The sequence below is a fragment of the Chelmon rostratus genome, chromosome 21 (assembly GCF_017976325.1).
Source record: "Chelmon rostratus isolate fCheRos1 chromosome 21, fCheRos1.pri, whole genome shotgun sequence".
Classification (NCBI taxonomy): Eukaryota; Metazoa; Chordata; class Actinopteri; order Chaetodontiformes; family Chaetodontidae; genus Chelmon; species Chelmon rostratus.
This window is the reverse complement of record NC_055678.1, coordinates 16539455-16641381: the sequence shown is the minus strand read 5'-3', so window position 1 is coordinate 16641381 and position 101927 is coordinate 16539455. Positions and strand designations below refer to the sequence as shown.

The following is a 101927-nucleotide window of genomic DNA, read 5'->3' as shown; positions in this document are numbered from 1 at the left end:
ATAGGCAAAAAGGACGATATCTCTGGTTCTTCTGCATCGATTTGGATCCTTTTGTGAACGTCATGAGTCTGGCTGTGTTAAATCAATGCAATGTTGCATCAGTGGAGTTCTGTGAAGCCTGGGGTGAGGCTCAACATGCTGCGGAGGACAGGGAACGACAGGGAGTTCATTGTGCCTTTACGTCCCACGGGGATCAGGGATAACCATGACCTGGATGACTGACGGTCTTCACAGACATCTTTTTAGTTAAAGCACTCTAATCTTCAATCTACCACGGCCCCAGCAACAACTTCTTTCTTTTCTCTTTTGTTTCTTTTTCTTCTTCTATCTCTTTTTTTCCCAACAACTTGCAACACAGCCATTTCCTCTCCTTTCTCTCCTTTTGGTAACCCTTTGTTACTGTACACATTCCCATTAACACAATGAATGACAATACTGTACATTTAGATTACCAGAGCACACAATGCTCTTAAATTTCCACTACAAAGATTTTGCTGCCTTCATCTCTTCTTTTTCTCAGATTCATTTCTTTACTTACGATGCTCATCATCATCTCTGTCGTCGTCCTGTTCACACCTCATTTGTGTTTGCTTCGTGAGACTGTGTCTCATCTTGTTTCTTCTCTTCCCCTGTGGTGTTCTTGTCCATTTGGGGTCCTTGAGTCATCCAATAGCAGCACTGAAGGAAAAACAAAAAAAAACAAAGCAAAACAGAAAACAGCTAAACAACACAGTTCAGAGTTTTCACAGTGTTCAGACATTTCAAATTGGCACAATGAATGGAATGAATTGACTTTGATTTTTGGGGCCTGTAACTAAACAAACAGTAAACAAAGTGGCTGAAACTTAAATATGGCAGTGACAGAGCAGAGACAGTGCAGCCAGTTTGACATGAAAGGCTGCACTTCTGCAGTCATTGTTCAGTAGCAGCTAATGCGATGAGGAGGTGAAGCTCTTACCTGTTGAATGAGTCACTCCTCATTCCACCATGATGAGGAGGACCTCATATGGCTTTTCCCTCCAGTGTGGTCCTTGTTACCGGTGACACCGCTGTTGGTCTCGGGCGGGCGCTGACAGACATGCGAGCCTCATTAACATGCTTTTGCCGTCCTTTTCTTCCCCTTCCCCAGAGACGAGTTTCACTGTGGGAGCATCAGGCTGTCCAGATCTGATCAGATGAAATCACGTCAAATCAATTCCAGTCAAAAAGGATCCAATCAAAAACTCTAAATAAACAAGTGGAAAGAATGAAATACAAATTCATTTTGCTGCGAGCTGGAGGTTCACCTAACAGCTCCCACGCCGCCAGTCTCTCTGCTTAATGAGGGCCCTCGGATTCCACTTCAGGTCGGGGACAGCTGCCACCAGCGGGGGCTTGGTGGGTGACTGACGACTCACACAAGCCTCGCTGGGCTCTCCGGTCCTCTCAGAAGAGCTCGCTGTCAGCCACTTCCACAGGATGATCTTGTTCTGTTCTGTTTTTCATCGAGCGCCACACAAGCGGAGGGTTCATCCTCTGGGACTGGAGTGGGCTGATTCAGGGAGGAGAGCGACAGGATGGGGCAAGAGGAAAAACTAGAGGAGGTAGCCGAGGAACTGGACTGGAACATTAGTTTTAACTGGTTCTTTTCTTGTAGAGTAATTGCTTAAAATCTAATTTCTGTATCTTGTAGCTTATTGGTGCCCAAGAGACTGCTGCTTTTATCTAGATATTTATCTGAAATGGCTTCACAAAGGCATTTTTCCTCATCAACACAATTCACACTCACTAATCTATGTAATTATATTTAGATGAAACATTATCAAAAACACATTCAAGCTACAAATTACATTTATTTTACACTGGGGCCACAGGCAGGCGTGTATGACATGATCATAGGATTTCAACTTAAGAATTTTAAGCTGGAACTCTTGAGATAAAGGAACAAATTAGAAATGAAAATGAATGAAAAATACATTTCATATCTAAATAAAAGGAATACCCAAATCCAAAATAAGAAACACAAGGTTCCTCATTGTCATCAGCAGCACCATGTTGACGCTGGATGTCATAGTATCTGAACACAAGCTTGTGACTTGGCTTTCTGCTGGAAGTGACAGTAACACAAAGAGGCCACTAGATGGTGCTGTTCTCCAGATAACTCATGCTGTCTGGGCTTTTGTGTTTGACTGGCAGATTCATCTCCGAGCACGCCCAGGTGTGCAGTGTAATTGTTTGCCAAGGTTTTGGAGTGACAGACATCCGTTTTGTCTGCTAAACCCAGAACATAGAGTGGATTTTTTTTTACCCTCCTATTATTCCAGAGGAATTTTATTTATTTACTTTTTGGCAAGTAATATGTCTGCAAAGTTAATAAAAGCAGTCAGTTTACTGTGTCTGTGCACTGTGTGTGTTCTTACATGCAGTCCACTCACAGTTCCTTTGACACTGCTGTTGCTCGAGTTAATAGGAGCTAACTGGCTAAAGCTGCTGGCACTTGTCGAGCTTGCTTTGTTACGAGAGGCCAACTTTAGGAATGATGAAATAACCTTTAATAAGAATGGGGCTGAATTTGAGCGATAGGCGGCGACAGATTAGTCCGAGGGTACACAAACAGCTCAGCAGCTCATGCAGTCTGTGTGGCTGTAGGTAGAAACTCGATTACATCAGTGTGTGTGTGTGTGTGTGCTCCTCCTGCTATTCGCAGCTCATTGCTTTTGACGATGCACCACTCTCACAGCATGGGCGTTTTTAATAGTCTCCTCATCAAACGCGTCTTCGTCCTGTTTGTTGTGTTCCCCCGCCCTCAAACTGCAAATAAATTTCCCCACAGAATCGCTTTTGCGGCTTTTCTTGCAGTTTTGTGTGACTTTGATGGTTAACTTACAGATTGCCCGCCGGATCACATGGTCGTCCATTTTTTTTTTCATGCTCAGGTTGTGTAACAGACAGCAGGGACGTGTGTCTGTCTCAGCTCTGCAGCTCCCGTTTGGCATTTTCCCTGTTGTCCTCTGATATAATATTAAAGTGGGGGCGGCAGCAATGCTTAAAGACTGGTTATGACCAAAAGGCGGGTGGGTTGTCAGCTTGATTCCCTGCTGGCAAAGTCTGGGCAGTGGAAGTGAGTGAATCACATCCCATCCATCAAGACACACCATTGGCTACTGGTTGTACTGGGCAGCTCTCAGGTGGGAAAGTTTCTGACTAAAGTAGATTGCTGCAGAGGCAAATGCTCAGCAAATCTCCCCGAGAAGAAACAGGCCACACCGAGTACAGCATGCATCTCAGGAAGTGAATCACCAGTGCAGTGGACAGATCATCCTCTGTTCACATTACGTAAAATGCTTTATGGAGTTTGAATTGTCGCCATGGACGCAGGACAATGGCTTTACGAGGCTCTATTGGATGTAAGGCGCAAGTGCTGGTAGCTGCTAACAGTATTGTCCTCAGCTCTGCCTGAGAGCAGAGACTTTCTCCCCCACACACACAGTCTCCACAGTCAGTAACAATAGCGTGTTGAAAAATAAGTAAACATGAATGACTTATAGGGAGTTTTGGTAAGTACATATGGAAAAGCTTAAATGGAAGTGCAACTTTCATTGATCGCAGCGATGACGGTGAAGCAAAACGCTGAAGCTGGAAGACCAAAACAACGAGCTGAAAGACTGCAGACGGGTGGAGCTGAAGAGAAGTGCGGTCAGGTGATCATCTTCTTTGGGTTTGTTACGAAGTGTGACCCCTTTCAAAAACATGAGTGATGTATTGTTGATATAAACATATTGATTATATCTGCATTAAGAGGATATATTGCTTGATTGACTGGTGTATTATGCTTTTATTATGGAGTTTTTTTCCTCTTTCCACCTCATTTCCTCCCTCAACTGTTGCCAGACTTTGCTTTTATTCTTTTTAGTTAAGATAAGATAAAACTTCATTTATCCCCAGCCAGGGTATATGGGCATTACACCAGCATGTGATAGCTGCAGGAAGAAAAACAGCAACAGAGATAGAGAAAATTCAAAAAACAATACAAAATAAAAAGTTGACTATATATATGTACATATTATAGAGCAAAATGAAATTTTGACTAAAAGAAAAAAAACGTAGAAAAAAATATATAAAAGAAAAATTGCTGCAATAACTGGAAAAAGAAATGTAAGCTGCCTTCAGAATAATAGTGTTAATACTATTTCACAGAAGAATATACAAAACAGTAAAAAAAAATGTAATATTGCACAAAATGTATGGATATGAGTGAATGTTGGCATAAATGGCAACAGATTATTTGGCAAACAACATCAACACAGTCTTATGTGATGCTGGAGTTGAATAATCTGACATCTGATGGAATGAAGGACCCACGGTAGTTTGGATTTATTTATATTGTCAGTTTGTGCATTTTTTGCATATTTTGTCTTGTTTTAACTTGAATTTTACCCTAATTTGCCCTTGCCTCTGATAGTAGTCTGCTTTTGCTTTGTGTCAAAGGAAAGTTACTGACATTCATTCACTTAAATTCCCACAGTCCACTGCAGGAGTGCAGCCATGCCTAACTCCTGCTTTCATTCCACTGTAGACCTACAATGATTACACGACTCTGTCAGTGACCATCCATCAAATCACCTCTAATCACTTTGTAGACTTTTTTTCCTGCTTTTAGAGCAACTCTGAATCCAAAGTGCTTCACGTGAAACATGCACCTGCTGGCCACACTGTGAGCACATACACTAAACACACTCTCCAGCGCCTCATGTCCCACGTTTTGCAGCCTCAGCCTGCTGAACGTCTGCTGCTCTGCTGTGAAAGTGTCTGTGGAGACAAACGTACAGCTTCCTTGTACAAGCTGTCACACAAATCCAAAGTCTGAACCAGTGCCAGCACAAAGCTGCACCTTTAAAAGAAAAATACACCCTAAAATACAATCGACACTTCATGTCTACCACACTGTACAACTCAGTTTGTATGGTATAGATGTATATAGATAAGATAAACACCAAGTGGCAAATTGCACTGATTCCAATCTGAAAAAGCTCAGCATTAAAAAAAAAAATATGCCAAATCTTTATAATGATGGTCATCATCAGAAAATTTGGCACATCAGTGTCACATCATTAGTTTGAGGAATGTTTCCTCTTGTTTTCCGAAATTTCCTGCCGCGACAGACTCGTCGGTATTGACTGATGTCCAACGTTATTGGCAAAGTAGATCATCACAGTTTCCGTTTTAGGGTGGATTTTCCCTGGAAACGCACGGAAACAACCATGCCTTCACGCGCTCCCAACATCACAATACGGGCGAGGGAGGAGAGAGAGCTGTTTACACAGAGAAGCAGACCTCAGATTTCAAGCGATCCGGCTGCACCACCGGGACACCAGCTGTCTCCCTTACCAGCCACTTTTTGTCCGTCAGACCGGTACCATTTTACGCTTTACGCACAGACATGATTTTGACGCACAGGTGAACTTCTCTGCCCAAACGCGCCTCGACCAGAACTCCGGAAGGGACAAAGTGCTGGAAGACAGAAACAAAAGCCATCTCGTCACTCTCACCCTCTCCTCAGTCTTTTTCTTCATTGCGCGGAGCTGAGCGCGTTGTCCAGAGCCATGTCCAGGAAGAAGGCAGTGAAAGGCAAAGGGAGCTCCAAGAGCCCCAAGGCGTCGCCGAGCAGCGGCAGAGACGGCGGGAGGACGGGGAGAGGTCTGGCCGCCGCAGCCGCGCCGTCCTCCGGGCTGGTTTACCCCAGCAGACCGTCCCTCAGCAACAGCGGAGAGTTCTATGACATCGCCTTCAAGGTGAGCCCAGAGTTTCTGTGTCCAATCAAGCAGCCAATTAGGAAAAGAGCACAGGTGCGAGGTGCCAATTATCACACCTTTTAAAAACGGAGAAGAGTCCCGGGTGGTCTGCGAAGTTCACATTCTGCATGTTCTGTGTATGAAACCAGAGGAGATGCGAGTCGAGCCGAATCCAGCAGCAGCTGTTGTCCTTTAAAATTAAATCAAGGTGTGCTGAGCTTGATGTTTTGTCGCTCTGCTTTGTAGACACCATGTAAACGTTTTGGGGGAAATGTGAGCCAGGTGAGTATGGAGACTCATCCCCACCAATAAAGAAAACATAGCCCATATAAATGTCGTATGGTTGTAAAAAATAAAGCTGTTCTGCATTTTGACTTCAGTCTCTGACAATATTGAGTCAGGAATTTAGAATTAGTTCAGAAAAATATATATAGTTAATATTTGACTGAATCATTTTAATTTTGTAATTCATCTCATAACTTTTACTTAGACATACTTTGACTCATTGTGAGTATTTTATTTTTTTGTTGATATGCACAGCATTCATGTTGGCCCTTATCTTGGCATCCATAGAGGTGCCTGTCTGCTGCCCAGAGCTGCAGAATATGTGGCTATGTGCGTCTCTGAGCAGGCTTCCTGCGAAAGTTCATTTCATCATTATTTCCCACAGACAGCACAGTCCCAAAATGCAGAATAGATTGTTTTGTCCTTTTATAGGTAGCTTTATCCCCGGCTGTGTAATTTCATCATGTTTCATCCCCAGACTCCTCTCACATGTAGAAAATACAATAAGGTAAATCCACTGTGTCTGCTCTGCTGTCTGCAAATGCTAAAGTTTAGGAGCTACAGTGTATTGGCTAGCAGGAGCATTCAGCGGTGCAGCCCAGTGCAATAATAGGAAAGAGGTGGTGGGGAGGGGTTTCTATTATGTATGAGATCAATTACCAGCAGCACAAGAGGGGGCTTTTTGTTTAGCAGTGGACGTAATGACAAAACATCTGGCTGCAACCACATGCCCCGAAATGCATCGGCCAGTTTCCGTTACCAAACCTCCACGTTAAAAAGTCTTCCTTCACTTGTTAAAATGCTGTGTCCCCACGCAGGAAATGCATCAAGTCGCCTTTGCGCATCTATCCCAAGGCAGAAATGCATCTTAACCTATTTTAAAGTCCCTCTGAGCTTGTTTGTCACCATCAAAAGTAACACCATGTCTCTGCAGGAATGTCAGCTGTTCACAGTAAAACGCATCCAGTCCACACTGATAATCGATGGATCCTTTCAGCCTCTTAGTTAAACAAAATTGCAGCTTTTAAAATGTGTTTGCTCTGTGTTATGTAACATTTAATATCGAATGTCTTTCGGCTTTGGGCTGTCAACAAGACGAGACATTTCAAGATGTCGCCTCTGGCTTCTGTAGACTAACTGACTGATCAATCAAAAAAAACCAATCAATAGATGCATTGATATTGAACCGGATCGTTAGCCGCCCTACTGGCTGCACAGAACACACAATATAGTTAAGGAAGTGTGAAATGGAGATGATGGTAATAATAATCTGCATTGAGCATATGCAAATTAGCATTTTCATCGTGTGGGTTGGCTGCTGGTGATAATATCGCGTCCTGGATAACAACTGTTGCTATGACAGGCCCGCCGGAGACGGTTCAGAGGACACTGCCGCTAAAAGAATGAGCACGTGCAGCACAAACATATCAAATGGCACAAGAGTGACAGGAAGAGGGGGGGACGACTACCCCGCTGGGTCCCGTCTCTCTCTGTCCCATCGGTCTGTACAATCTGCTCTCTCCCGCTGGAGTGAGTGTAACGCTCCGTTTCCTCTCTAGATGGGAGTTTAGGGGGAGTGCGCATGTCTCTGTGCGTGCTGCCTAAAATCGTGTATTTGTATATAAGTTTTCAGCTGAGCCGTTTCCCTCCTCCACCTCCAGCGTCTTCACAAACACACACACACACACATAAGGCTTGACTTGTGTCACTGAGCCTGTTCTCCTGCTCTCCGTGTGTGCGCTCGTCTCAGGTGATGCTGGTCGGGGATTCGGGTGTTGGGAAGACCTGTCTGCTGGTCCGCTTCAAAGACGGAGCCTTTCTGGCCGGGAGCTTCATCTCCACCGTGGGCATCGACTTCAGGGTAAGAGCACACACACACGCAGCCAGAGGAAGAGTGTACAGCATCAAGGCATTTGGACATTTTCATCGTCGCTGCTCCAGCCAACTTCATGGCTTGTTGGATAAAGTTGCAGCTTCAGAAAGCAGGTGTCTCTTTTCTAGCCGGCGATTCTTTCTTTTACTAGCTGGAGCCAGCGAATTAAACTAAGTTTGCTGAAAATACACTCTTTTATTATTCCCGGCGCTGAAAGACTGAGGCTGAAGCCAGCAGGGGGGCTGTGCTTCTGCAGAAACACACGTGAGCGTCTGTGAAGACATTCTGCAGAGGGGGGCTGTTAAAGGTAGCATGGGTCGCACATGCTTGCGGAGCTGCTGACAGTCACACCTCCCAAATCTCTCGTCAAGCAAGATCCGACTTCCTGCTGCCTCTGTTTCAGTGGTTTGTTGACACTGCCATGAGGGTGAACTTGATTTCCGTTTCCTGATGTCTGTCATGATCCGTGTTTGTCACGCCTGTTTTATGTTGAAGGTTCATGTTATGTTTCTTCGTTTGCTTTGCTTCCTGTGTTTTCCCGCCTTTGTGATAGTCTGATCTGTTTCACCTGCGTGTCATTAGTTGTCCTCCCTTGTGTATTTAAGTCCGTGTCTTCCCCCCAGTCTTTGTCAGGGCGTTGTCTGAGATCCCTTGCCTTTGCCCATGCTGTTAGTGAGTGTTTTTCCATTTGTCGTCTTTGTTCATGTCCATACCTCGTTCCAAGTGTTTATCCAGTCTTTTAATGCTGTCTGTGCCAAGATTCATGTCAGTGTTTGTCCACCATGTTCTTGTGTTGTCTCTGTTCCCTAGCCATGCTACAGTCCATGTCAGTGAATTTCTAGTATTGTCTTTGAGCCACGTTTCTTGTGTTTTCCTGGTGTTGTCTCTGTCCACAAGCCGCGCCACGTTCTTTGTCAGTGTTTGTTAAGTGTTGTCTTTCTTCCTTGTCTTATGCCCCTCTTCCCATGTAAGTGTTTCCCTTAGTTCCCTCAGTTCTTGGATTAGGTTTCCTTTAGACTTTGGACTCTAGTTTGCCTTTTCGTTTCCTAAATAAATTTCATTATTTGAATCAGCTCCCCCTAGTGTCTGCATCTGGGTTCAACCTTAGCTTCCCTGAAAACCCACTTCCTGACAACGTCTTCAAAGCTTTCTTTACATCGCTGCTTGTCACCTCCAATCCACGCAAGTGTAAGAGGACCACGCACAGGAATGTGTCAGATGACGCCACATGCGTACGTTTGCTTATGTGCAGCCTGCAGCAGTGTATTTCCAGCGTCACTCTGCTAGCGTCCGCCACCAGCTCCCACACAGTGGGGAAACAGCACTGTGAACGCGCCATCATGAACGGCTGTAACCCCACATTGTGTAGTCAATGAAATGCTCCTGTGCCTTGGAAGTAATGCGATCACAGGTTACTGCTGTAGGTGGTGAGCTAGTTAGCAAGACATGCTAATATTTGCAGCTTATGTCAGAGCAAATGACAGCAGTTTATTTGTGCGACACTGGCTGTAACGTGATGCATTCAGGCCGAGAGGGCGACTGGGCACAATGGCTGCTTTTATACACTGGAAAGATGCAAGCAGCTTCCCTTACAGAATGTCACGCAGCCGTAGCAGCCGAGCTTTAAACGCTGATGTGCCGCCTCTCGTTCATGGTCTTCAGGGCTGTGAGATGAGGTGACTTGCAAGGTGTTTAAACCCTGCCAGCAGGCCCAGATTTCCCCTACGGGACACAACACGTTTGAGCTGAATTAAGCTAAATTAAAAAGGTAATTTAAAGTGAGGATATTTATTGACGGGCTAATCCTTTTTTTTTACTGCTAATGGCTAACCCATTTTCTGGCTATGGTGCCCTGGGGGAAATTAGAGGTGAGTGTTACAGTGGCAGTGAAAAACAGCCACGCTTTAACTGTCACCGCAGTGGACTGGAAGCAGTGACCCTTTCACTCCTTTACTGTCTTCTTGCTCCCCTAAGCAAGATGCCCTTTTACTGCAGGATCTGACACAGCTGTTTGGAAAAACCTTCCCCTAGGAGGCATGCACATCCCCGTTTCAACGATGCTGTCGTCCTCATCGACTTACAGTGGAACACCGGAACGAGGTTGTACTCCAGTATGTTGAAGCCAAGAGCAAGAAAGAGTGCAAGAGACTGAAAACACACTGTCGCAGCCCAGCAGGGGTTCTGGCGATGTGCGTTGACACCCCTAGCGCAAATAGGTAGCGCCCCAATGGGTTAACAGGACTGTACTGCATATAACACTTGCAGTGTGATTTGCCTTTTACCCCAGAATCAGAAGTCTTGGGAGGCTGTTATATTACCTGACTCGCCACCTGAGAATTCAGCCTCTTCAGCGACACATCAGGTAACAGTGGAGGTAAAAGTACACTCGACAGGATGTGCCAACCAAGGCAGCCACTTTGATACAAATGCTGCTTTCCTGCGGCAATGACAGGACAGTGTTGCGTTTTGGACTAAAGAAAACAGAGCAGTCTTTTCAAAGGAAGTACCACAGGCGATGGAGGTAAAAATAGAAAAAAAAAAAAGCCCTCATATCTGCATCCATGGGAGAAAGTCTTTGCAGACTTCAGCAGGGACAATTGGTCGTTATCTCTTCAGTAAACAAACAGGATAAAGAGCGCGCACGTCCAAAAAAACTTTAACAGCATCTGGATCAAAAGGCTTTATTGTTTGCCTCACAAAGGCGAGTGACGCTCTGTGAAATGTTACTCCAGTTGCTGTCGGTGCTGGCCGTAAAGGTCGGCCGTGTGAGCACAGTTACAGGACAGCATTAGAAATGGATCACTGTAATCAAACGTTTTCTTTGTCTTTTTTTTTTTTTATGTCCAGGTAATTATTATTCATTTTTGCAGACTTGCACACTCACATCAGCCCTCACATACACACATTTGGACTTCCACACTTGTGAGGACCCTTATTGATATAATGCATTTCCTAGTTTCTCACCCTTTATGGGTAGAAATAGGTTAAGGTTAGAGAAAGGGTTGTTGTCATGGTTATGGTTGGTTTAGTTTTGACATTTTGGGCAACACACCTCTGGGTTATTCACCCTCTAACTGAGAGTTAGTGAGAAGATTGAGGCTGTTAGCTTAGCATAATAAGCATAAAGGTCTCAGTGGGGTTTGAAGCCACATGGAGGACAGAACGAAACCGCATCACATTCCCTGTGTCTGAATCCAGGATAGCGGTGCTGTTCGGCACAGTTTCAGTGTGTATGCTAAGCTAAGCTAATTGTCTCCATCCAGGTTATAACTTTATATTTAGCCCAGATGTATAAAAATGGTATTCATCTTCATCTTCATCACATAACTTCTGGCAATAAAAAGGAATATGAGCACATTCTCCCCAAAATGCAGAGCTCCTTGAATCCTAAAACCTTTAAACGGCCCTTTTTTACTTCCTTTTTGAAAAAACTGAGGACTAGTTAAACTGTCCCTAATTTCAAAGTCTAAAAATCAAATAGGTTGTCAAAAAGACAGACGCAGAAGAGCGCACACACACATATTGAATCACACTGTGCTTGCTCAGTCTTGCTTCTCTTTAATTTCCTGCTTTGTTATATTTTTGTCGTCCAGATTTATTTAAGGAGTTTTATTATTAGCAACCTGAATATGTGCGCTGCTGAGACTGAAAAACCACGTTCATGCAGGCTTTTGAAATCGCTCTGCCTCGCCAGCTTACTCAATACGTGACGAGGACATGGAAACAAGCAGCACGGTTTACATTTCAGCATGCACTTTGTTTTGGGATAATAATTCTGGAGAATGGTATTATTCCGAAAATGAGAGAACTGGATCTCGTTCTCCACTGCTGAAGGCTTGTAGCGGATGTTACATGATATGATTCTATTTTTAAATAACCCAAGCCTCGTCTCCATGCTCCTCTACACTCGGTCTGTCTCACGGTCCGTTTCATACCTTGAGAAAGGCCGCGTGATGGAAATATTGACAAGCTGCATGCAAGTAAAAATGACCAGACAGCTAATGTGACTCCTCATCTGTGGACTAGACCTTTGCCTGCATTGGTTTTTGTGTACAGGCCATTAACAAGATGTCTTGACTTGACTCTGGATACATCAGTTTGTGTTAAATGTTGGCTCATGTTTTTCCATGTTGTCACGCAGATGACAGGGATTGCGGCTGTGCTTCAATGAGAGCGCTCAGTGTTCAGACGACCCATTATTCCAATTCCGTGTGAGATTCTTTACCCCCCCCTGCCCGCATCGGATTTGTTTTACCTTGACGACTCGCAGATCACAGGCGGGAAAACAAACAAACGAATACCCTTAACCTTAACCAAGCAATACACCCGCAGCACATATTGGGTGGGTCTTTTCTGCCATTTTTCAGAAACTCCACTGTAAATTGTTTGCGTACATTAGTAGGGCACTCTTTTTCCAATAGCAGAAGCTGCTTCCTGTGTCGCTTCAAAGCGTTAGAAATAACTGCTGGTGACAGTTATCTACCAGGGCCGCATGGATGTTTTTGGTATCACGGCATATTATCAGGGCCCAACATCCCAAAAGCACAGAGAATATCTTTAGATCACACTGTTCAGTGATATTTAAAGAGATGAAATTCATTTCTGGCAGCAGATTTGCAGCTTGCAGCCGACAGACTGCAGCAGATCTTGAATTGAACTCTGTGTTTAATTGAAATGGAAGTCTTTTGATCTGAGTTAAAAGGTTAATTTAGATAATATGTTACAAAGTCGACATCAAGCAAAGGCCAGTTTGTGGCAGATTTGTTGCTTCAAGGGTAACCTTTGTTCAGTCAAAGGTGTGGATGGACAGCTCAGCTTGCTCTGATGTTGTTCAGCTACTTGGCCGATAGTTTTCACGTTCTTTTTTCCGACTGTTAGTGGGCAGCGTGAAAGGCTAAAGCTTTATAAAATCATATCAGCGGGGGAACAAAACAAGCTTGTTATCACACATGTCAGGAAAAGTCGTTCAGCTCTGTAGGAAACAAACACACTTCCACCCTGATGTGATGCTACTCGCACTGTGAATTCGGGGTCATGTGCTGCAGGCTCCGGGTCCATCTGGCACCTCGATTCATTTGAGTAGCAGCACTGAGGAGACGCTTGGACAGGAGCGCTGGAAAGGACGTGCTGTAATGTGCTGCTCTTTAGCTAAAAGTCGATGTGTTCTACCTGTCAGTGCAGCGGTGAGTGCTAAAAACCTGCATCTTTCGCAATGTCAACGTGCAGCAGCGTGACCTAAAGCGCAACCTCAACTTCGTCCTGCTTGTCTCCTGACGGGATGAAATGAGTCAGAAATCAAGCTGCTTCTGGGAGAAGTTTGTCAGGACTGCTGATGAGATTTCTCTTGTTTGTAGAATAGCAGGGTGTCTTTCTGCATGTCCTGATTGTCCATGATGTGTGTGTGTGTGTGTGTGGCCTCCCATTTCCATAGTCTGGCTTTTCTCTCCCTCTCACCACCTATTCACTCAGCTTGAAATGATGAGGCACAGCATCGGACCAGTTAATCATTAAACAAACGGCGGCACAGCTCGCACTGACGCATGTGGTTTTGTGTGTGTGTGCGTGTGCCTGTGTGTTGCTGCGTGTGTGTGTGTGTGTGTGTGTGGCCTGGAAGGAGCAACAGTCTGCTGAGAATGACAGGAGGCTAATACTGACCACCCTCAGTATCATGTGACATGGTTTACGTGTGTGATTTTTCTTTATTTCAAGTGAAAGGTGCAACATGTTGATTTAAAATGTACACAAGCCATGCATTTATACATTCATACATGCACAAAAATCCCACATAGTTAAAGGTTATATGTATCCTCTTCACTGATGGCTAAAAGAAAAATGGAGCCACTTAGCAACCAGAAAGCAACATGAGCTCTGGGTTTCCGTCAGGCTCATCCAACTGCAAATACGGCTGCTGCTAAATTACGAACCAAAATTGTTCCCTGAGAAATGTGAGACGAGTCCTCTGCCTCTGTTGTGCATTCGGCCCTGTGAGCCACAGGGTTGCATTCGGAGAGAAATACGCTGTTTTGCTTCACGGCAGTAAACTGGAAGAGGAAGGTGCTCCTCCAGAGCAAATGGACCTAAAGCTCTCAGAGTCTGTGGTGACGGCGGAGGGAAGGATGCTGGAGAATCACTTACAAGATCGTCAACATCCTCTTCACTGAAGACAAAGAGGAAGCTGTAAGCTTTGCAGCAGGGAAGCAGTATGTACAACATGTGGTGATGGCCAGTGGGAAAAGGAGGGAAAGGACACTGGAGAAATCACTTCCAATATGTTTATCCTCTTCACTAAATTCACTGCATTCATTTGTGCATTAGTATCTTGGTTTTTAAGGCGTGTCCTGTTTTTTTTTTAATAATCATATTTAGGATACTGCATATGCACAGAACTTGGAAAACCTGGTTATTCATATCCCAGTATACATGATCAGAAGAGTATCAAGGTTTCTGATCGTCTGCCTGCAGCCGTGTCTTCATCTCTCATCGTCTCATCATCTCATCATCTCATCTGCTATGACATGGGTTCAGAAACCTGCTTTAGATGCCTGAGGAATTGTCTTTATTAGAGCGCTCCATGTACTATATCCAGGTTTCTGAGACTGGGGTAAGCTGTTGACGTGCACAGAACATAATCAGGACACTGCAAAAACCCAATCATAACCAGGATCCAAGGGTGCATGTAAATACACTCAAAGAGCCAACTCTAAACTTTGCACCAGAGAAGTAATGTGAATCTCTCGTGCACGACTGCACAAACAGACACTGGTGTTCAGCCACATTTCTCCTCAACTACTGAACGAAATGAACGAAACAGAAAGAGGGTTCTGTCCCTCCTGAGCAAATCTCCAAAGCTTTGGAAGTTGGCTCATTAGTTTTTCCGGCGATGGAACACAGTGGAAGAAGTGAGAGGACGATGGAGAAATCGTTCTCAACATTTTAAAGAACATTTAAGAGAGCTTAGCAGCAGGAAATCAGCAGCGACGACTGGATGAACCCGCCCATCACCCGCAGTGTTGGATTCTGGAGAACAATCCTTCTTTATTGCTTTGTTGTACGAACCTGGAAGAAGCTGCTGCTCTTCCAGAGCAAACAAAGCCGACGTTCTCTGAGCTCACAGCGGTGAAGGAGTGACAGGATAATAAACAACTCACTTTCAGCATGTTCATCCTCTATGATGAAGACAAAGAGGAAGAACACTTTGTGACAGGCTGCTCTGGAAATGAACAGAAGCTGCCACATTTCTTCTGAACTGTCTCACTGAAATTGTTTCCTGAGCACATTAAGGCAGGGAACAGGCCATGATTAATTTTAGGTATACTGTCGTCGTTTATCAAGAGAGGCAGCGAGTTTAGTGGCTTGTTGTTGTTGTCAGCATCCAAACTGTTCCCCATCACTCCTTTGACGAGTTGGCTGCTGGCACCGGGAGCGTCTCAGCGATGGCTGCAAGACGAAACGTTGCATCAAGTTTTTGAGATTTACGCCTGCTTTACAAGACTGGGAAGCAACAGTTTTCATGAGGATTGTTCTTTTTTTTTCTAGAGCTGGCAACACTACTGATGTGAGGTAGACGCTACTTGCTCTGGCCATGGTCCCAGTAATGAAATCAGTTAATTAGATTTTTAGAAATGACATCTTTAGTATGTGAGCTCTGCTTATGCCTGGTGGAGCATTTTCACATCTTAGCCGATGTTGTGGGAGAGCACAAACATGACAACAGATTGAACTGATTTTTAATATCTTAATTGGAAGAAAGCCACACGTCGGGCCAATCAGTCGAGACGCGGGACCACACACTCGGCGTGAGTGGCGTTTTCAGGCACTCGGGATCTCACAGCAACGAACGTGACCTCAGAAACGAATGGAGGCGGACTGTCGCCGCCGGCTTGTCGCGCTTGTGTTTGCTTTGTTTTGAACCGAGCTGTGGATGAAGTCTGAGCAGACGGAATGAACACTGTGTATACATTTTGCAGTGCGAGCTGGAAGTGAGCCACAACAGCATCCCGGTCAGCTCACTCTCATTGGCTATTGTTGTTTGTCACGTGATGTTAAATTCAGATTGAGGCAGGAAGTGAAAACCACAATGGACGAGTCGGAGGAAAGTTCTTACTGTGCTAGTTTAGATGAAATTATGAGAGAAAGCTATAAAGAGAATTAGAGCATTTGTTGGATGTGACCGTTACGTTATGAAGAGGAGATGAAGAGATTAGAAACAATAGCTAATATTACACCTTTTATACCGTTATCCGACTCGGCTCCTCCCGACAGCAGACAGTTAACAAGACATTTTTTCTGCCGTTTTTCCGTCAGTTTCTTGCATTTTTCACCCTTTTGAACAACAACTTTCGGTTTTCGATCAAAGCTCCTCACGTTTTCTCGGTTTGATCGATTTGAGCGCCCGTAAATGATGCAAAGCACGGGCACTGTGAGCGTGTGTTACAGTGCTTCCTATGCAGAAAATCACTTCCTGTCCTCCATCTGCACTTCGCGCCACAGCAAAAGAGTGATGTAAAGGCGTATGCAAACAACCGCTTGCTTTCCTTTCACACTACAGGAAGTTTGAAATCAGGGAGGCTGAGATCCAGACGGTGACACTAAGATGCGTGTGAACTCTGCTCTGTTCACACCGGCCTTGTATCCAGAACACCCCACGATCGTTGGGAATCAGACTCACAGTCCGCCCAATCATCCTCTAGTGTGAGGCCCGCTTCAGACTTTCTCCTTTTATCTCAGACGAATGAACATGCAGGTGAATCGAGTGCTAACGCCTTTAGCTGCACCTGCATGCATATGCTTCTATGTCTGTCCTTTCATGCAGGACTATGTACAGCCGTACAGGCACATGTATATGCTGGCTGAATTGGCGGCCCTGGTATCCTGATCGACAGACTATAATCAGGCAACAGAGGACTGATGATGATTGCAGTCCCTCAGTGGCTCTTCAGGCTCCCAGACGTCACTCATTGATCCCGGCGTGCCTTTTCTTTGTGGCTGTGAATCTTAACTCCCCAGCTACAGACGGCAGCTTTCAAATGATTGCGTTCTAAATTTCGTTAGGCTTGACCCTCCGCTTTGTAATTTACAGCTGACCGCACTGGACAACACTGGTTGTCATAGTGACGATGCACAGGTACACCAAAGGCAATTTTCTGCCCACAATATAAAAAGGGTGAAAGGTAGTCCACATTATGCATGCACCGGCACACACACACACACACACACACACACACGTTACAGACACAGATTCACTCTCTCATTCAAACACATGCAGCCATACGGACACGGGGGAAGCGCTCCTCTCTCATCAGCTCCATATTGTTTAGCTGTTTATTTGTTCATGTGAGATGACTCATTGACATCTCCAGGGTTCACTGTACATCCATGTTTTATGCAAGCGTATCCCTGACCTGATTTAAAAAGGATCTACTCGCACAGCACTCTTAACATAAGGAAACCTATGACTATCATCAGTATTGTGAGATGGCTGTGGGTTAGACAGCACAGGGCTGTGTCATGATGATGATGATGCTGCTGATGATCTCCACCTCAACATTATTCATATCAATTTCTTACTGTATTTCCTTATAATAGTTTCACTGCTCTGTTTGATGGATCTTTCTCTATCAGTTTTGTGTGCAAAGCACTCATTGAAGAAATTAACTGCATTGAAATAGAGCTTTTATGATACTGGCCTAACCATTGGGAGAAATGTGGGGTTCATTGTCTTGCTTGGATGCCTTGGATGAAGGAGCGTTAGCTTCAGACGTGACATGAGCCGCTTCACAGCCCCAACTTCTGCAGTGTTTTAGGTCACTATGAGCCAGAAACAATATGATGTGTTTGAAAGTTTAACTGGGAGCTTCTCACAACTCTGTTCACCAGCTGTCGTTAACACTTTATCAAGCTACCTCGTAGCTACCACTCTAGAACTGACATGATACCTCACCTAGATTGGCTATGTAGAATAATACTTGGCACTCTGTTGGATTGGCATGAAAAGAATTGACAGAAAACAGCGGTTTCAACATATTATTATATTAATTGGTCATCCTTAACATATATACTTACTGTATTACCATTAACCTTGATGGACAGGTTATCTTAATCATAAAGCTGTTTACAGGATATTGGTTGTAGGTTCAATTCAGAATGTAATTGGAAAATTGTCCTCTAGGTTTTTATCTGTCATCATTATTACTTTCTGTCAGTTGAATAGTACTCTTTTGCACAAATGATGAAAACCTGAAAAAAAAACAAAACACCAAACAGGCAAAACAAATAAAAGCACAGGATGGATCATCAGCATCATTATAATCCCTGTGAGCAGCTTCCCATTGGCCTGCACATCGTCTGCTCCTCTCCCACGGTGTCGGCTGAAAATAAGCCACATGCAGATGCACTTCAGTATTCATGAATAAGCAAAATGATGAAACGTACTCATGCTAATAAGCCGCCACGGGACAACAACACCAGGAACAGCACAAAGTCAAAGCCACATTCGCTCTCCTCTTACATAACCGATCATTCCCGCTCCTCCCTTCATCCCTCATCCTCTCTGCTGTAGGTTTTCATTTACATTAACTTTGCCTCTTTCTGAGCTTCGTAGATTCTTCTTGTTATGTAACACGACCCAGATTTGTTCGTCGCAAAGTGGCCCAGTAGACCTGAAGACCTGGTGACAAAGGAGCCTACATAGGCAGGTGTGCTGGTCTGTTTGGTTTTTACCTTTTTCTCCCTCTGCGTCACATGATTCCTCAAGTGCCTGTTCGGTTCCCAGGAGACTGTTGTTATGGACCAGTAACCGTGACAACAATGCAAAGCAATGAATGTGTGGAAACGGCTCCTACCAGATTCTGCTCGTTTGGCTGGCAGATGGCTTTCAGGCTTTTTCGAGCTTCAGGGTTGACCGAGGTCCTCAGCCCGAGACGGGGAAGGTTTAGTTGCAAAATCTGCATGTGGTGACAAATTTACACGCAGGTTTTCAGCCGGTATTCATTCAGGGCAGGCCGGGGCTCAGCATCGCTTTGCGTCACACTCTCACAGTTGAGTGCGCGGTGAATTGTAAGTGTTCCAGTTCAATCACAGTCCCGTGCTGAAGCCCGCAGAACAGCTCCACTGGAACAAGTCAGGGGTGGGAGAGTTTATCTGTGCACCACAAAGGATTTCACATGGACAACAGATTGTGATGGGGTAGTTGGTGATAACAGGGCCATGCTGCTGCCAAGACACAGTCTTGTTTCTAAGAAAATGAGGGTTTTAACAACCAGAATTTAAAATCAAAAATTTAAGGCTAATTCTAATAATCCTGTTCCATATGATTACCTTACACCAACATAATGTTCATATTTCATTGATAATAATTCATAATACATTTGTTTATTTAATTTAACCTAGACATTTTGAAAACGTGTGCATTACAGGGTTTCTTTTTCTGCAACATTAATAGATTTTGTGGCCACTTGTGGGCTGCAGAACACACTGCAAACACAAAAATGACAGATTTTCACCTACTAAAGTTGATATGGCAAACAAAGACTTTGAGACAAAGACAAAGACATGCAGCAACATTAGCATTCATTTACAGTCATGATTCTGGGCACATTTGGCTCTGTCACCGACTCCTGGTGGAAATATTTGCCTTACAGCTGCTAAATGCTCCACTTTGTTCACCACCTGTTCACGAACTCTGTCTGCTGCTTCAGCCTGGACTGGTGAAACAATTTCCAGCTGCTGCTGAAACCGGCGCCGCTATGACCGACCTCTTCCACATTACACACATTCACTTCAGCCATTGTCAATATGATAATATTGGTCAGTGCAGCTTTAAAGCAGCCAGAGGAAGTATGGATAAGATGAGGCAACTGAAGCTCTGTGACAAAGCTGAGCGAAAGATCATGACCGCGGTTGATTTATAAAAAGGCCGCTGTGATCGTACGCCACATCTGTTAAACACAAACCGATCCACCAGACGGACTTTCACACCGTTTTCTGCTTGACTAAAACATCACTTTCCCGCTCTGGCACAGAAGTTTCCACTTAAATGACTAAACGTATGTGTCTTTGTGAGAAAAAAAAAAGACACATCTGGTAGCCGCCCAATTCAATTACACACACTCACAGTCTTTACTGAGGAGCTCCGGCTCAAGACGACCGTTGAACTGTTGAAGCAGAGGATCACACCGCTCATTCGCTCTCCCGCCGTCTCTCGGCCAGCTCGGGCATCCAGAGCGGCGACTAGCAGTCTTTAAACGCGCCCGTGAGTTTATATTTGCGCCGTCTTTGATCCAGCTGTTCAAATGTGTTTTTATAAATACATCTGACTCTGAGAAGTCTACTGCCCCCCAGCTTACTGTCGTCACTGGCGAAGACGAGGTTTATAATTAGACATTTGGCGTTGGAAAATAAATCAAAAGAACTGCTTTCCAATTTAAAGACTGAAAGGAGCATTATCTGGCGCTTGCTCTGCCGAAAAATGACAGATGACGCTTCTGCTTTCGGGAATTAGTTTTGTGTGAGCGAATTAGTGAAAGATGGATGGACAGAAAAAGGTTGTTAACAACTCAGCTGGGGAGGACGGAAAGAATTTGTCTCCGTCTGTAATTTGTCACAGTTTTTGAGAAATCACAACAAAGCCGTATTCACTTGTGTTCCCGCCGTCTGGGTTGATCTCGTCTGAATTTGTCGATGCCTGGCAGCAGTGCACAGCTTCACACTACAGCACTTTTAGTTGGTCTCAACAAGTTACATCCACAGACTTTGCTCCTCAAGCTGTCCCGGAATATTTGGGGAAGTGGCTACCGAGGCTTTCAGGAGCATGAGCGGCAGTTCGTATCAAGGTTTCCTCCCATTCAAAGCAAAGAAATCTAATCTAATCTCTTTCCATTGGGACGGAGTTCAGTTCTTTTTTAAATGAGAAACAGGATTTCAAGAAAAAGAGAGAAAAAAGAGGCATGTAGTGCCACCAAAAACACCTCCTTCCCAATGGGAACTTGGAATTAGAGCTTGCAGGTGGATGCTTGGGTGGAGGTGGGGCTTGTTGCTGTATGAACGGCAGCAGCAACAAGTGTCAAATGAGTGAACTGTGCAGCAACCGCGTGAAAGAGCAAATGACTGAAATGCCAGTTGAAATACGCTGCATTTTTAAAAACGGTGGGTTAGATAACCAAGGCTTATACGTTTTGCTCCATTAAATAAATAGAAATAAAGTAAACCACGCAGATCTGATCACCAAAACCTTAAAGTACACCTTCTTTCTGCACATCCCTCCCCTTCTCCACCGCTCAGACTCTGAATCCCTTCATCACATCCAAACTAAACTACTGCAGTAGTCTGCTACATGTTGCATCCTCCAAAGACCTTAATCAACTTATGGTATCCAGAACTCTACTGCTCGTCTGCAGTGTATGGGGCGTTGGGGTGCCATAACAAAATATTACTGTTGACAGGGTGCTGTGGTCTAAAAGATAGAGGAACCACTGTACTGATATGTACCACAGAAGAATGGATCAGGAAAGGTGGTCAGCGTGCAGATTCACAAAACTAACCGATGGACACTTTATAGAGTATAAATCAATCAATCAGTATTGTCCCTTGTGACCATCTTTAACCACTTGTTTCTTAAAAAGATTTATACGCTTGCTAAATCTAAATCAAGGTGATACAGCCAGTGTTGCGTTTAGGGCACAAGTCAGATCAGCATTTTTCAGCACTTGTTCGACAACCTTTTTAGTTACTCTGCACTGTTTCTGCTGCTCTCTGCAAGATTTAAAAAAAAATTGTAACCATTTTATCAGCCACAAATCAGGCAGAGAAGAACATCCCATTCCCCACCCTCGCCCCTAAAGTGAGACTCAATGGATTCAGCCTCAATCGTGGTGACACATATGCAAAAGTGTTGTCAGTACACGCAGTACAGTTAAGTTTAACTGTATTTAAAGCCGTGAGAAAACCCTTCCTGGTCATGAAGATGAAGACTAGTCTGCGGAGTACATCACAGTCCACCATCACAAGAGTCGCAGTGCGTCTCATGTGCTTCGCCATTTGCCTGGTGGCCTGTTCGTGCGGGGGTAAAGCTCCTCGTGGTTACTGACTCAGAGGAACCACCAGACACGTCGAGGGAGAACTCTTCAAAGGAGGAATCTTTTGATCTCCTTAAACCGACAGAGACTAAAGTTTTGAGGATCCATTACCTGGACTTACTCCAGACGTGCTTTCAGCAAGTTAAAATTAAGCGAGCTCCTGCGCAGGACAATCATGCATATTCATAGATTGGCAGAAGCAGATGTTTTGGATTTTAAAATGAAGAAAATCAGGTATGTATGCAGTTTTACCTGTCAGTGAACTCCTTTCAGCATCTCACGATTTTAGACTGTTCAGATTACCCAGGGATTAATTAGATCCAGTGTGTAGTGTGCTTGAGTGGTGGGTTACCACCATAAAGTACTGAGAGGAAGTGAAGTGTGTGTTTTACTCTCTCCTGCCCTTTTCAAATCATATTTCAGACCCCCTCGTATTTAATCTTTACTGTTGTTGTTATAACACTAATGAATCAACCCTAATCTCACAACAGCGACAGTCACAAATCATGGCTGTGCACAAGCTCTGCTGAAGACGGCTGCAGGGTCGTGTTTAATCATGTGAAGGCGGCACAGATTGAATTTTTAATTTCACACACAAAAGCTCAGTTCGTAGTCTGCACTAATTCTTCATGTGCATACATGCAGTGTTAATTATTTAGCACCTTTTGAAGGAAACGTGTGTTAATTTTAGTCCCATTTTGGTCAGTAGCCGACATAAATGAAAGCCATTTTAGCCTCCTTTATGTAAGTGGAATCTTCGTCTCATGTATTTCTACTTTCAGGCGTTCCTTGATATGACGAATTGACATGGTTACACACTACTTACTGCCAGTAGCTAAAATGTAGAATAAGAATAATATTCTCTGAAGGAGCATCCACGGAAAGATGAACAGCCCGCATTCATCCAGAACACGTTCCTACAGATTACAGATTACAGACTATTTACTGAACTGGAATTGAACTTTACCTCCACACGTTACCTCGACGTGTTGTGGTTGGAGAAATGTCAGCGTGCTGGCCTGGTTTGTTGCAGGGTCATGTTTTCATGTCGGTGCATTGAAACGCTGATCATATGTCCATCAATTGTCACGTTTTCAAGCTTTTCTGCGTTGATGAAAGTTGCCATAGCATTTATCATTGATGCCATCATTACGCTCAGTGTTGTCAAAGAATTCTGTGGAGAACTTACTGGCCTTACATGGCTTTATTTAATTTCTTTAAAAATTCTGATTAAATTTTAAACTGTTGCTCACCAAACAATTCATTTACTATTACCCATAAGACCTCTGTGTCAAGACAGAACATCCCAGGTTATGGTCCTAAAATGAAAGCAGGAAATAGCCTCTCGCAGGCTGTATGAAGAGCGCTTTAAATCCATTACAAAGACAAGAACACCATGTTGTCAGGATGACAAGAAAATGAAACAGTTCAACATTATTGCTTCCTCTGCTCTCACATAATGAGACATTTCATAGTCGATGTAAAGCTGGGTTTCTTTCCCCTGTTATAATAAGCACATCTCCACAGCTGCTGTGGATGAGAGGAGCTTAAGGCCACAGGAAAAAGCAGTAAAGGTATTTGTTTTGAACAGGGAGGAGTCTAGCTGAAAGATCCGACAGGCACTATCAACACACTGCCCAAAATAGTTTGCTCTGTGTTGTAGCTATTTCAAGGCTAATACAACACAGAGCTCTCAGTGCTGTTCCTGTGCTCTGTGGCTATAGCAACACCGTCCGTACCCTTCAATTTATGTTACCCATGTAGGGAATCATTTAGAAGGCTTGAACTCTATTATGCAAGTGGAACTGCGCCTCAGCAAAGATGAGCTGTGAACTGTCCCAAGACCGTCACGGTCCCGGTATCATCATAGTTAAATAGCAAAAGACCTAATCACGATGAGAAATGAGCATGTGTGCATTTCTTCTGCACCCTTCTGATGCTGCTTTGGGCTCTGGGAAACTGTGAACGGCATATGTCACAGTTCTGACCTTTTGTAATAAACAATTAGTTGATTATTAAATTAAATATTGATCAATAAAATAATTAATTCCAGCCCTTATTATTATTTATTGCCTTTCAGTGGAATAACATATTGTGGTGATATGAAAATATTTTGCACACAGTTTAATTCTAAACTAACTAAAGGAGTTAACAGTTCATTGCACTGGACATCATGACTAATCATTTGCTTATCAGAAAAATACTCATCACTATTGTATCATGGATTTCAACCACATTAAATGTTGATCTGCTGTTTTTTGACAAGTGGAGAACGTTTCCATTGAATAGCACAGTCCTTCTATCCAGATCCTTATGAACAATTTGAATGAAACTACATCAGTATTCACAGACAGTGACGGCATCCTGGCGACCAAGGACGTGACAGACACTCTGAAATAAAAGCTCCAAGGCCTTGTCTGAGTTCAAACCATTGTAAGAGGACCTCAGAAGGATCCTTGTTGAACTCCTTTATAAAGACTTTAAAATCCCTGATGCCTTTTCAAGAAAACATTCAAGTGTTCTTTTTAAAAACAGCACTTAAATGTTCATTTCAGATGAGCTCCAGGTGGACCTTGTGCACTCTGAGAAGCTTACCGCCCTGTGTTTAGGGAGCCAGGCACAAACAGAAGTAGCTGGATAACACAAAGTGCGCATATTCATGCATGTGTTGACTGTGTAATGCTACTCCTTTATCACAGCGTAACACAGCCTCTCACTGCAGACCCTTGAGATTGAGGGATGAACGGAGCTGAGGGGTGGGGGCTGCGCCTTACACACACTAGCACACACACACAAACACAAGCTTTATTTGCACACAAAACAATGAAATGCGTGACTGCACGGACAGAATAAAGATTTTCTGATGCTCAAGACACCATTTGCATCTTCTGTCCTTTCATATCTTCACTTCCCGAAAGTCATTTTCCTATATATTTCCTATACTCCCATACATGCGCACACATTTGCTGCCATTTCAGCTCCATCTGTTTCTCTCGCCATCCTGTCCATATTTCATCTTCTGAAAGTGCGATGACAAATGTCAGCACTGTTTGGTAAGCGCAACAATCAACTCCAGTTTCTGAGAAAATAGAGGCAGAGAGGATGAAGTAAGGCAACAACCACCAAGATGTGAAGCTAATTTACTCTCCGGCTTGTGATTATCAGGCCACACTTTCCCTCCTACACAGGATTGCATCTAGAAAACAGCAGCCTTTAGAAAAACTCCCTCATCGCCGTCCAACCGCAGAGATAAGGTGACTATTCATCAAGCTGTCAGCCACTACTTTCTTTACTTAACAATATCAAAGCCTCAACAAAATGCTGAGATATCAACCAGTGCTCCTAGAAAAAGTTAGCTGAGCACGCTGTGTGCTTCGAATACGGAGAGATAACACTTGGGCTTAAGCTGAAGTTTTAAAGCCCAGCAAGACTTATTGGAAAATTGTGACATGCTCTAATAGGATTTCCAGCCTATTGTTTGGATAATGCTATCATGTCTGGCCAAGGATTGAATGGTTTAAAGGAGCATTACATGCTGCACACTTAAAACAAGGGGTTATGTTGAGGCTTTTCAAATGCCCAGATGAGCTCGTACGCTATTGAACAACTGCCTCATGCAGCTGTTTGACTGTGGAAGTAACTTTAAAGCTGCACTTTTTTTTTGCTTTAACAATGGAAAAATTAACTGCTTAATGTGAACCTATCGCTCATAGCGATGAACACATAGAGCAGGGCCTTTTCAATTTTTAGAACTTCCTTCGAAGTGGCCTTGGCCCCCCTTGGCGCACCCCTGGCCACGCTGAATTATTGAACATACATACATACATACATCCCGCTAACCTCTCCAATGGCTAGAACCGCATCTCTTTTGCGAGGCTTCTGATGTCAGATGCTTTTGTTTACTTTTCATGTCACGAAACCTCTCAACAAACGCCTGAAGGAGTTTTCCCTCTCACCAGCTTATTCGGACGTCATGGCAGCTTTTGTTCTTGCAGAGTCGGAACAAGCGTTTGCTCTTTCCAGCTGCACTTGCCACGGCTTTAATTTCACATTCAAGCTGCTGGAGCTCGAGGTTCAGCTCTGAAAGGTACTTGGTTATGCCCACCATGAAGGCCAAAGCACACAGACAGTTGCTAAAGCTCAGTTCCACATCAGATTTCTTTCATCTCTGTGGATTATCCACCAGCGGCAACAAGGCTCTCCTTCTGAGGTTCCAGCTTATTAGCTATTTGCTCACTCAACATAAAACCTGCTTGCAGAACTCTGTCTCTGTCAGAACGTGGTCTGTGAAAGCTGCATGCTGGGCCTCCAAACTCCACCAAAGAGTGTCAACTTTTTCCAAGCACATTTGTCCTTGTAGCTCATGCAGTTTAGCATGTTTGAAGCTGTACCAACCCTTGAGATTAGCCTTTTTCATCACTGCAAGCTCGTTCCCACAAACTGATTCAGACACACTGACTGGCTTTCACTTCAGCAAAAAAAATAATTGTCTGTCCATTTCGCTTGGAAAGTGCGATACTCTTCATCTGTTTATATTGTGTTGACAGGGGCCATGATGCATTGCCCTAATCATAGCCACTCCATGTGTGATGTGTGTAGGGACTGCTCTAAAGAATGTGTCAGTCTACTATTTTAGTTGTTTTCTTAATTGCTGAAGAAAAGTAGTTGCTTTTTTAGCCTTTCTGTGAATTGCTTTGCGCGCTGGATCAAACAGTATGCTGTTCCTCTCAGCTCTTCTGGGTGCTTTAGCCTCTTTCAGCTTGCTGTTCTCATTTTTCACTTGACTGTTTTGATGCAGTCTCAATGCTCTCATAAACCTTGCTTTCAGTTGCCCAAATGGCAGAGCAACTAGAAGAAACTAGCTGGTGAGCATTTAGCAGCTTAAGAACCAAATATTTCCCTCTGGAGTTGGTGAAAACCAAAACAGAGCAAGGATGAACTTAAAGGAAACATTGGTCTTACGCTCGTAAGGTGGACAGAAGCACAACACCAAATGAACGCTAATGTTGCTCCGTGCCTGCTGTCTGCACTACTCCTGCAGCTACGTACATTTACATGCTCCTACTATGATTTTATATCTGTAATCATGGATGAAACTTGACTCCAGGGCTTACGTGTTTAAGACCTTCTGCACGTACAAGGACTCTTTTAAGCAAGAACCCAGACGTGAACGATTGCCTACTCTGTGATTCCTAAAGTCGTCGTAATGGAGGCCCATAAAATCCCTCTGTGCGTCAGTAAAATTAGCATGGAGGAAGTATCATGATATAAGTCCCCATTCAGATTCTCTCACAGCAGCAGTGAGTGGTGTCCACCGGTATAAAAGCAGAGGCTGTAGGGGAATGTTAATGCTTTCCCCAGAGATGGAAAGAGAAGAAAAGCAGGACAGAGCAAGCTTTAAAGTGGACAAGTCAGACTGACTGTGGTTGGCTGCGGCCAATTCGAAATCTTTGCTGAGATTTGTGACAGCGAGACAAAGAGCCCCCCATGGGTCCGTGGATATCCAAACCTTAAGTCAGACTTTTGAGAGCCAGAGACATACCTCATATTAAGTACAGCTGTACCAGCTTTCAGAGGGAATATAGTGAGTGTGAGGATGGGTAAGACATGGATTGTAATTTGAGAAGAGAAGGATAAAGAAAGAGTAAGGGGAGGGTCTTGTCTCAGGAGTCCGATGTGCCAAAAGGCTCACAAGGTTAAAGATTTCAGGACTTGATCGACAGACGGAGCTGAGGGACCAAGACGAAGAAGGTGGGAGAGGGAGGGAGAAAAGAGGGTGAGCCGGAAAAGTGGGGGCTTTTATGAAAAGAAATAAAAAGACACATACAGAAGTGCGAGAAATAGAGTCATAGAGGGTGACAAATCCAGGATTAGCTGGTCTTATTGCCAGAAGCGGGGTGTGTGAGCCGTTCTGTAGCACACCACTGCAACATGAGTGGCAAGGAGAGCAGAGGAGGTCCTGCGGAGCCAGCTGACAAATTTAGCACCACTTATTGTGGTCTAGCTTGGCTCAATGCACATTTACCTGGGTTAGGTGTGTTGTTCATTTCTTTTCACTTTTCACATGTTAGCTGCCAACATGGTAAACATTTAATATTAACATTAAATTTCAGCTAAATGTGCAAGTGAAGATTTTGGTCTTGTGATGGTGCTAGATAAAATGTTTACAGATCACCAGCATTTTAAGAAGTCATCCTCAGGGAACCAGCAGTGTCTGCATAGAACTTTATGGGAATCCATCCAATATTTGTTGAGATATTTCAGTCTGGACTAAAATAATGGACAGCTGGGATGGTAGTAGTAGGTGTCAACAGAACGAGAAACTGCTTTAACCCTGAGTTGCTGCACTGCTATACACAATCTTGCAGTTAATGATAAACCAGTAAACAAATATACATGCGTCTGCATCTTTGGTCTGATTGTGCTCTCATATTGGCTGTGTTGGCTTTTATCAAGAACAAATGTCCATTTTCTCTAGACTGCTAAGCTATGAGGCCGGCTGCTCCTGCTGTTTCAGGAGCTCACTTCAGATGTGCGTGTGTGTGTGAGAGAAAGTGTGATCAGACTGAGATAAGGTGAGGAGGCATGGTCCAGTACACACAAGAGCAGCAGGATGTGTTGAGGATTTTTGACGTGGACTAGAAGCAACCTTAGACTTATTAGAATGACTTACTGCGGTTATAATGAATTCGATATTAGGAGCAAAACACGGTACGCTGACTGTGTAGCTGAAACTTGCATCATCAAGCAGTGAAGCAGCATCATCCGTTTCCCTTCCCATCCCCTTATCTTCCTTTAAAACTTTTAAATGACTTTAAATAGCCTTTTTGTGTTTTCTTGCTCATGGTATTATATTACAGCATTTTATATTAATCAATTCATTGTTCTTTAATGCATTACAGCTACATCAAAGCTGCAGCAGTCAATATTTTCTATATTAGCAATGGATCAAATTACTATTTGGTATCTGAAAATTAGGGCTGGTAGCGCACTTCCGTACTTTTATGGCACCAACTGAATTGCTTCAGTGCTTTCAAATTAATAAAAAATGCCTTGGTATTTGGTGCCAGATTTCAACAGCTACATCTCATCAGTGTCAGGGGGCCAATGAGCATGCAGGATGCTAGTAGCAATATTCAATAATGCTGGTGATTGGTGGTCTAACGCTATGCATTCAGGCATGCAGGAAAAACATGAGGGTACACTCAGAGACAGGGCTCTGTCTCACCACCAGCTGCTTATCTGCACAGATAACTAAGTAAACGTTGTGCTGCGTGCTGGCTAGCCAGTGCAGCTAACACGTATCTGCACGTCAGTGAGTCCGTTCACTTCACTGTCCACTGGTGCATCCCCTCCTCACCACCGCGGGGGTGGATAGCGTGGAGAAATTACCTGATGTTGACTCGGTGGATGATTGTCAGACCTGGCACAGGTCACAACTTTACTGTTTTAATTCATCAGCCTCATTTCCAGCAGCAGCAGCAGCACCAGCCAGTTATCATATTGGAGTATTTGTCAGCTAAAGACCAGATGCTTCCCTAAGAAGTCGGTGCAGACCAAAACAAAGCTAAAAGAAGAGCAAATATTGGACATAAATCGACCATGCTAATATTTCTGCATGCATGCTTTAGTTATCACTGTTTGCTAACACAAGCACTTTATAAAGTGACAATATGTTGTGTTTGTAGCTTTTGTTTCACTGACCAAAAAAGTGCATCCATGCTCCTTTAAGACTATTAAGACTTGTTGTCGCCTGCCATCAAATGCAATTACGTGCACCTCGGATTGCAACCATCACTTCTGAGTCCAGTCTGAAAGTTGGACCATTTGGGTTTGAATCTGCACAGAACTGGTGGCACATGAAGGTCATATAACACTTTTATGAAGTTTGGTGTGACAGCGAGCGGTTAGGAGAATAAATTAATGGCAGATTGTTCCCAATCAAAATCAGCAGGGCGTATTATACTGTGTGCGAGACCAGAGATTCATTGATTTGTTTTTTTCCTTATAGGTCCTTCATTAACAGTATTCCTGTGCAGTCTTCGTCTGGACCACTTTCTCTGACAGAGGGGCAACGTGGGTGTTCATGCTACAGTGCTTTGTTTGAACCCACGGCCAGTGGGAAGAAATTACTTTCTCTTACTTCCTTTTATTTCTCAACTTTTGATTTCAGTAACCCCCGTAGAGCACATCCGTCATTGTCAAATGAGTGCCTACAGTAGTTTCTGCATTCATCTCTCGTAGAACCGCTTTGGGTTTTCTCTTACTTTCTCTTTACCTGAGCCCTCATTTCCTGAAAACTTGAAGAGCCAGCAAACTTTTATAATTAAGTCTCATTAAGTCAGCGCTGTTTAGGCAGAGCGTTGTTGAGACATGCATGGCTGATGTGTGTGTGTGTGTGTGTGTGTTGTAAAAGCTTTTTGACAGTTAGCAGGCTGTTTACCTCCTGACAGTGAAGTTGAAGCCAGGGTTAAAATGAACAGCAGCTGAAAGCCAAATCCTGACAGTTTTGTTTGTGTCTGTAAAGTTTGTCTGATCTCTGCTGCCTTGCCAGGGAAGCACCTGGCTGATTTTCTGCACCAAATATCTGTTTGGCAGGTGAGCGTTGAAGCCCTAAACCAGACAAACTCTCATGCTGCCCTTGTCATCTTGCTCATCAGAGTAAAACCTTAAGAATCAGACATAGCAAGAAGCATGAAACGGCAGATGGTCAGACGGGTTAAAAACAAAGTCTCAGGTGTTCCTTTTCCTAAAACCGTGGCCTAAACACACGTTCCAGTTTATAGATTGACTTCCTGCCTCAGTTTTCACTCACTTTTCTTGGCATATTTGTCTCCCTTTTGGTTTCATGAGAAAATGAGGTGGTTAACAGGCTGCCAGATGACTTTCACATGCTCTTTCAGCAAGTGTTCATCCGTCTTGTTCAGTCAGGTACTCTTCAGTTTGAATCAGTGCAGCTGCCTACACTGTCTGCGCGAAGGCAAGGGCTTCACCTCCACTTTACATTTTGTAATGGTGACGGTTTTAATCCTTCAAGCCTGTTTCTCTCCAGTCTATATGTGTTAGTAGATTCCAATAAGCCACGAATCATTTAGATCATTCTTAAATCAAAATGAGAAAAATCATTTGAAGATTCATTGTTGTTTTTAATTGAATATTGGCATCAAATTATGTTCTGATGTTTCATCATCAGTCAATCAGCGAATGGAGAAAACCATCCGCAGGCTATTTGATGGAAATAATCGTTAGTTGCAGGGCAAATTGATGTTGTATATTAGGCTGTGAGAGCTGCTTGCAGTGCAGCAGTACTGTGGATGAACATATCGGCTGAATAGAATCATCAGACATGATGGGAAATCCTCTCATTCACTGAGTTGCAGAGAGTCAAATAAGAAAATGACTGCTATCATGTCTGAGCACGAACTATAAAGCCAGACTGTAAGCTTAGCTTAGCAAAGCTCACTAATAAACAGCATATATCATGTTTGTTTGATCCGTGCAAAGTGTAAAAATCACACCTTGTGGTTTTTAATGGGGGGATTAGGCGCGGGACTATTTCTTTGCCGGGCACTGTCACTTTCTGAGGTCTCCGCTAGTTGCCTGGCAACCTCACGGCGACAGCAAGCCTCCAGGTGCAGATGTGCAGCTCCCCCTGTGCAGCCGGTGCGGACGTGTCACGCTATCTGCCGAACAGTTCCTAACCTCGAGATATTTATCTGTCATCGCTCCATGCAGCTGTTTTGTTTTTGAACCCTTCAGCGCGCTCGGCCGTGACACATCGAACCTGTCGGAAAGATGCAAAAACAAAATGCCTATTGGGAAGGAGTCGCAGCATTCGTGCAGCGTTTGTTGACTGGGAAAACTCATTGTTTTCACCCATTGTGTTGATACGGTTTTACAACAGTCTTCATGCTGAATACACGTTACACTGTCGCAGAGACTGTGCCAGTGCTTCTGCTCATCACTAAAGCATATTACAGATAGAATAATAAGGCCATAGGAAATTGTTTATGTTATAATGCATCAGTCTGTCAGTGAGCTTCAGGTAAGTTTTGTCCTGTTTTCAGTTGGAGGACGTCTTGTGAGTCCTGATTACTCATCCTGTATATATTCAGAGTCAGGGCTGGCCAAGCTGGCAGGCTGATTGACAGATAGCTTAGAGCTGTCTGATGCTTACGGCTGCTGTTGAATATTAATGGTCATTTGTCAATAGCTCAGCATTGTGTGTAAGTATTTATGAGTTTATTCTTTGCCTGCGCGTGTGTTGTCTTCGTGTCTTTGTAGCTGTCACGTGTCCTTTGTCTTTCAGATACTGTTCTGTAGCTGTCATCTAATATGCGTTTGTTGGCCTTCCTTACTTACTGCAGTTTGTACGTGTGTGTGTGTGCATGCGTGCAGTGTGTGGGTGTCTGCACTGCACAGCGCACCACAGAACTGTCAAAGCCCGCTCCATAATCTGCCACTTTACTGCTGCCATGCTTATCAGCCAACACACACACCTTAGAAAATATGACTCAAGACTTTTTTTGTGTCAACTCTTAACATTGATTTCCACAGCTCCCGATTGAACCCTCTCACTCGGTTTATTTTTTAGGACGAGGCACCAAAGGGAAATGGGCGCACCATTCAGAACAGCTGACATTCTCTTTAAACAAGCACTGCGTGATGGAGAGTATGCACGGTGGCTGGGGGGACCTGAACCCCGAGTTTCGGCTGATTCGCCTGAGAAGGTTTTTCTGTTTTTGGTTTTATCTGTGCTTTTCGAGCTGGTGTGGAGTGGGCAGGGGCCTATTTGGAAAAAGGTCACGTCGCCTATATCTGTGCACCAGTCAGCGTTTATCAATATGTGACCCAGAATGTGATGACAGCTGCAAGGTCGATTTACTGTATGTCACCAGTCCACTGTCAATCAAATCTGATCAAATCACACCACACAGTCCTGATGATGTAGAGGATTATCGTGCATTTAGTAATGAACATTTAAATTATTTCATACAAAATATTTGAGACTTTAAAGTATCAATGTAAATGTTCATATTTTACAGGCAGAATCACCACTGTAAGTGTTATCAGTTGGGTAGTTGAAACCACAGTGGCCGTACAGACTGTTGCTTACTGGTATATAAATAAATAAAAGTCCACTACCCCACAAATATGTATTCATTAATTGATTTATTCATTCATTCATTATTCATTTATAGGGGTTAGATTTTCCCTGTCAAACAGTGCTGCATCCCACATTTTGACCTGATGATGCCGCCGAAAGAAAAGTGAGGGAATCAGCAAAGTTGGCTGGAGTCCTATGGGGACCATGAATGTTCGTTCAGAAATACAGTGTGCCGTAAGATGTGTTCTCCACCAAACCGGTGGAATGACAGACATTGTGATGGAGGCACGTCTCCAATCGACATACAGTCGAACTCTCAACTACTTTCACTGCACAATTTTCAATAAATAAATATTGAAGTTATGAATTCATGTGGAAAATGAATGGGTCTGCACATTATCTGAGGCACATTAAGAGCTATCAAAGATTTAATTACTGGGAAAATTGTTTGTAATGACACAATTATCAGCGTTGCATGAGCTCTCTTTTTGCATCCTGCTTAAAGTCAGTCGAAACAAACTAACAAATCACTGCATTTTGACAAAATTGTATCTTGATCGAGCTTATTGTCATCAATGAACATCTTCCAGCCATCAAACGTGTGTGTGTGTGTGTGTGTGTGTGTGTGTGTGTGTGTGTGTGTGTGTGTGTGTGTGTGTGTGTGTCTCTGCTAGAACATCATCTCCTGAGATAACAGTCATTTTCAAGGTTAACAGAGATAATAACATGCTTTTACTCTGAGAATGTTTGGCCTTGAGGACTGATCTCCTCCTCTGAGACTCTTGACGAATGCAGCACGTCTTCGTCCCACTCCTGTTTGTTTTCCCAGTTCAGCAACACTGTAGATATGAGACTGCAGATTCAGTGTGAGTGCCAAATGAAGCTGTAGATTCTTATTATTAGTTGCATTTAATGTTTAATCAGTGATCCTGTTGAAAAATAATGACAAAGACATTCACTCAGTATAACAGAGAAAAGACTGCATAAGAGGTGGTAATGGCTGGTCCTGCTGATAAGGTCAATTCAAATCAACATAATTTACAGGCTGCAATAATGAATAAAATTTGATAGCTGATAGCCTTCACATCAAAGCCGAAGCATTCTGCAGGATGACGCTGTGGAGTTATGTAAACACCCAGCCTACACACAGCGCCGCTAACATCTTTGCTCCAGTGTAAAGTAAAACATTAGTAACACGGCGTGCCACCGTAACACTCCAGCTTCAATCCCTGTTAGTCCTGAATCCGTCAGACATTAACACAGTCATTCCAGTTGCATAAAAGAAGCTAAATAAAACTGCATGCTGCAACAACAAGCCTCCAGTGACTCCCACAGCCGTTACTGGTTACTTCTAATGGTTGAAAGCCCTGAAACATCTGTGCCTGGACAGCTTGAATAGAGTGCTAACGCTTCCCCTTGGTGGTGGAGCCAAAGTGCAGCAGCAAATGGATTTGGAATAGCTGCACCTGTAAAAGCCACATTTTTATTCAACTTCAGTTGTTTTTCCGTTACCCACAGTGCCACACTTATTGCTATTGGTTCTCTGTAAAATATGATTGTCATTTCTAGTTTTGGAAACTCAAGTGAAACACTGTGAATGACAATATTGAGCATGGTCCCCATAAGTTCCCCAATGAAGAGTCGTGTCATACATGCTTTCATTCACAGTGGGCTTAGCTTTGCCTATGTACTGGCTGGCTGGTTGGGTACTGCTTCCTTGGGAGCCCCCTTAGCTGCTTATTGTTAGAGGATATTCACACTTCGCTGTTGGGATCGACACTCTACCTCTCTGATTTCTTGAAATTTCAGCTGGATCTTTTCTAGGACTGTGCAAAACATTTGGGAAACTGGGGACTGAGAGTTACTCCCCGTTCAATCGTGTGTTTTTTTTTTTGTTTTTTTTTTGTTTCCCGCTGTTTTCGTTGCCGTGTAAATCTGAATGTGGGTTGTTTGGTTTGTCAGTGCTCTCACCTCTCCTGTTTTTCAGGGATTGACAGGGATGTAATGGTCTCCCTTCCCTGCCTTCTCCTCTCTTTGGGATGCAGTCAGACAAGGGTTTTGTGTGGGTCTTTTTCTGGTGCAGTGTGAGGTTAGCAAAGCTAAGTGGACTTAACCTCCCGGTTCTCCTGGTGACGGGTACAAAATGAAAGGGCTGCAGTTTGTTCTGACCCCTGGTCGTGGCTTTGCAGATGCTTGGTAGAAGGCAATTCAAGCGTCTGGCTTTGAACCCAAAAGTGGGAGCTCAGACGAAACAACTCTGTGTTTAGAAAAAGATTCAAGAGGCCGCGCTCGTGAGGGCTTGTTGCTTCAATGTAAAATGACCACAGTCCAGTGCAGTTTAAGACAGTGAGTTTGAAGGTTTATCAGATGCCAAAACATGCACAGTGATTTGTAATATTGTGAGGAAGGACTTGAAAGTCAATCTGCAGAACATCATTTTTCTGAGCACAAAACAATCCCAACACTGTAGCTAAGGTTTGGTTTGGTTTAGGCACAAAAACAACTTGGTTTAGTTTAGGAAAAGATCACAGTTTCAATTAAATGTACTTCTTTCTTAAATCTAGAGTAATGTATGTAATGTATTTTTCGAAGCATTGTTCATATATTTCTTGAAATCCTCTCTACATCCCTACAGCAATCAGTAATTCAATGCTCACACAAAAATAGAGAAAAAAGAAAGACGTAGTAGAAGTAGAAAAGGCTACGGCCGAAGGGAGGTTGGATACAGCAGACTCCATGGTTGATGTAATTAACTGCTTTTGGGGGAGGTTTAGTGTTCGTCTTTTCATTCTGATAATGTTGGGAGTTTTCAGTGATGTGAATCTCACATGACGTAGTAGGATGCTTCTCGCAAGCTTCTTTGGGCATAAACTGTTTCACACTGCAAATGTCATTGTTTGCTTCCAGGGCCCGTCCTTGAGCAGTCACTCCTTTCAGGCGTTCATAGAGTATCGCGCTGTGGAAATGCAGCAAATAAGGCTTAGACGATGTTAAGTGTTTCCCACTCGTAAGGTAAGCTAACTGTAACTCCCAACACCCCATGCAATATGGATGAAATGCATTAAGAATGAGGGAAAGTTTGTTGTTGGAGAATTGGCCTGTTGCTCAAGGCTTCAAGCTCATCAAAGTAGCCTTTGGCTCTGCGGTCTAAGTGCAAAGCAGTGAAGTGGGCTTAAACCAAAAGGAACTTTTGCTGCAGGTGATTCAACAATAAGGCATATTTGCACTTGTGATTAGCTTGTTTTCATAGTTCGACTGTGCTGAGCCACTTGGAGAACTTGTAGAACCGCCTGCAGGGCTTTCCCAGCCTGTGATTTGTTCCTCAGGTTTAAAGTCCAATCCGCTTCAAACTTGCCTGCAGAAATTCAATTCAGGATAATTAAAGCGCTCGTGGGTGTTTGTGTGTGTTTTGTCTTACTGTATATTCAGTCTATATCTTTTATTACAGTGGAGGTCTTCTTGTCTGTGGTTAGTTGTGTTAGTGAGAGTGAGGAGGTTCTGCTTTTTCATCTGCGAGTGAGAAGCAATCATAACTTCAATTTCTCTGCTGTTGAGACTTGGGCAGGCTATCAGGTGTTTTCTGCTGCCCGCTCCTTTCCTGTTTTTATGAAACCTAAAGGATCTGTCCTGTGCATCTGCTATTTTCTTCCTGTCATATTATCTTTCTTGCTCTATTGGTTTCTTGAAAGAGAAAGACCTGACAGCAGCTTTCATCTTCCTGTTCACGTCTTAAATTTCGGCAAACATCAACAGTAACTATTGGTCAGCATGTGGACAGTCTACTTTTTGGTTCTACAGGACACTAAGAGAAAATGTAAAATAATTTAACCTTAATTTCCGCCCGCAGGATGTATGTGTATCTTCAGCTCTGGTCTCATGGTTTGTGGGTATTGTCATTGTGTTCACATTATTGGGTCTAGGGAGGGACACACACATTGGACAGACCTTCTCATTCAATGGCTTTTCTTTTCATTGTTTTCTACATAGTTGATTGGTACTGACGACATCAAAAGTATGGCATAACACATATGGAATCATGTAGTAAACTACACAGTACGAACAAAGCAAATATTCTGTTATATGTTTTAGATTTCTCGAAGTAGCCGCCTTTTACCTCTATGGCCTCTCAGCACAGTATTGGCACTCTTTTAACCGGCTTCATGAAGTAGTCACCTGGACTGCTTTTCAGTTATCAGGTGTGCCTTGTCAAAAGTTCATTTGTGGGACTTCTTTCCCTTTTTAATGTGTTTGAGATTGTGTTGGTGTAGCCCTTTTCAGCACCTGTTGTAATCAATATTATATCAAGAACTGCTTAACTGAGAGAAACGACAGTCCATCGTGACTTAAAGACATGAAGGTCAATCAGTCCGGAAAATTTCAAGAACTCTGAATGCATCGTCTAGTGCAGACACAAAAACCCTCTAACACTATGATGAAACTGATTCTCATCAGCACCACCTCAGGAGAGGAAGGCCAAGAGTTACCGCTGTCGTAGAAGATAAAGTCATTATAGTCAGCAGCCCCAGAGATCGCCAATGAAAGGCACCTCAGATTAGAGGCCACATAAATGGTTCACAGAGCTCAGGTAGCAGACACATCTCAACATCAAGTGTTCAGAGGAGACTGCAGGAGCCAGGCCTGGTCAAATTGCTGCATATAAACCACCACTGAGGGAGACCAACATGAAGCTTGGCCCAAGAAATACGAATACATAAGACATAAGACCAGTGGAAATCTACTGAGGTTTTTGTTTTTGTTTTGAACCGCCCTGACTTTGTGACACACAGAGAAGGTGAACGGATGGCGTCTGCATGTTCCCACGGTGAAGCATGGTGGAAGTTGGTTTTAAAATGTGCCTTTCTGGTTTTGGATGTTCAGAAGCTTCAGATAAGGGGAAGTGCCTCGATGGCTGTGCTTATCACAGATTCTCAATTCTCAGGTGTGATTTAATATTCACTAATCCTCACCCACGTTAGTTGTGTTTTCTGCGCCTTTCAGCTTTCAGCTCTTGCACGGCACATATGTAGTTACAGTGATAATGGTGACAGAGTTAATCGTGATTGGCTAAGCCTACATTCAAACAGCGGATTTTCAGATGGTATGTTTTACTTTTAGCATAACAAGAGAAAAGGTTTCGAGGAAGAGGACTAACAGATGAGTCTGGCAAATGTAACAGGATCTCGTGTAAGGCTGGCTTGGACTGTTCCAATAAAGAGCTTAGCTTAAACTTTAATAGCATCCAGGACCAGCTTCCACACAGTGGTGAAATACTTCCCAGTGGATGGACAAGTTGTGAACAGGGATTTTCTGAACTATAAACTGGAACCTTATGAACCAATGTAAAGTTGTTAGGTGATGATGTGCTTCTTGGTCTTGGAGGTAAAGACCAGTTACCATTAGGAGTAATAAACTATCACTGAACATGCTTCAGGTGGCCATATTTTCTAACCCTCAAACCAAGACACCTAATTGTAGCGCACCTTCATGCATGTGCATCCACAGGCGTTCTTATCGGGATGGGGACAATTATTGTCAACACCTCGGACACCATGAACGCCGTATATTCATTACCAGGTACTTAAAGAAGGTAACAGTAAGACCAAATTTCTCTGCAGCATGACAGCTAACTGTTAGCATGCTGACAGGTTCTGTCAGAAGGAGCTGAAAGCATCAGAGCCTGTGACACCTATAAACTAGCAGCAGCCTTGATGACTCCATATCGATTGATTGACACACAAACAGACAGCGTTGACTTGAGACGCATTCTGCATTGTTTAAGTCTTTATACTAAGTTAGGTAATAATGAATTGGTCTGAGCATAATAATAAAATATGTAAACACTTAAAAGGTACAGTATTCTAATTATTATTTAAATTGTGGTGAAAACCAGGACAATTTTGCAGTCAGTATTGAAAACCACTACATTTAATCTGTTGGGACTTGAAACTGGGACAATCCTGGTCACTGTTAATATGCTCTACTTGCAGCTTACATTTGAGCATACAAACACACTGTTTAATCCTTTCCTCAGACTTTCACTGTTGTGTTTTTGATCTTAGAAAGCAAGAAAAAGTCACCTAGTAGCACTATTAATAGAGTCCCATGCACACTGCTTCACCAGACTGAATGGAGAAATCCAAAGCTCAACATTTCTGCTGTGCCCAGTTATGGTTGCTATGCTATGACTGGACAATCGCTGTTTGGGGAAGGGTTTAGCGAATAGTCAATTTAAGCTGTAAGTGTCAGACTTTAGAATTTTCCTCTCTACTAGTCCTTGAAGCCATCGTCTTCCCATTTAGGAGTGATTTAAGGCTCATAGTGACTCACTGTGTAAACAGCTTTTGTTGGATTTTTCCATCTGTTACAAAAAGCAGCTGACTGTGCTCCTGCAGTAGGAGAGCTGTGCAAGGTCTTCATCTTTTTTCCCACAGAGGCCTCAAAGAGCGTTACTGAAGAGCAAATTCTGCTTCTAATCAACCGGGGAACTTTAGAGTATATTCACCCATAGCATTTGCATGCAGAACTTCTTCTCCAGAGAGCCAGATATTGGATAACTGTTAGGATGGAGTGAATGTACTGTATGAAGTGCCCACATCATCCGAGAGATCATCATCAACGCACGGCAGGAGCATCCCAGCAAGCATCTGATGGACATTAATGTGTGTTGGATTTCAAACATTTCACAATAGCAGAACAAAACATGTTTGAAATGCAGAGAAAGACACACTTTGCACGTGCACCAGTTGGAAACCTGCTTCCTCGACACATCCTCGCTCGTATCTCTGTGAAACACATTCGGCAGGTTTGCTGATATTCCCGCTGGGTGCTGACCGAGGCTGTGAGCTCGTCTATCTTGTTTGCCAATTTTATCACATCCCCTGTAGTGTTACGTAGCAAAGTTAGATCTGCTCTCTATCTATTAGTGTAGTTGAAAATAATGCAGGAGTTGCTGCAGCCGGTGACCATCCCCTTGATTTCGAAAAGATCCCTACAGCCAATTACTCCCCTCATTAAAAGATATCGCAGAGGTATTGAAAAGCTATTGTGTGTGTGTGTGTGCGTGTGTGTGTGTGTGTGTGTGTGTGTGTGTGTGTGTGTGTGTGTGTGTAAGTTTGCGCACCATGCTAAATTGCTTGGTAGCCATGGTGTTGGTAAATGATGCAACTCCCTGAAACAAAGGTCTTCGTCGTAACAAAAGGTATGTGTGTGTCTGTGTACGTGTGTGTACATTGGCATCGACAGTGCAGCGTGCTGACAACATCACAGTGATAGAAGAGCGCCAAGAGAGGCCAAGTCCTTATTACATCAACTGTGGTCACAAACAGCCAACTGTCATACAGCCATACGTCACTGGACTTGCTTTTCAAAATAAGAGACCATTCCCCTTTGGCAGCCCCTGAAAGCATCATTTAGTCTGGTTCTGATGCCTCTGTACTGTTTTATATAGTGTCTTTTGGAGTGTTTACTGCTCTGTTACTGTTGCCTTGCATTCTTTGTCTGCAAATTTGCAATAATGTTAATTTGCCTTCTTTGTCTTTCAGAATAAAGTAATGAGCATTGACGCTGTGAAGGTGAAATTGCAGGTAAGGAAATCCATGCATCTCTATCTTTGATCTTTTAGTCTACTTAAATGGAGAGTCTTTTGTCAAAGTGGGGTTACGTGTGTGTTCTTTTTAATAATCACCAGCAATAGCTTCCCATGGCATAAATACCTCCCATACATCTTCATTGCCTGCTGTTGGGGGGGCAAAGAAGCCCAAACGATGACTTAATGAGGCCTTAGTTAATCTCTATCAGTCAATTAGCCTGCTGCTCTGCCTGACTGAAGACACTAAAGGGACCAGCAGACTTTCCATCAGATTATCAAGCCTGGAAGTTATCAGCGAGGGGGCAGACAGAGATGCAGATGAACCCTTGTCATTCAAAAACAGCATTAGATACCGTCTAATGAGTTTTCCCCTTCAATTACACAACAGTCACGTTCCCTCTCCCTTCATGTGCCTCGTCTTTAATCTGTCAGGTGTGATATTTCAGGTGATTTACCAGAAATGAGTTTAATGAAACTTGCGGGCGTGTGTGCCCTTTAACGACGACTAACAGTGAAAATTTCAAACATTAGACGGTACTGCAAGGATTCTTCTCTACCTTTTTTTTTTTTGACAGCGTTGTACAGAGGAGGGGGTTTATGAAAAAATAAAAGCTCTCAGAGACGTGCTCAGTGTTATGGTAATTGAAGGTGATGATAATGATGAACATGTCCTCTTGTTGCTCCCTCGCAGATTTGGGACACGGCCGGACAGGAGCGTTTCCGGAGTGTCACACATGCTTACTACCGTGACGCTAACGGTAGGATTCCTCTGTGTTTGTCAGTGTGAGTCAGTGTGATTGTGACTGACATCGTTCCCCTTCCCCTTTTATTCCCTCCTGACGCAGCCCCACTGTTCTGACTGACGTGCCATTGCCCTTGTCTTCTTCAAATGTGTGATTGACACCGGCAGTCTCCCTGTCGCGCCCTCTTTCCTGTTGGGTTCGCGGAAAACACTCAAGTTGCAGCTGATTTGATCGACTGGTGTGCGTGCGTGCGTGCGTGCGTGCGTGTGTGTGTGTGTGTGTGTGTGTGTGTGTGTGTGTGTGTGTGTGTGTGTGAGAAAGCATTCACCGGTGGCTCTGCGATGCGTAGGTTCCCTTAAGCGAGAGGCTAACCACTGGGTGGGAAAATGAGCCTGCCTCTCACACAGTGGGGGGTGGGACAGCTTTGAGCTATTCCCATGTGTGTGCTCGTGAGCGCGTACGTGTGCGCGGCTGTTATACCTCGAACAACCCTGCTGAGCGCAGATAGCAGTGTGCCTCGGGCCAGCCTGTATGAGCAGGTGTTGTGAAACACACACTCACACACACACACAGCCGTGCAGGCATTATCTCGAACACAAATCTGTTGATTAGCATGTGAAATAGCATCATAATGAGTATGTATGAGTGTGTGTGTGTGTGTGTATGATTGCATGTGTGCACAGATTTGTAAGTGTGTAAATGTGTTTTAATGGGTTGATACATGTATTGATTTGCATCTCGTTGCCCGTAACTACACGTGTGTGCTTTTTCCTTCTTTCTGAGTCAGTGTTTCTGGAGGACTGTGTGTGTGTGAGAGAGGGTGTGTGTGGCTGGCCAGCTGCCCACTATTATTCTGATCTGTCAGTGCAACAGTTTACCCTTGCTGATCTTTAACAAGGCGCCCGGGGAGCCTCAGACCATCTCCTTCAAGTTGTCCGTCTCTTACTGACTTTTAAATAAAGCTCATTCAGCCTGATGTGCAGGACCAGGGGAGAGGAAGCAGTCGGCATGCAGCTGTCACAAAAGCTGTCAGTTCCTCTGAACTAATGGACAGTTTTTAGTGAGTCAGACTTTGGAATGTGAAGGGCTCTGCATCGTTTCTGAGCATCAACTGGCAGAAGTGAGCAAGATCGATGTCTAAAAAAAGACTCAACAATTATAGCGCCTCAGCCTCAGATCGACATTCCAAAGCATGGCACATCCATTCTGGAAAAAAAAAACACTGCAAAAAGTTCAGCATTTAAAAAGTGTAGAGAATAAGGTCTGTAGTTGTTGTTAATACGTGATTCACACATCCATATTAGTAAGTGACATGCATTGCCCCAGAATCACTAATTATGCAGACTTGCATTTTTCTTTCGAGTATTTGTTACTTTTCATCGTCTCCGCATGAAGCTGTAGCCAAGCACATATGTTCCGCTCTCTCAGTCGCAGATATTTCTTTGGAGCTCCTCGCCACAGCCAAAGTTTCCTGCCGCTGAACAGCTCCACCGCCATCTGCTGTTAGTTAAGAAAAAGATTTAAGCACATAAGGTGTGAAATTGAGAATTGTCCACAAGTCCCAATGAGGCCGTCCAGTGAACGGTCTGCCAGTGCTTGTCAGAGAAACGGGGACATCTCCAGACTCTCGCTTATGTCACTGCTCGAGCTAAAATAGATGATTGTACAACAAATGAGTCACAATCCATTGTCATTTCTTATAAATAAATGTTTGCTTTGTGGGCTGTTGGAGGCTGACGTATGTTCAGTATCACTCTGTGTTTACTGATGCAGTTTTTTGCAATTTGGGATGTTCGAGGGAAATTCCTGTTCCAGTTACAGGCTTGTTCTTATCCTTGAAGTTCTGTCATACTAGTAATATTGTTTCCCAAGTTGTAAACCAAAGCTTTACCTTAGTAAGATCTTGTTTATTCCTTGTACCTGTACTTCTTGTACAGCGATGCTAGCGGCTCTGTGTGGCTCTACTTATGCACAGTGGTGCTTTGACTTGTGCTAACGTAAGCCTGCTAACATGCCAATGTTTAGCATGTATAATATTCACTGTACTAGCTTGTGTTTGCTAATTATCATCAAACACATAATATAGGCCATTAACCAAAGAGTTTGACCGAGCTTGACCGAGAGAGTTTGATGTTGAATTATTGCAATTATGAAGTTATTACAGTCACCCTGAGGGGAACGTGTTTGTACCAAATGTCACTGCAGTTTTTCTAATTGTGTAAGTAATTTTCCTCAAAACCATAAATGTCACCCTTGTGATGGCGATAGAGGAAATGTCAGGTGATCACCAAAGACATCAGGATATATCACCTGGGATCCACGAATGTCTGTAGAACAATTTCTGCCAATCTCTCAATTAGTTGTTGAGACATTTTACAGGATGAGTGAAAATTATGACCTGCAGATAGTGCTAGATGAAAAGTCAGGGTATCAACAAAGTCCACAGGATTCATCCTCTGAAGACCGTGAACGTTCTGTGACAAGAAGGCGGAAGTGAAACTGTGACTCTAGACGGCTATTGATGTTTGTTTTATTCGGCTTTGGCCCCAGTCTTGGCTGTCATTAAGCCCTTAATGAGAGAGCACAGAGATCCAGACAATCAGTGCAAATGAGCTGGTGGCTGCTGTGAGCCCAGTGCAATCTGTCAGGCCCATCTGGTGTAAAGGGCTCCACGAAGGTCCAGCTGGGTCCAGAAACCAGCCACAGACTTCTTTTTCCCCCTGTCCTCAGCGGACCTGACAGTTTGTCATTTCCACCACATGGAGCGAAACCACAGGGTGCTGAAAAAGAGAAAAAGCAAACTTAATGGAAGAGACGAGTAACGAGAGGGTGGTAGACAGGAAGGAGAGACATAGAGACATAAAATACGATGGGGGGTATTGAGAGAGATAGAAACCTGAGGAGAGGGTGAAAGATGGAGACATTTCAAGATAAACTTAATTTATGAAATCAAGAAAGGAAGCGAGAAGTCCAGAGCAGCAAAGCAGTCAACAAAAAGGAGCTGATCGCAACCTTCCGATACGATATTTGTGATTCCACCAGAAGTATCTTGATGCATTTCAGAAGCGGCTCCCTGCTCTGCTCTGTGGAGAATACGCAATTTGTTCACTTTGATGGAAGCTGCATCAAGCTACACAGACCAGATCGAGCCAGACACAGGAATGTCATAGAGAATCTGATCAATTTTCAAAATAAAACTCCTGGTGCAGACCCTCGATTGTGTATCAACAATAAACAGTTCAAACAGAGAATTAAGGAAAATATTTTACTACGTAGCCTACTTACCCATGGTAGAAGCACAAGTGTGACTGAAAATTTACCAAAACAACTAAATCCAAGCCAATGAAATCAGGCAGGCAAAGTGCTCTGCTTCTGAAACGCTCGCAGTGGGCTGCGAAGCCACGCGGACGAAACTGGAAAGTGAAGCAGCAATGCCCGGTGGAATCAAGCCACGAGGCCGGAAAAACTGTGGAGACAAAGGGCAGGATGCACAAATCAACTCCTGAAGAGCAGGAGGGAAGGATCAATAAGAGGGCAGAGTGAAACCATTGTGGAGCTTTCAATTGAAGCTCGGCCTGTAATAAAGTGGCATTATGCTTCAATGGAAGGCAGCGCACCGTAACGAGGACAAAGGAATTAAAGAAGAATGGAGCTCAAGGTTATCAAGAGTGCTCAGGTGATGCAAGAGAGTGAGTGGTTTTCTTCCAACCCCGTCATGGACTTAGATGCACTCAAACGCTGTGCAGGCACGTATTCCTGAGGATTCACTGTCCCTGAAAAAACACCATCACTTCCTCTAACTCTGGGTGATCAGTCACTTTGTAACACGTCTGCAAATGATGGACATTTCAGCTTGAAATGTCCTTTCCCGTTGCCTTACTGCAAACCAGCCAGCGTGATGAATATAAAGAAACAGAATGAGAGAGTCAATAGATTCCATGGCACAGGTAATGGCTGCATTACAGAGACTGCTCCAAATGGTGGCTTATGATTAAAAAGGGTTGCTCGGGCTTTATTTTTCAGAACGAGGTGCTTTGGCTGCTTCATTTCTCTATAATGGCCTTCATCGCCTTCTCTTTGCTACCTATTGGGTGAGGACGGGACTTCGGCTTTGAAACCACACACCAGTTTTTCTTTTTCTTTTTTTTTGAGAATGCTGTAGAGATGTGAATATTTCATAAAGCTGAATATTTATGTTGTGTGTCACTGATTAGACAGTAACTGCTACATTTAGTGGAATCAATTCAGGCTCCATTTTCCATCAACCCTCATGCAACAAGGATACAGAGGATTGGACTAAAAAAAAAAGTCTCACCTGTCTCACACCTGGTGTAGAGTGGCACAGAGCAAGCGCCATTGACATAGTTGTCATTTGTTGTCGCACCCGGCGCCCACGTTGTGTAAGTAGCAAAAGTACTTCAGCCACCTGTGCGCCCATGGGTGTGTTGATCTTCAAAAGATGTGTGAAAAGGTAGGCAGTTGAAAATGATCCCAGCATTGACCAACAAACGCCTGCTCTGAAGTCAGTGGCGCAGTGTTTTCCTGCTATTTAAAGGCTGCATTATTCAGATAGTTAGATCCCCTGATCGCCCGCTTCACCTCAGGGAGCTTTGGGGGATTCCAGTGGATCCTGTGGATGCTCGGCTTGCGCAATCCCTCTTTGTCCATGAGTTGATCCGTTTCCTCAGCAGAAAACCGTTCACTTCTCCAACTTGCTGAATCCACCATGTAAATAGCAATACCACAGGTACAAGCACACCTGGCTTTTAAAGGGAATGGGAGCTGACACTCTGGTTTGGTTTAATTAATGTTTCACCCAAAACCAAAACACTGATTAATTAAGTCAGTAAATGCACTTTTGTGCCTTGCAGCTTGCTTTGTGGCCAGATTATGTGCCGTTTAAACAGCAAAAGTGGAGTTGAACTCACCCTGAATGCTAATGTGCCATGTGCTAAAGACTGGTTAAGTAGGGCAGTATGAGACTGTGGCCATGCTAGCGGGTCTGAGAGGCTACGAAGACAACCCAACTAATGTCAACCCTTCATCACTGTTATAATCAAAGCAAAATAACACAACAAGAGTACAGTTGACGTTGGTGGAAATGTCACTAGTTTCGCTGGTATTTGAACAGAACCAAAATCGATCAGGGCATCACCAAAGTTTACAAAGACCACAATGTCCATGGTAATCAGGAAAACAGAGCCACTAATGCCCCCTTCATACTGGTGCTGGTCGGGGATCCACAAAGTCGTCATGAGTCATCCCCTGTGCAACATGGATACCTGTGCAAAATTTCATCACATACAAATCCAAACAGTATTACCAATTTGGACCACAGTGTTGAACCAACCAATCAACTGATAGATGGATTTCTCCTTATTTCTGTGAAACATTCCTAACCCAATGGCCTTTCAATGATCTTATTATTAAGCTTTCAAATATACATTTAGAGTTTAGAAAATGCCTGAGGAACATGCAGCTCAACAAACTGAGCTCATCTAATCGTGTAAAAACTTTTCGTGTGCTTCACAAGAGGAGCACCCAGGAAGTCAGTATTATTGACAGTGGTCTTTCTTAAGATAAACAGACTTAATTTTCCAAGGAATTCTGTGATGATTTATTGAAGAAGGAAGTCATAAAAAATGGCAAGAGGACTGATGTTTAATATTCCAGTGTCTCAATTAATTGGTCTTTCAGAGGTTCAAACCGTGAGGCGCACATCCCAAAGGGAGGTACAGGTGAGTTAAAGGACAGGTAAAGGCAGTTTAAAAAACACTGTGCAAGGTCAGCACAGTCAGGTGCTTAATTGAATAGAAATAAAAACCCATAGCACGCGATTGCTGCGGTTTTGGTTAAAAATTACACTCAAAGCTGAACGCACAGACATGATTTACATATTTTTAGATTCATAATGATGTGTGCTCTCCAAGGATATCATTACACAAGCTGACGCCCCTAAAACTTGCTCAGAAGTCATGCATAAAAAGTGCTTCTTGTAGCTGCAGAAATTGCCTGAGAATCACATTTTTTAAGTTTTCTTGGTGCAAATCTGCCGAAATGTGAAATAATTATAGGAAAAAATCATATCGAGTTGTAGCCTACAGGCTCACTTTCTGAAAAAGCGGTGGTGGTGGTGGTGGCTCCAGGTTCTTCACACTATGAGAATGTGATCGATACCCATCACTCAGTCTCTGTTTTACAAGATCGATGTCACTGCTGTATAACCTTCAGTATGAAAACACAGAGTGAACATGAAATAGCTTTTAGTTCTCTGTTTGTGCTCTGCCAACACGCCAGGAATGAGCTGTAACAGACAGGGTCCAGGAGCAGAGAAAAGTAGTGACAAATGACAACTGTAGGACCCACAGAGGCACCATCCATTGCATATTAAATCAGTGTCATTACCTCATTATGTCACCACTCATCCCATCCTGCCTGCATCATTTTTTATTCCCTCTATTTCGTCTTCTTGGGCCACTGCTCTCTGTCACTAATGAGCGGCGTTAGACCTCAGTCACGGGCCGCTTGTGGGGGGGGCGTCATGGCCAGCTGGATGGACAGCGGCAGTGGAAAAGGTGAAGAGCGGAGGGCAAGAAAGTCTGAGGGGGTGAGGGAGATCATAGAAAAGAAAAGGTGGAGGGGAAAAAAGGGAAAGGAGGAGGGAGATGGATGGAGAGGAGGGAAACGGCAATTGGAAACAAAACGTTGATGGTAGTGCTGTACTGCACGGGGAGCCTTGAGCTGTGCGATTCATCATCAGACTCTTTTCTCTGGCTTTGTCTTACACACATGCGCATGCGTGAGCGCGACCGCGCACACACTTTTTTTACGACCTTGCTTCCTGCATATTAAAATGGATGTGCAAGGTCACAGTCAAAGGCGTTTTTGAGGCTTCATTCTTAGGCATCTGTGTGAAGTGAGCAGAGAGGAAGGGTGTGTGAGTGTGTGTGTGTGTGTGCACGCAAATTTACTTATCTACCTGCTGAGACCCTCCATTGAGCTTTTGCCTTCGCAATATGATATCTCAGCTCACTTTGTCATCTTTAAATATCAATCATATTTCAGGGTTTATCTGAAAATAAGTGCTTCATGTATTTACGGATTCAGCTGTCACCTCGGCCGGGGAATTAGGTATTCACTTGTCGCTGTGATTGATCATTTCGAAAATGGGGACTGTAGAACGGAGCCCCGTGGACCGTGCTTTGCTAGGAGAAGAGGTGGCAATGACAACTGCTGCTGGGGCCGACACGGGAATCATGAAGGTGATGGAAGGAGGGGACGCTGGTAGCAATTTCAGACGCTCACTCTCGTTCTGCGGTACAGTAACATCAATGCCGCGGGGTAGCAACTTGCCTGAAGGAATAAAGTGAGACTCATCAGTCAGATATCACACACACACACACACACACACACACACACACTGGCTTTTCATTAGCAGGTGCGGTGAGGAGTAATGATTTGCTTTTAGGCAGTAATGGAGCAGAAGAGTGGCTGTTGAAACTTATTAACTGCCATTTGTGGGTTGAAATATTACATATGGAAATATTCTGGCAGTATTTTTAGTCTGCATCTAACTGAGCTTGCAAAAGTTCTTTCTGTAACCCCACATTACCATGTTACAACAGGGAACTTCTCATTTATAACAAGTGGCTTCACAAGTAAAAGTACTGGATTTAATATGTTACTAATGTAAAAGTACATAAATAGTTTCAGCTCAATGTACTTAAATAGTTAGATAATAGTTACATATAGAAGCAGATGTTTTGGGCAATGTGCTTACTTGCTTTCTTCATGAGAGTTTGATCAGAAGCTCTGTGCGTTAAATCAGAGGCCAGCAGGTGCTCAGCACAGAAATACTGGAAGAAGGGGAAACTGCTAGCCAGACTCTATACAAAGTTTGAAAAAAAAAAAAATGCCGATAACACTTCTAAACTTTGAAAATGAACGCATCATATTTCTTCTGTTAAACCCATACACAAACACACGCGGAAACAAGTTCTGTTGTCTACTGGGACTTTGGTGCTGGAGTTGGTATAAATGGCAAAACTTTGCAGCTAGGCTATTAAAGACTGCGATCATCTGCTGCTGGTTGATGGAAGGTTCCCAGCAGCAGCCCAAGGAAAATCTGGGATGTAGCCTTTGTCAGTTATGCCCCAATGCTCTGAAACACACCACCTATAGCTATCAGGAAGGCCGCCTCCTTAGATGCGTCAAAAAGAAAGCTAAAAATATGTCTTCACTTTTATTTTCCACATTACGTTGTGCGTTCTCTGAATTCTACTTCCATCCTTACTTTCTGAAAAGGAGAATTTGTTGTTTTGATGTTACATCTTTTTTGCCCTCGGTGCTCCTTTGTGAAAGATGCTGAGGTGTCCTGGTAACGTACCGTATGACCTCAACATTACCGGTTAAACCTTTTTCAGTCCCCTCTCTCTTTGCTGTCACTCAAAAACTTGAAAGTCCATAATCATTAAAACCCTCACAACGCATTGCGGGCCGATGTTTATTACATTTGTATGTGTGCATCACTTGTTTGTGTGACTTATATTCAAGGGAAGGAGAGCAGCCAAGGTCAGCCGGTGATTATTGATGCAGATTATCATCTGAGAGATGATGGATGGCTGTGCTCTTTATGGATCACTTCACTCCATCAAACTCAAACCCCTCCTGCCCTGGCTTCTCTACAGGAACTTTGATGGCAAAGATGGTTGTCACTCCTAAAGTCAAACCATTGAACCTGCATGTGGAACACTTGTCTGCCCCTTCTGGCAGTGAGAGTAATTACACAAACACAGCCGACGCACGCCATACTATATTCAGGCTTTTCCATTGGCACTTTGGGCCACTCCGAGTCAAACCATGCTGTGGGATTTGGGTTTTTATTTTTTCATTATGCCGGGATCAGACTACATGATATTTCTGTCTTTGACGATGGTCATTGTGTCAGATTTAACGACTACAGGGCCAGAAACTCTTGCGGTGTCTTGGTTGGCTGACTTGCAAGACCACACGTATGACCCTGATCAATCATGGCAAGTCTTATTGCACAATCACGCACAAGTTCAGAGGTCGTCGGGGTGGCGGGTGAATCAACTGTCAATCATGGCGACAGGAGCGTTGTGTGTGATGCTGGTGGTTTTGTGTAGTGAAAAAAAAAGAAAAGAGAGAAGAACCAGCTGTGGGTTTGACAGTATGGGCAACAAACTTTTCTTCCCTTTTATTCTCCCACCTGACAGCAGCAACCTCAGCATCCCTCCTCTCTTCTATCTAATAGTTGTTGAGACATTTCACTACAAACCACATATGCTCGAGGGAAAGTCAGAGGATCGCCAAAGTGATGACGATACTTGGAACCGTTAATGTCTGCACAAAGTTTCATGGAAATGCATCCGGTAGTTGTTGAGATACTACACAGGATGAACGAAAGGCTTGACGTTCTGGTGTTGTTCCAGGATCACCAAAGTCAGTGGGATTCACCCTCAGGGCGTCAATGTCTCCTCAAAACTTCACGGCAATCCTCAAATAGTTGTTGAGGGATTTCAGCTTGAATCAAAGCGATGGACTGATTGACCAACACTGCAAGGAGTCATGCAGCAGCACTGTTTAAGTTCTTGGAAGTGGTTAGACACTGTTAGCTTTGGCTACAGTCAGGTGAAGCACATGGTACTTGGTCATTAAAGGCTGGGTGGATTTCATTAAAAACAAAAATGAATCATAATAAATTTATCATGTTTTTCATGGTCTTCACGCCCGTGTGAGGGCTTAATTACCTCTGCAACCCAGTGTGCGTTTTCACCCTGCTTCAAAATAACAGAAAGCTACAGAAGTTCACTTTACAGTCAGCCTCTCTCATTAGGACAGTTGCCTTCTCATCTAGAGTTACAGTTTCTTGGCGAGGTTATAGATCTTATCATCAGTATGTCTATCAGCCTTTGCTTGGTTAATCTTACCCACCTTTATGTCGCTGCCTGTCTGCATCTCCTGACCGTCCTTCCTCACTATTAACTGGCTCTTTATCCTCCTGTCTCTTCCTCTGCCCTTTAGCTTGGCTTCCTCCATCGTTCGAAGTTGTTATTTCTGCCTTGTGTATTCTTTTTGGAGCCATATTAAAACGGCCTGTGATAACAAAACTCTTTGTCTCTGCTGCTGTGTGAAAGGAGGCATGGAGATAAACAGATGCAGCGCTGCCAACTTTTTCAATTTAGTTTTGGAGTGAGATTCGTTATCAGTGAAGTCGGAGCATTTTGTGTGTGGAAATTCTTTGACAGTACTTGTTTTACGTTCCGGCATCAAATTGGGAAGACGCATGCACTCCTTTTGAAGAGCTGTATGTCAGAGGTGCTTTCACACATACTTATTGATAAGACAACAAGGACAGCTCATCTTCTGACGCCTTGGCAGCTAAATGAAGCTGTTAGTACTGTCTGATGATGGGAGCTAGGGTAAAATACTAATGCATGATGTCTAAATCACATCAAAAGTGAAGCAAAACTCACTCAAAGGTGGTTTATGATGGAGTTGGTGTGTGTGTACGTCTTTGAACAAATGCCACAGCTGTGAGCCTTGAAAACCTAACATATAATTATGTTTTTTCGTGAAAGAGCAGCTTTGAGACTCTTATTTGGCGTTACATTTGTTAGGGCAGCATGAGAGTATATAATGTTAAACAAAAATGCAATATTATATGACTAGATTTCAGTATGGGGGTACAATTACATCCATGAATATGCATTATACTGACCTGTAAACCTGTTAATGGGAGTCATGAGAAAGTGAACAATGAAAGATGTCAGAATGAGTGACAGAAACACAGAGGTCCTCATACACAAAGTAACTTCCTGTTGCTGACTGGGAATACAGCATGAATGGGAATAAATGACAGTATAATACATTTACGGTGCTGCTGTTGTGCTGTGCTCCTCTGTCTTGTCTGTGCTGTCAGCGTCCTCTTTTCGGGCCACAATGTTACCAGTTATGAGAGAAAGCTGATGCGTCGTGTGAAAACCGTTGATTGCGTGAATCTCACGGTCATTGTGTGAATCTCAAGGTCATTGCGTGAATCTCACAGTTGTTGCGTGAGAGTTGGCAGCCCTGCAGAAGTGAGCTTCCCAAACCTCTGTAACTGTCCTCATCTCTGCTTGAGGCTATAAGCTCGAGGCTACATTAGCCATTACCAGCATAACTCATCCAAATCTCTGACAGATGGTTGCATTGTGGCCGGTTTTGACAAGTAAAAACAACGTGTGGAGGGAGAAAACACAATATATTTAGTTCTGCAGCATTGTAATACTTTTCTTTAACTGTCCATCCTGAGTGCTACATTTGTGATTGGAAGCTGTTATGTCTGTCTGTGTATTCTTGCCTGTGATATCAAAACACTGCAGCTCTACTGCTGCGAGAAAGTTCTCGAGCCTCGTCTGCCTCGCGCTCTTTGCAAGCTATAATTGGATTAGGGGAGGTGAAGGAAAGCAACTCCTTGTGGTTTACTCTGGTCTCCTGGTGGCTGATAAACACAGGAGCCACGCGAGAGGAAATTAACTCGTGGGGCAGGTCACTTCTCTCCCCTTCTGTCTCTTTCTTTACGCCTCCCTCTTCTCCCTCCCCCCTCTCTGTTTCTGTTTGACACAGCCAAACCACACTCATGGCAATTATAACTCATTAAACATCCTTCACAGACTTGTCTGGCTGGAATAAACAAATACCGGCCTTAATCCGAAATAGACCGGTGGAGACGCAGCCACGGCTGAGGGTTGGAGGTAAAAGCATGGGTTAAAAAAAAGCGTAGGAATGAGGATGGAGTGAGATGTAAGTAAGAAGAAGATGGCTGGAGGGATTACATGCAGTCAGAGGCGGAGAGGTGCTGTGGAGGTAATTAGCTTTGGCTAATTCTTCCAAGTGAAGGTTGATCCGGCTGAGAAAATGAGCTGCAATTACCCTCGTAGGTGTAATGGGTTTTTCTTTCTGACAGAGCTTTACAATACACACCCTCCAGTTTGTGCTACAAAATACCTGAGGTGATACTATCCTGTATGGCAGCATAATGCGTTTGGAGGTCATTAGAATTCCCACGTGTGGTCATGCAGTCAGGTGTAATACTAAAGCAGTGGTGTAATGGGAGACCTCAGCCAACAGCGGACATTTAAAGCGTTTTTTCCCATGCATTTCTTTGTGAAAGCTCCAAAAGCTCATCAAACACTGCAAGGGAACTGATGAAACGAATCACTTTCCATGAAAGTTTTTGTTTCACAACACACGCAGGGGATTGACAATCACAGGAGGCAGGCGTCTCACAATGTTAATCAAATCTGCTATTCTTGAGTCTGCACCAGGATCCAAAAAATCGAAACTCTGCAAATCTAAATGACAATACAAGATGTTTGTCGATGCCTTCCTAAACTTTTGCAAATGAGCAGTAATTCACATGATCTGCCACCTCCATGCCGCTCCCTGAAACTGAAATGTCATGCCACTGTAGAGCACTTCAATGACTTCTTCTGCATGTTTGCTTAAAAAGTAAGACTGAACGTTCATCTTTGACCTCTGAAACAGCAGCTGACAAAAGAATCTCGCTGCAGCTTCCATTCAGTAGCCGTTCTGGAGCTTTACATACTGACCCAAGGTTAGGGAGAGGTCATGGGAATGGTTAAAACAGACCAGTTTGTCTGTTGGCAGGCAACAGGACACATATAGGATGCATTTACTGACTGCGTCACCTTGCTTTCATCTTTGCTCCTCACAGACCTTGTCAAGAAAATGAGACCATAACCAAGGTTAAGGCGGAACTCCACCAATTTCACACATCAAAGTCTGTTTAAGGTCTTAGGGAGCACTGCTGCATATGTGAGAAAAGTTGTATAAGCCCCTTTGTGGTTCCAGAGGGAGCTGTGTGAATTCTGATAGACGTGCTCCTGTCGCTTGAGTCATCATCAGTTGGGGCCGAAAGACTGAATTGGAAATGAAAAAAAAAAAAAAAAGTGGGGTGTGGAGTTAGAAAGAAGTGAGCTAAACAGAGCTCGATCCCGCTCCACATCTCTGATCTCATCTCAAGGCTGCATTACCTACTTTTCTCAGAAAACTTCAGAATCTGGTCGAGTTGCACGGTGGCTAAAGGTGGAAAAAGAGAGCCTGGAATAAAAAAGGCAAAATCTCTGGTTCTGCTGCATAGATTTAAATCCTTGAACTTGAATTGTCCATTTTTGTTCTGATAATTGTCTAACTTTGCAAGTTTAATTAAAATAGCATTAAGACATTTTGATGATTTCCTGCTAACACACAATAATAACATTTTTGGTTTTTTTTTCAACAAATCTTCAAGGTGTAACCCTGGAGGGGATCATGTGTTCGGTCTGTGTTTGTGTTTGTCTGCAGCTCTTCTCACATACTACTGAACCCATCAGCCTTATAGCCACAATATTTTTTGTGCACATTTATGGCTGTATACTGGAGGACCTCGTGGTTGCAGTGATTCACAATTTTTGAAAAGTCTAATTTACTGTCTGACATGTTTAATAGACTGCTGACTCCTCGCCCGCTTAACCGGCCGGCAGAAGCTGCAAGTGATCAGCAGCTGCTTCAGGTTGGAATCTTCTACATCAGACAGTCGATTAGGCAAAAACAAGGCTTACGTACGGGATTATAGGCTGCGTTTTGGCCTATGTTGTGGCTCAAACAAGTTTGGGTTCTGAGCATCTGATGATTAATTCCATCCCTGCTATGTTATGATCCAACACATTAGGCATGGTATGAGTTGAATAAATCCAGACAGAGGTCTGCACCCTACTGAGTGGACTCTTCTAGTTAGTTCATGGGGTCTTTTGCTCTTCGTGATGACACTCCTCATGACATGAGGGCATGACTCAGTCCCACTACCCAATATTTAACATATGTGATCAGCTTTTTGCTAGCTGACAAAACTTTACAGTGTCTTAGAAAACTGGATTAGAGTATCTTAATTCTTTATTGTTTTATTATGGAGCCGTCTGTACTGTTTAGGCCACCTCGATATTTTAAGAAGGAAAGAAAAACGGCTCCTCATGTGAATGAGACAACTTAATCATTGATAATAAACATCTCTGTTGCAAGATCAAAAACTGTTTGTGAAATTGCAGAGACACCGAGACGAAATGGATTCTCATCTCTGCTGTTCCTGACAAACAAGGGCAGAGATGAAAGACAGAATTACAGAGCACTGAAATGCATATGATGCTCTGAAAGACAAGGGATGACACTATAAGGGGAATCATGCACCCTTCTGTAATTAAGGACTGATGTTTTTTGGATGCTCGGCTCTGCTGTTCTGAAGCAAAAGAGAAAATTATTCTCATCCAAGGGTTTAATGGCGGCGTGGCACTAACGCTGGTTATTACCAGTGTGGATTTATTTACTGTCTGCACTGACACAACCACTGCAGCAATTTCCGACAGAAAAAAATTGCACCATCACTTTATTTGACAGTCGCAGCGACTAAATGGGAATGAATATATGCACGTAAACCAGCAGGACCCCTGTGGACATTCTATCAGTGCCAGTTATCTGTTTGTTTCGTGGCAAAATGACTGAACATCAAATGTCTGAATAGGGTTTGTTAGAAAAGTCGGTAGTCAAGAACCAGAAAATTTCAAATGTGTCTGTTTTCTCCTCCTCAGCTCTCCTCCTGCTCTATGACGTCACTAACAAAGCATCCTTCGACAACATCCGGGTAAGAACGACCACACTTGAAGTTGTCTGTCTGCCACTTCTTCTCTCTTTCTTCACCTCTCTGATCACTCACTGCTGTTTGCTCTTGTGTCAATCCGCCCCCCAAAAAAAGGTTTCTGGAAAAATGAGCAGTTATTGAATGTTTGATTAATTTCTACCACATCTGCGGGTTGGCAGTGAGTGACTGCCCCAAGCGAAGCGGTTCAAGCGTCTTGCTGCCTTTGCTCACGAGTGAGAATAAAATGTAGCATGTGGTCGACGGGCGGATTGATGCGTGATGGTCCGTACTGGACCATTGCGTAGCAGAGGGAGCTCAGCCTGATGGCGAAGCTCTCAATTTGCCCACAAATCTACATTCCAAGCCTCACCTGTGGTCATGAGATTTGGGTACTGACTCAAGAAGAATGAGCTAGTGGATACAAGCAGCCAAAATGAGTTTCCTCCATAGGGCGGCTGGGCTTACCCTTAGAGATAGGGTAAACAGCTCAGACATGCGGTTTGGAACAGAGTCACTGCTCCTTAGCAGCAAAAGGCATGTGATAAGGATGTGCCTCCCTGAGGAGGTTTTGCAGCACATCCAGTCGGTACAGTAAGAGACCCCAGGGTAGAGCCAGAACACACAGGAGGGATTATATATGTCATCTGGTTTGGGAATGCCTCCAGGAAGACATTGCTAGGAAGATGGATTATCTGGACAACCCCACTTAGCCTGCTGCCACTGTGACGCTGCTCCAGATAGGATGCAGAAAATTGAATGGAATGGCTATTTTGCATATTAACAAGATTCCAGAGTTCCTCAATTACACCCTAATTTCACTCTATGTACCTGCAACAAATTGGCTTGCTGGCTGAAGGGTGCACTGATTCTTGGATGCTTGAAATCACCATTGATCCCTCAGGACGTACAGAGTCAATGCTTCTTGGCGCGTCATGGTGGAATAACCAAACTCACCCATTAACTTTTAGATGAAGGAGCATGTGAATGATGCTCAGTGCACTTTGGACATGAAAATTGGGATTTTGCATGAATGCTTGCCAGAAGTATAATGTGGATTGTACAAGTTAGGAGAGTGCTAATGGAAAGTGTCTTTTGTCCGCTGAAAATGCCCAAATGAATACAAAAGCGCTCAAAAGTTAACTCCAGAGGTGCCCATTTACTCACACTCAGCAGGCATCAGGTGATGAGCGATGACGTCAGCGATTGAGGATGAACACAGTGGCAACAAAGAAGGGAGGTGATGAAACTGAAGAGCATGGGGGGGCAAATGAGCCCAAATGAGCCCATCTCTTTGTAGTCGCAGCCTGCCTGTCCTCTGCACTCAGCTCCCGCTGTGATTTTCCAGCCTGTCCCATTTGGTGCCACTCCCCTCGTCCCTTGTAGGTGCATTACTGTTCTGTGACGAACGCAGAGCGGAGTTAAGAGCAAAATATGGCCATTATAACAGCGTGTGTCTTACACATTAAGGACAGGAAGGGCTCCATATCCAGCTAGCAGGCCTGATGCATTTACATCTGGCGTCCTGTATGCGTGCGGCTGGGTTTGTCCGTGTGCCTGCCCGGGGATGCCTGCATGACCCGAATGTGCACGTGCGCTCAGATGTGTGTGTGTGTAGGTGCACAAATGCCTTCATTAGCAGAGGATGGAGAGCAGTCCCTGGAGTGGAACAGACGCAGCTCAGCTTCTCTCCAAACAGCTGGTTACCCTCGTTATGCTTTTAATAGTTTGCATGAAATCACTATCAGGTATGCGAAGCTTTGGATCTAATGGGGACCAAAAACAAAGGACAGACAAGAGGGGAGGAAAGATGATTTAAAGATATAAATGGTTGGTTGTTCAGTATAGGCTAATATTCAATAACCTGATGTGCTGCTAATCGATAAGGTTGAAGACAACATATTCCATGAAAAGACCAAAACCGACAATGTGTTAGTCTGTCTGTTAGACTGAATACTTTCCAACTTCATAATCCTGTCTGTGGCACTCAGCCCAATCCTACTGGCTCCTACTGAAGGCACAGATCTGTAATACATAATGCATAATTCTATAATGTATATAGAATTTACTAAAACCGCTGCCCACTGTAGTTTTTAGCAAACTTAACTCAAACAGGAGGAGGGACTGTATTTGTTGGGGACTATTTTTAGCTGCAGATGAATACATATTTGGTGCATTAGTGAGTATTCAGGAGCAGGACGGTGTATGTGGGATTATTGTGATCAAAAGATCAGAAGAAACTACAGGGTGTGTATTCATGGTAATGAAGCAACATGCCAGTGCAACGGCGTGGCTCACTGATGTGTTTTTAATAGTTTTTGGACAACAATAGAGCTCTATGGCTCAGAGGAAGAAGGTATATCTGGCGTTGATGACATAGACAACAAAAAGGTTGAATCTTTATTTGTCATTACAAACAAGCACGCCTTGTACCTCATTTAAAAAAAACCCAGTACTGTATATGCAAATCTCCTCCATCTCTTAATGTGGATGGACAACCCTAACGAAGGCTTTTAGCCTCCCACCTTCGAAACTAATGGCTGCCTGCATTGCCACTAATGTTAAAATATAAATTATAAATAGAATAAGTGTTCTAACAGACAAAACAAAGTGTGAGCTATGGCTTACAGTGATGATTAGTAACAGGGGCTTTCTGTTAGACAACCCTGATGACTTGACAGAGCTCCTCTGGAGGCACGGCAGGCAATAGGAGTAATTGGCTACGAGATAATTGACTTTGACATAGAAAATGTGTCTGGTGCCCCTTTAATCGACTCATAACACACAAGTAGAATCATGAAATACTGGGTGAGACGTATGATTTTCAGCTGAGAAATCCCTGTCTGTTGCTCAACTGTGTTTACATCATACAACTGAAGATGGAGATTAAGCTATTTTTTACTGTCTTTATGTGTTTGAATTAAACTAGATGGAATACAAAACCTACTGTGACCTCCTCTTTAAATGTTTAAAGGGGGCTCTTGGCCTGGGTGCACTGTATCGTCCACCTTTTATCCGTTGTTATGAGCTTGCTGCTTTGTTGTGTGGAACGACTCTAAAAAGGGTGAAATCCTCTGTTCCTCAGCCACAAATGGCACAAACAGATCACAGGACTTAGTGTGTTTCTGTTCCTGACGGCCACAGGAGCATCCCCAGTCACAGCGCCAGGTATTCCTGGAGCACAGGAGCATAGGAACAGGAAGAGTGTGGCTTGATGTGAAATCAGAAAGCTTTTGTTAAAGCTGGCGGGGGGGGGGGTCTACCTGTAGAGCTCATGTTCAAAGGTATCAGACCTGATTGAATGGTTTGCTGATTTGCACATTGCTGATATCTTTTTGCTGGATTTGAAATAACGAAGCAGTAACACTCGTTCTGCTGTCTGTGTGTTACTTCACAAATCTAATGTCAGAGTTTGTGCTCAGATCTTCCTCTAAATTATTCAGAGTGACACAAATCTGTCACCACCAGTGTCCCTTTGTAGTATTTTTGATGCTGTATCCTCTGCATTTATAAAGCATGTGTTCCATTTACTGTGGATTTCTGTCCTTTTGTGAGGATGTAAGACTGTTAGCATTAGCATAAAGCTCTAATGCTCCAGAGCAGATGCAAACTCGGTGGGAGGCCAGTGGCCGTCCTCCCTGTGTGTGTTTCTATGCGTGTGTGTGTGTGTGTGTGTGTGTGTGTGTGTGTGTGTGTGTGTGGTGAATATACAGTATGATATGCTATAATCTCTTCGAGGGGTGAGAGAGCACACCTGTTCAGCACAGTGCTGAACTACAACCTGCGAGACGCACACACACACACAATTTGGGCTTGTTCGTGTTAATCAATTCTGATTACAACAACTGAAGTGCAACATTGTGCAGGCCTAATATCTGCACACCCACACACACACACACACTTGTTTATACATGGGTATATTGTGTAAGATGGTGGGAATTCAGGAATTGTAAGAAAACCAATCATGACACTTAAATGAATCTGTTTCTCCCACACCCCTATGAACAATAAGGGGTCTTTATCAGTGTATGTTTGCATATCAAGTCGCCTGCGTGGGAGAGTGAATGTCCCCTGAGCTGACTTTGATGTGTAGTGCTGTCCGTTCTGCTGATGCAGCTGTCACGGTGTCATTGTTTTCGTGACTTTGTTTTGCACTGATAACTGACTTGGACCTCTGTGGGGGTTTTTGTTTTGTGTGTGTCTCTGTGTGTGTTTGTGTTGCTGTGTGAGACTGCACGACTTTAGCGTTCTTTAGCCAACCTTTTAAATCGTAGGCTGCATTATCGGGTCACAATTAATCCATACTGACTGAACCAAAGTTTAATCGTCATCATTAGAATATACAGTAAATAAGCATATCAGAATATTAGTTTTCATTGTGGTTTGACACTGTTTCTTGTCTTTTTTGGTAGCTAAGCTAACAGACTGCTGGTGGTAGCTCCATCGTCTTTTGTGACTCTTAAGATGAAAACAAATAATAATAAACACTAACACAACCATAACAATTTCCTAAAATGTTGAATGTGTCGCATATATACACACACACATACATAAATATGCATATATACGTGTATATACTGTATATATACACAGTATACAGCGCACATATATGTAGACTCACGTACATATACATATCTATATAAAAGGTACATACTGTATAATAATAAGAAGAATATACTGCAATAAAACTTTTCTGTACATATATACATACATATAAAATTAGTTACTTATTTTTTTTTCAAGTAAAAGATCTAGTTACCTCTATTTAATTCTACTTATGTGTGATTTTGTGTATTCTTTAACCACCCTAAACGTGTAAATACACAGAAAGCACGTGTTAAAGCTACTGAAGTGCTAGAATAAAATTGTTGACATGTAGTTATGAAACAGGTTACATATTAGACAGACCTGAGCTTTAATTCAAAAGAATGAATGCATGTAGCACACACAGTTCTCCTTATATATATATATATATACACACACGTATATATGTGCATTCAAGGCTCCTGCAGCACACTGTGTAAGCATGCACTCATGTCTCCCATAGTGTGAACCCATTAGCAGCAGAGCCTCGGGGTGAGGGCTGGAGAACATTTAGATGATGAAAAGATGGATACACTCTGCCCAGTGCTTTCCATCACTCACTCACTCTTTTTCTTATTCTTTCACCCATTTTTTCTTCTGCTCTCTCACTTGTCTTTGTATCCATGGCCACAGCCGCTGCCGCTTTCTCCCTGACGCTTTTTCCTGCCTTTATTTACCTTCCTCTATATCTCTGGCTGTCTTTCTCTACCTTTCTGTTTCAGTAGTCCACAGTTTCTTGCTTACAGTTAGTACAGTTACACTAATTCTGATAAAGGAGGAAGGAGGAAACAAAAATAATCAATAATCTTGCATTTGGCTTCTTAAGCATCTTTCAGACAAACAAATCTGAGTTAAACAAGACTGCCAATGTAAACAGCAATAACCAACTTTTTGTGCACTTGGTGGAGCAGAAACACGTTTTCAAACGTAACACCCACATATTACCTTTTTCTGACGCAGAGCAATATTATCATTCATCTGGACTGACCACTTGATGAATCCAATATTCATATTCTCCAATATTCTCTCTCCTTTTAGCTCTGTTTTCTCCTCCACCAACTCCTGAGGGACATTTTTGGCTCTTGAGCAGCTAAATGCTCCACTATGTTCACCAGCTAACTGGTCGCTAACTTTATCTGCCGGCTGGTGCTGAGCAGCTGGTTTTTCAAGCTGTTTTCACTGAAAACGCCGACCTGCTGCAGCCGACGCAGTTGCCGTGTTCCCATCTGTTGTCAAGCAAATTTTAAGTGAAATCAGAAGTTGGCGGTATAAGCTATGTTAGGCATGGAGTCGATGAAGAAAAACCTGAAACAACCTGAGAAGAACGTGGAGAGAGGTCTGCAGGAATTTGTAACATTTGGGCAAGTTATAATTGATCTTTCAGCTAGTATTGATGATGTTTCATGCTGTCTGGAGACAGGACAGGATTAGGAAGATGAAGGGCATTATGGGAATATTCGGGAAGAGAACGACAGCTTCTTTTTCTTCTTCCTCTTTGGGTTTTATAGCGGAATCAGCTGATCAGTCATGTGGCTTAAGTTTGCTGCATCAGAACTTTTTCGGCAGAGGTGTTTTCATCTCCCATTTAGTGCATTAACACTTTAAAAAGTTCAAAAATCACCTCGACCTAGTGTAAAAACATCTTTGTGAAATTGAGGAAATACTTTGAAATTTTCTGTCAGGCTTTTTGAATGCGATGTTTCAAAATGTGCACAACAACGTTGATGGAAGCACGGCTAATGAGAGCAGTGAGGGTGAACCATCAAAGTTTGCAGGTCATAAAGCCAAAACAATGAGCTGATGGTGCCTTGAAGCTCTGGACACGCGGGGAACTGCACAGTCGCTATCACTTTCACCTGCACATCGTCATATGAGCCACTTTTAATAAGAAGTTTTTGATCGTAGCTACTTTAATGTCTTGTCATTCTCTGATTGTGCACTGAGGAACTTCATAAAATAGGCGGCTGAATTCTAATAAACGATGAAATTGATGAGAAAACCTATGAGTGGATTCGCTGTGAGTGGGGGGTGAGTGTCCCTGCCACTCATGACGCTCATTAATTAAAGCTTCAAAGACAAAACAAGTTCAATAATCCACTGCTGCCAAATCTCCATGATGTTCAGCACAGCTGTACAGTGAGTCTGCTAACCACAACATACACAACTCACCAACCTCTCTCTTTACCGCTGTGATGCAAGTCCTCATCGGTCAAGGACAAGTCAATGATCATTTTGTGCTTTAGTGGTCGTCATGCCAACCAGTTTCATAATGAATATGTCAATTTTTTTTGTTATTTTTTGCCATCAATGCAGCAATCATTTTTCACCATTGCCGTCAACATTTTTGATTGGACCCTGATTGTCTCTCATTGTGACGCCCAGAATAGCTGGTTTGAAATTGAGTTACAGAAAATTGGAAAATAAAGTCGTCGAGTCAGTAGGTATACACACAGCCTGTTGTGTCCAGCACATGATTCACATTCTAATACCAACAACATTTTCCCATGAGGCTTTGCTCATTCTGTATGTATGATTGCATGCATGTAAATATAGCCATAATGTTTCATGAGCCCGATGCCTTTAAACCCTTGAAGCCTTTACAACCTCATATCAGGGCTCTACAGCTGCTACTTTGGCACCACGCATCATGGTGGCTAATAGTTGTGCCCACTCACATGACAAAACGCACACACACAAACATACACAGACAAGCCCAGTGGCACGCACACACAGATTTTATTGGTATTGACCAGCACGCTCAGGCACAGTGGCCACAAGGAAGAATCATTAAATCACTGAAAGCCCTCTCACTGCAGGGAGCTTTTGTTGTTGTGAAGATTCCAACGACAGTAAAGTAAAAATCAATTTGACGGATACTCGCTGTCAGCTGGCACATGGCCAGCTAAATGTTTAGGGAGGGAATAAATAGAGCAGACAGCAGGGAGCAGAATTACAGCGAGTTCACGCAAATATGATCCGTGGAGAACCTGTTCCATTGAGCACATGCTGTTCTTGCAATATGATTGGATTTGTTTGAGTCGAGTTTAATACAATATTGACTTGCCCGTATCATAGACTGTATCAAACGTGGACAGAGTCTCTGTGACGTCACCCACATTATTCATTCAGGACGTACTCATGTTGTGGGGACATAAATGTGTTTAGACAGTCACATTGTGGGCATTCCTTACAGGGACAAAACAGAATGTGCGGCAGAAACAAACTCTTCAAATGTTCATATCAACATGTTGCTCTGTCAAGATAGATTTGAAATAGATAGAATAGGTTTGAAAGGCCAAACCTTCAGCAAATACTCTAATCATAGAAATCAAACTCAGACTCAGTGTAAGATCGCAGGCACCGCAGAAAAATTACTAACCAACACAACGCAATACCAGTCTCTCTGGCACCAACATGAAAGTTGATGAATCTCAGTGGCCTAGTTTACCTAATTGAGCTGCAGGGACACCAGAAAGCTTTTGGATAAACAAAAACAAACAACCCCCCCCCCCCCACTGTTGATTGGCGGACCAGAGTGCTGATGTTTTGCGTCTTGAGGTCCTTCCCTTCGCCGAGCAAAAAGCTACCGAGGCAAAAACACTCTCCTCCTGTTTATTCCACCGAATCAAATCATGTTTGTCCTTCTCTCTCTGCTCCTCTGTCTGCCTCTCTCTCCTATTCACACATATTTGTTGGCTCTCTCCCCCCTCACACCCCGCCAGCGCTCACCCTTTCTCTTCCCCTTCCTCTGTTTATATGTTGCTCCCTTCGGTCAAAGCTGCATCACTCTGGAACAGATAGCTTTTTCGCCCTCCTCTCCAGTAATAACAGTGGCATTTCTTTCCCACTCTTTGGCAATTGATTTAAAAACGTCCCCGTGCCGCTGCGGCTTAACAGACAGGACACAGAGCTCGGAAACACCCGAGTGTGTCCCATGAATATGTAAAAGACAAGGCGCAGGAGATTAGGATTTGAAAGAGTTGGATGCTGCTGTGGCTGCTTCTTCAGCCTGTCAGGGGTTTTGACAAACTAATGGCTCCATCTGTAGTATGTGAAGGACCTGGACCTGCTCTTGCATCTCACACAGTGACATTCAAATACGCACCCGCTATGTGACTTACAGAATCAGATGTAAAAACACACTGCCGCTCACAGCTGCACGTGAGGCTCAACCCCAAAATTGTTTGACCACTTGTGTGCTTATAATCAGCCTTAAGGATGGAAAATCATATTACTAATATGGCACCGAGATGTGATGCTTAGCACCAGAGAGGACAACAGAGGAAGGCTCAGCCCGACACCTCAGATGCAATCAGGAAGACAGCTGAACTTTACCTTGATCGTCTTGCAGCCTTAAGAACAATAAAACGCACAAAACAGCAAAATATGAAGCAGCCAAACAGGATAAAAAAAACTTGAAGGAGCGAGACAGCATCATGCAGGTATGTAAGACATGCACAATGAAGGCAAATAACATGAAAGCATGACCGTGGATGTTTTTTGAACCAGAGATGCAGAAATAGAAAGTGTCCACACAGATCTGCTGTGTGTGTTGAGCACTTTATTTGAAGCATATAAGAAGTTGTAATCTGGAAGATGAGACGAGCCCTCTGTGTTCATTGCTGCCGCGGCGCCGTGGGAACCATAACACTTTTCAACCACACACTAACATGTCCATTTTTACACAAAACCACACTAATGCACATGCTGCACACACAGTGTCACACACACACACACACAGAGTGCAGCAGGCTAATAAGTGACGACCTGTTCCGCCTCCTCTGCTCTCCTCGCTCTGAAGGATGAAAAGATCTCTTCCTCTCTGCCTTTTCATCTTTCTCTCTTTGCTCGTCCTCAGAGGCGGAGTGCATCCAGCCGTCTCATTTGGACTCCTGAGACTTTTGTTCCTTTTTACCCTCCGAGTTTCACTTATTAATCCGTTTGAGTGAAAACATGTATCTGAGATTCATTCACACCAAACATCTTTGGAGCATCTTTTCAAGTTCTGGTTGTGTTGTTGTACAAGGTCTGATTGAAACTGTATGAACTATAGATTAACCACATTTGGCCAATACGCGATCCACATAATGAGGTTAGTATTGGCGCTGATGCTGATCCAGTATCTGACTACAAAAACAAACCAAAAGGAAGTGTGAAATTTGTAGGGAGGCACACACTGGTGGTACAAAACACACGTCAAAACTAAACTCCCAGGAACAGCGCTGGGCTGTGGTGCCATTTTGGCACAGTGGCCACTTTTGGCATTGCGGGATAAGGTGACGCACACTGGCCCAAAATCTTGTCGTACAAAAACCTGATGACTGTGCACCCAAGTGTGCATGCTCTATGGCCATAATGGGCAACTTCCATTGGAATGAATGGAGTGCCATCTTGAAACCTGGTTTCTAGTTCTCTTAATACGTCAAAAGGTGTCACTGCATCAACATACACCGCTCCCCTACTTTCCCAGTAAAATTTAGGAAATAAACAGTTCTACAAAGTTGAATCTACAATGTCTCAGCACATGATATGCAAACAAAAATTTTAGGATCAGTCAGTGATTTGGCTTCTCTCCTTAAATAAAAATCACCTGACAATTATAGCCTAAACATGGGCTTGTTTTTGCTTTTTTTTATACATGTTTAAACCATTTAATCAATTTACCAATGCTGCTGTTTTTCTGCTGGCCTAATGACTGAAGGAGCCCTGGAAGTTGTCCATCCCGGTGTGCATCAGAGGCAATAATCATATAATAATAATAATAGTGTGATCGCACTCTGTGCTGTCAGAGTGATTGTGCGATGAGTCTCATGTGACCGGAGTCGTCCTCATCATGTTTGTCTCAGTGCAGAGACTTAAGTCTTTCTTGACAGAAAGATTTGATTTCCCAGTAGCTGATGTGGATAAAATTAGGAACCAGGAGATCTTAGCACAGTTGAGAGTATTGTGTTCAGACTATAGCCTTGAAGTGCAGTTTGTTTCAGCGTGTGAGGTTTAGATTTTTTGTTCTATTTATCTACTAACTTTTATCTAGTTTTAGACCTTAAGATTGTACATATATTTGTGGAATAATTCCTCTTTGGACCGCTCTTCTGAGCCAGGAGTACAATATAAGCTTTACATTTCCGATTAAGACGGAATTTGATTTACTACGCACAACTTTTCCTACGTTGCTTCTGCTTTACATCAAACATGCAAAGTGAATTAATGAGGAGATCTGAGATGCAGCAGCTTCACATCTGCATGCGCAGGGTGAGACATCGAGTGTGTGCATGGCTATGGGGTCTGCATGTGTGCGTGTTTATGTGATGCATGATGATCTGCGGTCTCACTGCTCACCTGCCTGCAGCACTGCCTCCAGCCCACACTGCAGATCCCTCTCCGCTCTGCTCGGCACCCAGCAGCTCATCTCAGCGGACCAAACCCAGATTCACTCTCCGACTCCATCCAAACTTCTGTGCCTGCACCTTTTTCACTTCCACTTCTATGCACTATATCCTGCTAAAACATGACCAAATATTCCACTATAAAAGATAACATTCTGATTGAGTTAACATAGATAGCAGGCAAAGTCTAATTAGGTTGCATCAATCAAAAGTGAAGAGAACAGAGAATAGAAAAATCACTGTGAAGCTTGGTGCTCACCAAAATGATGGATGTAGGTATCCTCAATCAAGAGCATTAATAACATAATAGTTAAGAAATCATCTTAAATCAGGCCTCCAGCTATAACTTCTTCATGATGGCCTGACATCAGTTGGAAATGCTCTATATTAAAGGCTCAGTAATTCTGAGAATCTCCCCAAGAATCGTCAGGATGATGTAATTTGGCACTAATTATAAGAAATAAGACAATGATCTGAGACAGTACACACAGTAAGACAGTACACCAAGGAGGGATTAACAGATGATATAATGTGTGAAAAAAGTCCACTTTCTAGCATTCCTGGGCTTTCAGTTTTATCTGCAAGTCTTCATCAGTGAGTGTCAGTGGGGGGAGATTGTAAGCCCTGCCTTGGCTTTAGATGCAGTTGAAAGCACTGTAAAAGCCAGTAAGTGGGCCTTTGATTGAGATTATTTTTCAATAATCCCAAAACCAAAAATTAGCCTTCATGCTATATACTATAGCGCCATAAACAATAGAAGAGACAGAGTTTGGTGGAGTCTATTGGCAGTCAGGCTGTTTTCTAAAAGAGCTGCAAAACTCAAGGGGAGTTTTCACATGCATTTGGGTTTACTCGTCACGAGGAAGACTCATCCTGTGAAATCAGTTGTATAATATCTTCTATAATTACCTTCATGATGTCACAGGTATGTCATCAGGGTTACTTCAACATGGGCTCTAGAATGAAAATGCATTGACCAAACAACCACATTACAAACTGGAGGTGTGGGGGTTGGAAAAATGCGTAGTATTATTAGTTGTGTATTTGCATTGTGGGAAACGTAGGATCCAGTGTTCATGGAGCTTGAGCCTTATTAGAGACTGTCAGGATCTGAAGGTGTGGGTTGAAATAACACTGACTTTTGGTTTCACATGGCACACACACAGATCCATCCACGACGGCTGCATCCCGACACTTTGTTGCTCTTTACACACTTGCTCTGAGCGTGTGATATCACCACGCTGGAGTCATCTGAAGGCCCGGATGCTTCAGGGTACCTTGTGCATCTGTATGAGATGCCTCTGCTGCCTCAGTTTCAATCATTTTTTTCTGTCTCATCAGCTCCCCAAGGTCATGAAAAAGCAATAAAATTCACTCGTGTGTCCCTTGATGATGATTGGATTGAGAAAGCTAACAGAAATGCTTTGAAAATCAAATAAATGTTAGGTTTTTTTTGTGAAAATGTATGTATTTCCACACACACCGTCACATTTCATGTTTGCATGTGTGCTGAGTAAAAGACTCTTTAAGTTGCACAATGAATTGGAATTCCATCATTGGAGGCGTACTGAAGTGTAACTGTCTCTATTTCCCTTAGAGGACCAGATTATAGGAACCTTTCCAATGGCCTGTTCAGTTGCTTTCGAGGAATATAAAAGAACGCTTTGGGACCCCCAAAAAAACCTTTACCTAAAGTTTCCTTTAACACATAAGTCTGTCTGAGCCGTTTCTTGTGTGTCACCAGTAGATAATGTGAATATATGCCAGGTGTGCAGGCATGGACTGAGGCAGCAGAAGGTAAACATGTACTGGTCTGAAGACACAGTCTGGCTTTAGAGTGATGTTTTGTGGGTTTTTTAACATTTTCTTTTGGATCCTCTCCCTCGTCCTAACTGCAAATTTGTCCCTTCTGTTGTTGCTGTAAAAACACGCCATGTGCACACTCTGCTGAGTTTTACTTGGCTTTAGTGAGAATTTTTCTTTGTTTGTAGTTGCCACCAGTAAATACACAGTAATAACACAGTTGTGTTTTTGCTGTTTTCCCAGTGATTTCCTCGCGAGCAGCTGTTGCTTTGCGATTAGACGGTCTGTAAATTTGAAGCTTCTGGACTGTCTGGAACACATTTTTCTGTTTATTTGGCTGACCTGCGATAAGCAGCAAGATCCTCAGCACTTTGCACCTGTGTGAAGCCCGCATACGATTCCAGTCACATTGAGCCACAAGTTAGATTTTGCTGCTGTACAATGTGAGTGCGGTAGTGCATCTTTCAGGCAAACACAGCGAGGTTTACCCACGTTTTGTTCTGTTTATTGTAATGGCCCGCCAAGCCTGAACTGGAGCATAGCAGCAGCTATTCATCTGGAGGCACAGTGCCGGAAACATCAGACCATGGGGACTGCTGATAAAAAAACAAAAAGGGCGTGAATTTTTTTCTTTTCAGAGTTGTGTTCATCCATTAACTGGTCAAATTATGCATAAAAAATCTAAAGCAATGACAAAGCAAATTGCCTTGTTTGATCAGTTAAAAATCACTACTAAGAATATTACATCCAACTAACAGTGAAGAAAAACAGTAAAAGCTTAAACCAACTTTTGCTTTTATTTGACAAGAAGGAAGGAAGGAAGGGGACATTTTTTTAACAAGGGTCCCCACGTCAAAAAACAAACTGAAAAGACTGATTTATGATTATTGCCATCATTTTTTTTCCTGTTGGCTCGAGCCTGTAAGGCTGGTATCATCAGGCAAATTCCACCCGCAGTACAGGTAAATATGCAGCAGTAACTTAAAGGGAAATTGAGTGATTCATAGTTTCTTAGAGCAGCCAAACATCTGGAGGGTTTGTTTTACAAGTACCACCACATGCCCATAAAAAAACAATGCTTGGAACTCACACAAAGAATAAAGTCACGTTTCAGAATAGAGAAGTGAAGCGAACTATTGAGATAAAACATGCAAATGAGTTTTCATTTGTGTGAGAGGGCAGCAAGAAAAGTCTATTTTAAACTCTAGAAATCTCAAAGACTTTAGAGTACAAAGCTCAGCTGATGGTGTCCCGTCCCCTGGACATACAGCACATGTGCCGGAGCCTGGAAACTGTTCCTGGTGGTTAATTGCTTTGACTGTGAAGTCTCAGGTGTCTCCTCAGCCAGGGAAGCGTGGAGTGGACCTCTCCCTGTCGCAGCCGGGCTCCACACGCAGCCCTGCTCGAACACAGATAAGGAACTTTGTGGATATAATTGTCTTGCATGGCCCTCGAGGAAGTTTCAGTTCCTGTAAAGAAGGTGCTCCTCATGATGTGGCAGGGGTTAGCATGGCTTGAGCTGAAAGATGACTCATTTTAAAGCAAAGAGTCAGAAGGATGTTAGCATTCACCAGGCGGTGAGACTTTAAACGAAAAGACGCAATCCTGTTGTTGATCCAACCTGCCTGTCCTACCTATCTCAACCTCTGCTGCATCAGCTGTGACCATTTTTATGCTTAGTCTGCACATACACTGGTTTTTGTTTATTGTTTTGGCCTTTCATACACACACACTCCTTCCAGGGTGGACATATTCAGAAGCCTTCAGTGCTGATGTGTTGTGAGGTTTTGGCTTGCGACATCAGAGTGTGTTATTTCTTTTGTGTACATGAGGCAATATTTCGCGCAATGGCGGATGTGTTGAAATAGTACTGCTACTAACATTCCTAGCAAAACTTGTTGTATTTTTACGCATAGATCGACAGTTACGAGGTGCCAGCAACTCTAATGGCACATGTCTAATGATTCTCATTGTTTTGTGCAGTTAATATTTTCACTGTACCATGATGTTTCGCAACAGGTTTAACTCATTAAAGCTTTAAGTTATTCTCCATGCTAGCATTGAAAATGAATATTTTTTCGTGGTCATGCTCGACACCATTGGATTTGCACATTTCTAATGATGCTTGAATATAGTTTGTTCAGTTCTGCTTTTACGCCACATGCCCTTCAGTATGTAAGCTGTGTTTTGGTCCAGAACAGTGCCACCAAAATGTGCGAGTCTGCACAGTCTCCCTTCTCCTACTGTATAGAAGTGCGATGTCTGTTTAAGGGTCGGGAAAGATCGTGATTTTAGTCAAATGCTACTAAAAAATCTCAAGTCTCAAGTCACTGCTGACTTTCCTGTGTAAAAACAGACCACAATCATTCTCTAACCTTCACCAAGTGCTGCCAGAGCCCAAACAAAACCATAAAACAGATGAATAATGCTGTTGTGACGACGAGGGAGTAGTGTATTGAAAGAGAAGCTATTTGGGGGGAAAACAAATTAAATCCATGTTGTCAGTAAACAATTTTTTTTGCAATCTGCCAGATACGTTACTTAACAACATTTCCTCATTGTTTTAGTGGTAAAACCTAATTCGGCCGGCATTATGTTTCCCTCAAAATGTACTTGCTGTTGCAAATCAGCTGTTATAAACATAATTCCTGGGAGACACTGCTGTTTCAATACCAGCAAGGGGCGTTGTATTAGTTTTTAGTACATCAGTAAATCACCTGCCACCGTCCATGAACGTTGGCAGCACCAGTGCAGGTGTTAATCCAGCATTTTTCTTTCTTCACAGGTCAGTATTGGGAGATTTTCATGCTTACCAGTTCTTCTGTCATGCAGGCGGCTGTGGTCCTCAGTGCGTGCGGGTTTAGCTCTTGGCTTTATGACACTGGTGTGAATGTTTTCTTCTTTACTTGTACAGCACTGGCGTGAACGAGCAATCAGTCGAGCTACTTGTCTCGCCGCGGGAGTCTTTTGTGGAACAGGCGGCGGCGTTTTGCGAGGCCGAGCGGCCACCTTCACCTCCTCTTCGTTCCCGCCGCCGAAGACGTCGTCAGACTCGTCTGAGAGCGTGACTGGGCGGAGATGCACGTTGCAGAGCTCCTCTAGCGACACCACAGGCAGGGGGGTCGCCAGAGATCTGAGGAAGGCTGACGAGTCTGAGTGGCGACGGGTTGGTTTGGGTCTGCGAGAAGGTTTGGGTTTAGTGGAGCGGTCTGGATTCGGAGTGACGTCTGACTGAGAGTTGGGTTCAGGAATAGTTTTGAGGTCAGGGATGACCGGGAGGGGAATCTGGAGGGACAGCCTTTTAGTGTGAGTCTGTGAGGAGCTGGACCTGGACTTGGGTTGCAGCTTCCAGCCTAGGGGGTCGTGGCCGGTGATGACAGATGTCTGGACGGGAGGAGGAGAGGAGCAGGAGGAGGTGGATGATGAGGAGGAAGAGGAAGAGGAGTGTGGGTGCCTCAGTGGGCTAAAGACCCCAATGGTGGGGCAGGAGTGGCGTTTGGTTGAAGGATGGGATGCTCTGTTAGGTTGGAGGAGGGATATACCACGCTGAGGGGGCTGTGGTTCCTTCTTGGTCTTCCTCACAATAATGGCGGGGGAGGTTACCTGCTTGCAAAAGTCAGCTGACCACCGCCGCTGATGAGAACATGGGGTCACAGCGGCGGTGGAGACCGTTGAGAGAGGGCGCCGTCTGGGCTCCTGGCTGTTCGTTGCAGCCTGTCCGGCCCCCTGCCTGTTCTTGCAGTCTCTGTTCTGTGCTCTGAGGCTCACATGTGTAGCGTTAGCCACTGTTTGACTCATCTGACCACACTTAGCAGTGTTGGCAGAGGAACATTTATTCATCTTGCTTGAAGTGGTGACGCCTCAGTGTTTGTCAGGTCCGGTGAGCATAAATAACCCTGCGGAAACAGAAAAACAGAAAGTGAGAGGACGAGGGGCGGTCAGGGCGTTCTGATCTTGAAAAAGGAATCGAAGACGCCCAGCTCGACTAGGTTTCACAAGCAATGTCTGTTCACCACAGGGGCATTAGCATGTGAGTGTTTTTTAAGGGTGTTGTGGATCAGCTGAAAACCATCTGTTCTAACATGAAAAGGCATGACATCTATATAAATGTTCGTACAAATAAATGCCACCATTGTTTTGCTTTTAGCTGTTGTGGAATTGTAATAGTAGCACAAGTGAAGAGGAGTCACAAAACCATCAAACAGACCCAGTCATGTCCTTTATGCAGACATATAATAGCCCAAACCTGGCTAACATAAGCCAGATCAAGTGTAACTAGAGCAGCAAAACGTGTGAGTGAGTGTAATGAATTTTATAACTTCAGAATTCAGCTTTCCTTACACACGATGAAGACTGGGTTATTTCTTCTCTCAATAGTTACAGTCTCACTTTAAATGATATAAATAAATTACTTGGTTTGATTCAACGTCTTCTGTGTTGAACACGTCAATAAACATGCCAATGACTGAATATGTCTAAACAGAAAAACCTGATCTGAAAGCGGTTCAGTACTAAATTTAGTACTTAAGAACTGGAAACGCTCGAATTATTAGACCCCAAAACTTGTTTTACCTGCGGAGCCGTGCCGATCCTCAGTTCCCATCCAATCTGGACTAATCGCTTTCTCTCGTCTCTTTCTTAATATCACTCACTCTGTGTGTGTGTGTGTGTGTGTGTGTGTGTGTGTGTGTGTGTGTGGGTGTGTGGGTGGGTGTGTTCTCCCCTATGTCTCACCACAGCTTCCTCAAACTAACGCCCAGAAACTGACGGTCCTCATTTCCCTCAACACACACACACACACCAGGGTTGATCTTTTTCACAACAGCATGAAGTAAGAGCACTATGAGAAAGTGGTTCACATTTCACACAGCTCAAAGACATTTGAACTCAGACCCAGCATGATCTTACTGTTAAAGAGTATTTTGCTATTTTTAGTAATAATCCAGAGCTGCTTCATTGTAAATCAATGCAGCTTTTTAATTCTGTGATCAATATGAACAGTAGTGATTTAACCTATGTTCAATTCATTCGAGCATCCGTAACCAGTACATTGTTTCTTGGAAGAAACTTTGCTGCTGAGTGTTTGAAAAGCAACTTTCAATGCTTGATCTCATTCATTCTTCTGTTGTCTCTGCAGAATATCGTCTCATGGTTTTGGATGCTTGATCGGGCGCAGTATTACATAGCATTGGTGCCTCAAATCGAGTGAGCCCTATTCACAGATAAACACCCATTACAGGCATTTGCTCTCAAGCTTTTCGTAGCTAACTCCTGTTTGCTTTATAGACTTAGTTGCAGATGCAGGGAAAAACATATTTTATTTTGTGGCTCATATCATAAGTTTACAAACCTCCTCTTGTGCTCGCAGCTGGAAATCCAGTGTTAACAGAGGCTGGCGAGAACCAGCTTCATGATACTGGTTAAACTCTGCAGGTGCGAGACGGTTAGTTACAGCACAGCCAACCTGCAAGCAGAATGTAATGTAGAGAATGCAGTTATTGCTATGTTGTTCTCAGAGGCGTCACTGTGTGTCTGACTCTGGTGACGCTTTGTAGAAGTACCCACCCAGTACTTAGACTGCACCGATTTTCACTACAAACCAAAAGATAAAGCGTCATATGTGTTTTTATCTCAATAAAATGGTTCTTGTTGTCATTTCTATTCACCACATCTAAACATGGTCAGAAAAAAGACTAAATTCTTCCTCTCTTTTCTTCTTCCATCCTCATCACGTTATTTTAGAAACCTGAAACATGCTGCCACTACCGATTTTCACGTTTCACTTATCTATTTTGAAGAAACCCACAAAGTTCAGAACTCTGAAGCAACTATGCAAATTAGGATGTGACATTATGCGTTGACTTCTGATGAATGCTGCCAACGCTGATATTGGTTTGATAGGACGTTTTTCTTGCCGTTGGTTGCACTCTTGCCATTTTCCAGTTATTTGGATCTTCTCTAACAGCTAAAAATAAGCACCCAGCAAACTTGTCACGTGATCCTGCAGTAGCCCACAGCCTGGCCAGTCAGTCTCTCTCATCAGCCTTTGTACATGTGCAGCGATGGTACAAAAAGTGTCAATCAAAAGCAACTGTAAATCTGCCTGCCATCACCTGTGGACACGAACATGCGTCCTCCCCCTCCATGCTCCCAGATACTGCATGATCTCTAGCGCTCTGTATCGACGGCGGGCCCTTTAAAGTTTGCTCACTTTCAGCTCAGAAGCCTCGTTCCTTCTCCCGCTTCCTCGTAATCCGCCCACAGGCCGCCGAGACCTTTCAAGGCTTTGGAAGTAATTGGCAGGTTTGCATGTTGTCGAGAATCGGGCCGCTAGGTGAGGGCTCGGTGCATTAATCTCTGTGTAATGAAGTGATGTAAACCTCCGGGGGGAGGGAGCGCTGAATACTGTAAACCTGCAGACGAGGGAAGGGGATTACCGCTGATCTGAGTGGTGTTCGTCTGATGATGCACGCGGAGAGAGATGGACGGAGGCAGGAGGAAACGTGTGTGTGTGTGTGTGTGTGTGTGAGTGTGAGAGAGACCTGACCTTTCTCTCACTGTTTGATTCAAGAGCAATGGAACATATTTGCTCCCCACCGGTCAGAAGTGATCAATATGTCGGTATTGACAGCTGAAATGTTAACAGCAGCTCTCTGCCCAGCTGGCTGTCTCTACTTATGTTCCCTGGGGGGTTGTATTTCTTTTTTATTGCTTGTTGCAGTTAAAACCCATACTGGGAAGTTTTCGTTTCACTTTGCTCTATTAGAAAATTGCTCTAAAAGACAAATAGATTTACTTTATTTCCACGATCTATGGACATATTTGACATGGACCTTAAGTAAAAGCCATACATGGAAAGAGTGTGAGGTGTAAAGTAATGCAGCACTTCAAAAATCAGGTGGGGATCATGTCTGAAGAACAGGAGGAGGATTTCATAATGTTTTCCTTTTCACAAGTTAACAGAGAGATTTGCTCACAATAGGTGAGCACAGACAGCGACTCGGCAGCGATGCACAGCACACACAGGAAGATGGAGAGATTTGAAGCCTGATGCCCTCTGGGTTGCTAGCAAGATGATTAAAGAAGGTCTTCAGATTTTTTGAGGGAGCATTCAGAGATCCAAGTATAACAGCTACTCATGCACTTAGGCATTGAAGGTTTCCTAGGCAGTTAAAGTCACACAATTTGCTCAAACAACGATTTCTTGCTGATTTACAGCTCTCTTGGGGCCATCCAATCTGCGTGAAAGCAAGAAAAACACCTAACCACAAGGCCAAAATGAACATAATGTCAACGTCCACATTATTCCACGGCCGCCACCTGCATCACTTTGTGAAATCAGGGGCCTGAATTTAGATGTCAGCGCCAGCATTTATCAGACTTGCAAGAGCCAATTTAGGAATAAAAATATTCTTCACTGAACATAAAAAAGGGACATATTCATCAAGCCGGTAACTCTACTCAGCAAAATGAATCCATGAGATATGTGGTGGAGAAGCCTGGTGAAGCAGGGCTAGTCGAAACACGCCAGCCATCTGCGAGCTTCTTCTCCTCTCCTCTCAGTTTAGCTTGATCGCTCACGGGACGGTAAGCTCATATAGTTTATATAAAGCCTGTATTTGTTCTGTCAACGTGTGTCTGAGAGCTGTCTGCAAGCCATTCCTGCCTTGTGGAGCAGCTTATACTCCAGCATAGGATGGTTAGATAAACGTGGATGTTGCAACACAGCTAATGAGCTACAGCAGCTTCCTCCATTTTGGACTCTCCGTTCCATCAGAGGCCGGCAGCGTTGGGACAGCTTGCTATTAGTCAGGGTCACAAATTAGCGTGTGAAAGTCAGCTGATCGCTGCGCGTCCATTGAAATGATTTGGTTTCACCGTGCATTTTCGCTGTTTGATGCCAACGTGACCAGGCCTTAAGGGGAACCTTTAAAAGCAACTCAGGTGATCACATGATTAATTACATGGATGCTCACAGCAGGAACAGCCAATTAGAGACAAGTATCGATGCATTTTTGTGCTACAATATCCTGACCTGCACATCAGTCTCTATCAAGAGCTCACTGTTGCTGTACATTTTGCAGGGCGCCATAGATTTCTGCATCTCTGCTGGTGACATCAGCCCCCTGATCTGGATAAATCAGGTGTGATAACAGCTCTCTACCTGGTTGTCACTGTCATCACCAGCCTGTATAATCTGATTTAAACCCTCATGTGAGGCAATAGATTCAGAAAATGAATAGTGGAAAGCCGAACTGCACATTCCCATGTGAAAACCCACGAGTCTCAAAAGCAAACAGCTGATCGGCATGTCTAGAGACTGATGCGAAGGAGGTTATGTGAAAGCAGCATGATGTAATTCCTTTCTGAAAATCTAATATTATTTGTCTATATTTCTCTACTGCTTCCTGTATGCCACTGTCATACTGACGAACTGTCCGCTGTCCCCTTCTTCATGTCCCAACACGTCAACCTTCCTGTTCCCTCTCTGCCAGTAGGTGTTTCGACACAACCTTGAACCGCTCATAAAGGCTGACTTCACTGTTGCATAAGCTCTCCATTTCATTACACCTTTCTCCATCTTCCTCTCACTCCCACCCAGGCTTAATAGCAGAATCTCAGATTAGCTAACTGTCCTTCACGATATCCTGTGAACAAAACTTTGGGCCCTCCGGAAAGTTGAGACAAATCCTGTGATCTGCTGTGGCTCGCTATTATCTTCACTCCGGAGTCTTACAATTAATTTTGCTGCCAAAAAAAAAAAAAAAAGAAATAGCCTCTTAGACTTCTTAGTGTATAACGGTTGAAGGTGAGATTGGATTTAGATTTAATCACATACACAAAGGCACACACACACACACACACACATCTGCTCAGAGAATGTTAATAGACAGTAATTACCATAACTGAAATTATTTCCATAATCATCTGGGCTAATTAGAAACATGAAAGCAGGGCAGCTACTTGGCTTTAACATAAAGAATTGTAGCCTGCATTATAATCTTATGTTACTGTTAACTCATGGTCATCATCACGAGACAAAGGCACACTGTTAAATGCCTGTTCATATTTTGTGGGGGATTGGAGCTAAATAAAAAATAAGGAGTAAATCCTCCTTCTGGCTGAAACCAGAATGGGTTTTTCTCTAATGTACCCTGACCTTCCTCTTTCTTTTACCTGAAGCTGCGCTCAGCAGATGCTGATTTTAATGAATTTGGAAAGCCTGGATTTACAGTGCAGAGTTTTAGGGTTCGTTGTTAAAGGCTGTTGTTTGTGGGGTTTCCTTTTTTACTGCAAAGTTGCCATTAAGCACAATTAATAATAATTGCAGAGGCTAGCGAGGGCACCGCTGGGACAATGAAATGCAATACACGAAGTCCACTTGAAGTATGATCAATGAGTTTAAGGGCTTATCAGACACCACTGCACAGTGGTTGGAAGTACTAACAGACAGGATTTTACATCTCCAGAAATTTATAATGACAACTATTTTATATTTTGTTGTGATGATCTCAAGGTAAACAGCAGAAATACAATGTCCAAGTTATAAAGTAATCTCCCACGTCTTGCCAGGTGATGTTGCCATTTATGTGCTGCAGTTTCTTGTTCTTGTTTCTCGTGCACTGTTGCTGGACACAAACACAGATATTGATGTCTGTGATAAGCCAGTGAGCCAACAATATCAGCCTGGCTGATGTATCGATCTGGCTCGTAACAGATCATTACCAATGATCGCTTTGACTTGCGCAACAGGTGTCGTTAATGCGTCGTGTCTGTCCATCCCAGAAACAGCACTCGAATATTTCCAAGTATGAAACTGAGAGATATTGACCGAAAGTAAAGAATGACATCTCCAATACTAATCAGGTCTGAAAGGACTGCACCTATTTCTCTTACATTCATCATGTTGTGGAGGTCTGTTTCGTAGTTGTCAGGAATCGGGATGAAAACACATTTTGTCTCAGCTTCTGTTTCCACGTGTACTGTATGCTATTGTGAAGTAACAATGAGGCCTTTGAAAGTGTATCAGAGTGTCCTGAGACCCCTGAGACATTAGGTGCTTTTTAGCCAAGCCAGGTAACAGAGCGCCAAGAGACTACCGACCTGTAATTGGACGAAGATCGATGGATCGAGATGCAGGAGCAGAGAGGAGGGGATCTGGGGGGAGAAGGGGAAGACCAGATGAACTGCAGCAAGTGAACAATAAATGAATCTTTTGTCTTTCTCCCTCTCTCCTCCTCTGTGGATCCATCCATCTCCTCTGTCACCACCATCTATCTCCAATCGCTCCCGTCTCTCACGCCCACCCCCTCTCTACTCTCTCCTCGCCCTTATTTCCTTTCCCGTTTTGGATTTCTTCACCATTCTTGTGCTTTCTTTCCATCTCCAGGCATGGTTGACAGAGATCCATGAGTACGCCCAGCAGGACGTGGTCGTCATGCTGCTGGGCAACAAGGTGAGGCCTTGTTGCCAACAATGGGAGATGGATGGACAGATGGACTCATAGAGGGAGGGAGGGAGGAATCATGGAGGGAGGTATGGGGGGATCCGGAGTGTATGGAGGGATTTATGGATGTGTCTGGAGGCAGGGAAAGAGATTTACTTTATATGTATTGCAAATGTCACAAAATGTCTACTGTTCATTTCAACAGGTAAGCCATTGTTTTTGAAAAGTGACAGTAAGCTCAGACCATTGAAGCTTAACTAATCAATGTTTGACATTTTATGTTAACAATATATCAAATGACATTCTGTAATGTGTTGAGCTGCAGCCGTCCCGGTTCATCTGGGATTGTGCCGGTGTCAAGCGGGGTTTCCAAATAATTGTAAAATATGACATCGTCCTGGTCTTCACCACAATTTAAATGAATATGCATGCTTTTCAGTGCACACATCGACTTTTTATCATGTTCTATCCCACTCATTATTACCTAACTTAATATAAACACATAAACAATGCACAACATGTTTAAATTCAACACTGGTTTTTCTCTATGTGTGTCAATCAAGCGATGTATCATTGCCAAGGCTGTTGCTAGCCTATGAGTCACAGGCTAGCGTCAGAGGCTATGATGCTCTCAGCTCTCTTTATCAGAACCTGTCAACATGCTAGCAGTTAGCTGTCATGCTGAAGAGAAAGTTGAAGAAAAACTCCTTCCTCACTGCTCTCATCATCCTCGCTTCCAGCATCAGCTGTTTTCAGTGAATGAGCTCTGAGTGTTCGTATACACAACCTGCACAACACCTAATGTATTATAGCAACTAGCTGCTGGACACAGTGGAGTGTTGAGCTAGAAGGCTAAAAAACAGAGCTAAAGGAGAGTTTCTTCCACTAAGTGGCCAAAAAAAACGGCAAAAAAATGCTGTTGCTCATTGAATGCAGGCGATAACTGCTTAAGCAATGCAGTCGTTTGTTCATTTTGGTGTTTTCAAAGAAAAATCTCCATTAACAGGCTTACGCCACCTGTCCAGCATCAAACGGCAGGCAGCCAAAGCTAGCTAGAACTAGCTAGTGAAGGAAGTTGAACGTCTAATGTCTAAGCAGGCTTAAAAAGCCATATATTCTTCTCAGGAGTTGGTGGACACCAAAACTGAGCTAAAAGAAATGTGAATGTCACACAAAATGCTCATGTTGTCCCGCAACTGCGTAAATAGTTTGCTATCATGTTAGCCATAGCAGCTTTTCAAGGAGGTAAAATAGCAAATGCCTTTTTTAGTTTCCTCTTATCTTCATGAAAATAGAAGCAAAAAGCAGCTGGTTAAAAAGATAAAAGATGACTGGCATGTTTTAAAACTTATGCTGGAAGAGAGGAAGATTTGATAGTACACGTGTAAGACAAACATGGGCAGGAAACTGCTGCGAATCCCCCCATTAACCGCCCCTCAGACTGTACGTGTGAGCCACAGTTTCTAACTCGATACCGTCTCTCTAATGTGTTCAAGGCTGACTCCCCTCATGACAGGGTGGTGAAGCGGGAGGAGGGAGAGAAACTGGCAAAGGTGAGCTTCAGAAAACACACACACACACACACATTCAGCCTGACTCATGTAACAAGGGTAAAAGACATGCTGTACTTCATCTGCCCACACAGCCACGCGGACCCTCAAACTCCCCTCACGTCGCCGGTGTGTGTCGAAAGTGTGTGTAATTAAGTATTCATGGAGGCACATGATGTTGTTATTGTTTCGAATAGACGACGGGGGCTTGCTAACTTAATTTTCCAGGCTGTTTCGCTCAGATAAGCTCTGAGATTCGTGTTAGAGTGAATATGAACATAAGTTGTAGTGAGAAGCGTGGCGGAGGCTCTGCAGCCGTCAAGGTGCAGACACAGCGGGAATATTGACGTGTGCGCACACACACATACACACACACACACAGATACACAAGCACAATTAGATGACTATACCTGGGGCATCTTTCATCGACTGCACACTGCATTTTTTCTTTGTTATGAATTACGACAAAGAGTGGAGAAAATTAGCTTTTAAAAGCATGAATTCTCAGCGCCCATCAACGTTATTGTTGAATTGTCCTGAACAGCAGCACTCTCATTCCTCTCCAGGTACTTTAAACCCAAGTCTAAACTCCCAAAGCTAAGTGAATTAGAAACCTCATCTTTCTGTCAGAATCAGGACATTTTGTCCTAATAAGAAGGACAGGATAGGATAAGAATGCCTAGTGTTCACACATACGTGACAAACACACACACACACATACCCAGTAACAGATGTTTCTGTGTGCAGGAGTTCGGAGTGCCCTTCATGGAGACAAGTGCTAAATCTGGACTGAATGTGGAGCTGGCCTTCACTGCAGTGGCCAAGTGAGTCACACACACCCAACACCACTTTTGAAGTATCCTCTGATTGAAATGTGACTGGAGCACAGGGGTTTTTGGGAGTTTGTGTGCTCTGCCGGTAAGTGATGAGAACGGGAACAGAAAAGTAATCAGTGTATCGCCTGAAACTCAATAGCTCTGCTGAACTTTAACAATGAGAATAAGAATTAGAATAAACTTTATTTGAATCACACGTTCATGTTGATTGAAGTGCTTTACAACAAAATACATGCACCAAGTGCCTCACAAAAAAAAGGCAGAGCGAACATAAACATAGGGATAGTTGGAGAATAATACCAACGTGATAGTTATAGTAAAAACACAGGGATAGAATGCCATAATTAACATAAAACAAGATGGAGAATAAAATCCACATGGTAATAATAGTACAAAATAAGATAAAAATAAGAGTGAAAATAGAGAACATTGAATGCATAAAAGCAACTAAAAATCAGCTTTACTGGCCAAGTATGTGTGCCAATAGAAGGAGTTTGACTCTGTGTTAAACATCACATTTAATGCGCTTGCATAGGAAAAAAGGACATACAGCTCAACAGGGACAAAAAAAGACAAGAAAAATAAGTAATCACCAAACCTCACCAGACAGTCAGAAGTATCTCAGAGTAGCTTAAATTTAGAGTGGAACGTAAACTACATGTGTGCCATGCTACCACGTATAGACTAAGTGTACAAGCTGAGAGTGATGGCTGATCAAAAGACAAGAAAAATTATTTTTTGGCATGATGCACATTTGCATTTGTTCCCTTTTACCATGGTATGATAATGATAATGCCAAACTCAAACATTCAAAGACCCTGAGCTAATTTGAAATCGATATCTAAACCAAACGCTTGTCTTTGTGAGGACACTGTGCTCGTCTTCTATTTTTTCATAATGAAGACACTATTATTAGTGTGTGCTTCACTTAGTTGTGTCGAGCCGGACAGTTTGTGTGGGAGTTGTTTTACATTTATAGCCTCGTTATGGTAACAGGCTGGCATGGTGGGATGTTGCCAAGAATAGCATGGCAGTCTGGCACACAACTCCCAGCAGATACAGACCATAAGACCAGCTCTCTTCTTCTCGATGTTCAAGCTCATGTTAACACCTTTCCGCTTTTTACATCTCTTTCTTTCTTTTTCCTCTCCTGTCAGCTCTCTCCCAAACTTCACTACTTGTTCTTCTTCTGTCACTCTTCCACTTCTACATCTCATGCGCCCCAACTGGTTTTCGTTCATTTTACTTTGGTCGCACTCTATTTGCGCAAATCGCACAAGCGCTTTCAGTATGAGCAACAGAAAACGGGCAAAAAATGTGACAATGACGCAATGACAGACATCAAACACTGAACCACCGACACACTGAGGCATCATGCATCCATTTATGTGCTTTAATTGTCGTTCAGCTTGTAAATATTGTTTTTCTCCCTTGTAATATGCTGCTTGATTTTCTTTTTCTATTAATATTCTGCACAGAGGTCATTAAGTACCCACTCTGTCAGCTCTAATGGGCTAATTAAGACCTTAACATAAAGGGCCTTTGAAGGAATAATGCCACATTTTGAAAAATATGCTCATTTGCTGGTAGCCCCTGTTTCCAGTAATGGAGTTAAGATAAGCTAACAATCTCGTGGCTGTCACTTCATATTTAACATAGGTAGATATGGATGGATATAAAAGTGGTATCGACGTTCTATCGGTATCTGTAAGGCATGTTTACACTTCGTTAAATATCCAAACCAATGTTTCATATGGCTGCACCATTTCATTGAAGGGGAATAACCAGATATATTTTGTATAATTTTGATGCATTTGACCAAAATTCAATATTTTGTACCTCTGCCAGCTTTGGGATATTAGGCCCAGCAGCCAGTCTGTGAGGTGTGATGACATGTCAGAGCACTTTTTCCCCATGTAGCAGAATGATAATGGGTGGAGCCAGACCTATCTCCACCACGCTGTGTCAGCGGCCATGCACGACTACACTTTGAGGGTAGAGCAGTATTCCATATTTGGAGCTTATTCCAACTGTTCTAACCCAAGTGGCTGAACCAGAAAATAAAGATGAAAGAAACAACAGGGGAGCAGTTGACAGTTATTGATGCAATCTGGCGGCAATGACTGCAACACAGTAAACGGCTTTTAATTACAAGTCTGCCATGACACCTTGTCCCCTCGGAGAAGATGTTTTTGTGATATTGTATAGAAAGAAAGAAAGAAAGTGTTCACTGCTGCTCTGTCGCCACCTGTTGGTGGGAGAGTTAGCATAGCCTCATGCTCAGACTGTCTGTCTGTCTCTTTGCCAGAGAACTGAAGCACAGGACCATGAAGGAGCCTGATGAGCCAAAGTTTCAGCTGAAGGAGTACGTCGACAGAGAAATGAGGACTGCTGGCTGCTGCCGCTCGTAGACCCCCTCCTATGTGTGTGTGTGCGTGTGTGTGTGTGAGAGAGAGAGAGAGCGAGAGAACAGGTATTCTATTAGCTTCGTAATAAATCAGAATCTGTGGGGATTGTCATCAGATTCTCCGTGTTTGGAATATTTGTGAGTGGTAATATGGCCAAAATGCTCTCTCTCCCAACCCACCTTTCCTCTGCAACTGTGAATGTAATATAACTCCCATCTACACACTTGCACATACACATGCATGTACACACACATACGGCTACAAGTTTACTTCACAGCCTGTTCAATCCATTTTACCTAAAGTGTGATGTACATATTTTAAACGTCATTTTAATTTTGTGCCCTGAAAGCGTCGTAGTTTGTAAATGCGTCCTGTTGAAACAAAAGAAATACACACAACACAAATGTGTTCAATATTAAATCAAACTTGTTAAAAAATAATGGAAATGAATAGATCTCATGAACACATTTGTACAGATACACTATTGCACCTACTGTAAGCTGTCAAATGGCACTGTGTGCCGTTTGTGTACAGGATATCGTATCATGACCGTTTTTAATACTTGTACTTGTGATCAGGACTGTTGTGTCTGTGAAATTTCATTTCATTTCTTTACCTTTTATATGGATTGTTCAGTTTGAGTTTAAAGCTGCTATATGAAGCATTTTCACATTAAGAAATGCCCCTTAGTCATTACTGCACATTGTATTCAATGTAAAACAGAAGATCATCAGCATAAAGTCTGAATGTGTCCCTTGACCTCTACTCTGGGTTTTACAGCTTTGGGGATGAATCTGTTATATTGCTTCATGCTGTGAAACAGGAAGAGGGCGTCGGACCCTCCATACAAAGATAGAAATATACAAATACAAAAAAAAAAAAAAACGTGGATCAGGGATGAATAAAACATCTTTTTCTCAACATGACCCGACAGGGTTCTTGTGAAATCAAGGTCTTAACCTGGATTTAAAAAAGTTAAGTTAGATATCGAGTGTCAGAGTTAATTGTTGAACCTGAAAAGGTCCACTTACAGTATTAGCTGGAGTCTCACTTCCTTCAGTGGCACATGGAGTGGGTCATCTCAATCAGTTTTGACTTATTTGACATTCAATAGATCCACTCAGTTCTCTGATGAAGACTTTGAGATCTGGGTTGAAGCTCCAGATAAAGCTTTTAAGTGGATTTTGAGTTCTTTTTTTTTTCTTCATTCAGGTTTAATATTGTAGGTTTGAGATAGAGGTTATTATTCTTCACTTTTTGTACATACACAGTGAATTTTCAACTATAGAGCATATATTGTATTAATCTCTCAAACTGTTCCACCAAACATCTTGATTTTTGTCTCCACTTTGCCAGGCTTCGTTTCAATGCAGAAAACCTGCAACAGCTGCAGTAAACGTGAACACAGCAGATACGCCTGTCTTGTACTTTTCAATCAATACAGAAGTATTCAGAAAAGTGAATCTCGAAGAGGTGTCGAGAATTTGTTTAACCTAGAGGAAGGCTTGTCTGAAGCGATTGTTGTTCCCTCCTGAGGTTTTGTGGTTCCTGTTGTTCCGTAGAGATGTAGCCATTGTTTTTAGAACTTTGCTGAACCAAACGCTGCGCCATGGCTTCACCCTCCCCCAGAGGAAGTTAAGGGAAAGCTAACTGGAAGTCGTTAGAGGTCGGAGAGATGCTGCTGTTGTGTGTTGGCTTCGAGGAGTCGTCGTCTGCAGGAAAGATGCAGGATTCACGCGCAGTGGAAGCTTTCTCAATATGAACTCGTCACAAGCATTTTTATCAGATTTTTTGTGAGATGATTTATCAAAGATAGTTTCGTACTGCTGTCTCTGGTAAAAAATAATTCTACCATGAAATACTAGAAATACATATTTACGTTGCGTACATTAAATGCTTACACTGAATCTTGATATACAGATTTTACAACGGATCACAGATTTTCATTCATTTCTGTTTAACTTGTAATCTGTATACTGTGTCTTAGCTGAAATGATTTGTATTGTATCGATCCCCAGTGCTCACAATAAAGACTCAATCAAGTGAATCAGTTGTTTTTACTGGTACCTGTGGACGGCCAGTGATGCAGCTCACACATGGACCTGCACCACCACCATCTGGCAGAGTCCTGTCATCACACTGACTGTGGCTGGCTGCACTGGTGTAATGATATCATCTTCTATAGCGCCGTCTCTTCGTAGTGCCTCGCAACTCACACAGTTGTAAACAAAAAAAAACCTGCTTTACTGCCCTCACCTTCTTTTTTCGCCACAGCTCTCACACTCCTTCATAGTCTTACCCCAGAGCTCTTGGAAAGCTCTGTGTTGGACAAACCAGAACATAGACTGCACTGACTCAGGATCAGTAGAGAGGGGAAGAGTGGCTTCAGCTGGTTAACCATCAGCACTGGGACAAGAATCATGAATAAAGGTGGGTATGAATGCATCGCAGTAGTAGGATGTGCTGATGGAAGTCATGTCCTGAATCAGGCACTGTTCTATGTTCTATGCAGACCATAATTCAGATTGTGCATTAGAAAATCACAGCGGGTCTATTAAAAGCAGAGGTAAAATAAAGTTTGCCCAGTGTGTGTGCAGATGTAAGGCTTGTCTCTCACACTGATGTTTCTCATACTCAGTAGCACCTCACACAGGACTTTCTTCTCTCATTAATTAGAGCTCTTCTTGATTCCAAACATCTCCCACCACATTGTTATTTCCCAGAGTAGGCTAATTGACAGGGACACCTGAAGGCAGCATAATGCTACACCAAGGACAGTATGCACAGAGCCTGTGTAGAATCATATTCAGCCAAAATGACAAAGATATGCAAATTTTATACTGTAGATGGTTGAACATAATTTCACATTTTGTCCATGCATGTTCACGTAGCGATTGTATATATGCATTTATATTGTTTTTTTACAGAAATTAAAATGTGTTCAAAGCCTGAAATCTATCCTGGGCCATAATTTCCAAAATTACAAAATTGACTCGACAATGAGCTCGGGACCAGAGAAGGCAGTGGTGTTTCTGGATCTGGTTTATATACAGTTTCCTCTTTGCGTGGTACAGTTTAAGCTTGTATTTGTGGCTGCAGTGATCTGTGTGGACAGACGATGGTTTTTGAAAGTGTTCCTGAGTCCATGCAGTCACGTCCTGTCTGTTTCCAATGCAGTGCCGTCTGAGGCCTTAAGATCTTGTCCCTTGTGTACAGAGATTTCTTCAGATTCTCTGAATATTTTAATGATATTCAGTACTGAAGAAAACGATATCCCCAAATTCTTTTTTACACTGAGAAGCATTATTCTTAAATTGTTGCGCTATTTGCCAGTGCAGTCAGTCTGAGTGGTGAACCCCTCCCCATCTTCACTTCAGGCAGACTCAGCCTCTCTGGGAGACTCCTGTTACATCCAATCATGTCACTAACCCGTTGCCAATTAACCTCATTCATGTCAGATGTTCCACCAGGTGTTTTCTTTTAACATTTTCCACTCTTTCCAACTTTCCCAGTCTTTTGTTGCCACTGTTGCAATGTTTTTTTGAAACGTGCTGCTGACATCAAATTCAAAATAAGGATATTATTTTCAAAAGCAATGAAATTTCTCACACTAGATATGTTGTCTTTGTGCTATTTTCAATTCAGTGTGAGGTTCTGTTTCTATTTACATTTTACACAGCATCCCAACTTTTTTTTTGGAAACCTGGTTGTACTACATCCTGAAATGCAAACTCATTTTTGCCTCTGCAAATGTTTATGATATGTGAAACTCAAATCTGAAAGGAGGTACGAGGCAGAGCTCAGACTGTGAGGCGTGATAACCAGGCCGGATTAACCTGGAGATATGATGTGCATCCACGTGGGCGTGGAACACTGGAAAAACCCTGTTTTTCTCAAGAAGGACACAGCGCAGGGACATTTTAACCTGAGTGCCTCTCTTCATCAGTCAGTGCTGAGCCTTGATCTGAAAATGTTTGATGCCGTGACATTCTTTAACAGGGCAGAGCAAAGTGGAAGGCAATGGAAGAGTGACGGGGCGGAAGAGAGGGGACAAAGTGACCAGAAGAAGGTAACTGATCATATTCACCCAGGACGGGATGAGCAAATGTCACAATACAGACAAGCAAGCAAGAGAACATTATGACCCACTGCAGGAAAAGAAAATATAAAGACATCTTTACTAGTTACTTAGATAAACACAGGCTGGGAGGTGCCTGCTCAGGCCTGAGCTGACCAATCACAGCAGACTGGCTTTCTCAGGTGCAAATGCTAAAACAGGGCAATTAAAAAAGAGGTGAAAAAAGTACTGCTGAAAGTTTAGAGAACTGCACCACTACCGTATAGTGTCAAGTTGGAGAGAGCCTGCATTGCCTACTCTTGCGTGTCTGTATTGTAGAGCAGCGGTTCCCAACCTGGGGGTCGGGCACCCACAAGGGGCCACAAGATAAATCTGAGGCGTCAAAAGGTGATTAACGGGACTGAAGAGCATACATATTCCAAAAACTATGCTTCTTTTTAAATTATTTATAGGATCGACAAGACAACATGCTGTCGGTTGGATGCAGTGATGGTGAGGCTGACATGTTGACGTGCTGAGGTAAGCGTTTTGTCTCATTTCCACTTTCCAGCTGCTGTGTTAGCGTTAGCTGCTTTACCCGTCATTACAGCAGGGGATTACCTGCTATCAAGCGCTCATAGCTCCATCGCCTCTCCAACAAAAATATTTGGCTCCTTGATGAAACTGACAAAAATTTCTGTCCCGTAGTTTACATCAAAACTTAAGCACGATCTTTTACAAGGTAAAAGTGCAGCTAAACGTGGTTAGAGCGGTTTCTTGGTTGCAAAAGATGAACTGAAAGATGAAAAGAGCTGATGCGGAAGTTGATGGGCAGCGCCTGTTCAGGCCTGTGGGAGCTGACCAATCAGAGCAGACAGGGCTTTTCAGCAATTCAAACAGAGGCGAATGAAAGTGCTGCAGCAGTAGACAGTATGAGAAAAACAGTGTGTTTTTAGAGCCTGAGCGTGTGTGTGAACCTGACAGTGAGCATACGATGGGACCTTTAAGAAAATGTAATCAGTTAACTGAACTTTTTGTGGACAAACCATATCTGACACAAATTATTTATCAAAAGTGGGCTCTTCCAATATGTTTTAGAGGGGATCTTAAAGGCACCGATAAACATTAGATAATAATATATATATATAATTAATATAATCTTAAGTGGCATAAGAATGTAGCTGTGTTTTTAGGTCCAGATGTGTGTTATGTGTATTGTTGCATACGTTTTGGTATTTTTTGATTTTGGAGAAGTCTGCAAGTTTAGGTAACTAATGCTTGAACATCATATCATCAGGACGTCTAATTTCATATGTTAATTTCTTTCATCCTGAAGCTGCTTTGAGATGGCACAAGAAACTTTGACCAAACTTCACCTTCCGACTAAAAGTGCTCCTGTCTTGAGCTCAGTTTTCTAAATGAACACGTCGTTGAATACATTTTCATTTCTTTGGGCTTTCAGTTAGGTCAGCTTGCTTGCTGCTACTGATGGTGATGATGTAGAAATGTTCAATGTACATAGTGTCCTGTCCAGTTTTGCTCAGTCTAGTGTCCTCTTTTTCAGTTCTTGTGTCCTTTGTTGCAAGTGGAAAATGTGTTTCCATGCATACGTGATCACCGTGTGCCCAGACAGGCTGTGACTCACACTCTGACTAATAGTTATTCCAATTTCCTTAAAAAACAGCATGACGATGAAACCCAGATATATTTCCCCTCTCCTTCTTGTTGAGTTGATTCAGTGGCTCTTATTTGAACATGGCCGGTTCAAAGCATGTGTTCTTCTGCTAATATGACCTGAAAAAGTTTTGTCACATATTATAGTAGAGTGGTAAATGATTAGATGTGCTGTAATTGACAGGCATACTTATCTGATTTTCTCTGCAGCTGCACTGCAACTAAACTTTTATTCAACCTGAACTCACTTTGTACCGTTCTTCCATCAATCAGTCGCTTTCATCACCCCCATTTCCAAAGTTGTTTTAATCCTCCCATAAACCTCTAGTCTGACACAAAATTAGTGTATACTTTGTTTTTTCTGCTGCAGTACAACCTCATAAAGTCGCAAAATAAGCACAATTTTTACAATATACCTTTGATTTCTGTTCAGCAGCATAATACTGGAGATTGTACATTATACTAAAACAGCATGAATTTGTTATTTAATCACAAGCTCATCTGTTCTCATTGAAATACATACCATGTCTTAAGATTTAAGTTTTCACACTTGGGGCAAGCTGTAGTGCCTTTTCTGCTCAGTAGGGGTCACACATGTATCACAGATTTGCTTTGCAGCCACCAGCAGCACTTGATGCTCAGTGCTGTTTTCTTCACAGCATGAACTGAAACAAGAAATGAAGATTTCATGGACAAGGGCCAGGGTGTCACCTCATGCTTGGACACTGTTTACATTTTGAAAGCAATCGAAGAATTTCTGAAAACAGCTAAACGCTAAATTATCCATACGTCCTGTCATGTTTGCTATTCAAGGTGACAAGTCAGGGTAAAATTGTCACATGTCTCATTTTGTTTTCCACAACCTTTTTACAGTGTTAGAGTGAGGGCCATGCTGCAAAGAAGACATCACTGCTCACCAGTATTTGTCCATTCCCACTCTTCTCCACAGCATATGTGCAGTTTCTTCCTGTTGTCACTCATTTTTTTAGGTGTCTTCCAGTTGCTCCATCATTCGTTTGCTCTGATTTAACTGCAGCCTCTCTGCACATACTCCCAAAGTGATTTTTCTTTTTTAAATTGCTTATAGGACCTGACACCCCTACAAACAAGACAACACACGGTAATTTGTCTATGTCTATCAAACTGTCAAACAACGAGCCTGGGGGCAGCTACCATATTCCAGCATAGCAATTGTAGCTGGTCTTGTGACTGGTGGTGCTACGTGTAGCCTCCTGTGTGTGTATATATGGAAACTTGGAGGTGACAGGGTGCATCAAGATAAGGGGGGATCAATAGCCGGCCAAGCAAAGCCCTCAAATCCCCTAACCAGGTAAATCCCAGCATGCATGAAGCACATCAGTAGATCTCAAACCAACAGTCTCACCAGTCTTCCTGCTAATGGTCTTGGATTACCATTATTTTTTATTGTCTGAAAGTTCACTACATTACATGTAAATTGCTTCATGATTTTTATTTCCATCTACAGAAAAGGAGAGGCAAGCACAAGACAAAGAATGGCTCCAGGAGTGGTCATGCTGCACGAATATGTGTAAATGTGTGCAATGGTGTGAATAAGTAAATAATAGACGGTCATAGTCATGCCACTTGCGAACGGAGGCCCTCATATGACTTAGCGAGGGCCATCTGTTGCACCAGTTGCTCTCCGTGTCATTAGCCCTACCTGAGGGCACCATAACCCCGATGGCTCTTCTGTAACTACAGATTGTGTGTCTGTGGATTGTGTGTGTGTGTGCTCATCCGTCACTAGTTGCCAAGCAGTCCACTCTACCGGGCTCAAGTAACCAGGAACCCCAAACAAACCCAAATGTGGTGTGCGTGTGTGTGTGTGTGTGTGCGTATGTGTGTGTGTGTGTGTGTAGAAATGTGGGTTTCCTCAGCATGTGTTTGTGGAGAAGGTCATCTGTGTTTCTGGAAAATCCTAAAGTCTTCCAACTCTCTGTGTACACTCACCATGCACACACAGCTGCCCACCTGTGCTATTTTAAATGATCCCTGTTCACAATAGCCTTGAGCAGTAACACCACATGTAACACCGGCAGATAAAGCTAGCGGGTATTTATAGGCTGAGACAGACAATGACTCCAAAGGGAGGAGGAGGGTGGTCTTTTTGTTGTCTGGGTTTTGTTGTTGTTGTTGTGTTGTCTATTTCTGGCTGTCTGCCCCGTTCTGAGTGACTGGACCTTATTGCGATGACACTCAGTGAATTCAGATGCATAGTTTCAATAAAGTCACTGCATCTCTTCAGGATTAAACACTGAAGCCCAGGTTCATTTCCAATGTCATTCTCCCTCACATTGTTTTTATCTACACACAGTATGTGAGTTGAAGACGTATCGTATAGACATTTTTTTTCCTTTTTTTTTTTTTTTTTTTTTTTTGCATGTCCACTCATGCAGATTAGATTAGACTGGACCGGTTAAACTAGACTGAATTGGTGGACTGGACTAGACTGCACTGTAGCAAATTGGATTGGACGGGCTGGATTAAATACACTCATGTTACTGCATTTAGCTGGACTGGATTGCTACATTGGATTAAACTGAACTGGACCTGATTTATATTGGATTGATTTGGCTAGCCTGGATTTGATGTACTGGACAACTGCATTGGAATGTATTGGCTTGAATTGAATTAGGATAGACTGGACTAGACTTGGTAAAACTAGACTGCTTTGGTTTTGATTTCACTGGACTGGACTGGATTGGGCTAGACCAGATGTAGGTTTAAAATGGATTTGGCTTTGATGAGATTTTACATTATTAGACTTGACAGGACCAGGTTTGACCAGAGTGGGCAAGACCCGACCAGGCTGGATTAGACTGGAATAGGTTGGAATGCATTGCCCTATATTAGATTGGGCTAAACTAGTGTGGATTTGACTGGACTGCACTGAACTAGACTTGAACGGACGTCGTGATGGATTGGACTGGATTTTACCGGACTGGTCTGGACAAGATTGTAATGGGATAAACTGGACTGGATTGGGCTAGAGTGAACTGGATTTGACCGGGTCATCATTGGATTGGACTAGACTGGACTAAACATGAAAGAAATGAGTGATTCACAGACCCTCCAACACAAAAAAGGACGCAAAGCCAGCCGACACAGAGATTTACTAATATGAGGATAGTTGCCTTATTTCTCATTTTACACTGTGTGACTCTCCTGGGATCACAGCAATGTTTTGGCCCATCTGCTGCACAGCGAGTCGATTATGACCTCCGGTTATTTGTGATGTTGGTGATGTGGGACTTGTGCTATTTGAGTATTTGCAATGGCCCAGTGGCCTCAAATTCAAATAGATTGATTGGCAAGACGGGAAATAAACACTTCCTCAATCTTTGCTGGCGTGTGACTGGGCTGACAGCAGGGTGGGTGTTGCCTTTGTCGTTTGCACATGTGAATGGAGCGACATCAGTTTCCATGTTTGTGTTTTTGTGTGCACGCGTGCATTGTGTATGGTTTGTATTATGGAGACGACCGGCCTTCCAGTTATGCAGTCCCATTAAGATAAGCTTCCCCTCCGCTCAGCCGTAGAACGTCAACAAACAGAGAGGAAAACCTCCTGCTGCGACGCACACACACACACACAATGCATTCAGGCTCTGCTTGGTTTGTTTACTCTTCTGTGGAGTAGTCAGGATGGGCCACGTGTATCTGCCGTATGTTTTCATCGACAGATTCCACCATCTCTGATATTTACCTGATAAGATGAGACAGCAAATGAAGAGGAGGAAGAGGCAGAGAATGGCACACAACCCAGAATGAGATGATCCGGAGGAGGTGCTTTGTGCGATCTTATTATAATCCTGAAAATGTATTCATTATGAGTACATTGTCTTATTTGTTAATTAATTCACAAGGACTGGTAGGGGCGGAGAGCGAGGTTGGATGCACGCCTGCAGGCAAGAGGAAAACATGTTATGACAAACAAAATTTCCTCCCTCTCAACCTCCACCTCTATCCATGTGACACTGACTCACTGATAAGGCAAAACACACAAGTGATGTAAGAGAAAGCACCTTACAATTCAAGTCATATTGTACACACACAACCGTGAAAAAACAACGGAAAAAAGCGATGCCATTGAATATTATCCTTTTCAGTGACTGTTTTGCTGTTTGGTAACAGTACGTACACTCACATTGGAGCTTTACTCCAATCTCTCCACCTATTCCGAGAGAAGTGTTCTCTCGAAATAGGTGGAGCTAGAAGCTCAGTGACAACCTGCAGGGCCAATCAGCAAACCGCCTTAGCTGCTGAATTAACCGGACCTTATGAGTCTGTAAGTCTGCAAGTTCAGCTAAGCCTCCACATTTGCATTTAGTCTTTCTTTTTAGCGATGCTGAAAATATTTTTGGTGTATTTACAGTCAGCTGACTGACATGAGAAAAAGTCAGGTTGAGAGAGACCAGCTGTGCTACATGTTCAGCAGGCAAGACAGAAAAATCAGTCCCCCATTTACTTTCTGCATCTGCAGCCCTGGTGGAGGACTGATGGAGGCGGGTTAGCTCCTCTTCAGGCATAGTGATCCAGTGTGTGCATGCGAGAGCTCGCAAAGGTTAGGAGCGGAGGAGGAGAATAGGAATGAACACTGGGGGTTTTTTTTATGGTTGCATGGTGTAGCTGCAATCACACACAGAAAAGCAGCTACCCTGCATTTCAAATCAGCTGCTTAAACGAACTCCCGTTGGCTTCTTTCATAACGCCTCTTGAACTATCAGCCATGGTAAGAGGGATCCAGCAGGCCAGCTGCGTCCAGCTGATACTTGGTCCATTCGGGTTAGACATTACCACGTCCAGCCTCTGCTGCTTCTCCATAGCTCTGCTGCTCTAAAATAGGGAGAGCATGATTGTGGGAGCAGCGATGTAAGCAATTTCAGTTCATTTAAAGCCAGTAATCTACTGTATTTTTGTACTACGGTTGTGTAATGTAGTTTGCAATGCATTGTGGGTTGGTCCATTAGAGGCAATAGCACAGAAATGTATTAGAAATGTAAGCAGCCACATCAATACAGACGGTAAAAAGCAGCCAGTAATTACACTGGCCTTTTTGTGGTTTGTTGCTTTGACCTAATTCACGTCAATATGTAACCTGTCTTAAAAATTTGAATGTTGCTGAAAAAGAGTCTGGAATAAAAGTCTGGAAGTCTTATTGGAAGCCAAAACGTTTCCTTGTCGGATCTGTGTTCATAACTGTGGAACGATATTTGCTTCACCTAACTTTAAAGTGTGCTTTAACAGATTGCAGTCGGACTTTTCAAAACTTTCCAGCCTTTAAGTGTCACATGTACAGACATCAGGGCGAATGTGTGGTTAGGCCTAGTTTAAATTAGATAGATAAGACTTTATTGATCTCACAATGGGTCATGTTGACTTCTGCAGTACAAGATGTGAGAACCTGGAGGCCTTTTCCTGTCATTTGATACTGCTTGGTATGCATTTCATTGATAGACTGAGTCTTTGTTTACTGCTGCTCTTGAAATCTACTACACATTCAAAAATCTGTCTGATCTCTATATCCTCAATGAATTTCGCTGGTGTGTTAGTGTGCAGTGGAGCTCATTCTCATATCATGCCACCTAGAAGGTGAATAATGGCAGAATATGTGAAATGGCTCCAGTTATCAGTCCTGGTTAGTGACTAATATCACTTTATGTTAGAAAACCCAAACGATACCTTCAGGACTACAAATGTGTTGAGTAGTTTTCTATTCTGTCTGTGAGATAGACTACTCTGATTTCAGGCCCTCGGTGCAGAAAGAGAACTTGAGGCCTGCCGGGGCAGGGTGGTCTCCAAGAAGACGGGTGTAATCATCCAGAAGAAGTCTGTCAGTCTGTCAGTACACACCTCCACCTCGTCCACTTTGAGTGGGAATTCATATCGGAGAATTTGGTATTGTCAGCTCTAAAAACATTGATCAGGCATCGATACAGATTCTACGCTTGTTTATACACTTGTACACAGAGACAATGCTGGAATACATCACCCGACGGCCAGCGAGGTGATGGTCACCTCTACTTGATTCCTCCCTGAATCGGGACTGTCCAAAGCCACCCAGACTCTTCTTGACGTTAAGCATGCACCGACCTCACAGGACTATTTTCAGAGGTAAAAACAAGGCTACCTGCAGTGTTTTTACTGCAGGACTGCAGAACTGAAGTTTATTACCGTTGTTTCTAGCAAACACTATTAGGGCTTGCTTGATTTATTGCTTACTCTGCATAACTTTCAAACTAATGCATGTTTTTAAGCAGAGAAGCTCACAGTACAATAGAGTGTTGTGTTAATATAAATTGCATTGAAGTTTGATATTTTAATATTTCAAACTGTTACATTTAGGTATTTTATTGTTAATTGTGCATGTTTACAGTAAACAGTAGAAATTTAAAGTAACCCCCTTAGCAGAATGTCACTGTAATTACAAAGAATCACAGAAATATACTGCATTCACTTTTGCTGCAATAGACATGTGCTGTAGAACCTCAGTATAATGCTGGAGTCTCTGCTGCCAACATGTTACTGTCATTTTACAGAAAAATGATGTACAGTGAGGTGATTGTGCCCCTGCGGGGCCTTATTCGGGCAGCTATTTTAGAGGAGAGAGCATGTTCTCTCAGTGCCCTGACAATGGGACATGATTTCATAGACAGTATTTTTAGCCCTGTGTTTGATAAAGACTATACGCTGCACCCTGCATTTGTAAGCTGATTTGGTCCTTTGATGCTTGTGGAGTCATGATGTGTCTTTGTTTGGAGCTGCTGACAGAGCGGGTGGAGGAATGATTCCTGCAGGGGGTTGATGTACCTATTGGGCTAAAAGAATACTGGATAATAATAGAATAAATAATGACTTTTTTTATTCGGCGTAATGGTGCTAAAAGTGCCTAACATAAAATCAAATAATAATAATGTGTGATAAAACAATAAAAACAAGGAAAATAAAATAAAATAAAAAGGTAGAATTAAAACAACTGGATAAGACAAAATAAAACAGCTGTGAGGTAAAAAGAAAAGACACTTCAGGAGGCAGCGATGTTAAAAAGATTTTCGTTTGAAGGTGTCAACAGATTGGAGTAATGTGGGCCCGTCAGACCGCGTGCCGCTGCGTTCTGTACAAGCTGTAACTGACCAATAGCTTTCTCAGACACACCAGACAGAAGAGCGCTACAGTCGTCCAGCCTGCTAGAGATAAAAGCTTGTATTACGTTTTCCATGTCTGCCAGGGAGAAATGGGTTGACTCTGGAAATATACCTTAAATGGCAGAATGGCACTTCAGGTCAGAGTCAACGATGACGCCAGGGTTTCTGACCTGTTCCTTGGTCTTCAGTGAAAGTAGACTTAGGTGTTCAGATGTTTCACTCTCTCAGCTTTTGAGGCCTGAGATATGGATTCCACATGTCAGGTCTATTTTATTGGAGGAGTGAACTCAGTGCTCAAGTCTGTGCAGCAGAACATTATGATCACAGTATCAAATGCAGCACTGAGGTCTAGAAGGGACAGCAGAGACAGCTTCTTCTCATCACTGTTCATTCTCAGGTCATTCACGGCCTTGACTAGAGCTGTTTCTGTGCCGTGCTGGGCCCTGAACTTTTCAAACACACTGTTGTCACAGAGGAAATCATTCAGCTGTAGTGGGATCAATTAAGTAGTGATCAGACAGAACCGCATCCATGACTGATGAAATGTCTGACAGGGTCTGACCATGTTGTGTGAAGCTCAGACCTTCCAACAGATGTAAAAAGTCTTCTTGTCTGTGTTATTCTCAATGCGTAAATTGTGTCACTAATAATGATTCTACTGACTTTATTAGAGCTGATAATAGATAACAGCTCAGAGACGCCAGGAAGAAATTTGGGCAATGCTTTGGTGGTCTATAAACAATAACAGCAAGAATGGGTACCTGACAGCGTCATGCTCAAATGCAGTGAAAATGCCTTGTCTGATGGAGTTGGAGTAATTATAATTCTGTCGGGTAGTTTCAATGAGAGCAGCAGGTGCGTCTGTGTTCAGCCAGATTCAGGTTTTCTTTCTTTTGCTTTGTGATGAGAACAAAGTTGATTGATCTTCTGATCTGCTGTTTTTCTTCCCTTGCTGGAATACTAGCTCTTCAGCTTTGCTATTTGTTGTTTACTGAAAGAATCTTTTCCTCTTTTCCCTGACCTGACTTCTCCCAAACCACACAGCAGTATTGTAAAGGTGTGAAAATACACATATGGCGGCATGCCTTTGAGAAATTTCTCACATGCTATTGTTAGGTTATGTCATCATTTGTGCTTATGTGTTCATATTAAAACATGTGACATGCCTTTGGATCTGATAGTGTTCTGTGTATCCATATTGTTTGGCATCTCCTGCAATGACCACAGTATCACAGGTTGATAATGCCGAACAGTCTGAGGGTGGATTTGAATTATTCCCCAACAGCAGGAGACAAACCTGCAGAGCATTCTTTACATGCTTTCCAAATGCGCAGTCATTGTTGAAAAAAAATCAGTCAGTGTCATGAATCAGCAGCTAAAGTTAGATCAGGAGGGAGAAAATGCTCAGGGGACTGAGTATGGAGGCATGTCTTACAGGAACAGTCAGGCACAGGCAAGTTAGTTGCATTCGTCACTCTAGTGCTGCTAAAGTTAGATTGAGATACAGCCTTTGCATTGTGTTGCATTAATTTGAGTCACAGACTCGAATAAGCCGTTTGCAGACATGCACTCCAGGCAGACAGGAATCTCATCTGTCCCTGGGGTTGACATAGGTCCCCTGGGGCCTTCAGTAATTATCTCTGGATGAATTCCTGGTGGAGAATATGGGAAGTTTTCCGATAGCTGTATAAACAGCACCGGCTCAACAGCATTGCAACTTCCAGTATGGCTTGGTTGATGGAGGAGTGTGTTGGCCGTGAACAGAGCAAGTGGAGAAGTGACGACACTGAGATATTGTTCCTCCGCTGCCTCAATACAGTAACTAATGCTGATTAACCATTGAGCAAATGAGAAATGTTCTTGGCGGTGCAGGGTCCCTATATTTTCCCAGGACGAGTTAATATCACTCACACTTTTCTTTGTTGTTTGCTTTCACACTCCTAACACCTCCATGTAAATAAGCACGGAAGGCTTGGTTTTTAAGCCATGGCACTAACATTTTTAACCCCCTTTGGTATGATTATGAGCAGTAATGAGGTTTATGTTATCTTAAGATCAGTCACACAAATTCTAGGAGAAAGCCATAACACCGGCCCCTGCTTTTCTGAACCCCAGACGGCGATTGTCCAATCACAGCTTAGCAACTGCGGGTTTGTCAAGCTTGGGTGGTCTTCCTCTCTCTTTTTTTAAGCTCTCCAAGAAACTGAAAACCCAAGAGCAAAAGTGTTATAATGGATTGTGTTTGCCTTTGTTACGTGAGCTGCATGGCTAGCTAATTAGCTTACTTCCTCCAATAGCACTGCAGCAGTAACGTCGAGGCCAAGGAGCAGGTCGAGAGCTGGTTGGGTCACAGGTGACGTTGTGATGCTCATCCTCAGAGAGCTGTAACTCCAACATTTGTTGGTGGTTAGTGTTCTCCTGTCACTCCGGCTTTGGGAAATAAGATGTCTTTTGCTAGTTGCTGAAATATAGTAATCAGCTATGTCTTGGCTGGCCGGACACGGAATTATCACGTTCTGGGTCAAACTCATTTACCTCCATGTTGGTTGACTTCCTGCTTGCACCTGTGCTGTGCAAAGTGTAGTTTGCACAGCAAACTGGTTTTCTGTTTCATGTTCCAAAAAGCAGATAATACTTTTCACTGTGTGTGTTTAGAACATGGTGGTTTACGTTAACTGTAATGTTTGTGCTGATTTATAATGTTAACCATCAGTGGCATGGCTGTTACGTTTCTTGATCCCAACTGCCAGTGCAATAGACTGCATTTGTCTGCTGTCACAATGAAAGTAATGAGTAAAAAATACTTAAAAATTTCAGCAATTGTCTCATTTAATTTAAGTAATTAGTTACACTTCTAGTAACCTCTAAAAGTAGTGCAGTTACAAGGATAAGTTATAAGGGGCAGCACATTCGTCTGTAAAAAGATGCCGGGTCTTTGCTTTCAAGAATACCAAATAATTCACAGCTTCTCTGAGGAAGTAATATCTGTATATCATGCATGCCTGAGCATGAAGCAGGGTGCTGCTGAGCAACAGAATGGGTTCTATGTCCCTTAACCTCTTGGGGATGAAAGGCAGACAAAGGGTGAGTCTGTTGGTGAAGTCCCAACTTGGGATGCAGGTCTGAACATGAGGGGGATCATCTGAGGTGAGGGAAGGTCTGGTGGATGCCGTGAATCACTTCGGAGAGACGGCACGGCTGCAGACGTCTGGTACTGATTCAGTGTTAGCTGTCTTCTTAAAAGCTCCTGGCTGGATGTGGCCGCAGGTGTAAATATAGACAGCTGTCATAGCAACATCTGTATAGGTGGCTGGCAGTGTCCGTGTCTGTCGATCTGGCAGTCAGACTCACGGAGCTGTGATTTTAGAGAAACTGTGTGGGTGTGCTGGGGGGTGTTTTGCACCTTCTCGACTTTTGTGCCTTGCAGGCAGTGATGGCTGGCAGATACCAGGCAAATGGGTGATTACAGATCAAAAGCCAGTTAAAATTACATGATTTTTCAATTCAATGTGCCATCTTGGACTGGTAGTGTTGATCATTCTGAGAACCTGTAGTGCACTGCAAAGCTAAATGCTTTTCGTCAGCTCACTATAACAATGCTAACATGCTGATGTTTAGGATGTTCGTCCTCTTTGTTTAGCATGTTAGCATGCTAACATTTGCTTACTAGCAGTAAACACAAACTACAGCAAAGGATGATGGGAATGTCATCAGTTTTGCATGTATTCGATCATGAACCAAACTATTGGACACATTGAAATTTTGGTCACTTGGTGAAAGCACTACATGAAAAGTCAGGGGTTCATCAAAGTTAAAATTCAAACAGAGGAGAGGTGAGGGGATCAGCACAGTGGTCAGGTGAACCATGCATGTCTGAACCAAATTTCATGGCAATCCAATAGTTTTTGAGCTATATCACTCTGAAAACTGACTGACAGGCATTTCCTTCCCTATATCCATGCCACTGACTAAAATATCTGTTGTTTTCCCTTCTAGCCTTGATCCTGTGTAGGGAACAGCTCAGTTTTCAGGATTTGGATTAAATCGAACATTGATACATTCAGTTTTAAGGTAGTGAATGCAGAATGCTTGTTAATCTAGACTCTAGATTCTAGAGGGATGGGTCAAGTATACAAAAGGCCACAATTTTCTTCTTCTCTGTGGTTAAATTCCACCCAAAACCCGCAATTATCCAGCTCCTGCCTGCGCTGAGATAAAAGCTGTACAGAGCGCACACACTCACATTCACACTCACACACGGTTCGGATTGTCACTGTGTTCCCCAGTCAGAGTCGGCGAGGGATTACCCTGTGAGAACACAGTAAACCTGTTAACCTGCAAAACAACACCGCGGTGATTCATGTGTCCAGCGCGCCGCTGAATATAAAACACATGTTTGCTGTAGAGTTTCCAGCAGGCAGCCATTGCATCATGGCACAGTCTGGTTTTGAAAGATCAGCGAGTACGGAACACTCAAACGAGAAACTGATCCTTTTCCTCCATCCGTTCGTCAGCCTGCGTCCGCTGCGCTCTTGAATGTGGTGAATATCAACCCTGCTGGCTCACTGCGCCTGGCAGGAGAGGAGCTTCTATTTTTAAAATGTGTCACAAACTCATCTTCTTTGAACCACTGGCCGACTACATACAATAAATCAAACAATAATAACAATAATCTCCCTCTGATATTACATATTGTGTCTATTCTTTAGCAAAATGAAATGTTAAATTAGTTTTTTTTCACTCCTACTAAAACATATGGTAATCTAAATGGCTGAAATTATGTGGTCCCTTTTTCTTCCCTCATTTTTTAGCTTTCAAACATACTTCCTACTTCATACTACTTTAAATACAAAATGCAATGATTTCTAATCTGAAAAATTAAGCCACC

General features: G+C 43.1%; 2 protein-coding genes across 2 annotated transcripts; one reads left to right on the top strand and one right to left on the bottom strand.

The window, feature by feature from the left end:
- Positions 1-5322: 5322 nt before the first annotated feature.
- LOC121624591 (ras-related protein Rab-26) lies at positions 5323-84710 on the top strand. Its single transcript, XM_041962369.1, has 9 exons — positions 5323-5771; positions 7807-7917; positions 40650-40691; positions 41388-41454; positions 56085-56137; positions 79295-79360; positions 80848-80904; positions 81649-81725; positions 84046-84710. The coding sequence occupies exons 1-9, from the start codon at positions 5583-5585 to the stop codon at positions 84146-84148; spliced, it is 765 nt and encodes a 254-aa protein (XP_041818303.1). The 5' UTR covers positions 5323-5582; the 3' UTR covers positions 84149-84710.
- On the bottom strand, positions 69703-73550 carry LOC121624590 (serine/arginine repetitive matrix protein 1-like). Its single transcript, XM_041962368.1, has 3 exons — positions 73477-73550; positions 71718-72800; positions 69703-70303 (listed from the first exon to the last, which is right to left on the bottom strand). The coding sequence occupies exons 2-3, from the start codon at positions 72742-72744 to the stop codon at positions 70245-70247; spliced, it is 1086 nt and encodes a 361-aa protein (XP_041818302.1). The 5' UTR covers positions 72745-72800; positions 73477-73550; the 3' UTR covers positions 69703-70244.
- Positions 84711-101927: the final 17217 nt, after the last annotated feature.

Excerpts from the sequence above, each read along its gene's own strand:
- LOC121624590 (XM_041962368.1), bottom strand. The coding sequence starts at position 72,744 with ATGAATAAATGTTCCTCTGCCAACACTGCTAAGTGTGGTCAGATGAGT. Across the intron at positions 70,304-71,717 it reads CCTGCATGACAGAAGAACTG|GGCTGCGTGTGGAGCCCGGC; the intron begins GTAAGCATGAAA and ends GTGTTCGAGCAG.
- LOC121624591 (XM_041962369.1), top strand. The coding sequence starts at position 5,583 with ATGTCCAGGAAGAAGGCAGTGAAAGGCAAAGGGAGCTCCAAGAGCCCC. Across the intron at positions 79,361-80,847 it reads TCATGCTGCTGGGCAACAAG|GCTGACTCCCCTCATGACAG; the intron begins GTGAGGCCTTGT and ends AATGTGTTCAAG. Across the intron at positions 81,726-84,045 it reads GCCTTCACTGCAGTGGCCAA|AGAACTGAAGCACAGGACCA; the intron begins GTGAGTCACACA and ends TCTCTTTGCCAG.